Below are 144,179 nucleotides of genomic sequence, written 5' to 3'. Positions count from 1 at the left end.
AATTACCAATGAAAAATAACCAGAAGGGATATAACAAAATAGTACAGCATCATGAATAGAACATTTAATTTGAGAGAGAGAGAGATAAGGAGGGAGACAGAGACAGAGACAACAGTCCAGATGCTGACTACATTTCCTGTTTTATTTTAAAAGGTAGTAAGAAATGGGGGGGAAGGGGAGGAGAAGGAGGTATCATCAGGGATCTGGTAACTTTTTATTTTTAAGTTGTGCAAAACTATAATGTTATTCTTAAGGCAGCTAGATGATGCAGTGGATAGAGTGCCAGGGCTGGACTCAGGGAGAATCATCTTCCTGAGTTCAAATTTAGGCTCAGACATTTAGTAGCTGTGTTACCCTTAGCAAATTACTTAACCTTATTTGGCTCCTTTTCCTCATGCACAAAATAACCTGGAAAAGGAAATCGCAAACCATTCCAATATCTTTGCCAAGAAAGCCCCAAATGTGATGTCAAAGAGTCAGACACAACTAAGACTACTAACAACAGCAAAATTTTATTTCATCTTTAACCAAATCTAATTTGGTTTTAAACTGTAAGATTTTTGTTGCTAGAATTAAGATGTTTGAGACAATATTGGTTTGTAATTATGCATTACAATATTTTATATCACTTATTGCTCTAAAGAATAAATGGATAATAGCTAACGTAAAATGATGGATCTACTTATACCTACAAATTAGTTCCCAAGTATTAAGTCCCAAAATGCAACTGCATGGATTTTTAGTACCTTTTGAATCATATAAAAACCACAATTAGTTGGGAGCAATATTTAAAACAATGACTAACATATCTTCATCAAATATGTTATACATAGCTTTGAAACAAAAGCCTCAATTGGAATTTAATAATATTTAATAACGTATGTAGTATATACATTTAATCAGGATGTGGTAATGATGAAAATAAGAATATGTTCAGTGTTTTCAAAAGCAGGTTTGTTTATTTAACAGATAACAAAGCAAGATGTATATTGGAAAATATAAATAATAAAAACTCAAAATCCTTATTTGTTTTTCTTTACATATTGAAATGTTAATATTTTATAATGTTCATTAGGTCAATTAAATAAGAAATTGTAATTTTAAAAATCTTAAAGTGAAAAAAGCTGAGCTTTAGCTTCTCATCACTGTTTGTAGCACAAGGCAAAAAAAAAAATTTTCAATATTAATGTACCTTGTCAGAAAACCCTTATGGCATCTATTAAATCATCTTCTTTCTTGATTATTCTTTAGTTATAAATAGATTCATGATGAATTCTGAAATCTCTACATGTAAATCATGCCACATGCCATTATCTGATATCCTTGAATTAGGTATTCATTGCCTTAAGGCCTTAAAGGCTAGCTCGATCCATTCAGCTGTCGCCTCTAGTAATAACTGCTTTATTTTAAAGACTAAAAGCAGATAATAAATAAAATGTTCAAATCTGTACCTAGACTTTGAGCAGGACATAAAAGAATAATGATTTTCTTGCTGTTAGATTTGGTCTCTAACAAAAGGTCAAACCTTTCAGTAAAGAGAAAAAACTCTACTAGTACATCCCAGCTAATAACAGACCAAAGCAGAGAGGAAGGGAGTAGAAAAAGGAATAATTAACTAATGTACAGGCTTTTAACATATGTAGCACATGGTCTGGGGCTCCCTCTCCCAGCCCTTACTTGTATGTCCCCACTCATAGATTTATTAGCAAAGCCTGAGAGGATGGAGAATCTTTTTCCTCTTATATGCCGATTAATATACTTTACCTGCTGATTGCCAGTTGATACCAGTTAGAAAGTCAGACTTAATTAACTTTGAAAAGTGGGCATTTAATAATGTGGTACTTTTAATAAAGGTATCAGAACTAGAGTATTTTCTTACTCTTGGTGGGGCAAAGGGATCAGTTGACACCCTCACTACTACAATTCCACCAGCATACTATCTGCTGTACTCAACAGATTTGCAAGTGTGTTTGGTAAAGTAGATATTCCCAAATCCTGGATAGATCTCTAGTTCCTTCGAAAGCTTCTGCATTATACTTTTTGAATGTTTGCACAGTATCCCACAATAAAAATTTCATAAATAGTCTATTTGTTGCAGTTAATAATTAAATCAGCAAATTAACACTATTTCATGCTTCTAATTATTTGGTTATAACAACCAAACATCATCTTCATACTTCTAAATATATAATGATAATTATTTAATAATCAAATATCATTTTACACAGTTCTAATAGCTTCCTTCAACCCAAACACAATAAATTTTTGAAAAGAAAAGAAAATCAAACCTCCCTTCTTGGGAAAGAAATTCTAATCCTTTATAAGGGATTTTCTGTATGTAGGGAGCCCTACAGGGATTACGGACCTTGACTAGAAGTTACTCCCTCTCCCTTCAGGTAAGAAAGACAACCAAGTTGTCTTTGTATTTATACAGCAATAAACTAGTCCACTGGTTCCAAGAGTTCAAGGGGAGTAGGGGAGGAATGGCTCTGACCTTTGTCTTCTTTCTTTCTCTCTGATGGAGTCTTACTCTATGGGCTCAATTTGGTTCCACATGCTACAGCAAACTAATAGTCCAGATGGGAATGTGATTCTCATCATGCTTTACGAGCAAATTGTCCCCCTACAGTGGATGCACAGACTTGAGATTAGTCCCAGAGAAACTTAAAATGAAAAATCAAACTTTTGGATAATAAGGAAAGTTTAGTCCTACAAAAAACACCCCTGTGACTACAAGGGATCAGGTACCCTTCCTGGGTTAGGACCAGAGCACAGACCAGAAGAGCAATGACCATAGCCCTCCCCAAATCACATCGTCTTGAAAGAACTGAAAACTTCCAAACCCCTAGTTCTGAAAACAGCAGTACAAAAAAATCTAAAGCTTGGGATAGTGACCCAACCCCATCATCATCCTGGGACCAGTGCCCAACTTTAATATATAAAATTCAAAGTCAAGAAAAAGGCTGGAAAAATGAACAAACAACAAAAAGAAAAACTTCATCATAAAAATGGTGTTATGGTGACAAGGAGAATCAAGACACAAACTCAAAAGAAAATTATGTTAAAACAGCGATGAGGAAAGCCTTGAAGAAAAATGTCTAATGGATATCAGTCCAACAAGAATTCCTAGAAGGGTTAAAAAAATATTTAAAGAATCAAATAAGACAGGCAAAGGAAAAATGGGGGAAGGGAACTGAGGAACAATGAGAATGATGTAACTATGAAAAGACAATTAACAGCTTGATAAAAGAGGCATGAAAAGACACTGAAGAATATCAAGAAACAATAAATCAAAGTCAAAAGAATGAAAAAAATATGAAAAATGCAAAATATCTCATCAGAAAAACAATTAACTGGAGAATAGACTGAGAAGAAGTAATTTAAGAATTATTGGTCTACCTAAAAGCCATGATCAAAGAGCGAGCCTAGACATCATATTTCAAGAAATTATAAAGAAAAATGTCCTGATATTCTAGAAACAGAAGGTATAAGAGAAACTGAAAGAATCCACTGCTCACAAACCAGAAAGCAAGCCAGGAGAGTAGTGACCATCGTTCTCCTTACATTATACCACTTTGGAAGAATTGAAAACTTACAGGTCCCCAGAATTAGCTTAGAAAACCTGGAACTTGGGATAGTGCCCCCTCCACCCTAGGAGGAGAGTCCAACTTTAAAATACAGTTAAAAGTCGAGAAATAGATGGGGGGGGGGGGGGGGAGATAAGCAAGAAAGGAAAAAGAACCTGAATATAGAAAGTTACTATGGTGACAAGGAAGATCAAAGAACAAATTTTTAAAATGGCAACAATGTTAAAATGGCTATATGTGGGGGTGGAGCCAAGATGGTGGAGAAAAGTCAGGGACAAGCCTGAGTTCTCCCAAATTACCCTCTAAACAATTTTAAATAATACCTTAAAATAAATTCTGGAGCAACAGAACCCAAAGAAGAATGGAGTGAAACAATTTTCCAGCCCAAGACAACTTAAAAAGTCAGCAGAAAAAGTCTGTCACAGCAGAGTAGAAGTAGAGCACAGTCCAACTCAGACAGCTCCAGTACAAGCCATGCTGCAGGAAGCCAAAGACACATCTTGGGGGCAACTGAATCAGCAGCAGCAGTTGCTTCTTCCACAGATTTCAGCCCATAGATGATAAAGGGGCTGGACAACTGGTCAGAAGATTATGGTATCCTTTTGCTGGAACTGAGAGTAGGACTCTGTTGCATTATTCATTCTTGAATGTAAGTCACAGTCCTGAATCACAGTCTCAGGGTGAAGAGGAGCACTAGTACACCACAGCTTGCAGATGCAGGGGAGTAGGGAGTCTAGTCACAGTTCCAAGGTAGAAAAAACATGATTGTGGTTGCTCATAGCTAGAGTAAAGACCAAGAGAGTAGTAAACACTCTTCTTCTTAAATCATACTACCTTGGTAGAAGTGAAAGTTTATAAACCCCCAATGTAGCTCTTGAAAAACCTGAAAGCTTGGAACAGTGTGCCTTTCACACCAAAAGCAGAGCTCAAATTTAATATAAATCTAAAAGTCAAGAAATAGGCTAGAAAAATGAGCAAACAACAGGAAGAACAAAAAGATCCTGACCAAATAAATTTATTGTGATAACAGGGAAGATCAAAACACAAACTCAGAAGATAATAACAAAGTGAAAACTGCTATATTCAAAGCCTGAGAGAAGAATGCTAATTGGTCTCAGGCCCAAAAAGAATTCCTGGAAGAACTCAAAAAGTATTTTAAAAATCAAATAAAAGAAGTAGAAGAAAATTGGGAAAATAAGTGACAATGATTCAAGAAAACCACCGAAAAAGAGTCAACAGCTTAGTAAAGGAGGCACACACAAAAAAACTAAAGAAAATAACAACTTAAGAAACATCAAATGGTGAAAGAGGCACAAAAATCTAATGAACAGAAGAATGTCTTAAAAAGCAGAATTGACCAAATGGAAAAGGAGGTATAAAATCTCATTGAAAAAATGTTTTAAAAACTAGAATTGGATAAGTGGAAGCTAGTGACTTCATAACACAACAGGAAGCAATACAACAAAATCAAAAGATTGAAAAGATAGAAGAAAATATGAAATTTCTCTTTGGAAAAACAACTAACATGGAAAATAGATCCAGAAGGGATCATTTGAGAATTATTGGACTACCTGAAATCCATGATCAAAAAAAGATCCATATAACTATATAGACATATAGACATAATCTTTCAAGTAATTATCATGGAAAACTGCCCCGATATCCTAGAACCAGAGGGCAAAATAGAAATTGAATCAATCTTTCACCTCCTGAAAGAGATCCCAAAATAAATACTACCAGGAATGTTATAGCCAAATTCCATAGCTCCCAGGTCAAGGAAAAAATATTACAAGCAGTCAAAATGAAACCATTCAAATACTGAGGAGCAACAGTCACACAAGATGTAGCAGCTTATACCTTAAAGGATCACTGGAATACAATATTCCAGAGGGCAAAGGTGTTAGGATTACAATCAAGAATCAACTACCCAGAAAAACTGAATATAATTCTTCAGGGGGAAAATGGATATTCAGTGAAACAGAGAACTTTCAAGGGTTCCTGATGAAAAGAATCAGTGCTAAATAGAAAATTGAATTTCAAATACAAGACTAAAGAGAAGCATAAAAATATAAACAAAAAAGAGAAATCATAAAGAATTCAATAAGGTTAAGCTGTTTATATTTCTACATGGGAAGATGATACTTGCATCTGTTAAGGTATTTCTCATTATTAGGGCAGTTAGGAGGAATAAACATAGAGAGAGGGCATGGATGTGAATTGACTATTTGGGGATGATATCCAAGAAACAAATTAAGGGATGAGAAAGAGGAATGCACTGAGAGAAGGGGAAAGAAAAGGTGGAATAGAATAAATTATCTCATAAAAGAGATTTGAAAGAGTTTTTACAGTAAAAAGGAAGATAAGGAATGGGGGCACACTTGAACCTTACTCTCATTGGAATTCTCTCAAAGGCTGAATAACATACACACTCAGCTGAACATAGAAATCTATCTTACCCTGTAGAAAAGTAGGAGAGCAAGGTAGATTAGAAAATGTGGGGCCTGATAGAAGGAAGGGAGATTTGGTGGAGGTGGTAGTTAGAAGCAAAACACTTTTAATGATGGACAGGGTGAAAGCACAAAGAAAATAGGATAAACAGGGGGGTAACAGGATGAAAGAATACATAGCAATCATAACAGTGCATATTTATTTTATGGAAAATTTCTCTGATAAAGGCCTCCTTTCTCAAATATATAGAGAACTGAGTCAAATTTATAAGAAATTCCCCAATTGATAAATGGGCAAAGGCTATGAAGTGGAAAAGTTCAAATGAAGTAATCAAAATTATGTATAGTCATATAAAAATGTTCTATATCATTACTGATTAGGTAAATGTCAATTAAAACAACTCTGAGGTACTAACCCACACCTGTCAGATTAGATAATATGACAGAAGAGAAAAATTACATGTGTTGGAGGGAATGTGGGAAAATTGAGGCACTAATGCATTGTTAGTGGAATTGTGAACTGATTCAACCATTCTGGAGAGTAATTTGAAATTATGTCCAATGGGCTATAAAATTATTAATCTCTAATCTAGTAATACCACTACTATGTCTGTGTCTTAAAGATATAAAACAAAAAGAGAAAGGACTTGTATAAGGAAAAATATTTATAAAGGCTCTTTTAATGGTAGCAAAGAATTGGAAATTGAAGGGATGCCCATTAATTGGGGAACGACTGAACAAGTTGTGGTATATGACTGTGATGAAATAATATCATGCTATAAGAAATGACAAGCAGGCTCATTTCAGAAAACCTTGGAAAAGATTTACATGACCTGATGCAAAGGAAAATGAGCACTATACACAGTAAAAGAAATATTGTATGATGATCAACTGTGAATGGTTTAGCTATTCTTAGGAATACAAAGATCTAAAACAATTCTGAAGGACCTGTGATGAAAAATGCTATCCATCTTCAAAGAAAGAACTGATGGAGTCTGGGTACAAGGCAAAGAATAATTTTTTTTTTTACTTTATTTGGTGGATGGAGGAGTCCTGTGTTTTCTTTCACAACACAAGTAATATGGAAACTTTTTTCATAACTGTACATGTATAACATATCAAATCACTTGCCTTCTCAATGAAGAAGGAGGAGAGTAATAGTGGGGGAGAATTTGGAACTCAAAAATTTTAGAAAACATGTTAAAATTTATTTTTACATGTAACTGGAGGAAAATAAAATTAAATGTATTTTATTTTATTCTGAAGAAATAGAACAAGCATTTCCATAACATAATGGAATGGGGGATGATTGTACATAAAGTTGCACATGTACTATGTACAACTTACTATTCCTTTTAAATATACTATGAAACTATCATGTAAATTTCTTTTTTCTTCCCTTCCCCCACCCTTCAGATGGTTACCATTGGATGCAAATAGGTATATACGCTTGTGTGTATGTGAAAATTATTCTATACATGCTTCTATTTATCAGTTCTTTCTCTGAATGCAGATAGTATCTTTCCTCATGTCATTTATAGTAACTTAATATAGTTAATATAATATTATTAATTATAGTTAATAATAGTCAAAATAATTTATTTGCTGAAAGTAATTCTTAAAACAATATTGTTGTTACTTAATACAATATTCCCTTGATTCTGCTCATTTCACTTTTATTTCAAACAAGTCTATTCATGTTTTTATAAGATTATTGAGCTCATCATTTCTTATAGCAGAATAGTGTTCCATCATGATCATATACTACAACTTGTTTAGCCATTTTAAAAAAGAAAAAAAAATTAAGTGAGTCATACGTTCTGTCTTCAATTAGAAAAATAGAAAGGTGTGCCTATTTGGGGCAAAATATTCAACAACTAAAATTGAAGATATTTTATGAGAATTTTTCTAAGGTTACAAAATAAACCCACATAAATCATCTGCATTTCTATGTATTACTAACAAAGCCCAACAGCAAGATATAGACAGAGAAATCCCATTTTAAAGCTACAGTAGACACTATAAAATATCTGAAAGTCTACCTGGCAAAACAAACCCAGGGACTATATGAATATAATCACAAAACACTTTTTGCACAAATAGTCAGATCTAAGTAATTGGAAAAATATCAGTTGCTCGTAGGTAGGACAAGCTAATATAATAAAAATGACAATTCTACTTAAAGTAATCTACTTATTTAGTGCCATACCAATCAAACTACCAGAAAATTATTTTCTAGCACTAGAAAAAAATATCAAAATTCATCTGGAAGAACAACAGGTCCAGGATATCAAGGGAATTAATGAAAAGAAATGCTAGGGAAGGTGGCCTAGCCCTAACACATCTCAAATTGTATTATAAAGCAGCAAACATCAAAACCACTTGGTACTGGCTAAGAAATACAGGGGTAGCCCAGTGGAATAGATTAGATATTCAAAACACAGTAGTCAATGAATATAGCAGTCTACTGCTTGATAAACCCAAGAACCACAGCTTCTGGGATAAGAACTCACTGACAATTGCTGGAAAAACTGGATAACAGTGTAGTGGAAACTGGGCATGGACCAATGCCTGACACTGTACACAAGAATAAAGTCCAAATGGGTACATGATCTAGGTATAAAGAATGATACTATAAACAAATTAGTGGAGTAAGGAATAGTGTATTTGTCAAGTTTGTGGGGAATGGAGAAATTTATGATCAAAAAAACAGACAGAGAACATTTATGAAGTGCAAAATGGATAATTTTGATTACATTAAATTGAAAAGTTTTTGCACAAACAAATCCAATGCAATCAAGGTTAGGAGGGAAGCAGAAAACTGGGAAAGAATTTTTGCAACTAGTGTCTATGATAACGGGCTTTCTAAAATATGTAGAGAACTGAGTCAAATTGCAAGAATACAGATCATTTCTCAATTGATAAATGGTCAAAGGATATGAACAGGCAGTTTTCAGAGGAAGCAATTAAAGTTATATATAGTCATATGAAAAAATGCTCTAATTCACTATTGATTAGAGAAATGCAAATCAAAACAACTCTGAAGTATCACATCACACCTATCAGATTGGCTAACATGACAAAACAGGAAAATGATAAATGTTGGAGAAGATGTGGAAGAGTTGGAACACTAATTCATTGTTGGTGGAGCTGTGAGCTGATCCAACCATTCTGGAGAGCAATTTGGAACTATGTCCAAAGGGCTACAAAAATGTGCATACTTGGGGAGAAGAGGCCAACCGGCTTGGAAGGAGAAAAGTTACTGGCGAGAAAACCTGGGATCCAAATTGAAGGCACGTTAGTTTAAATGGAAAAAAAAAAGACTTCTTTTCCAGGTAATTCAAAATTATTCTAATAAATAAGTAAACAGAAGTGCAGAAACTAAATTATCAGGATCCTAGGCTCAGAGAATCGTGGAGCTGAAATGAATTCTATTGGAACCTGTCATTTTACAAATGAAGAAATTGATACTCAGAGAAGTACAATAACAAGCCTGGGGGTCAGGAATTCCTCTGAGGAAGAAGAAAAAGAGATTCTAGTCAATAATACAAAGGGCAGGATGATGCATGGGACCATGCTGGCAATAGATGTTCAGCAGAGAGAAAATGGGACAGCTGTGATGGCAGCATGGGCCAAACTGGTGGCAGATGCTCAGGCCAGAATGAAAACAGCAAGCCAAGATTTACCCTGCAACAATAAGGAAGCCTTGAGGAAGCTGTTGTACATTTTCCAAAAACAAAGTCCAATATAGTTGCCTCAACATCTCAGAAATCTTTTCAGAATGATGTTCCTCCTATGCCCACCTCTACCTCCTCTGCATACCTTACCCCGAAATAATCTGAAGGCATGGTGCCAGAGACTCAATATCAGCAAAAATGGCCGGAAGCACATTTTATACAAGAGACTTTGGGAACATGTGTCACCTTCTGAGCAAGATACTCCCAGAATAGAAGAAAAGGCAAATAAAAATCAAAACTGAAGCTTTCATTGAAGATTCTCCAGATGAAAGTCTGATGGCAACTCAAGCAGCAGAGACATGGACAAACAAGAAAAAGAAAAGAGAGGCAACAAAAACCTCTCTTGTCCTGACAGTCAGCATGGCAGCATGGAGCAGACTCATGACAACAGGGAAGTCCAAGGCAGTGTGGCCCATGGCCACATCTTCTGAGCCTCCTAGGTCCAAGCAATCAGATTCATCGCAACGGTGTGTAGTACATGGTGAAGCTTTTCCTAATGACGTCCCTGGTTCAGCTCCCTTGGAGTTTCATGCTAGACAGACCTGGGTGCCTGAAAATGATATATTGATTCCTCTCTTATAGCTTTCTACCTGCTCTTTCCCACCCCCAGAAGTAGAAGACAACTGGCTGTGCCCTAAATGTGTCTACTAGAACAAAGCCCTATTGGACAATATTCTGTAACCATAAAGGATCAAGGCTCCAAGACTGTTTTTGACTTCTTCAAGATAATGACTTATAAATGTAACTTTCTTTCCTTCAACTTAGATATTCTTTCCCAATTAGTCCTTGGTGCATTTCCATTGGGAAACAGTTTCCATCTGTCCAGGATTTTGGTAAGGATAGAAAAATCCTTAAAAGTCAACAAGGTAGGAGGGACCTGACATGGCAATCAAGTCTACATATTATATGGTTTTGTTCAGCTGCTGAGGACAAAGGTGAAAATCTTACAACCAAATAAAATTTAAGTCTATTCACCAAAAATATATATATATGCATACACTTCGACCCAGCAATATCACTACTAGGACTGTATCCCAAAGAGATCATAAAAATGGGAAAGGGTCCCATGTGTACAAAAAATATTTATAGCAGCTCTCTTTGGGGGAGCTAAGAAATGGAAATTGAGGGGGTGACCATCAATTGGGGAGTGGCTGAATAAATTGTGGTACATGAATGCAATGGAATACTATTGTACTGTAAGAAATGATGAACAGGAAGACTTCAGAGAGGCCTGGAAGGATTGATATCGACTGATGCTGAGTGAAAGGAGCAGAACCAGGAGTACATTATACACAGAAACAACCATAATGTGTGAGGACTGTTTCTGGTAGACTTAGCCCTTCACAGCAATGCAAGGACCTAAAACATTCCCAAAGGACTCTTGAAACAAAATGCCATTCACATCCAGAGAAAGAACTATGGAATTGGAACACAGAAGGAAGCAGAATATTTTCTCTTGTGTTATGTTTTGGTTTGGTTTGTTTTTTCTCACGATTTCCCCCATTCATTCTAATTCCTCTACACAGGATGACTAATGTGAAAATATGCTTAATAAGAAAGTATGTGTAGAAACCATAGAAAATTGCATGCCATCTCAGGGAGGAAAAGAGAAAGGAGGAAGAAAAAATCTATGACTTATGGAAGTGATTTTAGAAAACTGAAAACAAATAATTTTTTTTACAAAAAGAATAGTAAGATGTATTGATTTTCTTTTTGTAGTATGTGTTCTGGGTTGGGTTTGACGTGGGCCAGTCCCTGGGTAGTTTAGATTCAATGTTGAACAGAATGAGACACTCACAATTTATTCAGCAGTTAACAAAAAGAGATTTACTTAAGCATAGCAGAGAAGGATAGAAGCCAAAAAAAGAAAGGCATTCATTTGATTCAGTTGAGTGAAGCTCCCTTGCCAGAGTTACCCACAGTGATCCACCAACCAATGTTCCTCATAGTTGCTATGTACACAGGCTGAGCTTTTAGTCCCCTGAGCCAACCAAGTCTCAAGGAATGTCTCAATATCTTTTAAGGAAAAATTAAATTGCTTCTACCACAGTATCAAAAGAATCTTTGCAGTACTTTCAGTATAAGTGGTTCTATTGCCATCTTCTTGTATATATTTCTATATCCACTTCAAAATTCTCCTAAACCCCTTAAATTTCTCACACATCTGGGAATCTTCTGAATACATACATGTCCACAAGTTATTAAATATAGTTCCCACTTCCTTTTAGGTGAATATTCACTAAGTCTCATAGAATTAGGCTGAAATATAAATCAGTAGATAGTATTGTCTCACACTATCAGAAAAGTGCCTCTTCAGTTGGTAACAGTCTACAGTGACTCTATACTCTTCTACTTAAGTGAAGCCTAGAAGTAAAAATACTAAATAAGTAAATATCAAACAAATTAATCAAAACTAATCCTCACCAGGAGAAAGTGGCACTGCTCTAAAAAGCACTAGACATGTCTGATATAAGAAATGTTTAAAAATAGTGGTCTGCATTTTTTACTTTTAACATTCTCACAATCTGGATAATTTCCTAAATATTTTTTCTAATGTCATGTTAACAGCAAGGATGATAAGGATAATCAACCATTTTTAAAAATCAGATATTTGATTATTTTAATTTAAAATTCTGGCTGTTATGTTTTATTCATAATGTTCACTCTATGTTATATGGAAAAGGATTTTTTTTTTTGTAAATACAACTTAGAAATGGAAAGAACAGTGAAGCTATGTACTATTTTCAAAATGCCCAATTCCATTATGTTTTGGAAGACAGGATCATTGTGAATAAAAAGCTTAATCAGCTACTGTGAAATGAATTTCTAATTATTCTACTTCCCTGACTATATACAATAAGTCACCAGAGTGATGAGTGTGTTTTTATACTTGTTTCTGTCTAAATGTGTCAGATTTCTTGGAAGTATTGGTCATTTAAAAACAAGGTACTCACCTTTTCCATGAAAATTGTAATCAGATCTAATTTTTTACACTAACTTTTCATTAGTCTTTCACTAGAAATGGAGTGTCATTCATTTTTTCCTGTTGAAATGTATTATTTGTATAACAAGAATAATGACTTCTAAAGTAGATCTCTTACCTTTCTCCTACTTTAACATAGACCTCTACAGAACTTTGATACTTTATTAAAAGAAATCTTTTTAAATATTTGCTTTTAGGTCTTACAAATTCTCTACTAAAATTTGTAAGGACATGCTAAATAGCCTCACACCATTTTTAGAATGATTTCAATTAGAACTGGCAATTCTTATGCCAAGGGGACATTTCACAAAATGTACATAAGACACTCATTTGGGGGTGAAGGGAAATCAGTGGAACCTCAGACCTCAGGCCACAAGGCTATACAAGGAAAAAAAATGGGGGAAACAGATCTCAGGGCACCCTAAAATCACTGCTAGGGAAGTAATTGGGAGAGAACAATCTAGACCAGGAAGGAATTTACCTGGAGGTACAGTGTAGAGAATTATTCATGATATCTAGACATTGAATCAATTTGTTTTCACTTTGTATTTTATCAATATTAGAGCCCTCATACAAAATTCTGGTCACCCTGCCTTTATATTTCAACTAACCTTCCTCATTTTCCTACAGATGCTCAAATATAAGGTTAATAGAATCCAGAAGAGTTTCTTCAAAATCACTAGCACATAATAATTCAATTAAACAAATTTATTATTTCATCTTTTGCCATATGCAAAGCTTAGAATGCAAAGATTTATTTAAATGAAATGTATCCTTTTCTTGGAGATGCTTAAATTCAACTTGGAAGATACAACTTGTACACAAATAAGTGAATATATAATAATTTTAGGAGGAATAGATCACTAATAGTTTTTTTAATCTTAATTTATGAAATAAAGCAAACATTTCCATAACATAGTAAAAAAAATTTTGAAAGATAATTGCACATGAAACCACAAATCTACTATGCACAACTTGCAGTTTCTTTCAAATATATAACAAAATTGTCATGCAAATTTTTCCTCCACCCACTCTAAAGATGGTTACCAATAGACACAATTAGAGAGAGAGAGAGAGAGAGAGAGAGAGAGAGAGAGAGAGAGAGAGAGAGATGAAAAATGTTCTGTATATGTTTCTATTTATCAGTTCTTTCTCTGTATGCAGATAACACCTTTCTCTGGATGCAGATAGCATCTTTCTTCACATGTCCTTTATACTTAATTTGGGTATTAAAAGTAGTCAAAATAACATATTTGCTCATAGCTGTTCTTAAAACAATATTGCTGTATATCCAAATTTCAGAGAGACAGAGAGCACAGGGTGAATTGAATAGGATGGGATCATATTTTTTAAAAAATGAAATTAAGGGGTGAGAGAGAAATATATTGGGAGGAGAAAGGGAGAAATGGAATGGGGAAAATTATCTCTCATAAAAGAGGCAAGTAAATTACTTTTCAGTGGAGAGAAAAGTGGGGAGGTGAGAGAAAAAACATGAAGCTTACTCTCATCACATTCGGCTAAAGGAAGGAATAAAATATACACTCATTTTGGTATAAAAATCTATCTTACAATACAGGAGAGTGGGGGAGAAGGGGATAAGCAGGGGTGGGGGGAATGATGGAAAGAAGGGCAATGGGAGGAGGGAGCAATTAGAAGTCAACACTCTTGGGGAGGGACAGGGTCAAAAGAGAGAGCAGAAGAAATGGGGGGCAGGATAGGGTGGAGAGAAATTTAGTTAGTCTTACACAACACGACTACTATGGAAGTCATTTGCAAAACTACATAGATATGGCCTATATTGAATTGCTTGCCTTCCCAAAGGGAATGGGAGGGGAAGGAGGGATGAAGAGAAGTTGGAAGTCAAAGTTTTAGGAACAACTGTTTAGTATTGTTCTTGCAACTAGGAAATAAGAAATACAGGTAAAGGGGTATAGAAAGTTACCTTGCCCTACAGGACAAAAGAGAAGATGGGGATAAGAGAAAGGAGGGATGATAGAAGAGAGGGCATATTGGTGATAGGGGCAATTAGAATGCTTGGTGTTTTGGGGTGGGGGGAGGGGACAAATGGGGAGAAAATTTGGAACCCAAAATTTTGTGAAAATCAATGTTGAAAACTTAAATAAATAAATTTTTAAAAAAGAAATGCTTTTGAAGCAGAGAGACACACAGAAACTAAAGGTAAGGAGCTAGAGCAGAGTCTATTATGCTTCATCTGAAATCTAAAAAAAAGCAGGGGTAGCAATCCTAATCTTAGACAAAGTAAAAGTCAAAAAGAGATGTGAAAGGAAACTACATCTTGCTAAAAGATACCATAGACAATGAAGCAATATCAATTCTAAACATATAGGCACCAAGTGGCATAGCATCCAAATTCTTAAAAAAGAAGTTAACTGAGTTACAGAAAGAAATAGAGAGCAAAATGACACTAGTGGGGGACTTCAATTGTCTGCTCTCCAACCAATAAATTAAACAAGAAAGAAACTAAGGAATGCATTGAATATGTATTTTTGCTTATTATTAATGTAATTTTTCTTCTTAATAGGAAGATCTCTCCCCTCCATTAATAGGCTGATGTGACCTGCCTGGGCCACATGGAAACCTGAGTCACATAAATTTGAGTGACATGGGGCCTGTGGTGGGAAGAGTTTGCTGAATGGGTGGAACAGGAAAGGTGGAACAGGAAGAGACAGAACTAGAGCAGAGCTGAGAAAAAATCTGGAGAAAGTAATCAGAACTGAAGAATGCAGGCAACCCACAGCTGGCTGTGAGTGTGAAAAGGGCATTTTGTTTAACGGCAGCCTGCTTGTGATTTGTTTAAGGGACCTGCTTTGTGGGAAACCTAGTAGTGGTAGGGCTTGGGAATGGTGTCAGTCTCTCTATTGTAACTGGGTATAGATTTTTGTTGCTATGATGGATTTGGCTTTCTGGTGTTTTGATTTGGTCTTCCATGTGGAGAATCTGTTATATTTCATAATTCAGAATTGCACCAGGATAATCATGGCTGACATGGGTGCTGTGATTATTGTGTTAGCGCTACAAATGATGACAATGATCTCTATTTGGAGACAGAAAGACAGAGGAAGAAATGGATGTCTCAGGGTTGGAGGATTTGCCTTATTTCTCCCTGGCAAGAGAATGGGCTGAAGGCACAGGGCTCTATGAAAACTGGGAACCAAGGCTACAGAAGGAAGAAGTCAGAAACTTGGAAAGATGTTTGCAGGGAATACCAGTAGAACCAGGGAAAGGAATGGCAGGGGTGTGTAGGAGAGGCTGAGGCTTGCTAACAAGTTATTGAATTATATGTAAAAGCAGAGACAAGCTGCTGGAGGAGAAGACTCAGATGGAAAAGGAGTTGGCTGGTTTGCACGAGAGGCTTTTTGTGCTGCAGCATTCAGGTTCTCCTTTGGAGGAGCAAGCTGTAATGTCTCAATTGGTCAGAAAAGCTGTTGTTGGTCCAGCTCACAGGAAACAAAAAATTAACTATACAAAAGTGAATGCAGCCCTTGCAAAGCAGGGTTTGATTCTGGCCTAAACACAGACCAGAAGGATGTGTGGGAGAAGAATGAAATAAATGAGGGGACTGAGGTTCAGACTCTACTAAAAAGGAAGCAGAAGAATTTTTAGAGGGCCCCCACAGTGCTTGAGGGCATAATTGAGGATTTTACTCAGTAGGAGGTCACCCAAAGGATGGAAGAATTATTTGTGTCTTGGATGGTGAAAAAGATAAATTTCGTCAAGAGAGAAGAGTAAATAGCCAGTGGATTCAAAGTTAGAATAGACTGACAAGAAAAGAATTGTTTACTGTTCTCTTGAGGGCAGGGGGTAAATTTTGGAAGAATAGATGGCATTTTGTTTAATGAAATATATAAAATATATCAAGGAAAGAAGCTTGATTTTAGACTGAGCAGGGAAGTGGGAACTTCCCCTATGGATCTTTCTGAAACATTATATCCAGGTTCATCACACCTGCAGAGAGGATGGGAGGTTGGCCAGGCCCCAGCTCAGATTAAAGAAAGAATACCTCTATCCAGAATGATGACCGCCAAACTGCAAATTAAAAACAGTGAATGAGGCTATGATAGTGGGTCCATAGACTCCAGAAGTATGGCTGACCCTATCTCTACCCTGATTCTGGTTATTTTCTCCTTGTTTCTTTTTGGCTTTTTGTTTATTCACCTTATTTGTCAGATTTGTTTTCTTCAGGCTTACCCTCCATCTTCAGATGCCTGATCACTTAAGCTGGATGTCTCCCTGCTGTGCACAACTGTAATGTGTCATCCCTGGACCTGGTGTCGAATAAACTCTGGATGCCAACTGAGGAACTGACCCCTCGAATGGGACCTCTTGGGGCAGAGACACCTCTATATCCAATCTCAGCAGGTAGCAGCTTGCCCCAATATTTTGGGCACTATTTATTTGAAGAGGGAGAGATGGGGTACTTTGACTCAAGCCTACCCTGAGATATTATTTTATGTGCTTATTTTGTGTGATCCCTGTTATATTGTTATAAAGTTGCCTACAATATTGTTTTGTATGATTATTTTCTGTTATCCTTGTTAAAGTTCTGTTGATACCAGTTGCCCCATTGACCTACGTAATAGATAAGAAAGATCTTGGGACCGAGTGCATTGATAATGTATTTTTGCTCACTGTTAATGCAATTTTGCTTCTTAATGGGAAGATCTTTCCCATCCATTAGACCTGCCTAAGTCACATGGAAGCCTGAGTCATGTGAGTCTGAGTGACATGGAGCCTATGGTGGAAGGAATGAGTGGAACAGGAAGAGGTGGAGCTAGAGCAGAGCTGAAAGGTAATTTGGAGAGAGGAGTCAGAACTGAAGAACACAGGCAAGCCCACGGCTGGATGTGAATGTGAGAAGGGTGTTTTATTTAAGGGAAGCCTACTTGTGATTTAAGGGACCTGGTTTGTGGGAAGCCTAGCAGGGGAAAGGCTTGGGGGTGGTATTGTTCTCTGCATTGTTATTGTGTATAGATTTTTGTTGCATGATGGATTTGGCTTTGTGGTGTCTGAATAGATGTTTTGGTTCTGTCTTCCACATGGAGAGTCTGTTGTATTTCGTGATTCAGAATTGTGCTGGGATATTCATGGCTGCCATGGGTGCTGTGAGTATTGCATTGGCCCTACAAGGAAGTAAATAGAATAATAGAAAAGTTAGCTATGACATACCTACAGCATAATTTAAACAAAGAGTAATATCATAAGCAAATTAGAAGAGCAAAGAATAGACTACCTGTCAGATGTGTGGGGAAAGGATGAATTCATGACCAAACAAAGAATAGAGAGCATTACCAAATATAAAATAGATAATTTTTATATATTAAATTTAAAAACTTTTGTACAAACAAAACCAATGCAACCAAGATTAGAAGGAAAGCAGAAAGATGAGCAACAATCTGTATAGCAAGTGTCTCAGGTAAAGGCCTCATTTCTCAAATATATAGAGAACTGAGTCAAGTTTACAACAATGAAAGTCATTTTCCAACTGATAAATGATCAAAGGATATGAAGAGACAGTTTTCAGATGAAGAAATCAAATCTATCTATAGGAATATGAAGAAGTTTCTAAACACTTTTGATTAGACAAATACAAATTTAAAAAAAAAAACTCTGAGGTACCACCTCACACCTATCAGATTAGCTAATATGACAGAAAAGGACAATGATAATGTGAGAAGAATGTGGGAGAAAATGTGGGAAAATGGGACATTAATGTACTAATGCACAACTGGAGTTGAGAACTGACCCAACCATTCTGGAGAGCTATTTTGAAATATGCCCAAAGGGCAACCAAACTGTACACCCCCTTTGATCCAGCAATACCACTACTAGGTCTGTATCCCAAAGAGATCATAAAAAAGGTGGAAAGGACCTATATGTACAATTTATAGGAGTTCTTTTTGTGGTGGCAAAATATGAGAAATTGAAAGGATGTCTCTCAGATGGGGAATGACTGAGCAAGCTGTGGCATATAAATGGAATGGAATACTATTGTGCAATAACTAGTGATCAGAAAAAAGGAACAGGCAGATTTCAGAAAAACCTGGAAAGACCTGTATGAACTGATGCAAAGTGAAATGAGCAGAACTAGGAAAATATTGTACACAGTATCAGCAACATTATGTGATGATCCACTATGAATGACTCAGCTCTTTTCAGCAACACAGTGATCCAAAACAAGTACAAAAGACTCACAAAAGACAATGCTATCCATATTCAAATAAAGAACTGATGGACTCTGAATGCAGATCGAAGAATTTTTTTATTTATTTTATTCTTTCTCATGTTTTCCCCCTTTAATCTGTTTCTTCTTTCACAGCTGTGACTAAAATGGAAATATTTTTACATGACAGCACATGTATAAACTGTATCAAACTGACTACCATTTTCAGAAGAGGAGTGGGGAAGGAGGCAGGGAGAAAAATTGGACTCAAAATCTTGTAAAAATGAATGCTAAAAATTTTCTTGACTTATAACTGGGAAAAAATAAAATAGTATTTTTTAAAATGTTGCTATTGCATACAGTGGTCTCTTGATTCCGCTCATTTCATGCTTCATCATTTTATAGAGAAATTTCGTTGCTTTTCTAAAATCACTGAGTTCATCATTTCTTGTAGCACAGTAGTATCCCATCACAATCATATACCACAACTTGCTCGGTCATTTCCAAATTGATGGGCATCCCTGAAATTTCCAGTTCTCTGCTACCACAAAGAGAGCTGTTATAAACATTTTAGAACATGTAGATTCTTTGCCTTTTTCTCTAATTATCTTTGGAAATAGACTAAATAGTGGTATTACTGTTTTAATGGGTACAAGCAATTTAATAACTCTTTGGACATAATTCCAGATTGCTCTTAAAAATGATTGGATCAGTTCACAATTCCACCAACAATGAATTAGTGTCCCAATTTTTCCACATCACCCACAAGATTTGTTATTTTTCCTTTCTATCATTTTAGCTTATCTGGTAGGTATAAAATAATATCTCAAGATTGTTTTAATTTGCATTCTCTAATCATTAATGATTTAAATTCCATTACAAATTAAATTCCCTACAAATTAGCTGTACTACAGTTTTAGTGGTATTTTTGTCTGGACCATATGATTTCTCTGGTCACTTGTTACAAACTTCCTCTACCAACGCAGATCAGCACCTCCTCTGCAAATTATTTTATTATGGGGTTGCTTGGGGCACTGAGACATCAGTGACTTGCCATGTGTTACATGACTAATTGATGTCAGAGGCAGGATTCGAACCGAGGTCTTTCTAAATCTGAGGCCAGTTCCCAATCCATTACATTATGCTGCCTCTGCGCTATAGCTATAGAGCATTTTTTCAGAAGTATTTTATTCATACAACTGAAATTATAAATTTCTGTGCTTGCTTTTACAAATAGATCTAATGGTAGAAACAAAGGTTGTCATTGTTGCATTGACATTTTCATTAACAGCATTATTTTTTAAGTAACAAAAATCTTGGGCTCCTTTGAAGAGGTCAAATTAAATTTATAAATGTTTTACTTGCTAATGCTCCAATTTCCATCAGTAGCTATGCTTAGCTTGAATCCCTGGAACATGATGGAACATTATTCAGAATAAACTGATCACCTGAAATTTCATCATTATCCTAATTGGGTCAGGTTTGGATAATCAATGCCTTCTCAGCCCCTTCAGCCCTCCTGCTCTCTGATTGGAAGTCTGGAGGATGGATCAATAAACTCCTTCTAAATCTTTCCTTTATTGGGGACTGGGATCTGAACTCTCTACTTTCTATCCATAGATCTGCTTGTTCTCAACATGATGTTTTCACCATGCTGGTGGCCCCCTCCAGATTACTGTGTAATCTCCCATTAGATTATAACTTCCTTGAGGACAAGGACAGTCTTTGTTTTTCTTATTTGTATCCCCAACACTTAGCACTGTGCCTGGCACATAGTAGATGCCTACGAAGTGTTTATTGAATTGAATTGAAAGGAAAGTAGTTATTTTCCTTTGTCATCAAAATGCTGTAACAGGGATGTGCTTTGTACGAGATCTGATTACATTTAATCACTACTGGTTTATCTGAACTAAATGACTACCACTCAGTATTCAGTATTAGGAAGCATCTGAATTCTGCTAAAAAAAAAAAAAAACAGAGTATCCAACATCTCTCATCCCTACCAATTCCCCCCACCCCAAGCACACATACAGATCACTCATTCTTTTCAATCTAGTAGCTACCTGAATGGGGAGGTTAGCTGCAGTATCGACAATGTCCAGTCTAGATAGAATTTTGACCTATCATCTAGTATAATCTCCTCATTTTACAGAATCAAATAGTAATTCCAAGGGATCCTTACCCCACATACTTTACTTCTTGGAAATATAAAGGAAGCGGAAGGATCCTTATGTCATTTTGATTGGTAATTGATGTAAGGGCTAGTATATATAGAAAGTAGCATCTGGGAACTATATGCTCTAACCTTATTTGGACTTTACCAAAAGACAGGTCAAAGCTCCACTTTCAAAGCCATTCAAATATAGGAAATATTATTTAAGAGCATAAACAAAGCTTATTCCCTAGTGTAGATCATATTCAATGATATCTGAAATAGGAACATAAGCCTCTATTATATCGGTGTTGGAAGCAACCTGATACAACCTTTTCCAATTATGGTGAAATCCCCCAGAGCATTCAAGAACTTTTTTATGTTGTTAACAGCATGATCTTCTATGATCAGGAGACTATGAGAAAGCATCAAATTAGAGAGCCCAGAAAAACCAGGGCTGAGTCTTCCATATGACTGTTTCACACTTCCGAAATGCACTAGGTTCAGGGTCCATTTTTCCCACTCATTTCTCCTTCCCTTCCCTTTTCCAACTGGCTCCTTACATTAAGTAATGTAGGTGTTCCTGATTTACCATTATGTATATTAACTAATGCAACAGAAATGCTAAGTAGATTTCTCAGTTTTATATATTTTGTAAAGTAAATAAATGGTACGTATACAATTACTAAATAAGTATACATGCATTGATGGTGCTTGCTCAATTGTTTTTTAATTGATGGGGACCAAAATCAAAAAAGTTGGGAGATCAATGTTCAAGCAAAATAAATGTCTTAGGAGGAAGACAGTCATGAGCTATGTATTGAGCAAATTCAGACTTTGGACCTGCAGTAACCTTGTTTTAGGGACCACTGTGTGAACCGAAAGTGCCTACAGTTGCTCCTCAAAAACAAAAACATTCACTTTAATAGCGCCCTAAAAATCCAAAGGTAAAACAAACAAGGACTTTGGAAAGAAAATGAGGAAAATATCTTCTTTTCACTTGTATACTTCAGTGAGTCTGTGGCCCCACTGATATGGGCATTACCTCCATCAGTCCAGATCACAGCTCAGCCATGCCGGCATGATCCTTGTCCACAATTCCTGTGAATTCTCCAAAGGAAGCTTACCCAATATGTGGAGGACCTTGCCCTAGAGCTCTTAAAATTTCATAGCTGTATCGCTACATGATTGAAACACTTCTCTCTCATTTATCTGACAATTTTTCCCTATTCCACTTTTCAGGTCTAGTTCTTTGTTGAAAATGTGTTACAGTCTACTTATTATGCTCACCATTGACTTTTGGATAACCCACAAACTTGATCCTTAGAACACTGTAGGATTTCATGATGAATAGTAATATAGCATCATCAGAAAAATATAGATGTTAGTAAGATATTTATGTTTCCAAAGCAGTCTGGGAGTCACGAAAATCAGTGTGCAATTTTCCAAATGTATCCCAGCCTATTTTCTTCTTCTATCATTTCTGGACCCATCTGCAATATCTGTTGAAAATGTATGTCTTGATGAACCAATTCTATGTGCAGTCTGTATGACTGTATAACAGTAATCTGAATTAACAGACATTCTTCATCCTTATGTTTTCCCACTGTTTTTTAATTAGGCTGAGCCCTCTTGAGTAATTATATATTTTATTTAGAAGGCTTAGCAATGACCTTTCATTTTTATTAGTAAAATGTCGTTTTTTAATTTAAAAAAGGAGTATCTAGGGGAACTTCTTCAATCTGATTCTCTGGTGGACTTCCTCCATGATAGAGGTAAACACCTTTAGTGAGTCTGTGTCTTTCTTTTTAATGGCTTGTTTGATATTAATAATCAGCTGATTGTTAAAGTTATCTCTGTTGTTATGTATTTCAAGGAATCTTGAATAATGTTGTTATATACATAGGAGATAACTTACTGGAGAAGAGCCTTTAAGATGCATTTTAATCTACAAAAGTAATAATTTTTATAGTCAACAAATATTAGGAAAAGTGGTATATCATGATGTATTCAATATAACTGTCAATTATGTTACTGTAAAGATGTGGTCAACTATAAAATGTCGTTTGTAAAAGCCTATCTGTCCCCTCTTCAAACTTTAATCAAGGATGACTGACAAATTGCTGTAGACAAGGTCATTTCCAGATCCAGAAATAGAATGAAATGATATTCTCATAGAAAACCTAACAGTTAACAAAAAGAAATGGACATTGCCATAGCATGGAAGGGCCATTCAGCAAGAATACTGCCATAATTTATTTGGGAACAGGTTACCTGTCTCTGCATTGACTGTAATGCACACTGTCAAGCAGGTTCAAGGTTAAGGTTTTATTTGTACCTTTTTCCTCACTACTCTTTTTTTTTAACTAATTCTGACCTGATTAATCAAGGATCTGACTTTAAAAAGAAATTTATTTCAAAGTACTCCTGCATCAATAAAAAGTATTCCCAAGGAATAAAAAGTATATAACAAATTATGTTGGTATCTATAATAACAATTTCATTTAGAAGCTTAAATAATGTAAGTTAGTCACAAGGAGGCCAAAAAAGTTCATCAGGTCCTTTATAGTCAACAAATATCTGACTTACTTGCCAAATAAAGAGATAATTACTAAAGGCAAATCTAAAGAAGAATATAAACTCATTTGTAAAACCTTGCAAAGAAGTGTGATGGACTATTATAAATGGCATCATGTCATAAATAAGACGTCAAGAGTAAAAGTTTAAAGGCTTGACAAGATACCACGCTGAGCAAAATTATCCAACAGATATTTAAGGATTTAAAAAAATAGGGAGGACACCAAAACAGAAGGAAAAGGGAAAATATTTGTGAAAACTCATTATAACAAGTAGGTTTTCATAAGTGATTTTCAACAATTAAAATGTAATTACTATTTTATAATTAACTGAAATACATAGAGGAAAAAATGTGTTTCAAAAGAAAGCATTTGATTCAGCAAACATAATCACCATTTTGCACTACAGTGTCTGTCTTCAAGGACCTTATATTCTGAACGGTTCAACAATATGTACACAAATCATACATAGAAGATACATATGTATAAAATATATAAAAAGTGATCACAGAGAGAAAGAGACTGTAGCTAAGACCATGACATTTGGGCTGGACCATTTTTTCCTAAAAGTCCCTGAGGCTTGAGTGGTGCAAGAGACTGAGGCTCAATCCTTTGATGTATCTTTCCAATCTCTGGGTCCATAAAAAGGTCAACCTACAAAGGGACCTGCAGACTTGACAGATGTTCAATTGCCACTTGAGTCAACATACTCTTTCATATAGTAATGCATTGCCATATGGAAATTGGGGGGTTAGGGAGAGAGCTCTATCGACATGAAGAAATATTTTACTCTTTCAACATCATTTTTATTCTAAGGTTATATAAACCCCATTTCGTTACTGCTGAATTATTATCTACAAGTATTTCATTTAATTTAATCCTGAAGTAAATCACTTTACCACGTAATAGGCTTGGCTCACACAGTTGTACTCTGAAGATCCAGTTGGAATGAAAGCATGGTTCATGGTTCTCGTGGTCAAAGTCAAGAAGATCTTCCAGACTTTTTCACCTCTCCTCAAACACTGCCCCCCCAACTTTTCAGATGAGAACCTTGCTTCTTCTCCCATCTTCCTCATCTCACATTATCTAGATACCATTAGCTAGTACTTCCACTTTCACTTCTTCTCACATGAAAAGGTATTCCTTCTTGTGAAAGCATACCCCTCTACATGTACAGATTGTGTCTCCCACATCATCTCCACCCTCTAATTTATCTTTAATCTCTCCCTGTATAATGACTATGGACTATGTCTCCCCATCCTCAAAAAAATCTTCCCTCACTTGATCCATCGATCCCTGCTACCTATTTTGCATTAATTCTCTTCCTATTTATGACTTACTTCTTAAGAAGTCTATTTATAGGGCTGGAGCCAAGATGGCGGAGTAGAAACACACAAATACGCTAGCTCCAAACCCACAGCCCATAAAATATCTGTAAAAAAGAACTGCCAATAAATTCTGGAGCAGCAGAAGCCACAGAACAGCAGAGCAGATGAGATTTCTGTTCCAGAGAGCCTGAAAACCTCTCACAAAAGGTTCTTCACACTGTGGACGCGGAGCAGAGCCCAGTCCTGCGTTGGCCGCCCAGCGCCAAGAGGAGCGGATCTGAGCAGGCTTCAGGGACAGAATCTCCAGCAGCTGCGCGGGTCCCTCCACCCACAGGTGACAAGGGTCGGTGAGAGGGTCTCTTTGGCAGGTCGAGAGGGGAGTGGGGTGCCCCCATAACTCAGGCCCCCTCGGGAGGCAGCAGCAGAGGTGGGAGCAGACTGGGGCTCCCCAAGCAGGCAGGAGCACGGATCCATTGTTGAAGGTTTCTGCATACACCCCCTGAGGGAACTGAGCCCGTGAGGCGGCCCTGCCCCCACCTGAGCACCTGAACTTGATCTCACACTGAATAGCAGCCCTGCCCCCGCGGAAGCCCTGAGGCTGGGGAGCAGCATTTGAATCTCAGACCCCAAGTGCTGGCTGGGCAAATCTGAAGGCAAAGTGGGTGTGAAGAGGATATTCAGAAGTCAAGTCACTGGCTGGGAAAATGCCCAGAAAAGGGAAAAAAACCAAGACTATAGAAGGTTACTTTCCTGGTGAACAGGTTTCTCCTCCCTTCTTTTCTGATGAGGAAGAACAATGCTCACCATAAGGGAAAGACACAGAAGTCAAGGCTTCTGTATCCCAAACCACTCAATGGGCTCAGACCATGGAAGAGCTCAAAAAGAGCTCAAAAAATTTTGAAAATCATGTTAGAGAGGTGGAGGAAAAACTGGGAAGAGCAATGAAAGACATGCAAGCAAAGTATGAACAGCAGGTCAGCACCCTGCTAAAGGAGACCCAAAAAAATGCTGAAGAAAATAACACCTTGAAAAATAGGCTAACTCAATTGGCAAAAGAGGTTCAAAAAGCCAATGAGGAGAAGAATGCTTTCAAAAGCAGAATCAGCCAAATGGAAAAGGAGATTCAAAAGCTCACTGAAGAAAATAGTTCTTTCAAAATTAGAATGGAACAGATGGAGGCTAATGACTTTATGAGAAACCAAGAAATCACAAAACAAAACCAAAAGAATGAAAAAATGGAAGATAATGTGAAATATCTCATTGGAAAAACAACTGACCTGGAAAATAGATCCAGGAGAGACAATTTAAAAATTATGGGACTACCTGAAAGCCATGATCAAAAAAAGAGCCTAGACATCATCTTTCATGAAATTATCAAGGAAAACTGCCCTGAGATTCTAGAATCAGAGGGCAAAATCAATATTAAAAGAATCCACCGATCACCACCTGAAAAAGATCCAAAAAGAGAAACTCCTAGGAACATTGTGGCCAAATTCCAGAGTTCCCAGGTCAAGGAGAAAATATTGCAAGCAGCTAGAAAGAAACAATTCAAGTATTGTGGAAATACAATCAGGATAACACAAGATCAAGCAGCTTCTACATTAAGGGATCACAGGGTGTGGAATATGATATTCCAGAAGTCAAAGGAACTAGGACTAAAACCAAGAATCACCTACCCAGCAAAACTGAGTATAATACTTCAGGGGAAAAATTGGTCTTTCAATGAAATAGAGGACTTTCAAGCATTCTTGATGAAAAGACCAGAGCTGAAAACAAAATTTGACTTTCAAACACAAGAATGAAGAGAAGCATGAAAAGGTAAACAGCAAAGAGAAGTCATAAGGGACTTACAAAAGATGAACTGTTTACATTCCTACATGGAAAGACAATATTTGTAACTCTTGAAACTATTCAGTATCTGGGTAGTGGGTGGGATTACACACACACACACGTGCACACACATAGAGACAGAGTGCACAGAATGAATTGAAGAGGATGGAATCATATCTTTAAAAAAATGAAATCAAGCAGTGAGAGAGAAATATATGGGAGGAGAAAGGGAGAAACGGAATGGGGCAAATTATCTCTCATAAAAGAGGCAAGCAAAAGACTTTTTTAGTTTAGGGAAAAAGAGGGGAGGTGAGAGAAAAACATGAAGTTTACTCTCATCACATTCCACTAAAGGAAGGAGTAAAATGCACATTCATTTTAGTATGAAAACCTATCTTACAATACAGGAAAGTGGGGGATAAGGGGATAAACAGGGTTGGGGGGATGATGGAAGGCAGGGCATGGGGAGGAGGGTGCAATATGAGGTCGACACTCATGGGGAGGGACAGGATCAAAAGAGAGAATAGAAGTAATTGGAGGCAGGATAGGATGGAGGGAAATATAGTTAGTCTTATACAACACGACTATTATGGAAGTCATTTGCAAAACTACACAGATTTGGCCTATATTGAATTGCTTGCCTTCCAAAGGGAGGGGGTAGAGAAGGAGGGAGGAAAAGAAGTTGGAACTCAAAGTTTTAGGAACAACTGTCGAGTACTGTTCTTGCTGCTAGGAAATAAGAAATACAGGTAAAGGAGTATAGAAAGTTATTTGGCTCTACAGGACAGAGGAGAGGATGGAGACAAGGGCAGAGAGGAATGATAGAGGAAAGAGCAGATTGGTGATGGGGGCAATTGGAATGCTCGGTGTTTTGCGGTGGGGGGAGGGGATAAGAGGGGAGAAAATTTGGAACCCAAAATTCTGTGAAAATGAATGTTAAAAGTTAAATTAATTAATTAATTAATTTTTAAAAAGTCTGTTTATAATTGATGTCTCATTCCTCTCACTTTCTTTCTAACTCTGTATAGCCTAGCTACCAACCTGGCTATTCAACTGCAACTTCTTTCTCCATAGTTACCAGTTACTCTTAATTTCCAACTCCAATGACCTTTTCTCAGTTCTCATCCTTCCTTATCCCTGTGCAACATTGATGCTATCAATCAACTTTTTTCCATTGATATTCTCTTTTCTCAGGTTTTTGTGACACTACTTTATCTTGGTCTTCTTCCTCCCTGTCTTACCATTCCTTCTCAGTCTCCTTTACTGGATCTCTATCCAGGTTATACCCATTAAGAGCAGATACCTACACAAGACTCTCTTCTGGAATTTATGGGCTTTCCAGGGAGGACTAGCACTTCTGGTGTGAGGGCTTGTTAATCTTTTTTAAGGAGTACTCATTCACTTTTGGTTTCCACTTCTCACTCAACTCTCATCTGTGGCTTCAAGGAGCTGTAGCATGTGCAGAGGCTACATGCCGGTAAACCATTTTGATCAGTGGGCTAAACCAGGTTGAAGATAACTGATAACCTCAAATATGTCAGTGTATTAAGGGGTGTCTACCCCAAGCATGTGAAGACTTTTCCCAGCAGAACAGGTAGATGAGAACGATTTGTTCCAACAACCATGAAGGCAGCTGAAGCAGGTGCTGTAGGGTGCTTAAGAGCTTGGTCAGATGCCAAAAATACTCTGATCATTCATTGCATCCTGGGCCATCACCAGTCATCCTGATTATTTTTCTTTTTTTTGGACTTTGGTGACTTTGGAAGACAGAGTGAGGCTGAAGACTTTGTACAGTCACTTGAATCCAATTCATGCCCAAGTCAAGACATCATCAATGGTATCATTAGTCCTCTTAGAAAATAAAGAACAAACAACAAAGAACTATTTCACTTGGTGATCTCATCAGTCTCCATGGATTCAATTATGATCCTTATGCTGATTGATTCTAAGATCTAATTATCCAATCTTACAATCACTACTGATCTTCATGCATCTCATCTCCACTTGCCTATTGGACATTTCAATAAACAACACGTTCTAAACTCATTATCTTTCTTCCAAAATCTTCCTCCCTTCTTAACTTTCCTATTATTGTCAGGGGTAACATGACCATCTCACCCACCCAGCCTAGCAACCTAGGTATCATCCTATACCTTTGAAACATCTCACACATCATCCCTTCTCCCTTCTGACACTACCAGCAATCTAGTGGAAGACCTTATCACTTCATTTGTGGACTATGAAGGAACTTGCTGTTTGGTTTCCTTTCTACAAGTCTCTTCACATTCTAGTATATCCTTCACTTAACTATTAAGGAGATCTTCCTCAAGCACAGTTCTGAAATATCAATTCCCTACTCAGTAAACTCCAGTGGCTCCCTCCAGGAGCACAAAATGCTCTCTTTGCGATTCAAAGCCATAACCTGCCCCCTTCACTGCCTTTCCACTTACATTCTCTCTCGCTGTATTGCCAATGCAATATTCACAATGCCTACCATGGCCGTGAATATCCCAGCACAATTCTGAATTGCAAAATACTACAGACTCTCTGCATGGAAGACAGAACCAAAACATTTATTCAGGCCCAAATCCATCACAGCAACAAAACCTATACAAAATTACAGTGCATAGAACAATACCATCCTCAAGCCTTCCCCCTGATAGGCTTCCCACAAAATGGCTCCGTTAAATCACAAGCAGGCCTTCTTAAAGAAAATCACAAACAATCTCTCATTCCACTATATTTGACTGTTCTCAAGACTAACTTTCCTCAGCTCTGCTCTAGCTCCACTCTTCCTGTTCCACCCATTCAGCAAATTTGTTCCACCCCAGGCTCCACAGGACTCAAGCTTCCATGTGACCCAGGCAGGCCACATGAGCTCATTAATAAATATGGAAGATCTCTCCATTTAAATTACCATTACACACACACACACACACACACACACACACACACACACACACACACACACACACCCTTCAATCCAACTAGCCTCCTCATTGTTCTTTGCATAAGACACTCTATCTCTCATCTCTGGGCATTTTTTTTGCCCAAGGTCTGGCTGTCCCCTAAACCTGGGATTATATCCCTCCCCATCTCCACCTTCTAGCTTCTCTGACTTCCTCTAAGTCTCAGTTAAATTCTACCTTCTGAGAGAAACCTCTACCTGATGATGACCCCCCCTTAATTCTAGTTCCTTCCTTCTGTTGATTATTTCAAATTTATACTGTAAATATCTTGTTTTTACATAGTTATTAGTGTGTTGTCTCCTTCATCAGACTGTGAATTCCTTGCAAGCAGGCACTATTTTCTGCCTTCCTTTGTATCCACAACACTTAGCATGGTACCTGGCACATAATAAATATTTATTGACTAACTATAGTTTTCAGATTAGATTCTGTTTAAATAAAAATAATATTTGCTGTTCTTTATTCCTGTAGCATTTCTTCTGGGTTCCATAGTATTTCACGTATTGCTGGTCTACCAGTTCTTTCAGTACCTGAGAATGAGTTGTTTTGGCCAAGTGACCTAAATTCTGATTTCTTCATCACCTGGAGTTTTATCCTTTTCTAACCTCATCACATCTTATTTCTTTGCTCATACCCTACATCAAAAATTCTCAAACTTTTTGGTGTTAATAATTATTAAACACCTCCCTCCCAAAGACTTTTCACTTTTCTCAGGACAAAGAGGTGGCAGCAAAAAAAGTAGGAATGAATATTGGGGAAAGGGGAGCTATCATTCTAGACTGATGCACAAGTTACAACGAGGAAATTAATGTTACATAAATTTTAGATAATTATGTCTAGTATGTAATATAAATTATACAATTCATTATATAAATTTCATATAACTGCTAGTATATAGCTTGAGGGGCAGCTAGGTGGTGCAGTGGATAAAGCACCAGTGCAGGAGTCAGGAGGACCTGAGTTCAAATGTCACCTCAGACACTTGACACTCACTAGCTATGTGACCTTGGGCAAGTCCCTTAACTCCAATTGCCTCATCCTGGGTCATCTCCAGTCGTCCTGAGGAATATCTGGTCACTGGATTCGGATGGTTCTGGAGGCAAAGTGAGGCTGGTGACCTGCACAGCCCTGCTTCACTCAAAACAAAGTTAAATGCAAGTCATGTCATTATTTCTCTGAAGGCATGGTCTTTGGCAACAAAGGATGAACACACACAGTGTATAGCTTATATATAAATATCTAAATAATTGTTAGATAACTATTAGATAATAGCCATTTGTTTTGCTGAGAACAGAGCAGTGGGGTGGATGTATCAGTTTAAAAAGATAGCTGTTTGTTGTTGCTGTAGTTGACCTCCTTCCTTTCCCACCTGGCCTTCATCATGCTCCCTTACCGAGCACTTTTCCCTTTTCCCCTTCTGATCAGCCTCCCTTTGTGTGCTGTCTTCCCCCTTTAGATTATAAACTCCTTGAGGGTAGGGACAATCTTTCTTTTTTGTATTTGTATCCCCAGAACTTAGCACAGTGTCTGCAGTGTAGTAAGTGCTTAAAAGTTTCACTGTCATACTGATTCCTGTGAACTAAACTATCTTGCAGTCTAGGATGTACAATAAAGAGCCCCTGGGAAGTAGGGTCCAGCATCCTCACAGACCCAGGCAGAAATGATGGATATTCACACATGGCAGATACACTGGCCTGTGGGAGTCTCTTCTACTTCTTGTCCTTTTCCTCTGTAACCCCAGTCCCAAGGCCGATTGGTATGGCACTCTCTTCTCTTTGGTGGAGATGAATGCTCTGCCCTGCACAAGGGTTAGGACAGAGTTGGTAAAAGCAAGAGAATTTTAGTCTCTTCATATCTTCTTGAGATGGTCTTCAGTTTCTCCTTAAGTCTCAAGTCACTTCAGACCCTGCAGTCATTCCAGGTACTTCTGGCTTCTAGTTTTGAAAGGGAAGACGAATGAAGTCAAGTCAACTTCAGGATGCTGAAGGAAAAGACTCTGGGAAGACATGAGAGAAGTCAGCTGTCTCTATTGGGTCCCTATCCCCAGCTGGCTACACTAAAGACTACAGGGAACTTTCTCTTGGGTGAGTACTTACTCTCTTATTACCTTGCTTAGTTACCTTGCTCCCAATGGGAGAACTCCATGCTGTATTGTCTGGCATATATTCTCCTACATTAGAAACCTCTTCTGGTTTCCAGTTTTGATACCAATTTGGATAAATGGGTTTTCTTGGCTAAGTGCTATATGTGTTCATTGTGGAACTGGTATTTGGTGGGAAAGCAATCAAGACTTAAATATAAAGCTTGGGATCCTGCTTCCCTCCAGTAATGAAATAATGACGATAAGTTAGCATAACTTGATGACTTTCCTTAGACTAACAATATTTAGGTGAGCAAATAGACAAAATGCTAGCCCAGGACTCTCTGAGGATAGTGGAGTAGACTCTGGCTCCAACTTCCTGCTTCTCCTCCTGGCAGGAATTAAAGTCTTCCTTACAGGATGGGGGGAGAAGAGGCTAGAGATGTCTAGTCTCCTTCCTTTTGAGCTGCACAATGACACCACCTTGCTGCCTCAGCAGGACAGGCCCTCACAACACATGGGGCCTCATAACAATTCAACCACATATTTTGTGTTAATTGAAATCCTGAGTTAGACATTCCTACATTGGGCAGAGCCTTGTAAGCTCAAGGCATCATGAGTCCCTATATCCTTCAGTCAGGGATGATGGGAATAGGAAGAACTTTCTGCACTGAAGAGTGTGACCACTGGCAGAAAGACTTTAAGCCTTATTCTGCCTTGACAAAGACCCTTAGATTTTCCTCAGATGTCCTATGAGGAGAATCATTCCTATCTTATGAAAGTGAGGGCAGGGTGATGACTCCCTGGAGTGGAAGATTATTAGCAAATATTATAATTTTGAACCAGGCACAGAGAGGTAGCAGCAGTACCACAACAATATTTGTACCATGTCATGGGGAGGCCTCACTTGGCCTTGCAGAAGTGGGGATAAAAGCTTTGGTGTCAGTATACAAGCCCCAACACAGGGGAAAAGTGGCAACACTCCAGTCTTGGGTGTGGAACAGAGGGATTGGCCTAGTGAAGCACTCCAGCCTGGCACAGGTGGTAAATGATAGAATCCATATACCCATAGACAGTATCCCTTCCCCAGCAAAATCTCTAGTTAAAGAAACAGGAAGGCAACACCTGGGTCCTAGCACACCAGGGTATTGGTCCAGTGCAATGCTCAGGCTCCAGTAGCACAGGTCAGAACTTGACTATAACACAGTAGAAAGTATTGCATCAGTGGCAGAGTGAAGTGGCATGAACTCCAAAGATAGCAGTTTAGTCAGTGTCATGGATCCTTGTAGCAAAAGAGTAAGTAGTGATGTGGGCTCTATTGGAGTGGATCTTCCCAAGGGTGATAGCACTGTCCGAATTACGGTAACCTTTTGTTTAAGATAATCTGAAAGTCCTTCAACTTGTTGACAGTATGGCACCCAGTGGTCAATGGATAATTCTTTAGGAAAGGTTTAAAGGATCAAAGGCAGAGCTATTGGGAGGTGAAACTGTTTACCTTATACGAATAAGGCAATTCCCTCAGTAAAAGCCTTTAAAGGGGAAAAGACTTTATATTCTCTCACCATAGGATTCCCAGAGAGTGGCAGATACTGGTTATTGAACCAAGTAACAGTGGTTGAGGCACAGGACAATTCTGGTTATTGATCCTGACACCAAGACAAACTACAAGCGAGAGAGTAATGACCACCTAGTTGCCTTTCTACAGATCATTTCAATGCAGGATAATCAGTGGCTGTGTAGGAAATATCTTTATCTGCACTGTCATCCTGTTTTTTCTGGAGTTTCTCTTGTTGAATGTCCCTAATTTTACATTGGAAGAGCCTGTGTGAACTGCAAAAATTTGGTCTCACTCAATAAATGGACCTGGTTATTATGATTTGATATAACTTTCTAAGAAGTAAGGCATAGCCTAGAGCTTGAGAGTTTTGTTCTTAATATTCTGTCAGTTCTGGGGTCCACTATACTTTTCACTGTAGGGTGTGGGTTTCTTTGTTCATTTGTTTTGTTGTCTGTTCTAATTTTTCATTTTCTCCTCCAATGATGCCTGTGCTAAGTTTCTCATATTCCTGACAAGAGGGTTGTCCAGTAACAGTTTTAAGATCGTGAAGCTTCACTAGAACAGGACTTCTTAAACTTCTTCCACTGCCAACCAGTTCAGCACTTCTTAAACTGGGGGTTATAACCCCCAGTTTAAGAAATGCTGCTTTAGAAAGGCTTTAAGACCTTTCTACCAAAAGGAAGTATATTGTCAGGAATAATATTAGACTAAGCTGGTTTTTCACTAACACTTTAACTTTCTTAACATTTAATTGATCCATGAAACTAAGGTTTGAACCACTGAGGTAGTTTCTTAGTGGTCAAAAAGCAAAACTCCATCCCAGGAACACTCAGAAGGTCTTTCATCAGGTTTATTTCACACTTCTGGCAGAAATAAGACAGTGTTGTGCCGAACACAAAGGAAAGGGAGTTGCACACAACCAAGCCAATACTGCATCTTACTGAAATATATTTTCCATGCCATGGCTAAGGCTACTTCGTTCTGTTTACTGTTAGATGGTCTGCCAGTGTCTTTCATTTCAGTATTGCGCCTGAACTGCCAAACCAGCCTAACACTAATCTACAATCAGATAGAAAACATTACCCAACTAGTGGTTTCCATGAAAAATAGAATGAAATGAATAGGATGTAATGATTCTAAGAAACTATGGTCCATAATAAAGCATGAAACTTGGATGGCACATTTCAAGACATAATAAAGGGAAATTCCTCAGTTCTATTAGAAGCAGAATGCAAAGTGAAATCAGAAAGAACCTACCAATTACATCCTGAAAGAAACACCAATATGATAGCAGCCAGAAGTGTCATTGCCAAGATCCAGTGTCCAAATCATAGAAAAAAATACTATTGGACAAACACAAAGAGATCAAATACTAAGGAAACACAGTCAAAATAACACAACACTATGCTCTAACTACTGTAGAAGCAGGCTTATGAACTGGATCTTAGATTTCAGTGGTATAGGGTACTCCCCAGTGAGGAAACTCCTGCATTGGCAGGTCATCAACTCTCTGAAACTTAGAGAGCTGCGTTGAGCCCTGAAAATTTAAGGAACTTTCCCAGTGACATAAAGACAATATGAGTCAAAAGCAGAATTTCAACCCAGATCTTCCTAGTTTTGAGGCCAAAACTACAAAGGAGTAAATTTCAAAATGCATTATTCCAAATAACAATGAAAAATCTTACAACAAAGATTACTGTAAAAGATTGGTTAAACTACATGGAAATGATGCACTTTTGATGGAACAGAGCATTCAAACATTCCCAATGAAAACACAGAAACTGAGGAGGAACTTGGAAATACAAATACAGAAATCAAGAGAGACGAAAACTTTTGAGCAATTAGAAGTAGCTAAATGATGGTGAAGTGCTTACACGGGGAAAGAAAACATAAATGACTATAGAATTCTCATTATTTTCAAAATCTCAAGAGAAGTTAAGAAAGACAAATATGGGATCTTGGTGTAGCTTTATTCTCTTTAGTTTAAAGAAGAAAAGAAAATACACTGGGAAGAAAATTATAGATCAAGAGAGGAAGGACAGAGAAGTAGAAGCAGACCATTTCAATTATATATTATGAGTGTTGATAACATTAATTCTTTTTTACTGCATTCTTTGTGAAGAGAGATATGGGAGAGGGAGGAGTGAAAAGGATAATCAGATATGCCAGAAAGAAATATAGAGTTAACAGTCATAGCTGTGAGGACGGATGGGAGGGAAGATAGTAGACTGGATTAGAAAGCAAAACTCAACAATTTGTTATTTCTAAGAAACAAATTTGGAGCATAAAAATTCATGTAGAGGTGGACTGATTCATAGAGAAAAAATTATTAGGTTTCAGATGAACTAAAAAGAGCAGGAATTGCAATCATGACCTCAGGTGAGACAAAAGTAAAAATAGACAAGCCTTAAAGAAATAAACAGTAGAATTATATTACACTTGAAGACATTATATATTATGAAATAATATGAATACTAACTATGTACTGTCTAAACAGCATAACATTTAAATATTTAAATCTAATAAGAACTATAAGATGGCGAAACTGTAAGAAAATACAATATGCACCTTTTTAATTTGGACAAATCTAAGATGAACAACAATATGGACATGGGCCTGAATTGAAGAAAATTTAAATATGAGAGATCTTTGACCATTACTGAATTAGAATGTAAAGGAAGATATGTATTTCTCAGCTATTCATGACACTTTTACAAAAAATGACTGTGATACAGCATAAAAACCTCATGAAAAATACAGAATATCAGAAATATTAAATACACCTTAAACATGAAGAAATGATACAAAAAAGAGTAAATAATTTAATTTTCAATCATTTCTGGGTCAAAGAATAATTACATCAAAGAAAATGATAACACTAAGTCTCAATAGGGAAAAGGGTAACCCCTCTGGGGAATGCAACCAAAGCAGTCCTTAAAGGAAATTTCATATTTCTAAACATTTTCACCAACAAAAGAAAGAACGAAGAGATCAATGAATTAGGCATGTAATTAAAAGAAACTATAAAAGCAAAAACAGTTAACTAAACACAAAAACAAATTTAGAAAACTGAAGAAAAATTAATAAATTGAAACAAAACTGCTGAACTGATAAATAAAATTTGTCTCTGGAAGGTTTTTATTGGTAGGGTATTGTAAAAACACCCAAATCATTAGCTAATTTGATTTAGAGACAGGGACAGAGGGAAATTGTCAAGGAAATATATTACTGATATCAAGGAGAGATTAAACAGAACAATATATCTGATTAGTATTGATGCAAAAATATTGAGTAAATATTAGCACAGGCTACAGTAACATCTGAAAAGGTTATATATTATGGTTAGATTGTATTTTGTGCCGCCAATGCAGGGATATTTTGATACTGGGAAAACAACTGACATAATAAAACATACTCTAATCTATTCTAATATTCCATAGTATCCACTATTCCATTTATTTGGACACTTTCTAGCAGTTAGGTGTCATATGGAATCAGGAAGACCTGAGTTCAAATTTGACGTCAGATTCTTACTAGCCATTTGAACCCGGGCAAATTACTTAACCTCTGCCTGCCTTAATTTTGTCAATCTTAAAATATAAGTTATAATAGCACCTACCTCACAGGGTTGCTGTGAGGATCAAATGGGATATTTTCAAAGCTCTTGGCATAATTCCTGTCTACTAGTAGACATTTAATAAACGCTTGCTTCTTTCCCTTCCCCCACAGTGATGCAGCCTAGAACTCATCTGTGTTTTACCATCCTGTGTAATACTTCTCCATGTTTTCCCGTAAATTTGCCTCAGGGAGTTAATGCAATAGATTGAAATCTTTGTCCCTGTCTTCTAACATCACAAAGACAGCAACAGGGAGCTTCGGACTTTCATCTATTATGACTCATTCTTGCCAATTTACAAGTGCATCTTTTGTATGATATATATTCCTGATAATAATCTTTAAAGTTCATGATTTGTTACATGACGCAGTCTCCTCGTACTTATGATGTATGTATGACACCAGGACCCTCTGTGCGTTATTCAATTCTCCAGAGACTGTTGTGTTGACTATATTACAACCATAAAACAGTACTAGTAAAGTAGTGGTATTAAAAGGATGCTTTTGGAGAAGTTTGGGGTCATTACAGGAGCTCTGAAATTTGCTGAAGGTAATCCAACCCACTCTCCATCCATTTTTCATTTTTGCTATCATTTTCATATTGCTCAAATTATGACATGAACTTGTCCACTGACAGTGACGATATGTGTTTACTGACATACTGGTGGGCAAGTTCTATGGGCTGTCTTTGTACATATACACATGTGCACATGCATGTCCACGTATACATATGTATGCATACATGTATGGATGTTTAGAGAATCCACTAAAAAACTATTTGAAAGAGTTGACAACATCAGCAAAGTTGCAGGGTATAAAATAAACCCACATAAATCATTAGTATTTCTACATATTTCCAACAAAGTCCAGCAGCAAGAGATAGAGAAATTCCTTTTAAAATAACTGTAGACAATTATAACATACTTGGGAGTCTACCTGTCAAAGCAAACCCAGGAACTATATGAACACAATTACAAAACATTTTTCATACAAATAAAATTGGATCTAAACAACTGGAAAAATGTTAATTGCTCATGTGTGGGCCAGGCCAACATGATAAAGATGAAAGTTCTACATGAATTAATTTACTTATTCAATGCCATGTCAATCAAAGTATCAAAAAAAATTATAGATCTAGAAAAAAATCATAACAAAATTCATTTGGAAGGACAAAATGTCAAGAATATCAAGGGAATTAATGAAAACAAAGAAAAAATAAAGTAAAAATCATAAACCTCTCCCCCTTCCAAAACCAGGATTTTTTTAAAGCACATATTTCATGAAATCATGCTGAAAACTGCATGGATCTCTGTAAGGGGCCCAGAGGGGTGCAAGTCCTGTGACCAAGGCTATAGCAAAGGCAAAGCCTGTTCCCATGCGACTTGTGATTACTCAAACTCTGGCAGAAGTTCTGTATGACCCTGGAACCTGATGTTCCTGCAGATACTAATGTTCCTGCAGATACTGATGTTCCATACAGTAAAGTTACAAGTGGGCCTGGGAACCCAAGAACTAGCTTCAGGAACAGGATAAGCTTCTTTACTTACTGCGGGTGTAAGGATGTGGAATAGTCATGAGATGGTGAAGTAATGGGATGAGCTCAGCCTGTATGTGATTGGTGGTTACAGCCTTTATAAACCCTAACTTTCAGCTGAATAAAGAGAGTTGCTTGGAGTTGCTTATCATCTTGTCTCCAGTCTCCTTCCTTCAGAGCTCATAGATCGCTCAACCCAGACTGACAGGCATTCAGAGACCTCTTGGTCAGGCGGACCCCAGGGGGCTCGGGCCCTGACCCTGAGCAGATCTCCTAGCAGCAGAGAGTTGGGGAAATAACAAGAATACATCAGTAACCTCCAGGGGAGAAAAAGCTCCAAAATGAAAATAGAGAGGAAGGAAAATCTAGTAGAAGCATATTATTTTGATTATATATCACAAATGCTAATCTTAACTTTCTCTTACCTTCATACCTTCCTCACATGACAATTAAGAGTGAAGATGAATGGGGCAACCACACCCATAAAATTGAAGAGCTTAACAGAATAAATTATAAAGTAGAATTCAACAACATGTTATTTACAAGAATCACACAATCTCACATAGAGTTAAAATTAGGGACTTGAGCTGAATTTGTGCTTCAAGTGAAGTAAAAAAAAATCAGAGTAGTTCATGATCTCAGACAGTAAAAAATAGACATCTCTAAAAGAGTTAAAGATGTATAAAGGAGAGAGTCTCACAAATATGTTCTATATCTATAGGCTCTGAGATCATAGTACCTAAGAAATGCAAAATCTCACTTCATTCACATGGGAGTTGGGGTTCATGAAAAATGTCAATGAACTACCCTCAGTCAAGTAATCATATATCTGTCCACATCTGTCATGCATTTGTTTCAAGTCCCTACCCCTGCTCTCAAAGAACATTATATTAGGGGGCACACAACATGTTGACAAATATAAATACAGTAAGGAATTTCACATGGGTACAAAGTTCTGTCCCTAGCTCAAACCTTTCTAGTCTGCATCCTGAAGAGGACAGAAACAAAATAATTGACTTAGATGGGGACAAAAATCAAGAGGGCTGCTATGTTAACTCACTTTTATGGATGCTGCAGAGTGGTGGTTTTGGTTTCTTTTTCCAACAAGAGCCTGTCGTTCCATTGAGCCTCAGTCAACTAATAGTCTTAGTCTCTAAACCCATCAGTAAGTCATCTTGGATACCACAAAACAAAGGATCATACTCTATATGAGGGCAGCTAGATGACAAAGTGGATAGAGCACCATGCCTAGAGTCAGGAAGTCCTGAGTTCAAATCTGGTCTCAGACAACTTTGTGACCCTAGGCAAAGTACTTAACTCTGTTTGCCTCAGTTTGCTCATAATGGCAAATACTCCAGTATCTTTGCCAAGAAAACCCCTAATTCAGTCACAAAGAGTCAGACACAACTAAATGACTCAACAACAGTATTTTCTCAACAAGTTAATTGGGGAACTCACCAAATTAATAAGAGACTTTCCTGATCAACCTCCCTTAAATTGCCAAGCTTTAAAGTTTACATGAGAAAGATCTGACTCATCAAAAAGAAGTTGTGTGAGTACTAACTGTAAGCTAAGAATCTTTAACATTGTTTATCTGGGAATTGTCCCACATTTCCCTGTATTACTTATATATGTGGGAGAAGAATTAATAATTGTGTGATTAAAAAAAGGAATCAAATGAATAAAAAATGTTATGGGTTTAGGATTAGCAGTATTTGTTAACTAATTGGGCACAGGGGGAAAGGGGATAAAGGAGAGGGAAAATCTTTCTGGGACATAATGAGGAAGTCTAAAAGAGTGAAGTTTGGTGAGAAATTAAGAGCTGGATAGCTCTCCACCTTCCCATCAGAGCCCATCCGAATGAGCTTGAGTTTCAGGACTGAGGATATTTTCCAGGATGAAGAACTTCCTGGGGCATGATGGAAAAGTCCAGAGTAATGCAGTATGGTGAGAAATACAAAGAAGTTTGACCTAGTACATTTGTACCCCTGAGTGCCAACTCCAACCAATTGCACATTTCAAACAGCATATTCAAAATAGAATTGTTTCCCCACAAATCATACCCTCTCAAACTTTTCAATTCAAGACTTTCATTTTCCTGTGGAACTTTGATGACTGGAAGAGAGAGGGAAACTGATGACTTCTTGCAACTCTGCCTCATTTAATTTCTGTTCAATTCTGTTCAAAATTTCCACCATTCTCCCAACTTCGGCATTATATTAGACTTCTTAATCTCTTTGACTCCACATACTAATCAATTTCTAAATCTTGCCATTTCTATCTCCACATTTCTTACGTCTGACCTCTTCACTTTGTTCCCATTGCCATTACCTTAGTTTAGGCAATCATCACCAAGAGGTGATGATTGAACTGTTGCAATGGTTTTTTAATTTTACTATTCCAATATACCAATTCTACTCCAATTTCCAATCTACTCAGTTGCCAAAATTATTTTATTGAAGCACAGATCAAACCATGTCACAAATGTACTCAGCAAACTCCAGTTACTCTGTATTGTCTCCAGGGTAAAATATAATTTCCCCTATTTTTTAATATCCTTCACAACTAAGCCCACATTTATAATAATATATGGCTCTTTAGGATTTGAAAAGTGCTTTACAAATATTACCTCATTTGATCCTCACAACAACCCTGGTATGAAGTGCTATACATTTTACACATGAAGAAACTACATGACTTGCCCAGGGTAATACAGCTAGTTAGTATCTGACTCAATTTTTACTGTACCTCCTGACACCACAGCCAGTGATCTATGTACTTTTGCATCTAGCTACCTCATTAAAAACATTATTCCCCTTCCATCTAAACAGACCTTCTCTGTGTTCCTCATATTTAGTACTCCCACTTCCTATTTTGTACATGGACTGCTTTGCTGTTGTTGTATGACTCCATGGTAGGACTCCCTACTATGTCTGATAGTCTGTGTCTATGGCATTAAAGTCACCCAGAATTACAAGCTTGTCCTCTTTTGGCACACTGAGGATGATGAGTCTCCAGGTCCTCATAAAATTTTTCTTTCACCTCATCAGGTTAGTCATTGTGGGAGCATATGCACTGATGACAGTGGCATGGTGCTTTCCTTCAAGTACAATCACATTGTCACAAGCCTGTTTTTCACTCTTTTCGGGAGACATATAAGCTTGTTGACTAGATTGATTTTGATTGTGCTTCACAACACTCTCCATCACTGTGGCCACTCCAGAAAAATGTGTATCCAGCTCTGACTTCTAACAGCTGGCCTTCATTTTCCAGCCTTGTTTCATTCAGGGCTATTATTTGGATGAATACCTGCTGAGCGCTCTCCCAGTAAGAGTTGTTTGTCTTTCAGGTCTACTGGATTTAATGTTTCAGGTCTACTGGATTTCCTAAATGTTTGCACATTCCATATACTAATAGTGCGTGGAATTGTCTTTGCAAAAGTTTTTGCATGGTGTGTGTGTGTGTGTGTGTGTGTGTGTGTGTGTGTGTGTGTGTGTGTGTGTGTGTGTGTGTGTGTGTGTGTGTGTGTGTGTGTGTGTGTGTGTGTGTGTGAACTATAGGGTAGGCTCTTTGCCTGCCACAGTAAGCAGGCCAGAGTTAGATTAGATGAAGCACACAATTTTGGGGGCACTTTTATAACCCCTTCCTCACTTCAGGAGGTGAACATTGTGTACTTAATAAAAGTTACTCAGACACTCCCCAGGGGAGTCTCACTGCTGCTTTGGTTCTGTGAACCCTCTATGTGCACAGTTGTGACTTCAGCTCCCTGGATCCGCACTTGCTGCTTCATCACTTTTCCTTCACCACATGACTTTGAGGTAAGAGTAAAATAATGAAATAGCAAAATATTTAAATGTCAGAAGGTATGGCTAATATCTTTTGACTCATGCATAAATTGGATTTAAGTGAGGCAGAGTTGCAAGAAGCCATCAGTTTCACTCTCTCTTCCAAAGTCATCAAAGTTCAACAGGAACTCAAAAGTCAGGACTTGGAATGCAATGGATGATTTTTGACATCTTTAATATCAAATCAAGCTCTCAGCGCTCCACAGTACCTGCTTCAGCAGCCATTGGACCAAATTGTTCTTTGGGGGAAGTCTACATGCTTGTGGTAGATATTCGCACTGACCTGCCAATGTCAGACCTGTCAGTTACCCTTAACCCCACTTACTCCATCTGCAGAGATGGTTTTACTGGGATGGAGATGCTGGGCATGCTGCAGCTTCTTTGAAGTCACAGATAAAAGTTGCATGTGAGTTGGGTGGACACTAGAGTTAAATGATCAGCCCTGAAAAGGGCTCAGCAGCCGTCACACCAGAATTACTGGTCTTCCCTAAAGACCCCAAGCACTCCTCATGGATTGTTACTCTTAACTGGAATGCACTCCCTCTTCATCTCCTCTTTATAGAATCTCAATTTCCTTTATGAAATAGCATGAATGGCCTCCTACTTACTACAAAACACAGTTTCGATCCCTCTGCTTTCTATTAGTCTCCATAACTACCATGATTTGACTACCTAAATATTTATTTTAAATTCATTCTGCATACATTTAGTCTGTGCGTACATACATGCATATATAATATATTGCATATTATAAATTAATATGTATTATGTATATGTGTTTGTGTATGTGTGCATATGTATTCTCTCCCTGTAAAGTTTAAGTTCTTTGAGGGCAGAAAATATTTCTTTTTCTTGTTTATTTGTTTGGTCTTTGTATCCCCAATACCTAGTACTTAATAAATGTTAGTTGATCAGCTGATTGCTTGCCTAATTCATTGTAGACAGAGGAGGAACCAAGAATTTCAGGAAGTTTCAAGATTTCAACCTATAATGAAAGATAACAAAGATCCTGGTGAATGAGAGATGGAAACTGAGAAGAGGGCTCATGCAAGTTAGCCAGACATAAAATAAACTGCTTAAAATTTTGTTAGTCAAATAATAAGAAATCTTTTAATTCTAGGAGCTTAGATGAATTCTTTTTATGACACTTTGAGGCACCTGAAGTCCTGTAAACTTGTTTTGTTTGTTTTTTAAAGTATTTTGATAACTATATTTCAATTTCATTGCTTTTCCTTGTAATCTCATGTATTTTATTTTATATATGTTTTAAAATTCTAAGAAATAACTCATGAGATTCAACAGATTGACACAGGCATCCATGATACAAAAAAAGGTTAAGAACCTCTGTTTTAAGGTATCTCAAAATGTTTTAAGAAGTATCAATAAATTAATTTATTTTAATTTTTAAATTAAAAAATCAACATGTACTTTTTAAAGTGAGAAAAGAATTGAAGCAAAAATTGATCTCATGGTGTCAAATCACTGATTCATAGCTCAGTTAAAGTATTAAAAGTTAGTCTCAGTGTCCACTAGGTGGTGCCAGGATTCCATAAAAATAATTTCAACTTCCAGCTCCTTACTTTGGAAATCTAATCCCTGCTTATTTCTTCCTCATCTTCTCAGTGATCTGAACTTTAGAGCAGTTATCTCCAAAGGGGTGACTACACAACTCTAAGATGCAATGTAATGACCCATGGTGATGCAAGACCAACCAATCAGAGAATGGGAAAATGTCTCATTCTACCCTCTGTGGTAGCAAAAGCACAGGCTTGTCTCCAACATAACCTCACCGTTCTAGTCACCTTCAGTATAAACTCTGAACCTTTTGAGTGCTTATAAACAGACAGTGACCTATGCACCTACAGCTGATGAAGATGGAAAATCCCCTCCCTTCCCCAGCATTCTCCTGTCTTGACCTCCGGGGCACATCAGAGGACTTTGAGTCCCAGTTCAGGAGGAACTTTGACTTGCCCTTTCGTTTTCAATGAAAAATAGTGAGTCATACATGATGAGCAGGCACTCTGCATATCACACATCATTATATTTCCCACTTTTTCTGAACTTTCCTATTTCAGTCCAAGGCATCCTTCAGTCACAAAGATTCACAATCTTGCACTTATGCCCAGCTCCTCTGTCTTCAGCTCGTCACATATCAATCACTTGCCTTGTGTGTTCTTTGTACTTCCACCACACCTCTCCCATCCATCCCCTTCTCTCACTTCACACAGCTACTACATTAATTCCGGTTATCATTATTTCTCACCCAGATTATTATTATAATAGCCTCCTAGCAGGTCTCCCTACCTCACCTTTCCTCACAATAGTAAAGATGACTCCATCTTCAACCCAGCTGGCATTCAATGATAAACTTCAGTGGTTCTCAATACTTGTAGAAATAAATAAAAAACTCCTCTACTTTGGCATTTAAAGCCCTTTATAACATGGTCCTATAATGAGAACCTTTCCAGCCTCTGTGGCCTTTCTGTTATTCTTCACACTCAACACTCCATCTCCAGCACTGGCCATCTCCCAAGACTGGAATCTATTTCTTCCTCTCCTTAGCTTTTTATAATACGTTTGCCCTCAAAGCTTAGCTCACAGGTTACCTTACAAGTGAAACCTTCCCTTATCCTCCTGGCTGATGCTGTACTTTCTTCCCAGAATTCCTTTAGGTTTACTTTGCATGAGCCCTTTTTGGCTAACTACCTGTTCCATGTATATATTTTATTCCAGAACAGAATGTAAGTTTAAATAGTTCAGATAAATAAATTCAAATAATGTTTCACTTTGTCCTTGCATCCTCCATGCCTAACACAGTCCATGGTACTTGCTTGTTGATCAAATAATTTGTTTCTCTTTTACCCAGGAATTCTGAGGGTCTTCTCTGCCCTGTTTGATTTTTTTTCTTATTTTTTTTTATTTTTTTTTATTTTTATTATTTTATTTTATTTTATTATTTTTTATTTTATTAAAGGGGCCATCCCTTGAGCAACTACTTAAAGAAGCCTATTCATTGAATGAGTATATCTCACTCAAAGTGAGAATGCTATAGGACCTTAGCCGAAAAGGGTCAGGGTCTCCCATTGCATCCTGGGCTATCTCCAGCCACCCTGATGAATATCAGGCCACTGGACCCAGATGGCTCAGGAGGAGAAAGTGATGCTGGTGACCTTGCACAGCCCTTTCTCACTCAAATCAAAGCCAACTGCAAATCATGTCATCATCTCCCTGATGTCATGGTCCTCTTTGAAAACAAAGGACAAATACAATTCATATAATTACAGAAGGCCCAAGAAACTCTACTGAAATGATCAATCAAGTGTAAACTGGGTCCAAATCAATCTGAGAAGAATAAAGTGTTTGGATCATTAGATGAAGGCAGATGAGTGCCACATAGGAATTATATTGTAATTGACTTAAAGAATCAGAAGTACTTCTGGGACTTTGTGTAACAGCAAGCTGTTTCAGAATTGGAATTTCAACAGAAGGTCACTCTAGTGGTATAGCAAGTCCAGAGGGAAACATCCAGGAACCTGAGTGAGTTCAAGAGATCCATCAGAGATATCAGAGGTCCCTATAGCAACTGGGGATTGGTAACATGTTCATCAGAGTAGTAGCAGCTGAGAGGCATTCCAAGAAAAGACAGTGCACCAATTCTTAGATCCCAGCAGAGAGCTACACCTAAAGGGAATTCACAAAGGTAGAGGCAGAGTTCCAGTATCCAGGTGCTATGAGTTTATCCTTTGGTTTGGGGGAATGTTTCTATTAAAACTGTGGTTGCTATTCCTACTTAGTAAATTCCCTTTCTAGAAATGAATTAACTTTATAAATAACAGTACTTGAAATCCAAGCCCCTTAGGATTACCTGAGAAAGGATGTAAGTCTATGAACTTAGTACACCAAAGCAAGTGAGAATTAAGAGAAGTAGCCTTAAAAGGATATAACATCTATTACAAAAACAAATATCCCAAATTTATTGACCTTTCCTCTGTTGGAAAATTTTTCCTAGTGGACAATTTTTAACAGTGTACGCATTCTGTCTCTTCTAGGTAAAGGCAACATTTTAACAAAATGTTTACTCATACCTTTTATTCTTCAATCCCCTTAATTTCCCAGCATTCCACTGTCCGTTCCCCAACCTCAGACAAAAGAGAACCCAAAGAGAAGCTGGGGAAGGAGTAGCAAGTAAACTAATGAATACATTTATGAAGTCTAACAGTATGTGCAATGTTGCAGATCTATACTCACCTACTATTGCAAAGAAAGGAGGGAGATGTATTCTGATATCTCTTCTGGACACTTTCCTTTTGTCAGGGCCCTGATAACATTGATTTTATCACTTCTCATCTTCTCCAACAATAACCCAGTAATCATCATCTTCATCTCCATCATCATCATCATCCTCATCATCATCATCATATTTCTCTCTCTTTATTTCTCACTCTCTCTGATCTTCCAAACTCTCCCATCTCCTTATCTAGAAGATAGAAGACACCTGGCAGCTATAGAGAGTTGACCAAATTTATTATGCACCGCAATCATTTTTGACCTCATCAATATCAAACACATACACAGGATGAGTGGGATGAGACTATTGACCTTGAAAATGTCTTCTCATCACCAACTACAAAGATCCCTTGCTGTACACAATATACATTTTCTTTATAAATATTTGTCATAGACATATAAACAGAGATACAGAGATGTTTAGAGGTATCTGTCTACTAATTTTTCTATGTAAATCTATTGATTTACCATCTATATATGTGTACAGATAAATATACACATAGATATAGAGAGACAGATATTCATATACACACATACACATAGGTAGGTGCTGTGTGTGTGTATACACACATGCACACACACACACACACACACATATCAATGTATGTATATAAAACACTAGCAGCATGACCCTGGGCAAGTCACTTAACCTTGTTTGTCTCAGTTTCCTCATCTGTAAAATGAGCAGAGCTAGAGAAGGAAATAGTAAACCACTCTAGTATCTTTGCCAAGAAAACTCCAAAAAGGGGTCACAAAAAGTCAGAAACAACTGAAAACAAGTAAATAATGAGTATGTGTGCACATGCGCACACAACACGCACACACACACACATGTTCATGCACATATAGAGCATCCAGCCAATCAAGAGGCACATCTTGTATCGTGCTGGGCTTGGAGTCATATAAAGGCATTATATCAAATTCAGACACTTAGTAGTTGTACGATCCTGAGTAAGACATTGACCTTCTGTTTGCCTCAGTTTAACTGTAAAATGAGGATAAGAGCACTCGCATTTCAGGGTTGTTACAAAGATCAAATGAGATAATATCTATGAATGGTTTGGTACAGAGTCTGGCACACAGTCAGCACTTAATAAATTCTTGTTTCCTTCTCTCAAAAAAAAAAAAAGAAAAGAAAGAAAATGTCTTCTCTATTCCTAGGGTTGAGATTAATCAAAAGCACTTTTGTCTTTACTTGGGAAGAAGTCCAGTATGCCAATTTTCCTTCTTCAAGGCTATCATAGGGCCACAGTATGGAATGATTCTCCAGGGTTCCTGACCTGCTTCTTATTGGTAAATTAATTGTGTTAGTTTTCTTCCACTATTTCAGGGCAAGAAGTGTGCCCTTGCTGCACTCAATACCCACTCAGTCAAATTTTGCAGTGCCAGTCAAATCTGCCACAGCAACATCAACCACTAAAGCTCTCACAGAACACATTCTCCTTCCCCATGCACCACTGTAAACTGATCTCTCTTTACCTCAAAGGAGGTCCCAGATTTAGCCCAGCACCATAACATCCACTGGATTCTCCACCTCCCATACAATCCCTTAGTAGCTGACATTCTTGAGCACTGGAATGTTTTCTTGAACCAACAGCTTCATTTCTATGTACCTAACCGCCACAGATAAGTGCCCTGTCTCCCAAAAACTGTATCCTTAAAAATCAACTCTACACCAAGAAGCTGAATCCAGTCCAACAGTTTCTTGGTTCTGACCTCCAAAAAGACCTACATGCTTTTAGACATTTTTTCATGGTGATTTTTTAAAGACCTTGCTTTTTCCACTCCTATACACAATCACACAAGCTTCAAGGTCTCTCCTTCCTCAGGGGATTCAGTATACATTAGGGGCTCACGTTTTCTAAATTAGCAGGTCTCTTTTCCCTGAGATGGTTCAGACAATTTCTTCTTACAGAGGGTTTGAGAAACTATGGGGTGGAATTATTGGGAGCTTCCCTGCTTTCTTATGACACAGAGGAGGTAAAATTTTCTCTGCATAACTATGTTGTTGATGAATTTAGATGTGAATTTACATGAAAGAAAAGAAAAGTGATCCTAAGACACTGAATGAAAATGAGGACTAGTCATTACTTAACCCCTAGGGAAGAAAAGGAGAGAGCTTCAGCAGATGCATCTACAGTATTGATATCCTACAATCATCAAAAGATTGGTTTCATACTCCTAATGGAGCTTCCTGGAAGGAGGAGGTTTTGGTGGATGGGCCAGAGAATATTGAGTAGGTACAGGAAGAACCTCAGTATCAACTTAAGTCCCAGGACAAGTTGCATTTAAGAGACTTATGACTTCTTCGTCTCTTTACTACAGATGATCCTGATACATGATGAAGAATTATTGGCTGTGCCAGAAGTGTCCATGCTGCAACTCTAATGTTCCTAGAACCGTTCCAGCTCATATTCATCACCTCACATCAGGAGAAGAAACCTGCTCTTGCAATGGAAATACATGTACTATGACTGATGTTACTGGTCCTATCTGCTTCACCAACATTAGGAAACCCACAAGAACTGTATTACCCCTCACGTGGATCAGAATGCAAAGACTTGGTCCTTTTGAAAGGGAAAGAAAGCTCTAGGATTTATTGCTTCTCTTCTCCACACTTTTTTGTTTTATTTGGGTTTTTTTCTTCCTTTTTCCCCAGTCTCCCTTCTACCCTTAGTATTGTCCATGCCAAGAGGACTGTCCACTATAAGCTATGTAAGCATTTAAATGACAAAGTCCTCTAGAAGAACCTGAGGACATTTCCACCTAGGGGTGATATGTGACAGGACTAACATTTTTCTGACACAACTTCTTTCAGCCTTAGTTTCCATGATAAACTCCCTCCCCATACCCAAACTTCCAACATGAGATTAAACTCACAGCAAACTGCTCCTACTACCTAATTGGCCCCAATTTGTCTGGCACATCTTTCTGGTCCTCTAGGGGCATAAAAAGCCCAAGCATGAGGAGTCTGGGCTTCTCGGACTTGATGGGTGTTTAAGGCTATTTGAATCACTACATCATGTAGATCTGCTGCTCGCATGCAATTTTATGAGATAGTGAAAGAGGCTGAATCTACTGAAAATAAATGCCAATATAAAATTGATGTATATTCTTGCTGTGTTAGAGCAAAGTAAATCTCCTTTGTTAAATATTCAATGACTCACAAGTGCTTTATTTCATCCCAAATTTGGGCTTGAACTGAGTTTGCTGACATTAGTGCTACACCTTTAGTACCAAATTATGTTATCTTAATTGCCAGATCCAATGGTCTTTTCTGAGTCTTTATTCTCCTATTTATCTGTTACTTTTGACATTGTTTTTTACCCCTTTCATCTCTGGGATTTGGTGCCAATGTTCTCTCCTCATTCTTTTTCTACCTGCCTGACCACAGTGTTTTTTCACTCATGTCCTGTCCTCTAACTATAACTCAAGTCTCTGTCCTAGGCCCTCTTCTCCTCTTTCTATCTCATTTCTAAGAAACTTCTTCAGGCTCCACAGATTTACTTTTCTCCACAGTTCATCACCCCCAGTCTCTTCCTCAATCCTGTGTCACCAATTTTCTATTGGACATTTTAAGTTCGATATCCTGGAGACATATTTTTCCAACACAAAACTGAACTCATTATTTTTCCTAAAAATATTCAAGAGTCTTCCAAACTTCTGTATTTCTGTTCACTACTGTTCCAGTCTCCCAGTTTCATAATCCTTAAATACTACTCACCTCACGCATTCAATCAGTTGTCAAATCTGGACATTTCTATATCCACATCATTTTCCACAATTCTACCACTTGTCACTCATCACCTATTACTTAGATGATTTCAATGGCTTCTGATGGCTCTTTCTAACTCAGATCACTGTATTCCAGTCCATCCTAGATAATATTGCCAAAATGCTCTTCCTTTGGAGAAAATCTTAACATGCCTCTCCCATAACTCAGGTACCTCCAGTGACATCCTACTGCCTCTAGGATGAAATATAAATTTCTGTGATTAGCTTTTAAAGTCCTTCAGTCCACTTTCTTGTTTCTGTATGTTGGTCTCCTCCTGTATTTTGCAACATAGCCAAACTAACCTTCCCTTTATGTCTCACGTACATTCTCTCTCTTATTCTTTGGTAATCTTCCATGCCTAGAATCCTCTCCTCCACTCCACTTCTCTCCTCCACCTCAAAGAATCCCTCTCTAATCCAAGACATGATTCAAGCACCACCTTCTAAATAGAGCCTTTCTTCACCTCCCCCAACCACTAGAATTACTCTTCCTCTTAAACTGCCTCTTTAACTACTTTGAATTTATATTTATTATATGTATTTTTGTTCCATATGAACTCATATACATTGTTATCTCCCCCCATTAAAATATAAGTTCCTTCAGAATAGGAAGTACTTTATTCTTTGAATTGTTTCCCATGTCTAGCCCACTGTTTGAGATAAGTAGATGTTAAATATCTGTTAATTGATTGATTCTTTATAGTCAATTGCTGTCTTTCCATTTCTACAGTGTAGTCATTGGGTATGTTGCTTTCCTAGTTCTGCTTATTTTATTTTGTATAAGTTCATATACCTTCTTATGACCCCCTTTATTTTTCATATCTGTTCCCTAGCACATAGCAATATTCTATCATATCCATGCTTAGCCATCACCCAATTGAGGAATAAGTACTTTATTTCTAGATCTTTGTTATTATAAAAGTTCTAATATTAATATTTTGGTATTGGAATCCTTCCTTCTTTGACATTCTTACAGTATATGTATATCAGTGGGATTTCTAGATCAAAAGGTATAGACATTTTAGTCACTTTTTTAGTATAATCCATAACTATTTTTGCAAAATGGTTGGAGCAATTAATTTATAACTGCAATAATAATCTATTAGTGTGCTTATTTTTGCAAAAATCCCTCTAGCATTGACCATTCCATCTTTTGTCATTTCCACCAATTTGCAGGAGATAAGGTAACGCCTCAGAGATGTTTTGATTTTCATATCTTTTCTAGAAATCTTTCTTAAGCTTAGTTATTTTTATTTTAGTCAGCAAAATTCCACATTCTCTTTTTCCCCCAATGTGAATGAAAGAAAAAAAAACCTGTTACAGACATATATGGTTAATCAAAACAAAAATCCTCAGTAGTCATAACCAAAAAAAAAAAAATGTGTCACTGTGCACTTTGATTTCACTTATCTATCAGGAAGCGGTTGACATGTTTTTTTATGAGTCCTCTGGAATTGTGACTGGTAATTATGATGACCAGAGTACCTAATTCTTTCAAAGTTATTTGTCTTTACCACATGCCATCATATACATTGATGTCCCAGTTTTCTTCACTTCACTCTGTACCAGTTCATATAAACCATTCCCTTCAGCATCTTTTAGCACAATAGTAATTCACCCCATTTACATAAAATAATTCTTCAATTATTCCCTAATTGATGAGCACTTCTGATCCCCATTCCTTGTCACCTCAAAAAAAAAGGAATAAAATTTTGGTACATCTTTAGTTTATTTTGCTTAGGACTAGTCATTTTCTTAACCTACCTTTTCTCTAATTCAACCTTCTCTCTTCTCTCCTTTCCCTCTTATCTCTGTAAAGTGAAATATATTTCAGTATCCAATTCTGTGTGTATTCTTCCCTTTGAGATAAAACATTAGGAAGAAAACTACAAGCAGCCTATCATAAAGTTCATATAGTACAACCTGGCTGAATTTATATCAAGAATACAGGGCTGACTCAATATTAAGAAGCTATAAATGTAGTTTAATGTATTCATTTTTAAATCATGTTATTATTTCAATAGATGCAGAAAAAGCATTGACAAAATACAACACCCATTATTTTTAAAAATAATAGAAATAATTTTCTTAAAATAAGCAATATCTATCTAAAATCAAGAGCCAGCATTGTCTGTAATGAGGACAAACTAGAAGTCATACCAATAAGATCAGGGGTGAAGCAGGGATGCCTATTACTGCTCTTACTATGCAGTATTTGACTAGAAACATTAACTATAGCAATAAGACAAGAAAAGGAAAGTAAAGGAGTAAGCATAAGCAAAGAGAAAATAAAAATATCAGTTTTTACAGATGATATTATTGTTTAGTTAAGAATAAGAATCATATTCACATAAATCTATGAAATAATCCTTTAGTAGTTTGGTATGGTGCTGAATAAGTAAATTAATTTAGGTAGTATTGTCATTTTTAATATATTGGTTTGGCTTATCCATGAGCAATGAATATTTCTTCAATTATTTAGATCTGTCTTTATTTGTGTACTGTGTTTTAATTTTTCCAAATTTATTAATTTATTTGTTTTCACCTTTCAGCAATCACTTCCACAAATTCCAGTTTTTCTCCCCCTTTCTTCCTTTCCCTCTCCAAGATGGCATGCAATCTTATATAGGTTCTACACATACATTTCTATTAAACACATTTTCATGTTAGTCATGTTACATAGAAGAATTAAAATGAATGGGAGAAACCATGAGAAAAACAAACCAAGATAAAACATAACAAAGGAGAAAATAGTCACTTCACTGTGCATTCCAACTCCATAGTTCTTTCTCTGGATGTGGATGGCATTTTACATCATGAGTCCTTTGGGTGTACTGTCTTTTATAACTGTATTCATAAAGTTCTTCTGCCTGTTGGCAGGTAGACTCTCAAGTAATTTATATTATCTGTAGCTATTTTGAATAGAATTTCTCTATTTCTTCCTGCTGGGTTTTGCTGGCAATACACAGAAATGTGCATGATTTTTGTGGAATTATTTTGTGTCTTGCTACACTGTTGAATGTTTCAATTAGTTTTTAAGTTGACTCTTAAACCATGTTACCATTTTTAAATAACTTAAAACTCTATAACCCTCAGTTTCCTCTTCTATAAAGAGTGATCAATATCCTAAATGCTCTCCTCACTATAAGGGCACTATCTTGATGTAATGTAAGGGGAAAGGAACATTGAACATGTTTAAGTGGTAGAGCAAAGAAAACAAACCTTCCTTTCTTTAAAATTTTGTCTAGAACCAACCTTTTCTAATTGGCCAACAAAGAGTCTCTCTGAGCATGCTTCAGCTTTGGTGCTTAGAAAGTTTGGTTTGTCAGAGTACTCAACTTTTAATTTTTGTTTTGTTTTGTTTTGTTTTATAATCTCTATAATGTGTTATGTTATGAATTGTTCTCCTGGTTGTGCTAGTGATTTGTGGAATTTTTTTATGCTGTTGATAGTTTGAATTTCTTCCTTGAAAACTACTAATTCATATTCTGTGACCATTTATCTATTGGGAAATGGTTTTTCTTATAAATTTTAATCATATATATGTATATTCACATATATGTATATGTTCAATACCACAACCACATATTTACCCTAAAGAGTTCAAAGGAAGATGAAAAGAACCCATATGCACGAAAAATATTTATAACAGTTCTTTTTTATAGTGGCAAAAAACTGAAAACTAAAGACATGCCTGTCTATTGGAAAATGGACAAACTAATTATGGAATATGAATGTAATGGAATGTTTTTGCTGCATATGAAATGAAAGAACAGTTTCAGAGAAAATTGAGAAGATCTCTGAATGGATATATGGTTAAATAAGCAGAACAAGAGAAAATTACTGCAAAGATTTTTTTTCACAGTTATGTTTTCCATATAACTGTATAGATTTTGTTTGTGGAAAAGCTTTTTTAATCATTTTCCCAAAGGATCCTTTAAAAATAAGAAATAATAATAAAAAGGAAAAGGATATATGTGTACAAAAAAGTATTTATAGAAGCTCTTTTTGTGGTGGCAAAGAACTGGAAATTGAGGGGATGTCCATCAATTGGAGAACAGCTGAAAAACTTATATGAATATAATGGAATATTAGTGTGCTATAAGAAATGACAGATGGATTTCAGAAAAACACAGAAAGACTTATGTGAACTGATGCAAAGTGAAGTGACCAGAACCAAGAGAACATTGTGCACAGGAATAGTGACATTGTGAGATAATCAACTATGAATAACTTAGCTCTTCTCAGCAATACAATAATCCAAGAAAATTTCAAAGGATTCAGGATGGAAAACACTATCCACATCCAGAAAAAGAGCTGATATACTCTGAATGCAGATCAAAGCATGCTATTTTCACTTTATTTTTTTCCTTTTTGTCTGTTTCTTTTCTCACAACACAACTAATATGGAAATATGTTTTATATGATTGCATATATATAACATGTCAAATTTCTTGCCTTTTTAGGGAGATGGGAGGGTTAAGGACGGAAAGAGAAAATTGGGAACTCAAAAAAAATTAAATAAACATTAAAAATCATCTTTTCATGTAATTGGAAAAAGATAAAATACTATTAAAACATTTAAAATCTTTAAAAACCAGGACACACAAGTGGGTGATTTTAGTACTGTACACTGTCCTCCAATAAGGGACCCCTTTCAAGTATATATAAATTAGGTTCACTCCTGGGAGAGCCTGACCTCTAAAAAAGGGGGTCAGCCTATTTTGTCTCATTTTCTTGCTAGCCCTTCATATTCTTTACATTCCAGAGTCCCATGGCCAGATCTCTCCCCCTTACCTTCCCTCACCTTTGGGCAAAGGAGGACTTCTCAAACTTCAAAGGATCTAAAGGATATTGGACCTCCCGTTGACACTAGGAGCTAAGGGCAGGAAGAAATAGATTTAACATGCTATTGGAGTATCCCGCAAATGGAAGAAAAGGACGTGTAGCTATTAGACTTTGTTAGTTATCCTGTGTTTTCTCTAAGCCTGAATCTACTTCCTACTTGTCTCTGTAGACAATTGGGAAAGAGTTTGCCATAGATTGGGAGAGGAGGAGGGGATGTGTTTTGTATTAGCTCTTCTTATTGTACCACTTTTCTTTAGAAAAAATTTTTTTTAAGGATTTTAGGCTGACTGACTAAATGATTCTCAACTGATAATTTTGGGAGAAGTAAACCAGTGGGGCCTTGAGTCAATGGTATTAGAAAATCATCCCTAACCCTCTTAATCGCCAGATCTAATGCCCTATTCTCAATCTTCATCTTGATGAGATCGCCTATTGGATATCTCAGAATGAATGTTATGGGAATAAGATAACTTAGCTTCATCAACTAGGTTTTGTGTTAAGCCTCCATTTTGTGACCAAGTAATTATTATATGTTGTTTTTCTGTAATAAGTATTTGTGCAGAGTTTGGTAATGACATATGTCAGAATATACATCTCCCAAATCACTTCTTATGATGTTTGCATGTGTTCTTAACTTGTTAAACAACTGATAAACACTTACTATTGAAATTAGGAAACTGAAGTTTTGGTTGATAGTTTCCTTTCATCATAGGTACAGATACTCAATCACAAATCAGAACTATGTGTAACTTAGAAACACTCATAGACAAAAATATTTAAAACTACTAGAGGTCCCAGTCATCAGTCTGTTTCTAAGTCAAGACTAGGATAGACTCGTGTTCTTCACACACATAAGATTGAGCATCCTATGTACACTTGAAGGTAGTACCAATTGCAGAAACTTGTCAGAATGTTACCTTGTAGGGAGATATATTGCCTTTGGATGAGTAGGAAGGGAACTTTCTCATGAATAAGACATTTACTGGAACCTTTGTTTTTATAGTCAATAAAGTTTGATTGCATACTTGGATGAATATGAATCATTTCAGTATTCAATAAAGTTTGATTGCATTCTTAGATGACCATGAATCGTCCAAGTCCTATTTCACATGTCCAACGGCCTTTCAGATGGCTCAAATTGGATGTCCAGGAAGCATCTTAAACTCAGTATGTCCAAAAAGGAACTCATTATCTCTCGCCTTGAACCCTCTCCCCTTCCTACTTTTTCTATTACTATAGATGGCAGCACCATCCTCTTAGTCTCTCAGACTCACAACCAAAGACAACCCTGAGTTACACAAGGATACACAAAATGTGAATAAAATAAATATAAGGTATTTGGGCATAGAGAAGACACAAGGAACTGGGAGTGTCAGGAAAAGCTTCCCTTTCAAATTGGGGATTAAACTGAGTCTTGAAGGAAAAGGTTAGGAGAGAGTGCAGGTAGAGTGGAGGGGTCTGATAATGCAAAAGCCTGTTGATGAGGGATAGATTGTCACATGTGAAGAATGCAAGAAGGCAAGTTTGGCTGGACCATAGAGGGTGGGAGGAGGAGTAAAGTATAGTAATATGATACAAGTAGGCTGGCATCAGGTTATGAAAAGCTTTCATGTCAAATAAAGGTGCTGGTATTTGGTCATAGAAGCAAAAGAGCCATTAGTGTTTATCATCAACTGTAAGATTTATATTTCCATTGGGAAATGACTTTGGCAGTTTGTGGGGAGGATGGATTGGATAGTGGGGAAGACAAACAAGGAGATTGATTAGGAGACCATTGAAATGGCCCAGATGTTATTATAAAGGCATGAGCTGAAGTGAGCAGAGAGACAAACTTTAAGGTGAAGGAAAGAATGAAAGCTGCAAACCTGGGTAACTGGTAGATTTTAGGAGAAAGATGATTTCTATTTTGGATTTGTTGAGTCTGAAATACTTGCGTTATATTTCACTTGAAATATTCAATAGACTGTTGGAGATACACAACTCAAACTCAGGGGAAAAAAAGAGTAGGGCTGGATTTATACCTCTCTAAGTCTTCTACATAGACATCGCAATTAAACCCATGAGAACTGAGAAGCCCATCAAGTGATAAAGTAGAGAGAAAAGAGAAGACCAGTATCTTGGGGTATACCTACAGATAAAAACATGATATGAATGATAGATCAGCAAAGGAGGAGAAGGAATGGACAAATAAACTGAACAAGAATGAAGACAGAGCAGTATCACAAAAATGCAAAAAAGAAAAAAAATCCAAAAGAAGGGAATGGTCAACAGTGTCAAAGGATATAGAAGAGTAAGGCCAACAAACATTTTTTAAGCAGTCATCATGTGCCATGTGTTATGCTGCTTTAAGATTACAAAGGAAGGCAAAAACAATCCCTCAGTACCAGGTTATCTTGGAGCAGTGGGGGGAAACCTCCAAGAAGAAATCAGGATGTGCCTCAGTTTGATGCCTTAGAAACATCAAGGAATATCTCCTGGTGAAACTGATTGAGCATTTCTCTCTCTCCCTCTCTGTCTCTCTGTCTCTCTGTCTCTGTCTCTCTCTGTCTCTGTCTCTCTGTCTCTCTCTCTCTCTCTCTCTCTTTCTCTGTCTCTCTCTGTCTCTCTCTCTCTGTCTCTCTCTGTCTCTCTCCTCTGTCTCTCTCTCTGTCTCTCTGTCTCTCTGTCTCTCTCTCTCTCACACACACACACACACACACACACACACTCAGATCTTCCTCCTACAGGGAGAGATCAATTACTAAGTGAATTGCCTAATATGTTTATTTGTTATTCACCTTTGTAAAGGTCTTTCTGTAACTGGCAATTGATGGGAAAGGAGTTTATCCTTTGACAAAGTTTGGACATTCTTTCTCCCTTAAGGGACAGAAAAAAAGAAAAATAGGGTTAACACAAAAACTCACTTCCCCTGGACTAGCCATATTTAAGGAAGGGGGGCAGAAAGATATAATTCTAGACCAGCCCTTCCTGAGGATAGTTGAGTGGGCCAGCCTTTTGGCCCTAAACATTTTTTCCCTTTAGGCAGGAATCAAAGTTTCCCATGGAGAGGAGCAGATGAGACTCCAGGGATATCTTATTCATGCCTCCTTGGTATGTAAACATACATATAACTTACACAGGCAACACACAAACCCTACATTTATATAGGTACATGTTGTCTACCTCAATAAAATGTATGATCCTTGAGGGCATTTATTTTTTGAAATCTTGAGGGTTTCATTTTTGTATCCCCCGTGGGTAGCAAGTTCTTAATAATGCTTGTTGGTTGATTGAACAATGTAGACTATTACTGATCCTATTTAATGAGTAATAAATGATATTCATAGAGTGGCAAAGTTTTCAAAGGCCTTTAGATGTTTTTTCTCATTCTAGTTTCACAGCAGCGCTGTGAGGTAGACACTAATATTTTTATCCATTTTACATAGAGTGAAGTGACTTAGCCTAAGAGCCAGAAGCATGTCTTGAAGACAGGGCTTATTGACTAAGTACTCTCCCGGAAGCCACACTGCCTTCCAGGAAAGCAGACTCTGTAGAATAACATGCACTAAGTCACAGCTAATAAATGGCAGATGCCAAAGTCTTCTGAGTCCAAATTCTTGTGCTCTTTCCACCACATCATGCTGCCTCTATAAAAAGAGCTCAGCACTCAGAGCTGTTCAGAGTGAATCAGGGCCCTTTTTGTTTGTAGAAGAATTGCAGTATTGTTTCTGAACTATAGGATAGGGATTCTTATTCAGCTGAATTAAAGAGATTCTCTCATTCAGCTCAAACGCCTATGGATTCAGTGTTTAAAATGCTTACAAAGAAAAACATACAACTTACATATTGAATAAGTCCTAATTTTCTATGTAAAACCTCCACAAGAACTGACACAAAGGACCGCAGCTTCTTTTCTATGCATTTTTCCAAGTTACATTCTCTAGAAAGGCCAAGTGTAAAGGAAATTCAAGGATTTTTAGCCCATTACTACTCCTTTGGATAGTTATTTTAAAAGTCTTTTGATTTGCTTGTAGTGTTTTGGATATCTCTAGTTTCCTAATTAAATTCTGTTTCAAAGTTCAATGAACAGATTTTTCCCATTTATTTTCCATGGTTACAGATTTCCAAAAGTGCTAATATGGCTAATAATAGGCATCTGGGATCAGTTGATATTTTGCCTATGAAAAAATATGGGTAAAAGGAAACCACTCCAAGCTTACTGTTACTCATTAACTTTTTTAAGAGGCCTAATGTAGATTAGAGGTCACTCTAAGAGAACTCCTGAAGTGACAGAACACCGCTCATCTATGCTCATTTCAGAGTGTCCATGATTGTTTCAAGCTTCTTTCTTGACTTTTGCAACTCACACACACAATGGCGAAGAAAAGACAATTGTCTAGTGATACTGTTTTTCATTTTGAAAATCTAAGCAGTCAGAGGGGTCTGAGTGAGGAGCTTAGTACAGCAGACAGCCCTGGATCCGTGTTTCTGAGGTAAGTACCGACAATTGGACGTTCTTTTTTTTTTCTTATTTCATTTGTCTATTTTTGTTTTTTTATTTTGGTAAATAGTATTTTATTTTTCTAATTACATATAAAGATAGTTTTCAACATTCATTTTTAGTAAAATTTTGAGTTTCAAACTTTTTCTTTCTCCTTCCCTCCCATCCCCCCTCCCCAAGACAGCAAACAATCCAATATAGGTCATACATGTGCAATCGTATAAATATATTTCTACATTATTCATGCTGTAAAAGAAGAAACAGAACAAAAGGGGAAAGCCACAAAAAGAATAGTATGTTTCAATAAACATCCTGACCCCACAGTTCTTCCTCTGGATGTAGATAGCATTTTCCACTATAAGTCTTTTGGAATTTGGTATTCTTTACTCTTTCATGTGACTGTCTCATCCAGGCTATTCTCCTTATCCCACAGATCCAAAAGAAGTAGACTCAAACTTCACAACCTCCACACTATCATTAACACTATATTTTATCTTTCTTCTTGATATGAAATAAAATTTAAGCCAAAGAAGAAAGCAGACATGGGAAAGATGTGCCAAATTTTCAGAAGTACATAACCTAAAAATATGGTATTTTCAGAGAGAATATAATAAAAATTACTACTCAATGTTAAAGAACAGGAGTTGGAATGTGTTCACTAACATTGACAAAAAATTTGACCCTTTCCTCAGTTTCAGCTAGGTAGATAAAGCAGAAACAAATAGCTGGAATTACAGATACATTTAGAGATTCAGAAAAATAACCATTTTTTTCCTATACATATTCAATAGATATGGGAGGGGGATTGCTCTCTGGCTCAACTACTCATTAGGGATATAGTGATTTTAATTAGCTTTGGTTTTTCCTCTACATTTATCAATTAGGGAATGACTCATTCTTATAAATTTGACAAAGCTAACTAAAATATATTGATAATAGTAGCATTTCAAGTTTGCAATGTACTGTACATGTGTTATTTTATTTGATTTTCAAAATAGTTCTGTGAGCTAACTACCAAAAGTATGGTTATTTCCATTTTACCATTATTATTAGTTAGCAACAATTTTATAACTCAAATAGATGTGCTAATTGACAAAGTTCTTTATATATTTGAAAAACAAGACCTTTATCTAAGAAACTGTCCCCCAAATTTTTTTTCCCTGTTTTCTGCTTTCCTTCTGATATTGGCTACATTGTTTTTGTTTGTACAAGAACTTTCTTCATTTCATATAATTGATGTTGTCCACTTTACAATTCACAATAATCTCTATCTCAAATTGTTCTCCTGTTCATGAATCTTCTAGGCAATATGTTCCATGTTGACCTTATGACATGGGCTAAGATATTGATCTATGCCCAATTTCTGTGAAACTGCTTTCAGCTTTCCCACCAATTTTTACCAAATAATGACTTCTTATTGCAAAAGCTAAAATCTTTACATGGATCAGACAAAAGATTACTATAATCCTTTGTTACTGTGTATTGTATGTCTACTCTATTCCATTGATCTACCTTTCTGTCTCTTAGCCAGTACTAGGTAGGTTTGATATTTACTGCCTTATACTATAGTTTGGGGTCTGGTACAGCTGAACATTCCTTTATATTTTTTCATTAGTTTTTTTGAAATTTTTTAACCTTTTGTTCTTCCAAATGAGTTTTGTTATTTTTTTTTCTAGCTCAGTAAAGAATTTTTTAGCAATTTAATTGGGATGGAATTGAATAGATAGATTAGTTAGGTTAAATTGTCATTTTTATTATATTGACTTTGACTACCCTTGAGCAATTACTATTTCTCCAATCATTTAAGTCTGGCTTTATTTGTGTGAAGTGTTTTATAATTATGTTTATGCCATTCCTGGGTCTGTTTTGGCAGGTATACTCAGGTATTTAATAATGTCTAGAATTATTTTAAATGGGTTATCTCTTCTTGCAGAATTTTGTTGGTTGTATATAAAAATGCTGATGGTGTATGTAGGTTTATTTTATATCCTACTAGTTTGCTAAAATTATTACCTATTTCAACTAATTTTTTAGTTAAATCTTTAGGATTTTCCAAATATATCATCTTACAGTCTGTAAAAAGAGATACTTTATTACTTCATTTTCCATTCTGATTCCTTCAATTTCTTTTTCTTCTCTCATTTCTAAAACAATATTGAATAATATTGGTGACATAGTGTAGTTTCCCTGTTTATTGCTTTTAATTAAGTCTATATTAGCTTTAACCTTGTATGAAATCACGATTGCTATACCTACTTTTTTAATATCAGATGAAACAGTAAATTCTACTTCAGTGTTTTATTTTAACTCTGTCTCTCATTTTCAATTATGTTTCTTGTAAACAATGTATTGCCCGATTTTGATTTTAATCCGTTCTGCTATCCATTTCCATTTTATGGGTAAATTCATTGCATTCACATTCAAAGTTATAATTACTGCATGCATATTTCCCTCCATCCTATTTTTCCTCACTATTTATCCTATTACACAACCAATTTACTTCTAACCTCTACCTTGCCCTTCTGTTCCTTAATCTACTCACCCCCCCTTAGAGTCCCTATCTTATCATTTTCCATTACCCTCTTATTTCTTTATAAATTTATAGGACCTTTATATCCTCCTAGATGTATATGTTGTTCCCTTTATAACCTAGTTCTGATGAGAGTAACATTCCAGCACTACCAGTCCTCCACCCTGACTCACCTCTATCTTAGTTCTTTCTTTCACTCACTCCTCATTTGTATGAGATAATTGCTCTTTTTTACCTCTTCTTGCCCAGTCTTATTTTTTAAAATTAACCCATCTTACTCAACTGAGTCCAAACCTTTCTTTCAAGCTACCTAATGACAGTCTTAAGAGTATTCAAATATTTTCACATATAAGCAATTTGACCTTATTAAGTCCCTTATAATTGGTCTTTAATATTTACTTTATGAATCTTATATGTCAAATTTTCCATTGAGCTGCGGTCTTTTTGTCACAAATACCTGAAAGTCTTTCAGTTCATTGAATATTGTTCTTGTTATTATTGTTCAAGATTACATTCAGTTTTACTGAGAAAGTTATTTTTGCTCACACCCGCAACTCTTTTGCTCTTCAAATATTATGTTCCAAGACCCATAGTCTTTTAATGTAGAAGCTGCTAAATCTTGTGTGATCCTGATTGTAGCTCCATAGTAATTTAAATTGTTTTTCTTATTGCTTGTAGTATTTTCTCTTTAACCTCTCCTAATTTCGACTATGATATTCCTGTAAGTTTTCATCTTGGAATTTCCTTCAGATAGTGAACAGTGGATTCTTTCTATTTACTTAACCCTCCAGTTCTAAAACTTCAAAGCAATTTCTTGTAATACTGTATCAAGACTCTTTTTGTCATAACGTTCAGGTAATCCAACAATTCTTATGTTCTCTCTCCTTGATCTGTTCTCCAAATCACTTGTTTTCCTAATAAGATGTTGCATATTTTTTTATTCTCTTGATTTTGTTTTATTATTTCCTGCTGTCTTATAATGTCATTAGCTTCCCCTTGCCCAGTTCTAGTTTTCAAGTAGTTATTTTCTTCCTTGAGTTTTTGGACTTTTTTTTCCAATTGGTTGACTTTCTTCTCATTTTTTTTTTATTTCCTTGGATTGCTCTTAATTTTTTTCCTATTTTTTCTTTAATCTCTCTAATTTGATTTTTGAAGTCCTTTATAAGTTCTTCCCAGAACTTTTTTTTTTTTGAACTTGTGACTTGTGACTATTTGACGTTTCTCTTTCAGTTAAGATTGGCTTTTTTTAACTTTTCTATCTTCCTCTGAATATTCACCTAGACGTTCTCTATCCCCATAGCAGTTCTCTATGGTCAGATTCTTTCTCCTTTGCTTACTCATTTTTATTTTGTTTTAATTTTAGCAGCTTATTATTGTAATTGATTTTAGACCCTGGGTGTGAGGAGTGGTGCCCTAGGCCTCAGGTCCTTCTTATTGTAATTTTCTGAGCTCTGTACAGGGGCCCAACCTTGGGCATTCTTCTGCACCCCCATGTCATGACTGGGGACCCCCACCACACTGCTCCACAAATACTCTTGCTCCTTGCAATTCCTCCAGAAGCTACAACCTTCAGGTCTCCCTTCTGTCCTGAAACTGATTCCAGGGACTCTACTCTTCTGCAGTGTCCAGTAAGGTCAGTAGGGTCCCTGCCCTTCTATTACCAAGTGTGCACTCATTTCTTCTTGACCATAGTGACAGCCTGGAATCATGTCTGGTCAGCACTGCTGGGACTGGTTTCCTATAATTATGAAAGGTCCTTCAGTCTTCCCCTGCTCAGCTGTCCAATTCCCACACAGTCTGTGAGGTGAAAGTTTCTGAGGCCTGACACAAGTGCCCAAACACTTGTTTTTTGTTTCACTGATGTCTGCCTGGAGGTGTTTGCCCTTCACTTTTGCAGAACCTTCATCCCTGGGAGTAGGGTCTTCCCTGAGCTCTTCTCAAGTTGTCTTGGAGAACAACTGTTTTTCCTTGAATTTTATTTATTTCTGCCATTCTACGTTCACTCTGAGGCAATGTTCTATCTTTTTAGTGGGGAAAATTTAAAGAGCCTAGAATTTTTTGACCTAAACCACCATCTTCCCAAAATCTTCTCCCTCATTATATGCATGTGTGTGTGTAATATTTTTGCACTCTGAATCCAACACCTTTCTATCATGTTGGGCCTGTTGATTCACAAATTATATCATATTGATCATCATTCTAATTGCTTTCTAACTTGTGAATTTTTAAAATGTTATTATATAAATAGTTCTCATTCTGTTCATTTCATTCTTAGTTTCTGAAAGTTTTCAAAGTTATTTATTTTCATAATATTGATAATATAGTTTTTAAGTATATTTGTAAACTTTTCTTCTAGTTCTGCTTACACCCTGCATCCATTCATACGTCTTTTATCTTTTTGAAATTTTCTATTTCCTTATTTCTTATGTCCAATAATATTCCATCACATTCATATACCACAATTTATTCCTCGACTGACAGACATTCTCTTAATTTTGAGGGTTTTGCCACCACAAAAAGCTCTACTATAAATATTTTATACATATAAGATCTTTTCTTCTTTATTTACTTTTTTTGGAGTATAGGTCTACCAGTGGTATATGTGACTTAAAAGACATGTAAAGTGTAGTAACATTTTGTGTATAATTCCAAATTGCTTTCCAGAATGATTGTAACCTTTCACAGGTATATCTATAGTACATCAATATTCCTCTTTTCCCACAGTTTTTCTAATATTTTTCATTTTTCTTTAATGTCATCTTTACCCTTCTTATGGGTATAAAGTAGATTCTCAGAATTGTTTGAATTTGCATTTCTTGGATTAGTAGTGATTTCTTGATCAATAATAGTATTTTATATGTCCTATAATTCTCATCGATGATTTAAGAAAAAGGAATTATTTTCATATTCCCCAGCTCTTTCTCTTTCTTCACACCCTGACACTCCTTGACCCCATCTCACCTCTAGGATAACATAGTATTTAAGACAGGAGTTGGATTTAGGAAAATTGTCTTCTTTCATATCTCTAATTCTTTTTAATGATAAATCCCTAAAAATCTGGCTGATTTTTCCTTTTTGATAAGTTATAATGAACATTCATGGTCTTGGAGAACTGATAATATCTTCCACCTCTCAACAGAGTGTGCTTAGCATGTTACTTGGGATATAGTAGGCATTTAATAAGTGTTTGTTAATTGATAGGAGAGTATGGTTTTAGAAGATAACATAAGCTATCAGAAATAATACCTGTGTTTTTTGCCTTCATCATTTTTCCTTGTTGCTAGGAAAGAGTCATTATGTAATAGATTGAAAAGTAAATGAGAACTCTAAAATCAACGACAAAAGTCTGTGTGCTTCTTAAGAAAAAATTTGAAACAAAAAAAAAAAAACACCGTATTTTATTCCCCTTAAAAGTTTTTCACAAAATCAAATTGTAGCTGGTTGGGGGTGGGGGAGTTAAGAACCCCTGAACTTATTGTTTTAAAAAGTCCAAAATTAAACTTTGAAAATTAGTTTCAAAGATAGCTAACTTAGTTCTTTGGGAAGTAATTTATGACTCACTGAACTAGCAATAAATAAGGTCAGACATCTGTTGGACTATAAAAAAACTGAATAATATCCAAATTTTTGCTAAGTTTTAAATTGCTGTTGAACAACATTTTCTACTTCTTAAGTCTCTTGATAACACAGCATAAACATTCTTCTGGGGCCATAATTTTGGGGGTGTTCCTTTTTTGTAAGCTCAAAACCAAGAAAGGAAAGTCACATCCAAACAAAACCCAGCCTTATTTACCCATATGGTGACCAGACCTATTATGGATGCTTGTTCAAATGTATGATAACTTATGATAAAGTCCCAAGGAAGGGAAATTTCCCCTTTGGTGAGATCTGGGACTTTTTTTTTTGGTTGAGTAGAGTGACTTCACTCCAAAAAGAGAGCTCCTTCACTACGAGTATATATTCTTCTATGTATACTTCCTCTGATTTCTTGCTTTGGATTTGCCATTTCTTGCTACTTTCTCTGGATAAATGGCTTTACTTACTTTGAAAAAAAAAATAGGACCCAGCCTAAAAGAGTTTAAAGATTTTAGCATATCTTAATTTATATGGTCCAAACCTATTACTTTTCCCTATAGAACGTTATCGTCTCCCCCTCTAGAAAATGAGCTATTTAATGGCAGTAAATATTTCATTTATGCCTTTGTAACTCCAACATGTAGGCTACTACCTGGCAAACAGTATATTTTTGTTATTTTTCAGTCATTGTTGTGTCTAACTCTTCATGACCACATGGACCAAACCACTGTCCATGGGATTTTCTTGGCAAAGCTGTTTCCTTCTTCAAAGGTTAAGTGGCTTGACCAGGATTACACAGCTAATAAATATCTGAGAACATATTTGAATTCAGATCTTCCTGACTCCAAGTTCAGAGTTCTATCTACTATTTCCCCTATCTGGCTTATAACATATCATTTAATAAAAGCTTATTGCTTAAGTAATTGTTTTAAGTTCAAGTTATGCTTTGACCTCCATGCTTTGCCCATGGTCATGGGCAAGCCACTTAACCCTCAGTGCTCTAGGCAACTCTTAAGACTCTAAATCTTGGGAAATGGTACTTATCTGAATAGATAGAAGGAACTTCCCCAACCAGAAGCTCCCATTACCAATGAAATCACAGATGCAGATCTCATGCCTATCCCACATGACTAGTATGTATCAAATGCAGCACTTGAACTCAAGAGTTTCCTGACTTCCTAGTCACTCTATAAACTATGCCACACTCTCATTCTCTCAAATTACATACTGTATCCAAATGTAAAGTAGTAGAAAGCTAATTTGTAAAAAACTTCAAAAAAATCATTTTCAGAGTGGATAAAAGATGGAACCTTGGAATTCTGCGCCTTCCTACGTGAATATCAATTAGTCATTTGTTTTCAATACTGCTATTTTCCCATCTGTGAAATAGAAATAATAAACTTTACCATTAAATCAATATAAGTTTTGGGAAGTATATACAAAACATAACCCAAAATAAAAGTGAAGTAATTGAGGGAAGTGGAGATGTCTCTAAATTTGAGCATCTTGCTTTTCTTTTGAGCTACTGCAATTCAGTTTTGCTCATTGAGCACTGCTCCCAGCACATGCTGGGCAGTGCTGTGCCAGTATTTCCCAGGTCTCACAATTGTTTCCAAAGTTCATGAGAGAGACTATAAGAGTGTCCTTGTATTACGTCTTCTAACCTCTGTGTGAGCTCTTGTTTTGTGTGAGCTCTCTATAAAATAGTCTTTCAGACAAATGTACATTTGGCATTCAAACAATGTGACCAGCCCATCAGAGGTACACTTTCTGCATTCAAGTTTGAATTTTTGGCAGTTCAGCTCCAGAAAGGACCATGTTTTCCAGTACCTTATCTTTCCAGGTGATCTTCAGAATCGTCCTAAGACAATTCAAATAGAAGTAATTCAATTTCCTGGCATGGCACTGGTATACTGCCAGGTTTTATAGGCATACAACAATGAGGTCAGCATAATGGCTCTATAGAACTTCAGTCTTTTGACAGAACACTGAGATAACTCTGACAATGCAAGTATCAAATTATCATTTATATGTACATCCCTGGAAAGTATATTCCCATGATAAGTAAACTTATAGACAGTATTCAAAATGTCTCCATATGTTAGTATAACCTATGGTTTCACATTGAATGGTACAGTGGAGACCTCTGGCTCACTGGTGGAGAACCTCTGTCTTTTTGGTGTTGTCAGGCTAAAAATAGCACAAGCAGTAGAGAATCAGTCCATACTCTGTTGCATCTCAGCTTCAGAGGCTGCATTGAGTGCACAATCATCTACAAACAAAATCATCATGCACCAACTCTCCCTCCACTTCAGTCTTTGCTTGTAGACTTTTCAAGTTAAGTAATTTACTGTCAGTCTGCCAGTTGACCTTGATGCCATTTTCATCCTCATTGAAGCTGTTAGAAAATGTCACTGAAAACATCTTGCTATAAAGCATGGGAGCAACTACACAACCTTGCTTCATTCACTCCACTGGTGACTGAGAAAGTGCGAGAACATCCAGATCCCATGCAAGCATTCCATCATGAAACTAACCAAGAATACCAAAGAAATTCTCTGAGCAACCAGATTTTGCCATGACCTTCCACACAGTACCAAAGGCCTTGGTCAGATCAATGAATGTTGTATGAAGCCTTCTGTTCTGCTCCTGGAATTTCTCCCAGAGTTGTCAGGCAACAAACACCATACTGACTATTCTTTGGCCCTTTCTAAAGCCGCACTGGCTCTCAGATGGATGACTGTCTTCCAGGTGAAAGATCAGTCTATTCAGGACAATTCTGGCAAGAATATTGCCAGTGATGATATATGATACACACACACACACACAATTATCACAGGACAATCTATTTTCTTTTATGGAGCTGGACAATGGAGGCATCCTTGAACTCCCTGGGGGATAACCTCCTTTTACAATGTAATCCAGAAGATTTCAGTTAACTTTTGTATGGGCAATAGACCCCCTGCCTTGTAAATCTCCGCTAGAATGAAATTAACACCAGGACCTTTTCCACATAAGAGAAGCCTAATGGTATTCAAACCTCTTCTTCAGTTGAAAGAATGGTTAGAGGGTGATTGATTCCAGTCTGAGATAAATAGTAAATGGTAGCATTGTTTGGTGATGATCTGTTGAGAACACCATGAAAGAGTTCAGTCCATTTTTCTAAGGTCATATCCTTAGCACTAATGAATGTGGCTCCGTTAGTGCTGAGTAGTTGAGTTGTACCATAGGTCTTTGGCCCATAAATATCCTTCAGGGAATAATAAAAGCACTTTGAATTGTTACTGTCAGCATAAAACTGAATTTCATCTTCCTTCTTACTGAGCCAAGAATCCTGCATCTAAGTTCACTTGCACTTTACTTTTGATGGATTTAAATGCTGCCTTATTAGAGACTGAAGTACTATCCTGCTGGTAAACCCTGTGGAGTTCTCATTTATTGTTTAGTAGCTTCTGAATTTCTCCTTCACTTTTGTCAAACAAATTTTGATATTTATGAGTTTTCTGGTTTAAATGAGTAAATGTGATGCTATACACCAAATCTCTGAAAGTTGTTCACTCCTTTTCTCCTCCATTATTACCAGCTGTGTGTTGGCTCAGCTTGTCCTCCAAGTTAGCAACAAACTGTTCTAATAAGGAAAAGCACTCTAATCTGTTGAAATTCAGTCCTTTGATAGTCATATTGCCTTGGAGTCACTACTTTTGTTGAATGTGAATGCTTAATCTGGAGAGGAGAAGTCTATGATCAGTCATCTTCATCACTCTCCTGTCTTGTGTGTCTCTTCTCCTTGCAATGACATAGTCTTGACGTTACATGCCAACGTTTGCTGCAAGAGTGCATTCATGAAGTGTCATTGCCTTTAGGTAAAAGGAAGGCAGCGTTGGTTATGAGACACACTTGTGACTCTTGTTGCTGCTCTTTCTGACTCCATTACGTCTAAGGACTCCCTCCCATGCCTGATAATCTGTGCCTACTCTGGTGTTAAAGTCACCCAGAATTACAAGGTTGTCTTCCTTTGGCACATTGATGATGAGTGTTCCCAGGTCTTCAGAAAATTTTTCTTTAACTTCGCTAGAGTTCATCATGGTGTGAGCATGTACACTGATGATGGTGGTGTGATACTTTCCTGCAAGTGGCAATTATATCATCATGAGTCTGTTGTTCCCTCTTTTTGATGAGTCGTACAAGCTTGTTGTCTAGATTAATTTTGATTGTAAAACCTATGCTGTCTTCACAGAAATCCCCATTGCTGTGGCCACTCTAGAAAAATGTATATCCACCTTCAACTTCTATAAGTGGGCCTTCATTTACCAGCCTTGTTTCACTCATGGGGTTCTACTTGGATATAATACCTACTGAGTTCTCTTGCAACAAAAACTGTCCACCTTTCAGGTCTACTGGATTTCTTGTTGTCCATATGTGTGTGCACATTCCATGTACCAAAGGTGAATGAAATCATCTTCGTAAAAGTTTTTTGTGTTTTGACCACCTGCCATGATAAATAGGCCAAGATTAGGATAGGTGAAGCAGTTTTTAGGGCACCTTTGCTTGCCCCTTCTTCACACCAAGAGGTGAGTAGCATGGTCTTTAAAAAAGGCTGTTCAGACCCTCAGGGCCTGCTGAATTCCACTGCTGCTTCAGTTCAGTCAAAAAATAACCTTATGATCTGGGCTGCCTCTGTGTAGGATTTTGACTACAACTCCCAGTGTAAGTACACCTGCTACTTTGTCACCTGCCCTTTGCCATGGGACTTTGAGATAGGCAAAAGTAGTAGAATGGTATGGGTGAGTCTTTTGACTTGCACACAAACTGGATGTAAGAGTCACAGAGCTGTGAAAAGTTGTCAACCTCACTCTCTCATCCAGAGTCATCAAAGTCCAGTGGGAAGATAAAAATTAAGGTGACTGGCACACAGGACACTGTGAATGACCTTGGGACTTTGATGTCTAACCAAGCTCTAAGTGATTCACGACACCTACTTCAATCACCTTCATGGCCACTGGAACAAACTATTCTCATGTGACTATTCTACTAGGGGAAGTCTTCACATGGGTGGGGTAGATTCTTCCCTAACTCACCTATGGATCTAGGATTATTCTCAAGCTTGTTTAACCCTTCAGCTGAAATGATTTACTGGGGTGTGGCTGCTATGGGTACTACAACTTCTTGGAGACACAGGTGACAGCTGGGTGGCAGGTGGACACCAAAGGTAGAAAGCAGCCTGGAAAAGTCTCAGCAGCCCTCAAAACAGAGATACTAGTCTTCCCTGAACACCTGCACATCCCTGGACTGAAGTGCAGGTAGCAGATCAGCTAAAATTACCTGTGTATATTTGGTTGTATGTGCAATATCTACAACTATTAATGAAAGCTATTTACTATAATGGAGAAAAGCAATATTACTGCACATTGGCTCTATGGTTAATAAATGTGTACAACTTATTTGTCTGTGTTCATCTTCTGCATGTATCTGTCCATAGTACTACATTTTCATGAGTGTATTCGTTATAAATTTTTAATCAGCTTTTCTTATTAGGTTGCATAAGATGTTCATGTTTAACAAAACATCTGGCATCAATCTTGTAATTGTTGTGTGATCAGTAAGGTTCCTATAAGATATGTTCCTTTCTTAATTGAATACAGTATGCTTAGGAGGTGAATTATATCCCCCCCAAAAAAGGTTTCAAGTTTGCCTATCAAATGCAGATGAGTATTGGCTATCTCAGGATACTGAACCAGATTTAATTCATTAACTACTTACTCAGCATACTGAAGCAGAATTCCACAAGAATGAACTGTCAGTTATTTAAACGAATATCACCAATAATTATCTTTAATATCATTCTTTGGTTCACAACACAGTATTCCTAGCTATATTCACATATTTAGACCCTGATACAACAAGGAGAGAGAATATGGCATTTTATAATCATGTCCTTGATATTTCTTATTACTCTTAAGTAATAATATTAATCAAAGGCTAATTTTGCCCAAAAAGTAAAGAGATCCCCAAAAAGTAACATCAAATGCTCAGCTGCCCAAAAAGAATTAATAAAAGATCTTGAAAAAGACTTTGAAAATCAAATGACAGAGATGGAGGAAAAACTAAAAAAAATCCATCAATCACCACTTAAAAGAGATCTTATGAATAAAACTCATAGGAATATCATAGTCAAATTCCAAAACTCCCAGCTCAAGGATAAAATATTAAAAGCATCAAGATTAAAACAATTTAAATTATGGTGTCACAATTAGAATCACACAAGACCTAGCAGCAGAGACGTTCAAGGTCTTGGAACACAATATATCAAAGACAAAAAGAACTGGGGCTCCAGTTGAAAATATCATACTCTGCAAAGTATTATCCTGAGTGAAAAAAATGGACATTTGATAAACTCTCAGACTTTCAAGACTTTATTTTTTTAAAAATCCTGAAATAAATAGAAGATTTGGCATACAAGAACCAAGAAAAGTATAAGGCATATAGCAAAGACTGATTATAAGGGATTCATAAGGACAGACTGTTTACCTTTTATATATGTAAAATATAAAGTATATGTCTAAGATTCTTATTAATAATTGGGTAGCTCATAAGAAAGATGGCAGCAAACCTGATAATGACATGAATTTAAAAGGCAAAACCATTCAGGAACAGCCAAAAAGAGTAATTATTTTATACAAATGAGGTGCAAGAGAAAGAATGGGAACAATGTATTAGATGAGTAGTTCTGGTAACCTACTTTAATCAGGAATGGATTTAAGAGGGAACAATACATATATATTTAGAAGAGTATAAAAGTCTTTTGAAATAAAATTATAGAGGTATAGGGAGGAATGGAGAGGACAAGGGAAGGATCTTTAGAGGGAAGAAAGAGGGAATAGACAAAAGGCAGGTGTAGAAAGATGTTTAGATTTATGGAAATGAGAGGAAAAAGGAAAAATCCTTGGAGGGGGATAGGCAAGTAAGAGGAGAGCAAGTTGTGGGTAGAAGTAAAGTAGAGGAGGCAGGAGGGATAGGAAACAAGAGATATGCACAAACACAGAAACAAAGATCAGAAGTAGAATATGTTTGGGAAAGTATATGTCTATATATGTATATGTGTATGTATATAGCTATAGCTATAGAAAAATATAGCGAAACTTTATTGTAGCCTTCTGGGGAAGAGGGGAAAAAATGAAGAAAGTAAAAAAGTACACAGCAGAGAGCAAAAGAAAACTCACACGTAAGTAAAGATGGACAATTCTCTTTTTTTTTTTTTGTGATAGCAGTTTTGTTGTAATTCCATAGGTAACTTTTGTGCTTCTTATTCGAGATATTTTCACACCAAAAGAACAGTCAGTGAGATCAGTAGTGTATTCTCACATATGTATATGCATTTGTGTATAATTACATAGTTATATAATGCCACTTCAGTGGAAATGATGATTTTTATAGAGTGAAAGTAATGTAGTAACATCATATTTCTGATGACAAAAGGCTGCAAATAAATCTAATGTCCAACTGGATACTACATCTGGCAAGACCTGCAGAAAGTTCTGTCATTTAAAAAGTTATTTTAGGAGGCAAGTTTCCAAGATGGACAATTCTCAACACAACATGTATTATTTATCATACAGGCTTTCTTGAAATGAAAATTTATTGTCATATATTTTGAATCCTCTCATATTCTTCCATGCACATGAAATGCTTTCTCTTCTTTCTTACTTTATATTCAAGTATATATGTTTTTGTTTCTTTTCTCTGTTCTATATCTGTGCTCTGGCCCTTGAGTCTGAAATAATTATTTTTAAAAAATAAATAATGATTTAGAGCAATTTTCATTAGATTGATTAGACATAGTTTTGATTTCTTCTGAAAATTTCCTATTTATATTCTTTAAACATTTATCAATTGGGGAATGACTCAGTTTAATAAATTTCACTCAGTTTCCTACATATTTGATAAATGAGACCTCTAATAGAGGAACTTGCTATAAATTTTTATGTTGTTACTGCATTGTCTATGGTGCCTTTTACCAAAATGTAGTTTCCTTCACTATCTGTTAGAATTAGATCTATTTTTGCTTTTGTTTTGTCTGAGTTCAAGACTGCCACCCCTGACTACTTCCGCAGAAGCATAATAGACTCTGGTGGAGCTATTCATTTCAGTTCTGTGTATGTCTTTCTGTTCCAAGTGTGTCTCTTGCACACAACATATCGTTGTATTCTGGTTTCCAACCCATTCTGCCATTTGCTTCTGTCGTATGGGTTAGCTCATTCCATTCACATTCACAGTTATAGTTACTAATTATGCATTTCCCTCCATCCTATTTTCATTGTTTATCCTTTCCTCTCTCTTTTTATCCTGTCCTTCCTCAAAAGTCTGTCTTGCTTCTGACCATGGCCTCTCCCATTCCACCCTACCTCTTATTACCCCCCTTTATATTTTATATCCTATATTTTATATCATATTTCTTACCCCTCCCCTCCTATCTCCCTATTTGGATAAGGTAGATTTCTATACCCAATTGAATGTATGTGTGTGTATACATATATTTTTTATCTTCCATCTTTGAACCAATTCCAATGAGAGTAAGGTCCAAGCATTGCCCCACTTCCACCACCTCTATAAAAGCTCTTCCTTGTGTACCTTCTTTATGTGAGAACATTTGCCCTATTCTGGCTACTCCTTCTCCCAGTACATCTCTTTTTCTCACTCCTACATTCTTTTTTTACATCACCCCAACATAATCAACTTACATCTATGCCCTCTGTCTATGCAGATGCCTTCCAACTGCCTTAATAATGATACAGATCTTGGGAGCTACATGTCTCATCTTCCCATATAGTTTAAGTCCTTTGAGTCCCCTATGATTACTCTTTCATGTTTACCTTTTTCTGTTTCTCTTGAGTTTTGTCTTTTAATCTCAGATTTTTCTATTCAGCTCTGGTCTTTTCATCAAGAATGCTTGGAAGTCCTCTATTTTATTAAATATTCATTTTTCTGCTAAACGTTTATACTCAGTTTTGTTAAGTAGGTTAAGTAGTCCTACAGAGTCATATTCCAAACTTTTTTCTCCTTTAACATCAAAGCTGCTAAATCTTATGTAATCCTAACTATGGATCTATGATTTTTGAATTGTTTCTTTCTGGATGTTTGCAACATTTTCTCCTTGACCTGAGAACTCTAGGAACATTCCTGGAAGTTTTAATTTTGGGATCTCTTTTAGGAGGTGATTGCTAGATTCTCTCAATTTCTATTTTGTCTCTGAATCTAAGATATTAGGGAACTTTCCCTTAATAATTTCCTGAAAGATGATGTCTAGGCTCTTTTATTTTGACCTTAGCTTTCAAGAATTCCAATAATTCTTAAATTATCTCTCCTCTATTTTCCACGAGTTGTTTTTCCAATGAGATATTTCACACTTTCTTGTACTTTTTTCATTCTTTTAACTTTCATTGTTTCTTGAAGTATCATGGGCTCATTAGCTTCCACTTGCCCAATTCAGATTTTTAAAGAATTATTTACTTCAGTGAGCTTTTGTACCTCTTCTTCCATTTAGCTAATTCTGCTTTGTAAGGAGTTTACCACCCCCATCATTTTATGGCTGAAGAAGCTGAAAAATGTTTTAGCTGAGGTCACATGGGTGCTGATTGCAATACATAATTTTACTTATTCTTTTACTTATGGGTTCCTCTTGTTACAAAGTTTGAGATGAAAATAATGCATGTGAAATATTTTTCTGAGATAGCTTCAAATCATTAATAATGATAAAAAATGTACATCAAAATAATTCTGAGGTTTTGCCTCATACCTAATGAATCAGCAATGATGAGAAAGGATGGGAATGGTCAATGATGAAAAGGTGATTTAAAATATATACACTAATAGACCATTGGTCAAGCTGTGAACTAAGCTAACCATTTTAGAAAGAAGACTGGAATTATGCTGAGAAAATGACTTTTAAAAGTCCATATATTTTGACTCAGAGGCCTTGCTGTTAGGCACATTTACCAACATTTTACTTTAAAGAGAACCCCATCCCACAGAAACCAAAATATTTATATCAACACTTTTTTGTAGTAGCAAAAAATCTAGAAACAAAGTAAGTCCATCAACAGGGGCATGGCTAAACAAATTGAAGTATATCCATGTAATGAAAATATTTTGAATATGAATACAAAGACACATAGAAACTGATGCAGAGTGAAATAAGCAGAACCAGAAAAACAATATCAGTAACGACTACAACAATGTAAAAATTTTTAAATAATATCAAGAACAAAATTGAAATGAAATGCTATAAAATTATAGTAACCACACTTGGCCCCAAATAAGAAATATGAGAATGTACCTCCTCTCTTCCTCCTGGTAGGGGAATGTATGCATAGAAAATGGTTTAATATATTGGATTTGGTTGATGCATTAGCTCATTTTCCTGTGCTGTTTTTAGAAACCTTATTATTTTTGTAAGAGAAGGGAAGGCAATATATTTGAGAATGAAAGTTATGTCAAAATAAAGTGCAGTAAAAAAAATTTTAAGTTTTCTAGTGGAAAACCATAGTTACAAAAATGACAAATTTTACCATATTGCAGTTTACAAGTTATAAAAATATTCCAATATTATCATTATTATTATTCCCATTTAACATTTGAGGAAACTGAGACTCAGAGAGGTTATGTGACTTACCTGTGACTTAACTACCAAGTGGCAGAGCAATTGCAGGCATTTTGTTCTAAATGTGAATGTTTTAATGCATCTAATTCTATATCAGGAGGATAGCTCTAGGAAAACTGAAGCTAAGATAAAGAATCTTGATTTATGAAACTAAGTTAGGCATTGTTAAATCCCAGGAGCTACCAAGTCCCAAGCTATCAAGTCCCTGAAAGGCCAGTAGCACCACATTTTTTTGAACCTATGTTTCCAAGAATTCTGGATGATTTTGCATCAAAGAATAATTTCACCTTGTAAACTGCATGGGAAAGTAGAAATGAAAGATGAAAAGATTGAAAGAAAAAGGAAGGAGAAACTAAGGGAAGCAAATGTCAGAGGCATTAGGAGGTTTCTTCTATTTGTAGCTTTCCTAGACAGAGATTCATAAATATCAAGGCTTTCCCATTTCTTCTTAAAGATGCCAGAGATTGAACCATTAAAATATTTTCTACCAGACACTTGAGCCTTCACACCTTCCACACTGTGTGCCATAGCTTCAGAATCCTGAAGATTCATTTATTCTGTTTTTAGAGATAAAAGTAAGCCAGAAATAGAGATGCAGTACTTTTTCTTGGCCATTCAATGGGCAAATTCTTAGATTACTGCTTTCTAAATTGAGCAGTACACTATCAACTGTGACATGGGACTAGGGCCAGAATGAATTCTTAACCTTCCATTCCTGAGTGCTGAGAGATGGTTTAGTTTAGGAAATGAATGTTTAATATTGAATATAAATTCCTCCTATTTACCCTACATTTCTATTTTAAGTTAATTATTCTTTTTTTGTACTACTATGAAGTATGTTATGGGATCAGGGATTTAGAGGTGGAATGTCATGTAGTTAATAATGTCTGGACTTGGATGGGAAGGGTGTTCAGAAGGGTGGGGGGGAATCAGGATTTAGAAAAGTTGTTTGTTCAATTATGAACCTAAACTGGTAACAAAAGCCAAAAGTAAGATTAGAAGTATTACAACTGCAGCAGGATTTATCTATTCTCTATACATTTGGATAACTTAACTGTTTAGTTTATATAAATAAACTATTCAAGATGACAAGAAGCATCTCCATTACAAACAAACAAAAAATTTTTTATAAGTCAACTATTTGGCTTTCAGAATGCATTTTCCCACAATATTATAAGTCAATGGTGAATAGGTTTTCAATCTAGTTTACAGAAATATGTATATATATACATATATATATATATACATAAAATCTTTACTATTCCATCTCCTTCAATACCCTAGTATAATAGTGTCAAATAGAAATAGAAATTTGTTGTTGTTCAGTCATTAGTTGTGTCAGACTCTTTGTGACCCCATGGACAACAGCATGGGGTTGTCCACTGTCCATATCCAATACTGCCCATGTCCACTTTCTTGGCAACAATACTGGAGTGGTTTGCATTTCCTTCTCCAGTAGATTAAGGCAAACAGAGGTTAAGTGTCTTGTCCAGGATCACACAGCTAGTAAGTGTCTGAGGTCAGATTTAAACTCCATTCTTCCGGACTCTAGGCCCAGCACTCAATACAGTGACTCACCTAGTTTCTACCTCAAGTAGAAATAAGGGCTACTAAATCATACATAAGGATTTCAAGATATATATCATTCCATGATATGTCTAGTATCACTAGAAGACTGCCGGCATTAAAAAGATGGGCCTTTGTTTCAAGAAGAAGACTGAGGCCTTGTGTAATGTTTCCAAAGAAAATTCAGCTGGAATTCTCATGCTTTTCACTTCTAGGACTAGATCACTGTTTGTTTGCAGTATCTGCTCAAGACATATATACTACTGAACAAGAGTAATACGTGCTATCTATATAGAGCTTTAAGGTTTGCAAAGCACTTTCTTTATATCTCAGAGATGAACAGACTATTATTGTAGGCAGTTAAGCTAGACAATAAGTATTTTTCAAATATTTGTCTTTTCTTGTAGGATAATTAGTATAAGTTTTAAAGTGATTGTGAATCTCCATTAGGAGGCTCTGCAATATATTAAGGGTTGAAGCAAACAACTTGTTGAACTATCAGGATCTGTAGGTAATCCCTGTACAACTTGTGGTCTGCCCTAGATAATGATAGTTCTTAATACTTTTGTCAAGCTTACATATCCCTATTTTATATCTCAATTAATACCTAAGGGTTAGATTTCTGTTTTCACATCTTTCAGTGTATCTTATATTAATTTGACACATGAACAGAAAATAGTTTGTTAGATGATTCTTTTAAGGTTGTGTTTGTGATGATTTTACTTGGTAGGGCATCTCATCAAACTTTCTTTAAATGATTTTTCCCCTCTGCACCCCTCTCTGTCTGTCTGTCTGTCTGTCTGTCTGTCTGTCTGTCTGTCTCTCTCTCTCTCTCTCTTTCTCTCTCTCTCTCTCTCTCTCTTTCTCTCTCTCTCTTATATACACTTATAATCTTATACTATTCTTTTCCATACTTTTTAACCAATAACTTTATGTTCAAAACTTGTGCTTACCTTCCCTTGGAAGGTAAGGTCTCTGCCTTTAGAAAGGAAATAAGTGTTTATTGTCTGAGACAGTATTGTCTCTTCAGTATAGTAATTTATTTACATTAGTACAACAGCTGCATGAAATTACAGTAATCAGAATCAGTATCCTTTCCTTTGCTCATTTCCAGTTTTTTGACTGCTAATTTTTAAAAACAGGTAAGGTTGAAACTGTTTCAATTGTATATCATGTATTTCCTTTTTTATCCTTTTTCAAGTTTTGCATTAACTTTGATCAGTATATTTAATCTTTGCAAGTTCACAGTTTATGATTCAGGAATAAACTCCCATATCAGTAAAGAGTAGTTTTCATTCAGTTAAAATATAATTGCTGTAATATTATTTGGTGCACACCATGTTTAAACCCTCATGATTCCTTTCTCAAAGTAAATATTCATAATGTAGTAGCATAAGATTTCTATGTAGTCTACAAGCCTCTTGCCTTTCTCATGACTTACTCCTAAGTAAATGTTTACATCTTTCCCTTCCTTCACATTTACATTAAAGTCCCCATGTATCAAAGTGTGCATAAGGTTTCATTTGTATTATGTTTTGAAGTTCTTAGAATTTCTCTACCTCTGCATTCTGTGTAATTGTTGGTACATGAATTAGTATTATTTTTGAAGTGGTCTTGGTGCAAATATTTGGCATGAAGCACTTCAATATGAAATGATCACATCCCACAAAATAATGTTTCTTGTCTTCTTTAGAGAAACAATTAAACTAACCCTGTCAACTCCTTTATTTATGTCTCCAAGGATTCAGTCTGATGCATTTCTAGATCTGTTTGGAAAAAGGTTTTTGGTTTGCTGTTGTTTCTGGAGAGGGGATGTAGAGATCACTGCACTAGTTTCTTCTCCTCTACCATCTTGGTTCTGTCCTCCCATTGTGCATCATTTTCTACCAGCCAAAAATCATATAGAGCTCTGTAACAGCAACCACACCAGCCTATCCAGGATGGCCTGCTGTACAGGTTCTTAGATCTGTTTTTCTAAGGGGTCAATAATCTTCTTTAACATTTAAATTCTTCTTTAATTCAAAACAGAGAAAATATAAGCAAAGAAATAAAGACCAACAGACAGGGCTTCCAACTGTCTGACCATAAGTGATACATTCATCACAGATCAACAGACAGCTCTGTCTGACCATTATGTATATATACATATATATATGTATATATATATATATATATACACACATAGTTTGTGTTCATCCTCCATTGCCGAAGAAGACCATGCCATCAGAGAAATAATGACATGACTTGCACTTGACTTTGTTTTGAGTGAGGGAGGGCTGTGCAGGTCACCAGCCTCACTTCTCCTCCACAGTCGTATGGATCCAGTGACCAGATATTCCTCAGGATGACTGAAAATGACCCTGGGTACACTGGGAGACCTTGGGCCCTTTAGGCCAAGGTCTATGCAGCTATTCACTTAGGGTGAGGTAACACCCATTCATTGAATAGACCTGTTTAAGAAGTAGCCAAGGCATGGCCCCTTTAATGAGGCAAAGAAAAAGAAAGATGTCAGGCTGGGAAAACAGCAACAGTTACTACTGATAATCACTCTTAAGCCAGGAGGGTCCAGAAGAGAGCGCTTAGTGAGGAGCCCAGAGTTGTCCAAGCTTCAGAGTGCAGTAGGTTTAACGTTTTGGGAAAGGAAAAGGAATAGAAAGGAGAAAGGAAAGGAGGCAGTAAATCTAGCCAGTAAAATCCAAGTCAACTGGGCATCTTCTGGTCATCCAAATTTACCTTCCTTTGGAGAGGAGAAGGAGAGAGAGAAGCACCAACATATGGGTTTTCAAAGTGGGGGACCCAGGGTTGGGGCTCCTTAACGACTACCCAGAGTCTCATCTGGCACATGAACCTGCTTCCAAAGAGTGAGCCCCAAAGAAAAACCTCACTTCAGAGTATATATAACAAAGGCTCAGCTCCTGATAGGCTCACAGTCAGTAGGCATGAAACCTAAGTGACTCAGCACAGCTGTGAACTATCAGGGTTCAAAGGAGACTGAGCCTTCAGATGCTCACAATTTAGCCTGAGCCTGGGAAACTGAACTCCAAAAAGAAAATAACAAAAAATCCCACTTTGCCTGCTGTTACAAGCTTCTGGAACTTCTTGTGACTGTTTTGTGCTCAGGTAACAAGGAAAAAAATAGCGAAGTCAGAACCTTTAAAGTGTAAGCCTGAACCAATCAAGTCTCAAGGATAGTCTAGATGGAATACCTCATTTTTAAATGTTTTTATTGATGCAATTTTTTAATATCACCATATTTTTCCCAGCTATCTTTCCCACTACCCCACCCAGAAATCCATTCCATATAACAAATAATATTTTAATATTAAAAAAAGGAAAAGGAAAAAATTCATTAATAACATTGGTCTATATTTCTCCCTCTGAATTTCATCCTTATGTGATGGAGGAATTGGAAATATATTTCTCTCATTGAAGGATTATGACAAGATCCTTTCTTGCTCAATTTTTGAAAATAAATTGTGTGATACAGGTACTAATGTTCTTTAATTATCCTATGAATCCCTAAGAAACAGAAGTTGTTCTTTTTTCCCCTTTCGTAGTTAAACAAAGGTTAGTTCTATTTTCTTTTTTGAGATTAGGTTACTAAAGATTTCTATTTGGTCTTTTGCCTGTTTGAGTAGTTTTCATTTTTCAAGATATTCCACTATTGCTATAGTTAAAATTGCCTTACCTATAGCACAGCATTCTTATTTGGGAGAGATCTGAAAGGTTATAAGGATTGGAGAAAATATCTAGTCATCTTCTGATTGGTCATATGGCCTTCTAAATAGCTTTTAAGGAAAAAATAGCCCTACTTACGTGAGAGCTGCTGTTAGGATATTGCCCTTACAACATTCTACACTTTGGTGGTAAGGTCCTTAAGGCCTTCTAGAGGAACTTGCATCACTTTAAGGTTGTTACTGATATAGAAAGCCCTAAAGGAGGAAGAGAAACACTGAAAGAGAAATAGAGAAAAAATATCCACCTTACGAAGTGACAGAATTTGGGAGAGTCTCAGAAAGGACTGAGCCTTGGTCTGTGGGTACTGCTACTACTAGAGCCTTAACAAAAAATCATACCACGGTTTGGGTCTCCCTTTATATCAGTAGCCATCCTATCCAAAGCAGGAAATTTCCCTTGCCAGTCAAACACGCTGAAAAACCCAGAATCTTCTGATATCTTAAACTCAAAAAGCTCCCACAATCACTTGGAATGTACATCCCAAGATTGTCAATCCACACTCAGGCCAAAGTAGAAAGCAAAATGAAAAGTAACAATGCCAGAAACCCTTCTAGGCCAGTATATGAGCTCTATTTGCCATATACAAACAACAATTGTTTCTGTGGGGTTTGGGGAAATCCTCTTGGGGTTTGAACCCTCACTAGAAGCTCCACTGATTGAAAGAAACAGTTCTGCAGTTAGGGGGTGAAAATTGAAACTTTTCAAACTGATGACCATCCATAGTTAATTAAGCTCATTAATTCATACTCCCCATTTCCAAAAATGTCTCTGGGCTTTTGGGGGTGAATTAAGCATTATCTATTCAAGTGCCTACCCAATGATGTAAATCAACATATCACAACAAAGTCCTTGTGCCAAAATTCTAGCTGGCCTTTCAAATGCCATGTTCAAAAATAAACAAAACTCAAATAGTTACTTCAGTAGAGTTAAAAGACAATCCATATACTTTGGTCTGCATACTTTCATTGTTGGGGTCCTTCATGGTAGGGGATCCCATTCCTCAATGACTGGTTTTGTCCAAATGCAATTATAGGACTAAAGGATCCTTATTTAACTGCATTGCCATTTCCCAAAAGCTGTTTTAAAACTCAACAATTCTTTTCCTATCCTCACACAAATATTATTCATTTATATATGAGGAATCTTCTTTCAGTAGATCTCCCTTGAGACAATTATGATAACCACTAGTAGAACAAAGGCATCCAGTTCCTGAAAAGGCAGATCATAACAAGTTCTGAATTTGTTATTTTCTGATGATGGAAAATCTCATAGGAAGGACCACATGGCAAACAATCATCATCTCTAGCAACATCACCAAAAATCCACCCAAAACATAAAGCTCAGCTTCCTCTGAACTACCCATCCCTCTTTTCATGGAGCTCATTATTCTCTAATCCTACAAGATTACGCCAATTGTTCTGGTCCATGTTTGACTCAGGTTCTTGGTAGGTTAGTTTCCACATTGGAATAATATGAGACACTATATGAGTCACTATATGAGATCATTCAAGAGTTAACAAAAGAAGATTTACTTAACCATATCAAGAAAAGGATATTTACTTGAGCACACCACAAGTTGATTGAACCGAGAAAAGTTCTGTTATCTAAATTAATCAACACTTTTTACCAGACAACTATCAGAAATAGTGCCTGGACCTACTTGTGACTATTTAATTACATTTTGTACGATTTTGTACACAAGTGAAAAAGAAATTATGTCAACAGCCTGAGCCTTCAGTTCACTGAGCCAACCAAGTCTCAAGACTGTTTTAAATATCTTTTAAGAAACAACAACCATATCTTACATGTGGGCAGGTATCAGACTATTCCTCCTCATATAACTATCAAACAGCTCTGGAGGTCTGAAGTTGAGAATTATCCAGTTTTTCAACTCAAGATGTCAAAATTCTTCCATTCTCTCCCCTAGAAAAGTAGATGAACTAATGATACCAAGTTCAGCCCAATGAGTAATTCCATTGCTTCTTCTATCTACCCAGTCATATTCTTGCATTTTATATTCTACCAATAAAGCCTAAAAAAATCTTTAATCTCACCCTAATATTAACAAGGCATTTAATCTCTGCATTTTATTTTACTTAGTGAAAAAAGAAATACTGGTATTTATATTTACAATAGCAAGATTTGGGTAAAGTTTTAAACTTCAAAATGCTATATAAATGCATTATTATTATTATACATTATTAGAGTATGATGCAGCAGGAATAGCTTCTTAATATACTAAGCAGGTGGTATAAATCAACAAAGAATTTATGAAGCATCAACTATGTAATAGGCACTGTGATATAAAATTAGGATACAAGTACAAAGAACAAAGCAATCCCTAGAGTCAGACTTCAGGAGTAATTAAAGTCAAAATGACTAGGAAGATTAAAGAAGAAGAAGAAGAAAACTCTTTGTTAAAACACATGCCAAAATTTCTTGGAAGCAATTTTTCCAGTAGATATTCAACAACTATCCAGAAAATGTAGCAAAACTGACATTTTCTTATTCATTATAGCTATTTTGAGTACATGAAAAGTCCTTAGCCTAAAAGGCCAAGGTCTCCCACTGCATCCTGGGCTGTCTCTAGTCATCCTGATGAATATATCTGGTCACTGGACCCAGATGGCTCAGGAGAAGAAAGTGAGGCTGGTGACCTGCACAGCCCTCCCTCACTCAAAACAAAGTCAAGTGCAAGTCATGTCATTTCTCTGATGTCATGAACCTCTTTGAAAACAAAGGATGAACAACAAGCTATTCATCACTGATGTCATTGTTTTTTTCCTGTAAATATTAAGACTACACTTAGCAACCAGCATAATTCTAAGCTGGTAACAGAAGAACAAGAAAAATAGGAAGGATATCACTTTAAACAAATTATTCTATGAAGACGTTGTAAGCTACATCATATGAAGTTGGGCTAGAAGGATAATTAAAACTAAATTAATGGAATTTTCCCAAAGTATTTCTTTCAAATGTATTAAGACCCCCTCTTTTCCCAGTCAGAGATCGACAGAATCTATTTGGATACACTGTATTATTATACTTAAAGAAGCATAACTGAACCATGTGTGAAAGTTATTTATGGATATAACCAGCAAAACAGAGGACTAGACACTATCTCCAATCTTTTGGGTCACTCAAACATCACTAAAATAAGAATTAAAATAAAATAAGAAATAAAACAATTTCAGCTGTCATCATAATCTAAAACACCAAGAAACCTAACAAGGTAACAACACAATGAACTAGCAGCAGAGAAGGCTAATCCCTAAACCCAAAAACACTGCTTTGCATCAGGATTAAACAATCTGGCTCCTTCCCAGAGCCCTCCCCCTCCACAGAAAACCAAAAGACAGTTTTACTCTGGATGAGACTGAAACTTGGCAGGAATCTGTGCTACAAGAGGACTCTACCAGAGAACTAAGGAAAAGAAGAAACTGAGATAGAGAGTAAAAAGAACTAGAATTCAGTTGGATCCAGTTCTGATAGCCTAGAAGTCATTTGGGGCTGACACTGAGTTCAGTAAAATGTGAATTGCCCAGTATGGGAGGAGGCTGAGAAAGCTTTGAGACCCAACCTTCAAGGAAACTGCCAACAAAAGAAGAGGAATCAGAAAGTAAACCATAGGAGAATAGAAGCTAAAACAACTGAAAACTAACAAAGATCTCAGGAAGGGAAAAGCTCAGTTAAAGCACAAGAGCTTCTTGAGACCAAGATAAGCCAAAAGGGAGCAAGCTAACAGAAGGGAAGATGGACTTCATATCATTTAAACAAATCCAAATTGGGATGGAATATTGCCAAGATGCTAATTTAGGCTTAAGAACAAGAATATTACATATGTATAAATACTACAAGACGGGGGAAATGATAAAGAGAAACTTCATGAAAAGAAACCATGATTCTCTTGAATCATGAAACTCTTAAAAACATGAAACTCTTGATTTTCAAGAGACCATGGATGTTTCCAAATGGTTTATGAAAGAGAAAAAATGTGGAAGCATAATGTATGGCCTGCACTGGAAAAATAAATGACAGAATAGAAAAATGTGAATCCACTGTGGCAAACCTCATGAAAAATTTTGAAAGAACAATCTCTTGGGAATGCAAGTAGACAGAAAAGGAACAATGTCTAACATTTCTGTAGCACTTTCAGATTTACAAGGTACTTTACAAATATGAGCTCATTTGATCCTCACAGCAACCCTGTGAAGTAAATGCTATCATTATTTCCAATTTACAGAGGGAAGAAACTGAAGTAGACAGGAGTCATATGACTTGCCCAGGGTCACAAAGCAAGGAAGTTCCTGGGGTAGGATTTGAACTATCATCTTGATGACCTTAAATCCAATGATCTATATGATCCATTTACTACCTAGCTGCCAGAAATGAAGAACAATCTGGAAGAAGATTTACATGATGATTGCTTTCAGTTTTATATACCAAAATGAAGAAGTTTACTCTGGATGGGACTGAAGTACCAAAGCAATCTGTACTAGAAGAGGATTCAGCCAGAGAACTGAGGAAAAGAAAGAATTGGTATAGAATGCAAGTATGTGTGTGAATCCACCAGGACTGAAGTAAAGGGGACTGGAATCCAGCTAGATCCAGTTCTATCACTCTAGAAGTCATTTGGGGCAGAAACTGAGGCTAGTAAAATGTGAATTATCCAATATGTGAGAAAGATGAGAAAGCTTTGAGGTCCAGCCATCAGGGAAATTGCCATTAAAGGTGAATTACTCAGAAAGTAAGCAATATTGGGAAAAAAAGGAAAATGACTGAAATTATCAAGGATTCAAAAGAAAACTCAAACATCCTGAACACAAAAAACAAGGAAGATATTTACAGGAAGGAAAATGCCCTCCAGATCATATAAATGAGCCCAGATAGCTATGGGTAAATATTGCAAGACAAAGGAAAATGAATTTAACACCTGGTGAAGAAGAAAAATCCACAGATTCTCAAGAGATTATGATTATTTTAAGAAAGAAATAACAATTATTTAAATAGAACTCATGAATTCAGCAGCAGAAATAATTGGCAAAACAAAAAACCTTGAATCCATAGTAGAAAAACTCACTGAAGAAATTAAAGATAACGATGGATTGGGAATGCAAATGAACATGTTAGGGATGATCTGGAACAGAGAAGCAAAAAGCAGTCATTTTTTTAAAACGCATTATCTTTATAAAAGCAAAATATATTGAACTCACAGGCAGAATGTATAGAGACAACTTTAAGATCATAAGTCTCCCAGAAGAATATGACAAATCAAAGCTATGAAAACCATAATCCAAAAAAAAAAAACCCACAAGAAAACTTCCCCAAATTTCTGAATATAGAAAACAAGTGCCAATCTAAAAATTCCACAGAGTACCACCAGAAGAAAAAAATCTTATGATTCAAACTCCAAGGCACATAGTGATTAAATTTAATAATTCCAATGATAAAATCTACAAGCAATTAGGAGAAAGACCTTCACAAATTAAAGAAAGGAAAGTTGAATTAATATAGGACTATTCTGCCTACCCCAGAAATCACATGTTGTATGTATGTAATAACATGTTTGTAAGAACAAAGGAACTCTGAATATACCCAGGTGACATAAAAATGCAAAACTGAGCCTTAACTACCAATGAAAATGATGGACGTATTTGAAGCACGTCTACAAAGAAAACAAGAAGTGAGCAAATTCTGGCTTTATAAACATCCCAACAATAGAGACATAAGCAAAGTATGGAAAAAGAGGATCCAAGGAAGGAACAGGAAATAAAATAAATTACCTCAGGAACAAAAGAGAGCAAATTTAAAACAGGAAGACACTTATGGTGTTAACCACAGAATATCAAAAAAAAAAACAATAGAAACAGAGATTTCATTCTAAAAGTATAAAATGAAATGAGTGAAGGCAGAAAAAAAATCAACCAAAAGAAATACTGATAGAAGAACAAGCCTGAAAATATATTACCGACTCAATCTTAGAATATCCCATCTACACGGGAATAGTAATCCTGTTGCCTTAAAGTAGATTAAGTTAAAATAACTGGAAACAATTTATTGTCTTTAGGAGGAAAAAGAAAGACAAATTCTAATTTGGGGGGAAACAATATTAAAGCTAAATGGAGAAAAATATAAACTTTATTTTTATAATTTTAAATGTGAATACAAAGAATGATAAACTAGATAAAAAAACAAAACCTCACAATCCTTTGCTTACAAAAACCATACCTTTAAAAAAAAAAGACAAAGGATAAAAATGAGACTGAAACAAAATTTCCTATGCATCAGGCAAAATCTGAAAAACTAGGGATTGCAAACACACTATTAGTCAAAACAAAAATAAACATTCACAGCATAAAAAGAAATAAACAAGAAAATGATATTATGTTAAAAGGAAGTAGGGACAACAAACCATATTAAACTTTATACTCCTAGTGCCATAGCATATAAATTCATAAAGGAAAAAATTAAGTGAATTACAAGGAGACTTAGGCACTAACTCAATAGTGGCAGGAGATTTTAAAGTCCCTCTCTTAGTTTTGGACAAATTTTACAAAAAGAGAAACAAAAAGGAACACATAGAAATAAACAAATTGCTATAGAAACTAGACCTAAGAAACCTATTGCATCTTTTAAATGGGATTAATAAAAAATTATATTAATTTTCCAGCACTAGAGAGCCATAACAAAATTGACCATATATTAAAACACAGAGATATGACAGGCAAATATAAAAAAGTAGAAATAGCAAACACATCCTTTATTGACCATAATGCAATAAAAATAGTAATCTATTTAGAGATCACAAGCAAAAGATATAGACTCCAAAGCAAATTTAATAATGAATTCCTTAAAAATGAGTTGATCAAAAAAAATCACAGAAGAAATGTTTATGTGAAAGAGAATAATAACGATGAAACAACAAGCTAAATTTTTTGGGATAAGCTTAAAGCAGTCATCAAGGGAAAAAAATCATATCCTTAAAAACATACATTAACAAAATAACAAAGGAAAGGATTAATGAACTAAATATGCTTTTTTAAAAATTAGAAAGTTGAATAAATAATATTAAAATAAGCACAAGATAATTAAAAAGTAGTGAGGAAATAAACTGTGCACAAAAAAATTGAAATGACATATAAAACTAAAAGCTGGATCTTTGAGAAAATTAATAAAATTGGTAAATTCCCAGTCAACATGATTAAAAGGAGGAAAGAAAATTGAATCAGCAAGAGAGCAAAGAAACAGGATAAAATCACATCAAAACCAAGATGAATAAAAATAATTATTAGAATCTACTAAGAATACTTATATGCTAATAAAATTGAGAACACAAAAGAAATAAAACAATATATTCAAAAATACAAAATACCTGAACAGAGGACTGATAGAAAAATTACGTAAACTAACCACAGAAAAGGAAGTAGAGCTACAATTAGTGAAACTCCCCAAGGAAAAAATTCTTACTCCTTATGGATACACAGGAGCATTCTATTAAACCTTTAAAAATAATTAGTACTCATACTATGCATGTTATTCTTAAAAATTGAAAAAGAAACCACTTTGCTTGGATCCTTTTATGAGATAAATATAGTCCAAATACAAAAACCATGGAAGAATGAAATGCAGGAGAATTGTAGAGCAATATCAGTAATGTAAATCAATATTTTTTAAAATCCTGTCAAATGGACTACAGTGAATAATGTGAGCCATCATTCATTGTAACCAAGATGAATTTACAACAGGAATGCAAGGATGGTTCAGTATCAAGAAAGGAAAACAATCAACATAATTAATCCTGTTAAAAAGAAAAACATCCAAACCACATGATTAACTCAATAGATACAGAAAGAGTCTTCAACAAAATACAACATCCTTTTAGGAAAAAATAAAACGTTTAAAAAACAGGCATGGAAGAACTTTTAAAATATCATTAAAAGTATCTCTCTAAAACCAAAACAAGAGTTATATTCAATAGATACATTAGAAGCTTTTCCAGTGAACATGGGAATGTGTGTGTTCGTCCTTCATTGCCGAAGACCATGCCATCAGAGAAATAATGACATGACTTGCACTTGACTTTGTTTTGAGTGAGGGAGGGCTGTGCAGGTCACCAGCCTCACTTCTCCTCCAGAGCCACCTGAATCCAGTGACCAGATATTCATCAGGATGACTGGAGATGACCCAGGATGAAGCAATTGGGATTAAATGACTTGTCCAAGGTCACGCAGCTAGTGAGTGTCAAGTGTCTGAGGTGAGATTTGAACTCAGGTCCTCCTGACCCTCCCCCTGGTGTTTTATCCACTGCACCACCTAGCTACAAACATGGGAGCAAAGGAAGTAAGGATGCCTACTCTCTCCACTATTATTTATTATTGTTTTAGAAATGCTAGAAAAAAAATGATAAGAGAAAGAAATTTAAAATGTAAAGGTCAGGAAAGATAAATAAGTAGATAGTATAGATAGTTAGATCCCTATTTGCTAATGACATGATGGTTTACTCATAAAACCCTAGCAAATCAGCAAAGATATTAATTGATACAAATAATAGCTTTAGTAAAATCACAGGCTACAAAGTAAACCCTAAAAAAATCAATGGCATTTCCATATAATAATTACAAAATGCAAGAGACAATAATAGAAAGGGAAATCCCATTCAAGTAACTATAAAATATATGAAATATCTGAAGATCAATTTCCAAAGCACACACATTATACATATATGTATATACATACATACACACAATTAAATATGATACAAAGTTGTCATAGGAGAAACATCTGCCTCAGGCTCAGATAGCTTTACTTCTCAAAAAGTAATCAAACTATCTAAGACTTAACTGATGGAGTAACTAAGGCTGAAGTTATTAATATTGCTTCCTGGTCTTCCTAAGTACAAAAGTTAACAAACAGATAGTAAAGTATTCCTAATATTTGATACACACTTTTGAAAGGTACAGTACCACGGCAAATGTTTGGTCAGGGAAGATGCACCCAACTAAACCAACGCTATATTCCTACTAACTATCCTTTCCATCACACAGCTAAGGGCTTTTGCTAACCACTAAATGGTTTTAAATCATGTCATTTCATTCAATTCCTGAACCTGAACTCACGAACTGATCTGAGGCAGACCTAGACTAGAATGTTTAGTGTTAATCAAAAGGCTGGGAATAAAATGACCTCATGGCTGGCATCACCTTTGAAGTAGGAGAAAGACAATGAAGAAGAAAGGAAGACCAAGGAGATTGCATGCTCTGATTTGGGAACTTAACCCAGCATGTCCACAGGGCTTCTGGAGGTGCTCTTCTGAACAAATACCTCACATTCTGTCAACAGGACAGGGAGAGTGGGTGGAGATTGTCTTAATAGAATTAAGAAATAAACTGCCCATGAACATTTAGCAACTAAAGACATATCTGACTATGCTCTAGGTCTCTCAGAACTATGCCTAGAAGATTATACATGTCACAAAGTGTCACTTGTGGAAGTTACATAACTTTGTGTTGGGGATGATTTTGATTTCCAAACCAATTTGGAAATTAACTACCTAGTCCTGGGTTCTTCTTCTAGCCTATTAATTTGGAGATTTTTTAAGTATTATGCTGAATAGATTGCTTGGGACATTTTAAATGACATGCAGAAGGTGCTTAAGAATGATACTATTTGGACTTTGTTGAGGTTCTTCAGTGCAAGAAGAGGGTACTTAAAAAACATTTCATGCATCTTCCCACAATTCGAGAAAACTTTCCAAAATAAGGAATATGGACAATATGCCAAACGCACCAAGTTGATTTGTAGAGGATGTGGGAAAAGGCTGCGTCAATTTAAAAACAGAGACAGCTTCTGTTCTTGCTCTAGAATTATTAATTGCAACTCACTTCCCTGACGACAGGCCTAAAACACCCTCTCCTACCCCAACTGCAGAGATGACCACTCACACATGGCAACTAAAACCCATGTACTGGATAAGTATTTAGCCACCTTTTCTATTAATGATGTTAATTTCCTAAGATTTGTAATATAAGTATCAAAGGATCTACAATGATACAAAAAGAAAATTTTAGCAACATCAGTGGTGAACTGAGGGAGAAAAAGAAATCCATTTGATCCTACCAGATAGAAAATTAGGTTATGGCAAAGTAAAAGATAAAGTTGGTTCTGCTATACCACAATATATGTGTTCACCAAAAAGCAACAAAAAGTCATGCAATAAAAACCATAGAACTTATGGGGAAACAGGAGTTAGAGGCACAATGCTCCAAAACGTCACTAGTAACACACAGAAAAAAAGATAACAACTTCATAAAAATACCACAGTTTTATACATGTTAAATGATTAAGAAAAAGACAAATAATGCAATAAATAAAATATCCCAATAAATCAATCATGTTGGAACAAAGTCTTATTTTTGAAACACAAATAAAAGTTTATTTTAAAAAAGTTTAGCTTCAATACCACTTCACATTTGTCAGATTGGCTAACATAACAGAGCAGAAAAACTATAAATGCTGAAGAAAATATAAGAAAATTGGAACACTAATGCATCATTGGTGAAGTTGTGAACTGATCCAATCATTTTGGAGAGCAATTTGGAACTATGCCCAAAGAGCTATAACAATGTGCATACATACCTTATGACCCGGCAATAACACTTCTAGGGCTGTATCCCAAAGAGCTCATACAAATGAGGAAAGGACCCACATGTACAAAAATATTTATAGGAGCTCTATTTGTGGTGGCAAAGAATTGAAAATTGAGGGAATGTCCATCACTTGGGGAATGGCTGAACAAATTGTGGTATATGAATGTAATGGAATACTATTGTGCTATAAGAAATGATGAACAGGAGGACTTCAGAGAAACCTAGAAAGACTTATATGAACTTATGCTGAGTGAGGGAAACAGAATTAGGAGAACATTGTACACAGTTACAGCCATAGTATATGACTAACTTTGAGAGACCTGGCTCTTCTTAGCAAGGCAAGGTTCTAGGACAACTCCAAGGAGCTCATGATAGAAAGAGCTATCCACATCCAAAGAATTACAGAATCTGAATACAGATGGAAGCATACTATTTGCTCTCTTTTGTTTTGTTTCTTCTTTCTTGTGATTCATTCCTTTGGTTATAATTCTTCTATGCAACATGACTAATGTGAAAATATTTTTAATTCAAATTTATACATAGAGCCTATATTAGACTGCATGCCATCTTGGGGATGAAGTAAGGGAGGGAGGGTGTAGTGCCAATGCTATATTCACAGCTATGAATATGCAAGCACAATTCTGAACCACAAAATGTAACAGACTCTCCACAGGGAAGAAAAAACCAAAACATTGATTCAAACACCAGAAAGCCAAATCCCAACACCAGAAAACCAAATCCATCATAGCAACAAAGAAATCTATACACAATAACAATGCAGGGGGTACTACCATCCCCAAGTCTTCCCTCTGTTAGGCTTCCCACAAACCAGCTCCCTTAAGCAAATCACAAACAGGATCCCTTAAACAAAATCACAAACAAATTCTCCCACTCAGTTAGTTGTTGCCTGCTGTCTCTTTCCCAGCTCTTACTGCTCTGATTCACTTCTTGCTCCACCCCTTTCTGCTCCATCTGTTCAGCAAACTCCTCCCACCACAGACTCCATATGACTCAGACTTCCATGTAACCCAGGCATATAACATGCGCCTATTAATGGATGGGTAAGATCTTCCCATTTAAATTACCATTACAGAGGGGGAGAAAATTTTAAACTTAAGAGCTTATGGAACTGAATGTTGTAAACTAAAAATAAATAAGTTTTTAAAATAAGTAAGTTTGGCTTCACTCTTTCAGTTTCCTTCCCAGACAATGTACTTCTTAGTGAAAGGATTTGGATTCACATTCTTCCATTGTTGCTTTTTACCTGCATGACCTTGGACAAGTCATTTGACTACCCAATGTTCCAGTTCTCTGCATCTATAAAAATGAGGAAGCTAGATTAAATTACTTCTAAGATTTCTTCCAGCTCGCAAATCTTAGATACTATAAACTAAAATTTGTTCCAGTCAATTCAAGTGTTCTCATTTCCACTCCCTAAATCTTCCCCTGGGACTATTCTATTGTAAACATTGTTTGCTCCCTCAATCACCCACTGCATTTAGCCTTGACTCAAGCCAGACTTTACTCTCCAGTTATCTTTTCTCCAAGTTCCATGATACCCTATGGATATCTACTTACCCTCCTACCTCCATCTTATCCAGTTCTGGAACTATAATCATAGGATCATATACTTAGAGTTGGAAGAGACTTATAAACAATCTAGTTCAACCCCCTCATGGAGATAAGGAACTGAAGTCCAGAGAGATCAAGTGACAGAAGTAGCAACTGAACCCTTGACTTCTACCTCCCTATCACTCTACTCAACATCCCCGGAATTTTCCAGTTCACAGTACAGCTGTCTGGCCACTACTTCCCTAGAAGTGTTACAGTGCTTGGTACATAATAAGTTATTAATAATTTTTTAAAAATCTTTCATTCATGCAGGCATACTATTCAGACTTTGTCCTTGTCAGACATTGAATGACCATCCTGTGACCTATTAGATTGTAAAGAGTGTGCTCCTTGAGAAGATTCTAAGTAGGGCCTTGTACATTGGATGAAGATAACTGGAATCACAGAGAACATATCTCATGATTGGCTAAGAGGATGTCTTACCCCTTAAATATATATGTGTGTGTATGTGTATATGTATATGTGTATACATATACACACACATGCATACATACATATGTTTATGTATACATACACACATATATTTACATATACATACATATGCATACATACATATATTTAAAGCAGGCTTATCAGTTCTGAAATAAGCTAAGAAAGGAACCTTGGCAATTAAGAGATCTGAGGGATGGTCTCAGCTTTTATATTATCACTCTTTACCTTTTTCTTTGCCCCTCTTGCAGAGCACAGCTTGGGAGATGGCTATAAACTTAAAATCCAAACTAAAAATGCCTTAAGTGTTTGCTGCATCAATTTGACTGTGAAAAAGAATTTTGCCATGTTGAAAAGTTTTTGAAAAGTTTATGAAAAGTTTTTAAAGCAACAGTTACTGCTAATTACAAATTCTCACTTATAACCCCATAGAAAATTAGAATACGTTCTCCAGTAAGATGGTTTATTTGGTATAATAACAAATGGATATGTTTCCAATTCCAGTTAGTTATTGCTGAATACAGTTCAAAATGCTTTCTTACATGAGATAGAAACATCAAATATTTCTGGAAAAAAGCAAGGAGAAGGTAGATTCATTAATTTTCCTTTCCAGATCTCATTCAAATACCCACCTCTACCCAGTTCTGAAGTGTTAAACAGGCAGCGGCACATGTCTGCGATTTCTTTTTACCTATGTCATTCCCACATGAAAAACTGAGCAGATCTGTTGTTTAAGCAATGAGGAGGCAGTACTCAGTGAGGCAACATCCTGTTTGAATAATTTAAACTGTAGAATAAGAGCCACACAGTGAATTTGGCAAACTGTCTTGTGGCTTTAACCTCACCCAGCCTTATGCATTTCCTGTAGCCACGCTCCAGGGCTGAAGTTGGAATTCCCCATTTTATAGCCATGGTAGAGAGAAATCACCACTTTTTAAAAGAGCTAAACATATGATGACTAGTTGATCGACTTTTTTAAACGCCCTGGCCAATGTTTCCTGTTCCAGAAAGACTTGTTGAACAGGTTTTCTTTTTTTTTTTCATCTTCTCTTGGGTTGGGGAAAGAAACTGTCACTTCTGGTGTGCCCTCCCCTTTGCTCTCTAGCTTCAGCACTCATTTCAACCAATAGCACCAATGAAAACTTGGCCCAGTTAAACCGAAACAAAGACTGGCCCTCAGTTGGATGCACATAATTCTAAGGAAGAGTTTGTGACAGTGAGGAATGCGCAGTGCTGGAAAGTTGGAGCTCATTCCAGTAGAGTTATAGTGTAGGGTTGGGGGAAAAGGAAAGAAAAGGAAGAAGAAAGAGGTGGAGCCAGGGCAGTGGGAGCACACGCAGAGCTTCTCCGAGAAGGGCCTAATGACTGAGCTACAGCACGATTTGGAAGATCTAAGACCAGCAAAAGTTCTCAGCAAGAAGGAGAGCAAGGCTGCTTTGTTCCAGTGAGTATTTTCTTCTGCCTTCTATGAAGTACTAAAGGAAAAAAAAACCTTTTCTCAGTGTAATTTCTCACCTTGGTCAGAGTAACATTTCAAATAGAATTTGACTTCTGAAAAGTTATGACACACATAACTTTTTTTCTATTTATTAACCTGTGGCTTTAGCTCTCTTGCTTACTTCTGGGTTTGTGCTGAAAACCTACGTCTAAATAAATGTCATATTTAGTTTAGTTAAGCATATGTTCTTTCCAAATTAAATGCTTCTATCATCCATTCTGCTTTTGATTTCTCTGTCAGATTTTCCATAATTGTAGCACTAGTTTTCATGTACACTTGCAGGGTTTTTGCCGATCGTTACCCAGAAATTGACAGTAATGATGTCATTACCCACTTCTTTTTTAGAGCTGAAAAAACTGATAGGTAGTGACCTGTACCCTTTTCTGACTAAGTATATACATCTTAACCAAAATATCTATTCTTGAGTATTCTAACTTCCCCATTTTCAACTCCCCCCCCACCGCAATGCTTTGATCCCTTTTCTATAGATCATCCAAATACCGTTTCTCTCATTTTCTCTTCTGTCCTGAGTCTGTTTCTCTTTCTGACATCATTTTTTTGTTTCAACGACACTACTAGTTTGAAACCTTGGAGGGATCTTTAACTCTCTCTCCTTCCTCACTTCTCACATTCAATCAGTTATCAAGACTTGTAGATTTTATCTCCACTCTCTCCCCAGTCCTCCCCTTCTCTCTGTTCCCACCATTTCCACTTTAATCAGTCCCTCATTTCCACCTACAATTGCTTAGTCAATTGCTCCTGCCCTCCTTTTTTCAGACTATCCTTCACACCTTTACTGTACTTATTTTCTTTATTCATAAATTTCATCATGTCTTTCCTCTGCTCAGAACTCTTCACCTGACTTACAATAAAGTTCAGCCTGTTTTGCTTGACTTTTAAGTCTTCCCACAATCTCCTATCACTCTTTTCAGAATTATCTCACCTTACTCTTTTCCCCAATAATTGCCATCTCCCAAAATCATCCCACACTTTCCCACACCTGTGCTTTCCTCATACTATTTTGTATGACTAGAATGACATTTTTCTGCCTCCTACCTTCTTAATACACACACACACACACACACACACACACACACACACACACACACACACACATTGGACCATTAATTTCATCTAATTCAAGTTCTGCCTCCTCTGGAAAGCCTTTCATGATCCCAATTTGCAATGTTCTTCTCCTACACTTAATAAACATTTATTAAGCATCTACTATGTGCCAGGCACTGTGCTAAGCACTGAGGATACAAAAAAAAAAAAAAAAGCAAGATAGTTCCTACCCTCAGGGAGCTTACAATCTAATGGGGGAAATGATGTATAAACAAATATTCATGTAAGCCAGCTGCATATTAGGATTAAATAGGAAGTAATTAGAAGAAGGAAGGTGATGTAATAAAAAGGTGCTGGGAAAGGTTTCCTGTTAAAAAAAAAAATCTAGGAAATTACATATCCCCAATGGTTAACACAGTGTCTTACTAAACTAAACCCTGTGTGAGAGCTTAATGTGTGTGAAACAGTGTTCTCTAGATGGCTTGAACTGAGAATAGTCATGTTATCTGACAATATTCTCTATTGAAATATAGGAAGGTGACACAACAGGAATGTATTTCATTAGTTTTTCTAAGTTGACTTTGGAAGTTTGTTTCTATATTCCTTATCCAGTTAGAAAAGCAAGTTGTTTTCCTTCTTTCTTAAGCATCAATATTTTCCCTTTCAAGAGGATTCTTAAGTTATACATTTGGCTTGAGTTACTAATTATTCTAATGACAACTGAATTATTACTTTGAGGAAAAGACTTCTGTCTGAAAATTGGAATCATGGAAATGTTTGCTTGCTAAATGAATTTCCCAATGGCATGGACAATACCCAAAGCAGAATCAAAGTGAAAGAGGGATCTCCTATAGATGAAGAAATCCCCAGATAACTTGTGTGCGTCCAAAACACTGCGCTAATTGGATTAAGCCTTGGAATACTGTAAAGCCTCCTAAATGAAATCTATAGTCATTCGAAAAGTTTAGATTAATTCTCACAATTAGAATGACCAAGTCAATAAAGAATAACTCTTATTACCCAAAGAATTGATTTATCAGCTCATTTATATATGCTAGATAAATTCTGCACATGCATGATAAACTGGATCTAAAATTTAATAGGAGGGAGGAAAAACAGAATAAGAGTGTGTTTGTGAAATTGTACAGTACTTTTAACGAACCCAAATATCTCCCAGAAACAAAAATTCATCTTTTCAGCACTCAGCATTCAGATGAATAGCTATGAATCACAAAATGTCACATCCTTTGAAAATTCGAAATGAAAGGACAATGTAAGGTACATAGTGGATACAAATAAGTTACAGCATATTACCCATAAAGAATTATGCACATGAAGTGGCATAAAAGATAATGTAAAAAGATATATAACCAGAAAAAGAAGTAGGTCAATCTGTTTTAAGGGCAAGGAATAAGAGATAGATAGACCAGTTGTTCCACTGGCATCTAGATAATGTTAAGAGACATTATTTGCCCTAGGCACTTGTATGAGACTCCTCTACTGAGTCTTGGACTATTTGTCCCTAACAGTTGGAAAACATAGCCCCCTGGTGTTTTTTAGTAATATCATCATTTTATAACCATACTGATTCCTCTGGAGGTGAGGGGAATGGTTTTGAAAAATAGGGAAAAAATGAATTTTCTGACCTCAACTACTTTAATGTAAGCAAGATATGTATATGAATAATATGTTTCTACTAATAGAAAAACATATTTAGCCCTTCCTGGATATTATAAGATGGTAATATTTCTTCTTTAACAAAATATACTTTCTTTTAAATAGAGAAATAAAGCTGAAATACATTGGCGGTCATTAAAGACAGGTCATCTGAACTGTATTTTATTTGTAGAAGGAATGTGATGAAGGGAGTAAACATGTAGAGAAAAGACTGCTTATAAACTGGGTTGGTGGAGGTGACAAGCAGAAATTGTTACTATATATATAGCCAGGTTCCTTATATCTTGTGAGAACTCCTACTGAGCATGAGTCAAACAAAAATATCGTTATGATCTCCAAATGGTAATTTGTTTATATTTCAAATTCAAAGGAGCTCATCTCACCATCATCCACAATCTTATTTAAATAGAATTCATCAGGTTTTGTCTGATACTTGGATACGATACTTGGAATCATTCGACCCACAAACACTGATTAAATACCTATCTACCAGGGAAAACAAGTTTTACCACTTAATTTTTTACCTCTTCAAACTACAAGATGTTTTTAAATCGCTCAAGAACTGTGCTTTAACTAACCTTCCTTTAGTCCTAAAGTACTTTAAATGGTTTAATATGTATATGTCTGTATATTTCTATTTACCTCTCTGAATTCCTCCCAACCCCTTTGGGTATAAACAGAAACAGCTAAAACTATGTTTCTATTTCTTGTCTAATGACTCATAAATAAGAATTACTTCATTTCAGTAATGTGAGATGATGTTTGTATAATTATTATTAAACAGAAAGTGTTTTTAGATCTGATAGAACACAATGTAACATTAGATGATATAATTAGGTAGTAGGAAACCTGAAGTATATTAACTTCATTAGAGAAGGAAGGCAGTGTGGTTCAGAGGAAAGTCACCAGCTGTGAACTTTAATCCCAGTTTTGCCACTCAGTATCTCTCTAACTTAAATTCTCTGGGACTTTCTTTCCTCAACCCTCAAATGTGAGGGTTGGACTAAGTGACTTCTAATGTTATTTATACATCTATGACATTCTAAGTATACTGTAGCATCTCATGTACCAAGGACAACTCATCTCAAGTAGATGGAAATTATTTTATTAGCTTAATTTTTAATTCAATTCAATTGTTTCATTTTAAATTACATTTATTCAACCAAAAAGTCATAAAATATTAGAACTAGAGGTTCCCATTCTGCTATTTCCTGGGTGACAAATAAATAAATTACTTTATCTCTATTTCTTCATTTGCAAATAAAGATAGAGAGCCCAAAGATTACCAATACAACTTCTGTGCTACATATAATCTTACAGCATTAGAACACTAAGAAGTTAAGGGATTTGTCCAGCATCTGTATCAGAAAAAAAAGGATTTAAACCTGGGTCTTCCTGGAAACATGCTACAAAAGATTGTCATAATAAAGTATATTATAAACGATAGAGCATATCTAAAATCTCTAGCTTTCTTAACAGTTTATCTCCAGCACGACTTCTTACTTGAGCCAATCAGGGTGATTCAGCTGCTGGAAGGGTGCTGACTGGGACCCCAGTGAGAATATTGACTATGGACACCGTTTAGATAAGATGAGAGCAATTAGTTCTAATCTTTCTGGTAAGACAGATTGCCTCCAGGTCCTGCTATCTGCCTGCCACAGATCCCTAAGGTCTTTGGAGCCTTATCTGCCCTGCTTCTATGCCTTTTAGGGCATAGACCCAGGGCAGTCATAGTAACAGGCTAATACTGCATAAGGAATCTGGGCCACCCTGTTGCTGGACCCTTAAACTTTCCATCCAACCTGAAGCTGATTTTTTTTTTAATATGTTGTCTCCCTCAATGAGCATTTGAGTTTCTTCAGAGCAGGAACTGTCTTACTTTTATTATCTGTATCCTCAGTGTGTGACATAGTGAGTGCATAATAAATGCTTTTCCATTCCTATATTTATTCAGTCAATCATGAGGTCTTTCTTCACCCATCTATCCAAAATCCTCTCCTCCTCCTCATCTCATATCACTCAGACACCTGCTTCTACTATGTCCTCCTTCACCTACCTTACATAAAGAGGTGCCAAAGCTAAAGCCCTCTACCTGCACAAGCAGTCCAACTCCATCCTGTCTCCAACAAATTGTCCCTTCTGTCATCTCCACTTTCTCACAAATCTTCGATCTTTGTCTACCGTTATTTCCCTATGGCTTACAAACATGCCCATGTCACCTCCATCCTCAAAAAGCTGTCACTTGCTCCTTCTATAACTGGCAACTATCATCCTGTAGTTCTTCTCCCTTTTTTGGCCACATTTCTTGAGAAAGTAGTTTATACCAGGTTCTTCCCTTACTTCTCTTTCTCCTCTTAACTTCCTACAACGCAACTTGCAACATCATCATTTATCCAAAACTGATCTCTCCAAAGTTACCAGTAATCTCCTAATTGCCAAATTCTTTTTCTTTTCTCAGTCTTCCTTCTTGATCTCTTTTCAGCCTTTGATATGGTTAATTACCTTCTTTTCCTTGTTATTCTCCTCTCTTTAAGTTTTTGGAGCACAATTCTTTCCTGGTTCTCTACCTACCAATCTGACAACTCCTTCTCAGTCTCCTTCGAAGGATCTTCATCCAAATCATGTTCTATAGCCATGGATGTCCCCCAGGGCTCCGTCCTGGGTCCTCTTCTCTTCTTTCTCTATACTGCTTCACTTGATCATCTCATTAGCTCCCACGGATTTAATTATGATCCCTGTGTTGACCATTCTTAAGTCTACTTATGCAGCCCTAACCTATCTGCTAATTTTTAATCTTACATCTTCAGCTGGCTTTCAGATTTCTCAAACTGGATGTCTAGTAGACATTTTAAACTTAAAATGCTCAAAACTGAACACATGATCCTCCCTTAGAAACTCTCCTCCCTTCCGAACTTCCCTATTACTTTCAAGGGCTCCATCATCATCATCCCAATGCCCCAAGTTTGCAAATTAGATGTCATCCTCAACTTTTCCCTTTATCTCACCATCCTCCATCCAATGTGTTGTCAAAACTGTCCATATTTGCAACATCTCTTGAATATTGCCCCTTCTCTTCTCTGATAGTACCACCACTCTCATATAGACCCTCATCTCCTCACAAGTGAACTATTCTAATGGCTTGCTGGTCTACGTGTCACAAATCTCTCCCCACTTTAATCAGTCCTTCAATATACTCTAGTGGCTCCCTATTACTTCCAGAATCATATGCCAAACACTCTAATTGGCATTCAGAGCCTGTCATAATCTAGCCCCTCACCTTTCCAATCTTTGTACACCCTACATCCCTCCACATACTCTTTGATCCAGTGACACTGGTCTCCATGGTATTTCACAAATAAGACATTCCATCTCTCAACTCTGGGAATTTTCTCTGACTGTTCCTTCTGCCTGGAATATTCCCCTCTTTTCTACCTCCAGGCTACCCTGGCTTCCTTCAAGCCCCAGGTAATATTTCACTTTGTGCAGGAAACCTTTCATAATTTCTCATAATTCTAATGCCTTCCCTCCATTGATTGCTTCCTTCTTTGTACATATTTATTTACTTATCGTCTCCTCCTTTAGATTATGAGCTTCTTAAGGGTAGAGACTGTCTTTTGCCTCTTTTTGAATACCCAGTGTTTAATACAGTGCCTGGCACATAGTAAGCACTTCATAAATGCTTATTGATTGACCTACTACATTTCCTCCCATGACTCTCCATCTCTCTCCATGCCCTTTTACTTACTACTGCTGGTGCCAAAAATGCTTTACCTTTCCACTTCCACCTCTTGGAATCTATGACTTCATTTAAGACTCAGATCAAACGCCACCTCTTTTAGGAAGCTTTTCTTGGTCCTTACCATACCAGGTATAAATTAGGCACCTGCTACCATTATCGGCCCAAAAGTTACATTCTCACTACACTAAATATTTATCTTGTAATTCCCTTGAAAATATAATTTTCCTTTTTCATTGTATCCCCAGCACTTAGTACAGCATCTGACACATAGTAGATGCTTAATAAATGCTTGTTAATTAATAGAGTAAGAGCAGAGAAATATAATGAATCAGAGTTTGGGGATGCTTATGATGACATAAGCATCAATAGGACAAAAGAGTAAATGATTTGAGATTAGTTGTGGTTGTTTGGTTGTTTCAGTCATGTCCAACCCTTTGTGACCCCATCTGGGGATTTCTTGGCAAAGATACTTGAGTGGTTTGCTGTTTCCTTCTCCTTACAGAAGAGGAAACTAAGGCAAACTGGGTTAAGTGACTTGCTCAGAATCATACAGTTAGTAAGTGTCTGAGGCCAAGTTTGAACTCAGGTCTTTATGACTCCAGGTCCAGTGCTCCATCCACTCACTATGCCATCTAGCTGTCCTGATTTGAGTCTAGTGGACAATGTAAAGTTGAACTAGTTAACTAGGGACAAGATTGGGAAGGAAAGAAATTCAAGCTAGGGCCGAAATGATGACCTAGAAGATGGCTGATAAATCGAGGGGCTAGAATCCAAACAAGAGCAAAGGACAAGTTTAGGAAGATTGAGGCAAAGTGAGAGAAGGAAGGATAAGTTACCAGTTGATAGAGGAATTTCAGAATTCTTGATTATGGAAGTGGAACATCTACCTGTAGGAGCATGCTCCTCTTTTCCTTTCTGCTCTCTTACTTTTCCTTACCTTCTTCATCCTTGCCCTTGTTCTAGACTCCAGTGCCCTCAGGTTGGGGCTCTGACCTCATAACTTCAGAGTATATGTTCTGTGTCTACTTTTCCTTTTGATTGCAGGTAGTTTGGGGGTGATAAAGTAATTCACTCTAAGACATTTATGACTGGGAACCCCTTCCAGTTTCACCAGGGCCCAATTAATGCCTTAAGCAAAAGGAATTAGTTGAAAACAATGAAATTTTGTGCATTAGTAGCCTACTAGAGATGCTTGGTTTCTGTGTATTTTGTTCAATTGTATTCTGGAATAGGAAAGACTTCCAAGTGGTAGTCATGACACTATATAGACAGCTGTCTAATGTGCCATTATGAAAGGCTAATCCTGAAGGGAGACTATTTTTATCTTCCTTCAGAGGTACAAATTTCTTAATATGTTTTGGTGCTTTAAATTATTTATGTGGGAGAACAAGATTGTTTCTAATTGGGAAATAGTTTTTACATATACATAGCCAATTCTAATAAGTGGTTGTTCTAGCATTGCTAAGATAATTATAAGAGACTGGCAAGATGAAAGGGACTTTTAGCTTCTGTGGCATTACTCAAAACTGGCAAATTCTGAGATCTAAGAATAGTGATCTTTGTGCTAGAACTTTGTACTTCTTGTGCCAAGATCCACCTGTTTTTTTAAATTATAAAATTTACACTTTGGGGTTTTTTTTATGAATTCATTCCCTGTGTCCCCCTCCCAGATAATCATTCCTCATACAAAAGAAAAAACAATAAGTAAAAAAATAATAATAATAACTGTCTAGCAGCAAATTTAATATTCTATATCTATTTCTACTGTCTTTCTGCAAAGAGGAGGAAAGCATGTTTCATCATGAGTCCCTCAGTCTAAGGTGGAACATCATATTGTTCAAATATTTGATGTTTCACTGTTGGTTTCATTTATATTTTTGTAGTCATGTGTATTGTTTTCTATATTCTATCAGTCCACAAAAGTCTTCCTACATTTCTTTGAATTCCTCATATTCATAATTTCTTGTAACAATAATAATATATTACACCCGTTGCTGGTGACATACTACTACGGTAAGAATATTGAATTCAGAATCAAGGGATCTGAAATCAAATCCTAGTTGTGCTAACTTTCTACCTGCATGACTTTGCACAAATTCCTTGGCCCCTTTGGCCTCCCAATCAGCAAAATGAAGGTGTTGTTGTAGTTGACTTCTAAGGTCCTTTCTATCTCTAAACCTCTGATATGTAATTTATTCAGTCATTATCTGAAAAATGAAGGTGTTTCCAGTTTTTTGTTAGTATAAAAAGTAACATTATGAATTTTTTTGGTGTATATTTTTGTCGATTGCTTCCTTCAGGCCAATAGTAGGCTCACTGCTTGAAAGGGTACAATCTAACAATTTTTCTCACCCAATTCTAAACTGCTCACTAGACCAAGTGTTCTTTTCAATAATAAAAACATATTGGAATAAATATAACTGATAAGGTTCAGAATTAAATAGTATCATACTGAGTGAGCACAGTCTTTCTCCTTTAGATAGCTCTAAGCAAGATTATACTGTATGGCATTTTAGCATTCTGACATAAGTATTAGCCACATATTTATGTTGGTCATACATAGGAAGGGAAAGTGTGCAAGCCAGGTGTCAGTCAGCAATTACTCAATATTTTCTCATGCATATGCTCTTTTGACCTGGACTAAAGGAATGGGGAAGAACAACTTGGGGCAGAACCATACCTACGTCATAGACAAACCTGGTATAAAGGTGAGATAGCATGCATACTGAAAATGAATTCATGCAGCTCCTCTATATTCAGAGCTTTAATTATGTGGCATGGCCCTATACACCCACACATGAAACTCAGGCCTCGTCAATTATTCAGTCAGTCAATATTCAGGAATCCATCTCTAATCCCAACTGCATTCTTGAGATATCAGAATTCATCAGAAATTTAAGAATGGGGGGTTTCTCTTCTGATCTCTTCCCTAATGGTGCCTCCCAAAGCAGAATCGCTAAATAATTCTCCCTTTCTGCTACTTGACAGTCATGAAAATGGGTAGCTACCCTATCAAAGTGATGAGAACAATGAGAAATCACAGCACAGGAAGTTTCCCCAGTATACAATTGTATGCCTATTGCGAATACTCAAATATAAAATGACACGCTCTGTTTTTACCTTCATCCTGAAATTAATTTATATCCTTTCCCTAAAACACAGCTGATAAAGTTCACTTAATTTTTGACAGGAAATAGATACCAAATCATCTATGGTATTAGTCCAATTGTCAATCAATAAATTTAGAGCCAGAAAGAACCTTAGAAATTATCTAAATATCTCAACTATCTTTACAGATGCCCCAAAGATAAAACGTGAGTAAGGGACTTGGATTTGAAACTTTGGTCCTCTAATTCCGAACAGAACCTCACACCTTTCCAATTGACAGTTGCAAAAGGTAGAACAATCTAGTTTGTCATAACAAGCCAGAGTTATAACCATTATTGCTTCTTAAATATCCCTTATCTAATTTATGCATGTCACAAAAATACTAGCATCCCTGACTTTTAAAAAGTATATATACATTTTGTGTACTCATCTCTCCTCCTTCCCATTCCTTCCATCAAAAAAATAAATAAACCCCTTTCAAATTGAAAAGTGGTCCAGCAATTTCAATACTTCATCTATGTATGACTAAGGGTATAACTCACCATATATTTATGTCATTATTGTTTTACTTATGAGAACTAATACCTCTGCCAAGAAAGATAGTAATCTGTGGGAAGTACTTTTATTGGTAGTAGAGCCAATTTTCTTATTAAGATGTCAAATGCGAGAAATACCTCTTTTGAAATTGGCACTCCCAGAAGCGAAGGGCTATGGGGTAGAGGTACATTTTCAGTAAACCTTCTTTTTCTGGAGGAGAACAAGACATATCAATGAAGTATAGGAGGGAGTTAGCTAAGCTTCTTTTTTATTTATTTTTGGAATTTCTGATAACTAAAAGTTCCCTCTGTCCTACACTGTGTAATTTAAGAACATAAATCCAAACCAAAGAAAAAATTCTGACCACTTTCAAAAGAAATGATAGAACCATTTGGTTTTAACCAAGAACTCATTTCCACAATCTTCCATCCAGTTGCCTGGGGACCCAAAATAGACTAATATTCCATGTTTCCTTTATCCATCTTTATGAAGAGATCACTTCATCTGAATTTCAGTTGATAGATCCAGAAAGGTAGACTACCATATAACCAGAGATAACATTCTCACTCTCAGACAACTGGAACACCTGGTTGGTCTCCCTACATTTACTCTTGTTGTATTTTAATCTAATCTTGCCAAAAATACTAAAATAGTATTTTTAAATTAAAAAATCAGTTTTATTAATATCTTTTGTGTTTGTATCAGTCACTTTTGGATATGATACCCTATAGACTCCCTGAATGTGGACCATACTTTGAAAAAGAAAAACAGAAAGGCAAAAACAATAAACATGATGACTTTATCTATATATGTAATATATATGTATATATGTAATATATGTATATATGTAATATTCTGCCAGAATAGCTCCCTGCCTCTCCACTGGAAGGAGTGATCTGTTCTCTGAAACTAACATTATTAGCATTTCATTTATTCATAGTTTAACTTCATTTTAGTAACCTATTCACTTACATCATTTTAGTCTTTGTTCAAATAATCTTTCTAGGGCATATGTGTGGACTAGATTCAAATTGAAGATGAGCTTAGAAACCTTCATCCCCACCCCTAAAATTTGTTCTGGTTTTTTCCATGCTGCTTTTCTTATACCCAGTCCTCTTAGTTCTTCTTCTTACATTTTCAAAGACTTCAAATTTAAAAACAAGTGTTCATATAAACACATATTAGGGGGGAAAAAGGCTGTACAAAGAAAGGAAAGCCAACAAGATACCTTTCCAAAGCATTTCTGTACAGCTGGAGGTGGAAAAGTTGAGTTTGAAAAGAAACAAGGAAAGGGAAAAAGCAAAGAACCTAGGGAACCAAAAGAAGAGGAGAAAGTATTTAAATCACTGAACAACTGTGGCATAGTGGATAGAGTGTTGTACTGGGGGTCACAAAGCCTGTCTCAGGTACTTACTAACTCGGTAACCTTAGACAAGTCATTTACCTAACCTGAGTTTTAGTTTCCTCATTATAAAATGAGGATACTAAATTTAATAGGCTCTAAAGTTCCTCCTGGTTCTAAATCTAGGATCCAATAACCCTATTTGGGCCTACTGGTTATTGTCTTTGAGAACCTGGAGTGTTATTAATTTTAGTCGGTCTCAAGGTAGATTTAGGTCTTAAGCTACATTAATACAATGTTTTTCATTGATATATCATGTGATTCTGAATAAGTACTTTTTTTTATTTATGAAGTTGGACTTTAAAAATCCCTCTCTCAGGAAAATAGGAGTAATTAATACATTAACATGCATAAGAAGGATATATTAGCACTTTTCAGTAATCACATATAGTTTTGGCACAACTAGTGTAACAACCATTTTTTTGTGCTGCAAAACAGATTAACTTGCTATTTCACAAAACAAATATGTGTAGTTCCTGGATTAATAAAAACATTTAAGTAGGTACACATGCTGCTTTAAAAGAAGTTAGACAATGGCCCTCTGTCCTTGAAATTGAGAGGTTTGGGTTTGGGGGGTTTGTTGGGTTTTTTTTAGAAAAAGAAAATCAAGTATTAATAGTAGGTGACATTTAAGCAAAGATAATTTATAATTTGCTAAGAATCATATCACAGTGTCACAGTGTCACCTCATCTGTGTCACAGTGACTCTCCTTACAATGCAGGTACGTCATTACTTCTGAAAATCAGGCCTGAAAATTCCTGTGTCATACTTTTTTGTTGTTGAGTGATTTTAGTCATGACCAATTCTTCATAACTCCATTTGGTGTTTTCTTGGCAAAGTTACTGGAGAGTTTTATCATTTCCTTCTTCAGCTCATTTTACGGATGAGAGAACTGAAGCAAACAAGATTACGTGATCTGCCGAGGATCACACAGTTAGTCAGTGCCTGAGGTCAGATTTGAACTCAGAAAGATGAGTCTTCCTGATTCCAGGCCTAGCACTCAATCCACTGTGCCACTTAGCTGCCCCATTTAATACTTTACATGGGTCAGAATGTTGGGGGGTGGGGGGGAATACTGTGAACACTTCATCTTTTTTTTGTAATCTTTAGGAATTTTAATGAGATTAAATTCTGTGTAATTACTCTAAATATTTTAAACTTTCTTTATACATGCGTAGTTTTTAAACCCCTGAGACTAAAATGCAGAAATCTACATAAGTGATAAATCTACATGAACTTGAGTAGCACTCCCTACTATCTTACCCAGTTTAGATGATAGAGTAACAGATGAAGTTTTAATGTGTTTACAATTTGCTAACGCTCTATCATCCTCTTCATGAAGTATAGACATCTTTCTCTCTCTCTCAAACACACACACACACATACACACACATACACACACACACACACACACACACACACAGACACGACTGCTGTGAAAATTACTGGTTGACCTAAAAACTGAACACATTCCTGGGGGCAATGAGACAGTTAGCAATTAAAGACAGTTCTGACAAATGTCAGCAGTCAAGAAAGAATCCAGCTCTTTGCCTCTTAAGAATAATTTTCCCCTCCCTTCCTTCCACCTCCCTCTCCCCATCTTCCCCCTGCCCATTGTCAGTAAAGGTATTTGCTTGGAAGAAGACATCCCATTCAGCAATTGGAAAGTCGGTCAGAAAGAATTTAATAAACAGAGGGGAGGATAAAGACACTGTATTCCAGATAGACATGGTTACTGAGAAGCATTCATTCAAAGCCAAATTCAACTTTAAGGAGCGTGATCTCTGGCAGGAAGAGAGCTACCAACTCAAAGGACAGCTCTGTACATTGAGAATTCCCTTTGCAAACAGTAGCAGACAGTGGGAGTCCAAGCTGAGCAGCCTGCCTATGAGAGACCTTGAGGGGCAGGGGAGGAAGGATTGTGAGAACCCTATAGAAGAGAAAGAACCCAGCAGTGATGAAGGCTTGAGTATCTTTGGCCATATCTATTTCCTATACATATGGCTCACAACCATTGTACTTAAGTTTTTGTCCCATGGATTCTGTATATATTTGTGGTATCATGCGGTCCAAGTTTATGGAGAAATGTTTTGTAGCTATTATTTTTACTATGCCATCTATCTCTTTTTGTCAGATATTTTTTATTAAAGAATAGCGATGCTCAGTTAGGGGGAGGAATTAAAGTTACTTGGAATTATCGACCATGTTTAATTCTTAGTTGTCCATGACTCACTTGACTGAGTTGGTGATGCCATTAGCCATAATCATTTAGGAGGAACTAAGAAGGACTGAGTAGATAATAGCTGAAACTAAATCAGATGACATAACCACTGGACGTGTGCAAAGCATTTTGTTTTTGGTTGAGCCAATTCACAGCTTTCACAATTCCTCCAACACTAATTACAGTATACTCCCATCTTTTGTAGTCTTTCACAATTTACTGGGTGTGAGGTAAAACATCAGAGTTGTATGGATTGTTTGGATTAGCATTTTTCTTATTGTTAGTCATTTGAAGCTATGTTCTACAGGGGTCTTAATAGGTTGTAATTCTTTTGAAAAATGAATTTGATCTTTTGGGGAATGACTTTTCATCTTACATATTTCTACTAGCTGCCTATCTGTATCTAATTCTAGATAGATCTGTACGCATATTTAGTTTTATCTATAGATGTAGATATAGAGATCTTGGCTATCAGACCTTCATCAGAGATACCTGAGACAAAGATTTTTCCCAGGCTTATCCTAGTTGCAAAAAAACTTTTTAATTTCATTCAACAAAAATACCTATTTCATCTTCGTGATATCGCTTGTTTACTTAAGCTTATTTACCTTCGAGTTACAGTTGTGAAGGTACAAGATCTGATTCTCTTCCAACGTTTTTAGTTAAGACTTTTAACATTTGGATCACATATCCATGTTGAATTTATTATGGTATCTGCTTTCCAGGTTTCCTAGCAATTATTATTTTCCACAAGGAATTTATGTTTTCAAATTTATCAAACATTGACTTATTGAGTTCATTTGGTTCAGGTACTTGTTTATTATTTAATATGTTCTCATACTTCCCGTCATCATTTTCAATGTTTTTGTTCCTCCCAATGAATTTTTTGTTTGCCTAGCTTGAAAGTTTTATTAGTATTGTACCAGATATATAAATTTACATTGTATCATCATTTTTATTATATTGGTATAGTCCAATCATAACCACTGAATGTCATTCCATTAGTTAAACCATTTTTTTCTGTAAGAAGTGTTTTGTAATTGTATCTGTACAATTCTTAAGAATATTTCAATAGATTAATTCATATATTTTATTCATTATGTAGTTTTGAATGGAACTTCCCTTGTTTATTGGATTTTGTTATTGCAAAAGAGTAATCCCGCTATTTTTGTGATTTTATTTTGCATTCTGCTACATTATTGAAGTTATTGTGCCAATTAGTTTCTTTGATGATTCTCTAGATTTTCTAAGTAAATCACGTCACCAGCAAATAATAGTTTCATCTCTTCCCTGTCTCCATGCCCTTTTTCCTCTTCTTGTATTTCTATTGCTAGCATGTCTAGAAATATGTCAAATAATAATGAAGAAAGGAGGCATCTTATTTTATTACTAGAAAAATTTCAAGGATTGATCCTTTGTTAGGATATTTATGTATGTTTTTCAGTCATATTAAAGAAAAGTCCTTCTAGGTCTGTGTTTTTTGATTTGTTTTGTTTTTTTCAAAAGAATACCATAATTTCTCAGAGACCTTTTCTACATCTTTTGCTAAAGTCTTGCAGTTTCAGAAGTTATTATTCACAATGATGATGTTCATTATTATCCTGACATTGAACCATTTTTGTATTTCTGGCATAACTAGAATAGTTTTCTGGGTTGTTCTGGAAAAATCCCTGTAGTAGCAATATGCCAAGATGGTTCTCTGCACAAGCCATTGAGTTTATCGTGTGTTCTTTACATTGGCAACAGAGGCTGGGGAATAAGAAAAATGATGAAACATTTCAAGTATTCAAGTTCTCCAGTATTAAGTCATTAGAATTTTACCTTGTTAGAGTTCTTTCTTTTTTTACTTCATGTATTTAGCTGTAATTACTTTGCATACAGTACATAATCCCTGTTGGGAAAGGGAAGAATCAGACTGGGAAAAGTGGTTAATCCGAAATCTGCAGCCTAATGCAGCCTAATGCCATATTTTCTTTATTGTCTGTTAGGTCATGTTGTTGATTCATTGACTAAAAGTACTACTTCTTTTTTAATAGATAGAATACTTTTGTCAACATTATGTGGGAGACAGGAGAAAAAGAAGGACAAAATATAACATCACCATTTGTAAGATCAGAAATTGTATGCCAATGACAAAAAGTGAAGTCAACAGGAATATTCATTTTTCTGGGCATATGTTATAAATGCAGGGGTTTTTTATATATTACATTTGAGGTGTTGGAAGTACATCCAAGTGTAGCTATACTGTAGACAATGCTAGATATGATTTTATATCATGAAAAAGAGATCGTCTCAAAATTTAGATTTAGAATGAATGACAAGTGTTATCTTTGAAGTTGTTGGAGTAAATGTGTTTGACAAGATACAATATATAGAATGAAAAGAAAAGCAAGAGTAAAAAACATTAGATAAGGAAACAGTGAAGATGACAGAAAAAATGGAAGTTAAAGACCTAGGACAAGAGGAAGACTGTGGGGTGTCACGTAAGCCAAAAATGGAAAGAATGTCTAAAGGGATAGAATATTCAAGGAAGATGAGAGCTGGAGAAAATGCCTTTGATTTTGGCAAAATAATGTCATCAGTGACTTTTGAAAAAAGGAATTTTCAGTGAAAATACGTACAATCAAATATTATTATATTTTATATGTGCATTATATTGTATTTATATTATTATATTTTATATATAACATACCATGCACTATTTGATTCACCTATCTAAAAAAAGAAATAAGGTAAATTTGGCATAACTTTTTATTTTTAGTGAACTGTTTCCATTGTGCATCACTTGTATTTCTACAGAATATTTCATTGTGCTCACAGACTATTTACTAATCAATTTTAGGATTTTTCTGGACATCAGTGGCTATGGTTCATGTACAGTTCATTTGATACAGCTAGGTGGCATAGCAGATAGAACTCTGGGCCTGAAGTTGGGAATAGTTGAGTTCATATCAGGCCTCAGACCCTCCCTGAGCAAATCACTTATCTGATGTCATGGTCCTCTTCAAAAACGAAAGACAAACACAACCTGTGAGTAGTCCGAGCTGCCTAAATGGGGAACCAGCCAGTTGGGTAACTCAACTCGACCTCTTCCTCTCCCTCTCCTTCTCCTCTCCAAAGGAAGGTAAATTTTGATGGCAGGAAGCTGCCCAGTTAACTTGGAGTTTACTGATTAGATTCCTTCCTTTTTTCCTTTCTTTCTTTTTTTCTTTTGTTTTGTTTTGTTTTTATTTTATTTTATTATTATTATTTTTTAATGTTTTACAATCACTGCCATAAAATTAAGATTTTATCCCCCCACACCTACTCCCCACTACTCCCCTCCCTCCCCACGACAGCATACGATTCTGTATAGGTTCTACATATACTTTCCTACTGATTTCCTTTCTTTCATACAGTCTCTTCCTTTCTCTGTTTCTCTTTTCTCAAAGAGCAGACCTTAAACCCATTTCACTCTGGATCTCATAGATTGCACCACAATAGATCCCTACCCAAGCTCTACTTAATGGCTATGTTTTGGTCCCGCCTGAATAAATGTCAATACTAACTGTTTCTCTTTAGGCCAGCAACCCTGAGGGTCAAATGAGACATTTATAAAACACTTAGCGCAGTGCTTGACATCTTTCTTATATTTCAGTAGAATGTAAGCTCCTTAAGAGCAAGGGCTATTTTGTTTTTTCTTTGTATCTTTGGTGCCTGGCACATGCTAATCACTTAATATATGCTTACTGATTAAATTAATATGAGGTCCAAGGAAATAAAATAGCTTTGTGATTACTAGTCTATTAAGAACTTTCATTTGATGTGGATTTCTCATATGCTTTAATGTTATGGAAATTCAGTTCATGGTATTCCAAGCAAGAGAAAAACATTTTCTAAAATGGAAATTTATAGAGCTTGAGGGTCCTACACATCCTTGTTTCCGTCTTTCCCCACTCCCCTTATCTTCCCTTTTCTTCCTCTTATCATCACTAGTTTCCTTTCCTATCCTAGTTCTCTTTTAGTCACAATTTCACATCTTCTTCCTGTCAATGCTACCTTTCTAGAAAATCTGGGATAGATACATGTAGTTTTTCTATGATGTACTGGATATGTGCAGTAACAGTGCACCAGGTATAGGGCACACAAGATATATGAGTATCTAGGCACTCAAATGTCCAGGAGCAGCTTTAAATTTCTCTTTTTTAAGATCAATTCCTCCAACGTCTTTTCTAACTCCAAATCACAAGATTATAAAATCCTTTTAAATACATGGAACTGAAGGAAAATTTTCCTTTATTTATGAATTACAAGTAGATTTGTCATTGGGCTAGGGGTTCATTGACTATGATGGTTTAAAAAGACTTAGTAGATACGTAATGAACATCTGACTGGTAAATCACTGTACACTTCAGTAGCAAGTTTATAGCTAAAGCAATGAGCAGCATACAAATTTTTTCTAAATAAATGGTATATATTAAAACTAGGTAGCATTTTTGTTTGGTTTTTCCTTTACTAGCATAAAGAAATTAAGTGCTAGATTTTATGTACTATGAAGACTAATTTGACTTGAAGAAAAGACTTGATCAAAAAGAGATTCACTATAATTAGGCAATAATATTTTCTGAGCTGAATCACATATGATACATTTGCTGTTAAACAACAAGGATACAGTTTAATAATAGCTTGTGCCAATGTGGTTGCTTATATGCTCTTACTTTAGAATGACTAACCACTGCATAGAAAAAAAAGTAAGGTGGACATGTGAGCCAAATGTTTCATGGGTTGAATTAAAGTTGTTTGCCTCCATTTTGTCATGAAGGACAGAAGGGAGGATGGGATTATCCCTCCAAACCCGGCACAATATGTAGAATAATTGAATTGTGATGGTAGATGTTAGAAGCTATAGCAAAGAAATCTGAGTGTTGTAAGTGTGGCTCTAAAACCAGAACCCTCTTAGCTCTGATTTGATGCCAGAATGAAATGAGACACTTGAGAATCATTGAACAAAAGTGGTTTACTTTTGTACAAACACAACAAGAACATGCAGCAAGGATTCAGTGGCATATAGGTTCCCTGTATACAGCATGCATTGTCTCCATCCAACCTCATCAGGTCAGTATGTCATTAAGGTATAACAACTCTCATGGTCTCAGGCACCCACCAAGTCTGAGAGGCTCCAGCTATACAGGTTGGGACCTTTTATGCCCACAGCCATAAAACTGCCTCAGGGAAACTGGTACCAATCAAGTTGTAAGGAAACTGCCTCAAGGAAGCTATGCCAATCAGGTTACTTGGAGGAGGAAGTCAGGTAAGCTATGTCACGAAAATGTTTTCCTATCATATACCACTCCTTGGTGACAAAGTTCTGATGAACTCCTAAAGAACCTTTCACCATTTAAATTATTGGACAGTCTTCCTGGCAAGGAAATAGGAGAAAGGGCAAAAAACAAACAGAACAAGATAAAAATAAAACAAAACTATAAAGGAGGATAGAAGTCAGAAATCCTAAGCCTTTTCTTCCCCATTTAGATAGACTAAATCTCAAAGTCTCACAATCTGACCAATGCGATGAGTAATGTCACATTTTTTCAGTTCACAGTGTAGAATGTACTATGATATAGAATGATGATGATGAACCAGAGATGCACCAAGAATATCAGAGCTACAGCACAGTGATAATACCTTTAGTATAGCCACAGATTTCTCCTCTTGATGTGAAATGGTGGTAAGCAGGAACAGATCCAGGAATATCAGGGCCTTTGCATGGATGCTTCTAGCACAATAAACAATTCTTCTTATATCAGGGTTACCTGTAGCAAATTTCAGTTATGTATGCCTCTCTTGTAGCAGATGGAACCATTGGTTAACCAGGCAAATTAGCATTCTTCAGAAGCCAGGTCGTTATAGCTGAGAGCCCACTGAGCTAGTGAAGAAAACAACATTCCCAGGTCTACAGCAACTTCTTGGCATAGTCTGTGAAAAGTTTAAGGGACCCAGGCAAGCATGAGTTTAAATGTACCATTTCCATTTAGCAATAGAAGTCTCCTGTGCTCTACCCATCTTGCTAGTGGGACCATCTCAAATCAGTCAACCCATAAGAGGCAACTCTGGACAATGGGTGATTGTATGACCCTGTGTCATCTGCTAAGTAGCAACTAGTACTCAGTAAGAGACAAGGCACTACTTTTCTTTATTTTTTTTAATATGCACATGAAACTGCAAATCTATTATGTACAACTTGCTATTCCTTTTAAATATACAATAGAGTTATCATGCACATTTTTTCCCTTCTGCCCCCCACCCTAGAGATGGTTACCAATAGACAAAGAACAAATCATAGAAACATCAATAATTTCATTAAACAGAATGACAATAATGAGACAACATATTGAAACTTATAGGATGCAGCAAAAACAGTGATCAGAGAAAAAAGCATATCTCTGAATGCTTGCATCAATAAAATAGAAAAAGAGCAGACTAATGAATTGGATGTATATTTAAAGAATTTGAAAAGGAACAAACTAAAAATTCCTAATTAAAAACTAAATTGGAAATCCTAAAAATTAAATGTGAAGTGAATAAAATTGAGTATAAAAAAGATTGAATTAATAAATAAAGCTCAAAGTTGGTTTTATGGAAAAAAACAAAAATAGATAAACTATTGATTAATTTGATTTAAAACAGAGAGAGAAGAAAACCAAATCACTAGCATTAAAAATAAAAAAGGGTGACTTTACTACTGACAAAAATGAAATCAAAGTAATTACAAGGAGTCATTTTGCCCAATTATATGCCAGTAAATTTAACAATTTAAGTGAAGTGGAAGACTATTTGTAAAAATGTAAGTTGCCTAGATTAGCAGAAGAGGAAATAGAATATCTCAATAGAGATATTTTTAAAAAAAGAAATTGAACAGACCATAAATGAACTTCAAAGTACCAGGACCAGGTGGATTTACAAGTAAATTCTATCAAACATTTAAATACCAACTAATTCTGATATTAAATAAATTGTTTGGAATAATGGGCAAAGAAGGGATTCTACCAAACCCCTTTTATGAAACAAATATGATACTATGACCAAGTGAGATTTATACCAGAAATGCAGGGATGGTTTACTGTAAGGAAAACTATTAACATAATTGATTATATCAATAATAAAAGTTTTAAAAAAATATATAATATCAATAGATGCAGAAAAAGCTTTTGATAAAGTATATTTCTATTCATTTCTATTTTTAAAAAAACACTAGAAAATATAGGCACAAGTGGATTTTTCCTTAAATTGATAAAAATCCATTTATCCAAAACCATAATCAAACATTATGGGGATAAGCTCAAAGCCTTCCTAGTAAGATCAGGTATGAAACAAGGATGCACACTGTCACCAGCATTATTCAGTATTATCTTGGAAATCATATACTTGAAATATCCCAAACACTCAACTAAAAAGTTAATTGAAACAATAATTTTAACAAAGTAGCATGATATAAAGTAAATTCACATAAATCATCAGCATTCCCATATATCACAAACAAAACACTGCAAGAAGAGATAGTGAGAGATATGTAATTTAAAATAATTATGGACAGTATAAAATACCTAGAAGTATACGCCTGCCAAAACAAACCCAGGAACTATATGAACAAAATTATTTTTTAAAAAACTCTTTATACAAATAAAATCAAATTTAAATAATTAGAGAAATGTTAATTGCTCATGGATAGGGAAGGCCAATATAATCAATTTTTTTTAATTTTTTTAATTTAATAATTAATTTTACCTGAATTAATTTATATATTCAATGCCATCCCAATTAAATTACCAAAAATATTATGTTACTGAAGTAGAAAAAAGAATAACAAAATTCATTTGGAAGAACAAAAAGTCAAGAATATTGAAGGAACTAATGATAAAAATGTAAAGGAAGGAGGTTTAGCAATACATAAGCTACAAGGCAGTAATTATCAAAACTGTCTGGTACTGGCTAAGAAATAGGTAGATCAAATGGAACAGAGTAGAAGTACAATTTATTGCTGCAAATAAATATATAACCTTGTATTTACGACTTAAGATTTGGGGATAAGAATTCATTATTTGGAAAAAAAATTATTGGGAAAACTGGAAAGCAGAATGGCAGAAATTGGGCATAGAGCAATTATCTTTTACCATCTTTACCAAATACCATTTACCAAGATAAGGTCAAAATGATGCAAGACTTAGATATAAAAAGATACTACAAGAAAATCTGAACATGGAATGTATTACTTATTGGACTTATGGATAAGCAAACAATTTATGAATAAACAAGAGATAGAAGAATAGTGAGATGTAAAATGGATAATTTTTATTACATTAACATAAAAAATTTGTACAAATAAAGCAAATGTAGCCAAGATCAGAAGGAAAGCAAAAAATAGTTGAGGGGGGGGCGATTTTAGAGACAGTTTCTCAGATAAAGTTCTCATATCTCAAATATATAAAGAACTTTTCCAAAATCTACAAGAATTTGAGTCTTCCCAATTAGTAAATGGTCAAAGGATGGTCCCTCACAGGCAACCTCACTGACTCAACTTCTCTGAGGTGGCTTCCTCGAACTGATTGTCTCTAGCTTCCCTGAGACAGCTTTCTGGGGTGGGCATGGAAAGGTCCTAGTCAAGTGGATTTGGGGCTTCTCAGACTCGTTGGGTGCCTGGGACCAGGACAGACACATGGACCAGATACGTTTCCAGATGGAGATAAGGGGCTCTACATCCAGAGAAACTAAGTGTCACTGTATGTATGTTGGATAGTTTTATTGTGTTTGTACAAAGTAAACCTCAGTTCAGTGACACAAGTGTCTCATATTTCATCTCAATATCAAATCTGAATTAACAGAGCACTAGAGTTAGAGATGCACCTTACAACACTGACTTACTTTACTACTTTTTATTACAATGCACTGTACATGTCTAAGGTGAAATATTTTTCTCTCCTCTGCAGTTCAGAGGCTGAAAATGGCGTGGAAGAGAAAAAGAAGGCTGGCAAGTCACCAGCACCACATATGTCAACATCTCCTGACACAGAATCATTGGACCAGAGGAAAATCGCTTTCTTAAGGTAAAATCCTAAATCCAAACAGAAAAGAATTACTTTTTTTAAAAAGTTTTCAACACTATTCCAGGAAACTGATTTTTTAGAAGATTCATAACATTTTTATTACAAAATAATGCAATTTGGGTTTATTTCTTTAATTCGTGGCATATTTTTCATCTTCTTTCAGTTGTATTTTCCCATGTATGCATAGTAACTGGGAAGGAGGGAGGAGAATGATTTACTAATTCTTGAATGATCATCTGAAATAATATTTAAATCTCCCAACTGGGAAATTACAACAGGAGGAGAGGGGAAGGAAAAGAGAATTTACTGATTCAAACAACTGACTGTTGGCCTTGTGGGGATGTATATCAGGTTATTTCTTCTTCCTGTAAGCAATGGAATGAATGGAATGGATCCAAGAATTGCAATGTTAGAATGTTAGGCACTATAGTTATGCAGTCTGTTGTACATATCAATTCTACCCCTCTCATTCCTATTAACTTAAGGTGAGCATTAGCCTATGGGGGTAGCGAAAAGTGGGTAAAAAAGTAGGAGATATGGCTGTCAAGGAGAAGGATTCTGTTAAGAGCTGAGGCAAGGATGAAGTGAAACATGACTGAGATCCTTCCTAAAATGGTTGCCCTAGGAAGTAGTGGGAGGTGGAAGGGATGAGAGGAGATAGGTCATAGAGCCAGAATCTGTCAGAGGCAGGACTTGAATCCAGGTCTTCCTCATTCATGGCTAGTTCTCTATCCCCTACATGTCAGGTTGCCTCTTAAAATTATGAGAGATACCAAGAAACACCACTCGCCCTCCAAAAAAAAAAAAAAAAAAAAAAAAAAGAACTTGACTGGTTTCTAATATGTTAGTCATTTATTAAGGGAACCAAAGAAGAAAAAAATCTTGTCAAAATCCATAGAGACAAATACTACTAGCCAAATAAGTTCCTCTTATACGAAAGGGCTCAACTCTGCCTTTTGAATGAGGGCAAGTCATTTTAATTTATTGAGCCCTTATTTCTTCTTTGGTAAAATAAGGCAGGTGGACACAATAACCTCTAATGTCCTTTATAAAACTATGAACCTTTGAGGAAGGAGCTTCTTTCTAATAGGAATATGTTTATTTTCAAGAATAAAGAATTAAAGCTTTCTTTGCTGATTCTTTTACTTTTGAGATCCATAAATCACTGGAAGATCACTTCCACCCATGGAAGTACCCTCACTCCCCTCTTTCTGAAAGGACACCCAGCCTAGCCATCTCTCAATTTCTCAGCAGCCTGCCATCTGTACTCCTTAATCATGCCCAATAACTAGAACCTTCCTCACCCCTTCTCTTTAGCTTTTTTTTTTGAGGGGGGGGGGCTTCCCCGATTAAAATGTAAGCTCCTTTAGGTGAGAAATTTTCCTTCTTTTCCATTGTATTCCCAGAATTTAGCACAGTGCTTGGCATATAAGAAATTGACTCGAATATCATTCTCTGTCTCTTACTTTCAATCTCTTCCTATGTACAGGTTGTTTCCCTGCCACCTACAATTGCATTTCCCCATCCTTCAAAAAACCTTTGACTTGATCTTATCATCCTCACTAGGGACCTTCTATATGTCTTCTCAAACTCTTTGAGAAAGCCATTGAAACTAGGTGTTTTTACTTCCTCTCTTTTCACTCTCGTTTCTTTACCTTCTACAACATAGCTTCCAACTTCAAGTTTCTCACCAAAGTTACCAATGTTCTTCTAATATTTGAATCAAATCTTCTAATCTTCAAATCTAATGACTTTTTCTCAATCCTTGTCCTTGACCTCTCTGCAGCATTCAACACTTGATCACTTTCTCCTCCTGGCTATTCTGTTCGTTCTAGGTTATGATGTTGCTCTGTCCTGGTTTACCTCCTACCTATCTGCCTGCTCCTTCTTTAATCTTTGACCAGTCTTCATCCAGGTCATGCCCAGCAACCATGGGTGTCCCCAAAAGCCCCATCTCCTGGACTCTCTTATCTTTTGCCTCTGTACATCTCAGTTGATGATTTCATTAGCTCCTATGGATTCAATTATCATCTATGGAATTATTCCCAGACCTATATAACCAGCCTTAACCTCTTTACATCTGGCATCATCACTTGTCTTTTGGACATCTAAAATCAGATGTTCTATAGCCAACCCTATAGCTATCTCAAACTCAACATGTTGCTTATGCAGAACAAGATGTGATTCCTAATTGGTTGAGAAAATGTTGAGCATGACACTGACTACCTTCTGTAAGGGACTTAATTCCATGGTTGCAGATACACATGGAGAGCGAACGATCTCACACAGAAGTTCTATGAGTAGTCTCTAGAACTGCAAGCCCTGGAGGTCACAGAATATGATGGCACTCACTGTCATACATGTCTGCAGTGCCAAGGTTGTTAGTGTGACATTTTAAAATCTCTCTCCAAAAGAGGTCCCTGGAGATCCTCTCTCTGTATACATCTCCAAAGTTTCTCTCTGAAATCTCTGACACAAAATGAAGGTCTTCATGCAGGTATTAGCATTATACTCAGCATTCTTTTTTGACTGTGTTAAATATATTCAATTTTTTAATTGAGAGAGACTGTGTTTTCTCTTTCCAGGTCTAAGACCAGTAGTGACGGCCTCTCCTTAGCAAGTGACAGTAGGAGTGATTCTAAAACTGACAACAAAAATGACTGTAAGACTGAAAGGAAAAAGTCACACTCTACAAGTCAGGTAATTCTACAAGTTCTTGTCCTTCTTCCTCCACTTTCTCCTTTCTATTCTTATTCTTCTATCTCCATTTAACAAACAGTAAGAGGGCTCAAATTCAGGCTACAAGAAGTAGAATAAAGAAGATTTAAATAATCAGCTAGCTTGCAGACTCAGATTCTAGCTATCTTTTAAAGTTTTATGTATTGTGATTTTTTTAGATGAATCAAAATAGAAAATGTCCAAGAAATCAATAAAATAGTTTGTAAGCAGCATAAATGCAAGAAGTATATGCCATTTACCTTTCATTTTCCCTTTAGTGCCTAGTGCTAGTCCCTGAACATAGTTTTATGAGAGTTAATTGCATTAGCATTTATGGAACTGTTTCGATTTGAGAGGTTTGAGATGTGTGTAGATAGACAGATGAAGAGACAGACAGACAGACAGACAGACAAACAGACAGACAGACAGACAGACAGACAGACAGACAGACAGACAGACAGACAGACAGATAGATAGATAGATAGATAGATAGATAGATAGATAGATAGATAGATAGATAGATAGATAGATAAATTTTGCTATCTCTTGGAAGAATCTTATGAAGTAAATGTTTATTTATTTTAACAGATATAGAAACTGAAGCTTAGAAAATTAAATCTAGTGCATTATTCCCTTTTTGATACTTCCAAAATTTCATCTCATTTCCTGTTAAAAATTTTCCAGTATAGACCTGGGAGGAAAGCAAGGTTTGTATAACCACCAATATGATCAGAAAGGATGTTCCATAATTCAATTTCTGTCTTACTTGCAATTCACTAATCTTGTTGATTTCACTGTTTCTTCATGTAGCTGGGAGGAAAAGTCACAAGCAATTTAAAAATTCACTTCTTTTTCTGAAGAACTATATCAAATATTCTTTCAAGATGTGCATAGTTGTGAGGAAAGAGAAGAGGTTTTGGGGGGGGTGTAAATCATGGAAATCAAAGAAGGAAAAACACTCAATGATTGATGGGGATCATCCATATGTTTTGTTTCCATTGCAGTATAAAGCAAATGTGCACTTTCACAAGTTATTTCTGGAAGTCCCAAGTGAGGAACCACTGAGACAAAGTAAGTATTATTCTGTTTTATTTTTAACACTAGTGTTTAACACATTGCTTTCTTGGAAAATTAATTGGAGGGAAATCACCAGATTCAATAGACCTCCAAAACCAGTGATGACAATTTGACTGTTGCTGAAACTGATCCATAAAAGACAATAAAGTAGTAAAAGTTGATGCTACAAAGGCAGAAATAGTCAAATATCACATTTACCTTGAATTGAAATTCCTGAAATTAGGTTGTCCGAGGACCAAGAATAATAATCAATGATGATACACATTAACCAGAAGGGAACAAGTGTATTGAAATGGATAAATTTGAGACACCATAGTGTGATTATTATAATCACTATCAACCCTAAGCAGGTTATTTAACTTTCTTCAAGTCTTGTTTTCTTCTGTCTACAATAAGGATAATAATGCTTTCACTACCTACTTCATATAGTATCATCTCCATTTGAGAAACTAGCACACCAAGGCAATGGATTGTTGTAAAGAAGGCATTTTATGGACAGTGTGCACTTTAGAAATGTGAATGGTTCTTATTGTGATGGCACTGGGTGGTATTATTGTAGAGTTTCGAACATTCCATTCTTACCTTTTTCAGTAAAAACATGCTAAAGCTCATCAAGATGATTCCAGAGCTGCAACTAGGGCAGGATTATTGGGCTTTTATTCAGAGGACCAAAATCTAGAGAGTACTGATAGTTCTTCAACAGCATAGAGGGGAGAACTGCTTAACAAATTCTATTTGTTAAAAAGGGAAACTATAAAATGACTTACTTCTTCTCCTTATAGGCTATAAATAAGGCAAGCTGTTTCCTGGCATATTTCTACTATTCTCCAGGAGCTATATCCTCCCTAGTGGTCAAATGAACTAAAAATCAATTTAATATCATTTATCTGAGGCACAAAAATTCTAGCTATATTTCTAGATATTTCCTACAGTCTCTAAAAGAAAGATGTGTATCATGAAAAGCTGTCACTTCGGCAAGAAGTATATTAGAAAAACTTAGTTCTCTCTGGAACCTCCCAAAGGAAAAAATATGCTAAGTCAGGAGGAAGAGAGGTTGCTGGTTATGTGTTATGTCAATATGTCATCACGTGGAGAATTATATATACATTGGGAAATTCTAGGAAACCAATCTTTAAATCAGAGTATTACCCTTCAATTTTTATTTTTTAGTTTGGTTTGGAAGTTATTGAGATTTATGAAACAAAACTTTAGTTCTAGGATCAGCAATTTTATTTCACCAAAGAATCACAATTTTAGCAAGTATTATATGAAGTCAGATAATAGACTATATATATATATACATATATATATCTTCCCTTTGCTTCTCCCTCACAAAAATATTTTCCCTTGACTGAATAAAATTGTGCATAATGTCATATTTTTATATATTGTTTCAGGTTTTACTTGTGCTCTGCAGAAGGAAATACTGTACCAAGGAAAACTGTTTATATCAGAAAACTGGATTTGTTTTTATTCCAAAGTCTTTGGCAAAGACACCAAGGTTAGTAAGTAATTAGAGGAGAAATAACAAATCTCTTACAATCAAAAAATTAATATATTTAGAGGTTATCACTGATATACTGAACATCTGAAAGACTTACAAAGAGCTCTTTTTGTATCCTTACTTTTTTATACCTAGTTTCCATGGGTTCTTTACACCAATAGCAAATTCCTGTTGCCATATAGCTCATGATTTTGTCCCTCTTTCCCCTGACATTATGAACTTGGAAAGGTGAGTTTGGGCTTCGTGGATAAACATCTTCTCCTGGATACTCTCTCCTCTCGAGGTTTCTGTGACAATGCTGTCTCTTACTGATTGATCCTTCTCTGTCTTCAATGATTTTTATCCAGATCACTCTCACTAACTAGGGGTGTCATCCAAGGCTCTATCCTATACTTCCTTCTCTTTTCTGTGTTCCTTCACTTGGTGATCTCATCAACTCTTGTTGATTTTATTATAATCTACACACAAATGATTCCCAGATCTATAAATTCAGTTCTAATCTTTCTCCAGAATGTCATGTAACCAACTGCTTTTAGGACTATTTAAACTGGATACCCTACAGCCATCTCAGACTCAACTTGTCCAAAATAGAAATTATCTTTCTCCCTGATCCTTCAGTCTCCTCAACTTTCCAATTATTGTCTAGGGCACCCCCATCCTCCCAACCATCCAAGTTCACAATATCAGTGCCATCCTCAGCTCCTCACTGGCACTCACCCCATATTTTAAATCTGTTGCCAAGTCTTATCATTTCTACCTTCACAATATCTCTCACATATGTCCCCTCCTCTCTATTTACTCAGTCTTGTATAGGCTCTCATGCCTGGATTATCACAATAGCCTTCTGATTGGTCTGCCTTTCTCAAGCCTCTTCCCATTCCAATCCATCCTCCTTGAATACTACAATGATTTTCCTAAAGCTCAGATCTGACTGTTTCATTTACCCTGTTAATTCCAAAAGCAAGTATAAAGTCTCCTGACTGGCATTTAAATGTCATCCACAACCTGACCTTTTTCTACCTTTCTAATTTTTTTATACTTTACTTACCAATGTGCATTATACAATCCAGCTACACTGGCCTATTTCTTGTTCCTCACCCATGACTTTTCATCTCTTGATTCCACACCTTTGCAATGCCTATCTCCCATGTTTAGAATGCCTGCTCTCCTTTCTATGACCTGTTGGCTTTTCTGGCTTCCTTCAAGATTCAGCTCAAATCCACTTTTAACAAGAAGTTTATTCTAGTAAATTCCCTTTGAGATTAAATTTCATCTACCCTGTATGTACTCTGTATGAGCATAGTTGTTTATACATTATCTCCCCCATTAGAATGTGAGCTCATTAAGGACAGGTCCTGTGTTTTTGTCTTTGGTTGTACACTCAGGATTTGGCACAGTGACTGGTACATAGTACGCACTTAATAAATATTCGTTGACTATCAAACTAGGGCACTGAAATTTAGTAGATAGTGGCAGAGCCTGTACTCCTTAAGTATAGAAACAACTGATATAAGGACCAAGTAACAAGAATAATTATTTAAAATAAAAAGCTACCAAAGAGCCTTATTTTTCTCTGTGATAACACCGTAGGTGAGCTCTTGCAGCAAAAAAACAATTTAAAGTCTATTTCAATAGTCAAGCCAAGAAGTGACAATGGCCTAAAATAGCATGTAAGTGATGAGAATGGTACGTATACAAGAGAAGAAATAAAGGTACAAGCCATCAGATATGATAACAGATTGAATATATGGAGTGAGAGTGCATAGTTGAGGGTGGCACCTAGGGTTGTGAGCCTTAATGACTAAGAGGATGGTGACTGCCAAAGGAATACATAATCCAAAAAAGTTTAACAATCCCTGATACAGAGGGAAAAGAGAAGAGGTCCCAGGACAGACCCTTGGTGGACACCCCTAGTGGATGTAACACAGATGAAGATCCAACAAAAGACTTGAGAACTAGTGCTCAGACAGGTGGGAGAACTAAGAAAAAGCACCATCATGAAAACTTAGAGAATGCCCAGGAGAAGCCAGTCAATTATGTCAAAAAATGCAGAGTCTAAAACAATGACTGATAACAACCCATTGGATTTAGCAATTTAAAGATCATTGGTAATTTTGGAAAGAGTAGATTCAGTTGAATGATGAAGTCAGAAGCTAGATTTTAGAAGGTTTGGAAGAGAATGAGAAAAGAGAAAGGGGAGGTAACAGTTATAGGTGGGATTTGTTTATTTTTTAAGAAGTTTAGCTACCAAGGGGAGGAGAGATATAGGATAGTAGCTAGTGGGGATAGTGAGATCAAATGACTTGATCAATATCAAGGGATCAAGATCTAGATTTTTTAGCATTCATTTTTTTAAATTTTGAATTCCAAATTTCATCCCTCCCTCCTGTACCTCTCCCACACATTGAGAAGGCAGTAATATGCCATTCATGATACATGTGAAGTCATGCAAAACATATTTCCATATTAGCCATGTTACCAAAGACAAAGCAAGAAAAGTAAAGTGAAAAAATATGCTTTAATCTGCACTTGGAGCTCATCCATTCTCTTTGAATGTGAGGAGCATTTTTTATCATGAGTCTTTTGGCATTGTCTTGGATCATTGTACTGATCAGAGTAGTTAAGTCTTCACAGTTGATTACCATTATCCATGTTGCTGTTACTGTGTATATTGTTCTGGTTTTTCCCCCTTCAGTTTGTATCAATTCATATGTCTTCCTAGGTTTTTCTGAAACCATACATTCCATCATGTCTTAGAGCACAATAGTACTTCATCACAGTTATGTACTATCATTTGTTCAATAATGTCCAATTGATTGGAATTTCCAATTCTTTGCTACTACAAAAAAGAATTGCATATGTATGTATGCACACATACACACACACACACACACACACACACATACACACACACATGCACAGACATTCTTTCCCTCTGAGCTTTAGACCTAGTAGTGGCATTGCTGGGTCAAGGGGTATATACACTTTGGCCAGTTACAAATGGTTCTTCAGAATGGTTAGACCAATTTACAACTATCCCAAAAGTACATAAATGTCCCTATTTTTCCACATTCTCTCTACCATTTGTTATTTTCCTTTTCTGTCCTATTAGCCAATTTTATAGGTGTGAGGTCATACCTTGGAGTTGTTTTGATCTACATTTTGTAATTCATAGTGATTTGGAGAATTTTTTCATGTGACTATTGACACTTGTTCCTAAGCTTTATCAATTGGGGAATGGCTCCAATTTTTATAAATTTGGATTCTCTATATATCTGAGAAATGAGACCTTTATTAGAGAAACTCCCTGTAAACAACTTTTCCCCAATTTCCTGCTTTTCTTTTAAATTTGGCATGTTTTTGTACAAGAGCTTTTAATTTCATGTAATCAAAATTATCCACCTTACCTCCTGTGATCCACATTATCTTTTGTTTGATCATATTCTCTTATCCATAGATCATGCTCCCTTAATTTGCATATGTTTATGCAAATTTTATGTTTAAATCATGTACTCATTTTGAGTTTATCTTGGACCTTGCTGTACTGAGAAGAGCTAAGTCCATCAAAGTCAATTTCCTGGGTCTGCTCACTTCACTCATCATCAGTTCATACAAGTCTTTCCAGGTTTTTTATACAGAAGTTATTCTTGGCAAAAAGGACCACCTCTTCAACTGAAATGGAAGTGTGAAAAAAAAAAGGGGGAAGATGTCTATGTTATGTCAGATAAAGAGATGATAAAAGCTCACAGCAAATGACCTCAGTTTTTCAGGGAAGTATAAAGTGAGGTCCTCAGCTGAGCAGATTGTGGGAAAGAATGCTGTAGGATGCTAATGAAGAACCCAGGAGGTTTAGAACAGTCCCTGGAAAGTACAATAGCAAATTAGTTAAGCAGAAATAGGATGATTGCCTTGTTACAGCTGAGATTAGATAGTACAAATTTGTAACGGACCCAGTCAGCATGGCTTTATTTTCTTATCCAGTTCCATTTATCAACACATGAAATAATTGATCTAAAATTCTTTTTCTTCTAGGGTACCTATACTGTTTAGTTCAGAAATTAAAATGTATTGTATAGCAAGTTGTGACAATGTTTTTTGTCATTTAAAAAAAAGAGTAGTTTTCTTGTGTTATTACTCACCTTGGGATCTGCTCTTTATTTTTATTTTCTCTCTTTCTCTTCCAGAATTTATCACAATTGATCACTTCTAGGTATTGAGTTCACTCCCTTGTGATTAGCTATGCTTTAGATTCCTTTTGTGAAATAGCTAAATACGTTCACATTTGATTACATACTGCTCTTAATATTTGGTCTTTCCAGTTTTTCCTGTTTTTTATATATGCTGGAAATTTTCTTTCATAGCAAATCATTGGTGAATATGGAATATCACCTAAAATAAATTAGATATTAGAATCAGAGCTGGAAGGGACCTTAAATACCATCTAGCCCAGCACCTTCATTTTACAGATGGGTTTTCACAAGAAGCAGAAAGACTCAGGGTTTTGATAAAGGTCACACATTTAGTGTACCTTAACTAATACAAAATGTTTCCGTTTCTACTGTAATGGCCTCTTGACCTGCATATGAATTAATTCCTTAGGAAAAAATACTGAAATACTGAAAAATATTGAAAATCTTTTTCATCTACCATGTAAGTTAACTCTTCTAAAATATAAAGATTTAATCATTCCCTAATGTAACCTACAACAGAAAGTGACTATTGGGGGAAGAAATGTCTACTAGAGGTAATATTGGGCATATTGGCTTTTTATTGAGGCAGCTAGATGGTCCAGTGAATAGTGCACTAGATCTGGAATCGGGAAGACTTAAGTTCAAATCCCATCTCAGATACCTACTAGCTGGGTGACCCTGGGCAAGTCACTTGCCTCAGTTTCCTCAACTATAAAATGGCAATATTAATAGCACCTATCTCACAGGGTTGGTGTGACAACCAAGTGAAATAATAGCTGTAAAGTACTTCACACTGAGCTAGCAGAAACATGATAAATGCTTGTTCCCTTCTCTTAGTGATAAAAAAAAAAATTGATGTAATCATTCCTTTCAAATTCTGTTGGAAGGATACAGTATGGAAAGGGTGGGAGGTTCCTAAATGGAGCATGCTTGCATCTACCTAGTAACTCCAACTGCATATTATACATTTTTGAACCAGAAAATCATAAAATATTAGAATTACAAGGGAACTCAGAGTTCATCTAGTATAGGGTTGAATATGAGCCATAAAGATTTTGTAAATGATCTCTGAATCCATATGTAACTCTATAAGTAAAACGGCATAGACTGACTCAAAAAAGCAAACTGGTCTGAATAATATCTCACACACATGTATGACTATTTTTAAATGCATATAGCTATTGTGATTAGTAGCAATAATAATAACTAACATTTATTGAGAGCTTTAAAGTTTGCAAAGCACTTTACACAAAAAGCACAAATTCATTTAAAGGTATCACTGAATCTGAAGTATATTTTTAATCATAATTTTTTCCATCAATAGATCATAATAAATAATGTAACATCTCATTAGAGGGGTATTGTTGGTAAAAAAAAAAAAAAAAAAAAAGTTAAAGAGTCCTCATAATTGAAAACGTTGGCAACCACCATTCTAGCACAACCTAGTACTTTTACGAAAAAGGAGAATGTCTAAACAAGGTCAGAATAGAATAATCCTCTGCTAAAAGAAATGATGACCATGGAAAGACTTGTACAAAATCATGAGCAGAACCAGGAGAACATAGTATACAGTAGCAGAAATATTGTTTGAAGAACCATTTTGAACAACCAAGTCATTCTGACTATTATAAATACCCAACTTAACTACATGGTGCCATGAAGGAAGATGCTATCTGCATCCAAAGAAAGAACTGACATATATATGTGTGTGTATGTGTGTGTGTATATATATGTATACACACATATACATATATAAACACATACATACATATTTGTGTCTAATGGTAACCATCTTGGGGGAAGGATTAAAAGAAAGGTTACATGATGATTTTATTGCATGTTTAAAAGGAATATCAAGTTGTACATAATAGATGTGCAGTTTCAGGAGCAATTTTCTTTTTTTTATTCCACTTTGTTATGGAAATGTTTGTGTTATTTCCTAAGTTCAGAATTTTTGAAAATGAGGCTCAGGGAGGTGAGGTTCCTGGCTCACAGACCAATGGAAGAGAGGTCAGGATTAGTCATGATGTGTCATGACTCCCACCTGTCCTCCATCTGCTACACCCTGTTTGCCATCCTTTAGAGTTCATTTTTCTCCATCAAAGCTATAGAACTTATTACTGTGCTTAGCCTGGCTTAGATTTATTATTACTTTTTATAATTATTATTATATTACTATTAATTTTCTTTATGAACTTGCAATTATAACACGAAATCTTGAATCCATTTTTGTGGAACTGCTAAATTACTATTAACTTGATGATTCCATTACAGATCTGTATTCCAGCCATCTCAGTGACTCTAATAAAAAAAACCAAAACTGCTCTATTGGTGCCAAATGCTCTGATTATTTCAACAGTCACAGAAAGGGTATGTATGAGACATATGTAAGTCATTATTTACTCGTCTACCTCTTCCTTCTCTTCTGACTTAATGGAGATCACCTAATTCCAGTATTCTAAACTATGGTAGATTTCCATCTTTAGTATCATCATCTAAAACTGTGAAAACTTCACATGCTGATAACATTATAAGAGACCCTGAAGCGCTAAAGTCAAAATTTCCACATGTTAACATAGTGTTGCAACCTTGTTACTTAAAAGTCTGGGAAGGGAGGGGAAAAACTAAATATAGTTGTTGCTTGTTTGCATCTGCTAAATTTTAGCATTTTTTATATCATCCATTTACATGTCTATTGTTTTAAAATGTCTGAAATCTCTCTTTTCTCCTTTAAAAACTGTATTTCATAGCCCTTGGTTATTCCTATGAAATACTAGGTTCAATCACTCATCACTTTTCTCAAAAACCTATAATTTGAGGAAGGAGACAGAGAGTCAAAATATATCCTAATAAGTTCAGAGTATATGAATGCCACTGCATAATTTGTTTGCCACTCCTTGACATTTCCAGTATAGAGATCTGTCCTCTCTCTCCCTGTATTGTCTATGGATAAAAAGTCTTAATCATAAACCAGTGATGAAAGGATTCTCCTGAATTGAAAGGGGACAGAATGATTTATTGAATTTTTTTGTTTATGTAGTTTTTCCTAAAATTGAGTCCATCATTCCTAGTAATCCTTTTCTCCTAAAGTCAAATGTTTCAAAAATGCCTTTGTGGTTCTTCTGATTATATTTACTTTACATATCGTACTTACAAGCAATCTTTCCCTTAAAAGTTCCTTACACATGAAGCAGAAAATCCATGAGTAATTTAGGAAGGAAACAGCTTATTATAACTCCTGGAAATATTTCAATGTAGAATGCTGGTTTGGGGAAAAACAAGTAGTCTCATTTGACTGGAATATAGACTACCAAAAGGCAAGTCTAGATTTTAGTGTAATCCTAAAAATTGTTCAATGTCTCTGAAAGAAAACTTTTAAGGGTATCTAACAGATCTCTTCTCAAGGTGTATAACCTTTTCATCTATGGTTCAGAATATTATTTCTTTTTGTCTTGAGAATTATATAGAAGAGCTAGGTGCTGGGACCAATCGATAAAGGTTCTTCATTATTTAGGACTTTTGTTGTTGGGTAGTAGGAGAGAGAAAAATGAGATGGGTGCAGGAAGAATGAAAAGGAAGAACAAAAATAATTGAGTAAAAGAGAATGTCAATGTGCACATAACTTAAATAGAGAGAAAACATGAGCCTTTCTGAACTATGGACTTTTACCACTTTTCAGCGTTTATGACAGTTTCGGTTGGTTTGTTTCACAGTATATATTCGTTTCCTTGCTGTCCAGAGACACAACCTACAAGTTAATAAAATCAGTATGCAAACACCTAGACGTAAGTATTGACTTCTGTTATTATAAAATGTCCCCACCCCCTCTTTTCTCCTCTAAAAAAAGTATTTTCATGTCCCTTGGTTATTCCTATGAAATCCTGTGTTCAATCACTTTTTTCCAAAACTAACAATTTGAGCAGGGAAGAAGGTAAACATAAAGAAAAACCACATCTTGATAAGTTAGGAGAGATACCATTGTTGCCTTTTTTTGTATGCTGTTTCTAAGTTAGGACTGTAGGTTTAGAAATGGAAGGGACTTAAACTGGAAGGGTCATCTACTTCAACATCTTCATTTTACAAATGACAAAACTGATGATTGTAAGAGGTAGCTACCTCAAGATTATATAGGTTGTAATTAGCAGAGCTGGAATTCTGACTTCAATGTGAAAGCTTTTTCCAATGCACAATGGCACAAATGCCTCCTTGTAACCTTATGGTATTTTATTTTTATATCAATGATTTTTAGAATACAAGTGTGGGCAACAGCCCCAACCCTTCATCTCCTGAAAACAGTTTCCGGGCTGATCGTCCTTCATCTTTGCCTCTGGTAAGATTATATACATCATTGTCTGGAAAATAACTAAAAAATGTCCAACAGATATGACTTTCAAGGCATAGGGAATAAATTAAATAATCAATGACTTAAGTGTGAAAAGCTAGCAGTAGTATAAATTTTAAAATTCTATGCTCCAATAAAAAATTTCAGAAACCACTCCCTTTCTCTTTACAAAATAAATGACTCATCTGTAGATAGGACTTTCTACAGCAATAAAGGGGCTACATGGACAGTATTTGTACTGACAAAGGGCCCTTTCCGGCAATTCTTAAGTTGGTGAGTTTCTCCTAGAGCCTCCACTTTGAGTAAGGGCCCAGTTGAACCACGCTTCAACTCTGGATTTTGCCACCTTGCTTCAGCTGCCTTCTCCTTTTACCTCTGCAGGCCCCTTCTCTCACTGATGAATTTCTCCCCAAAATCTCCATTTTAAGTCTTCTTCCTATTCCTAAGGATTATAAGAGGAAGTGATAAGGAGGGAGTATATTCTAACCATGGAGGACAGTCTATGAAAAGACTGGGGTGGAAGAGGGTGTAGACTGCTGGTTTGGGGGAAAGCAAAGAGTCGCATTTGACTAGAATATAGACTACCAAAAGGCAAATTAAATGAAATAATTTTGGCAAGGTAAGTGGGAGCTAAATTTTGCATGGCCTTAAATGTCAAGCTAGGAAATGTATATTTTTCTCCTAAAGGCAACTGAGAGCCAGATTTTTTTCTTAGGAAAGGATTGTCATGGTCAGACCTGTGCTTTAAGTTTATTTTTAAAGTTATGTGGAGAAAAAAACTGAAAACAAGAAAACCAACTAGGATGCTATTATAATAATACAGTGAAGATGTCATACGGACCTGAATTAGAATTCTAGCTTTCTAATTAGGGAGAAAGGGAAAGATGTAAAAGATATTATAAAGCTATAATGAAGACATAAACTTATTGAATATGAAATGGGAAGTGTCAGGAGTGACTCTGAGGTTGCAAAAGTGGTTTTATAGAAAGATGGTGGTATCCTCAACAGACATGGGGAAATTTGGAGAAGAGGTATTTTAGAGAGGAAGATACATAGAATATGAGATGCCAATAGAACATCCAGTTGGCAAAAAAGGCATGAAGCTCAAGAGAGATTTTAGGACTAAACAATAGATCTGGGAATTTTCTGCATAGAGAAGATAACCATGGGTTCCTATACTTACTTATGAGCTGATGAGATTACCAAGAGAGGGTATAGAAAGACACCAGAGCCCATGATAGACCTTAAGAGAACACCCATGGTTAGAGATGGGTGATGGAACTCGAGAAGATAAGGTCAGATAGGTAGTAAACAAACTCATTGTTCAGTCATGTCTGACTGTTTGTGACCTCATTTGGGGTTTTCCTGGCACAGAGTGGTTTGCCATTTCTTTTCCAGCTCATTTTTTAAAGAGGAGGAAACTGAGGCAAACAGGGTTAAGTGACTTGTCTAGGGTCTCACAGCTAGTGATGCTTGAGGCGGGATTTGAACTTCAGGTCCAGGGCTCTATCCACTGAACCATCTAGCTGCCTTAGTAAAGGCACTAGGAGAGATCAATACTATGGAAGCCAAAAATGAAGACAGATATAGGGTGGAGGTGTGTTCAAGTGTCAAAAGCCACAGAAAGGATACAGCAATAAAGAATTCATAGCTATTTTTGGAGATCACAGTTTTAGCTGAATATTGAGGTTAAAAGCCAAACTGCAAGTGGTTGAAAAGTGAGTGGAAAGTAAACTGGAAGCAGCAAGTCAACATGATTCTCCCTGGGGGCTTGGCTATAAAAGAGAAAAAGAAATAGAAGATGGTCCCTTGCAGAAGTATCATGTAAAGGTTTTTTAAAGATGGGGAGCCAAAAGAGAAAAAAAGATTACAACAGAGAATATGATCAAAGGAAAGAGGAGATGGTCTTGAATTCCTTGAGAAAAGGAGGAAGCATGATCCAGATAAGCGGACAGGATCTGGATAGGGTGATTGATGTACAAATAGAAGGGAGGGAAAGTAGAATGAGAACTTGAGGGCAGGGTAGATATAAGGGGAAGAGAAAGAGAGACAGTGGCAAAGAATAAAAAGCCCCTTTTAAATATAAAAAAATGTACAAAATCCCACACAACTATGACAATAACTATATTGCATGTTTTGGTTAAAATAAAAAAGACAAAATTACAATTCTTGTTGAACATGTAGACTCTTTGCCCTGCAGGAGTTCTTGGATTACAGGGTAGGAAGCACAGACCTGGACAATAGATATTCTTTGAGTTTATTATATTCCCCAAATTTGAGCAAATAAATAAATCAGAAGGGGAACTCTCAGGGATCTTTCAAATGCCACTGCTTCCCCTAAATTACATGAATACTGAAAAAGGCCAGAGTTATCTTTGTCTTGGTACAATAACACAGGAACAGTTTCCACATAATTTGAGGGAACCAGTAACATATGAAAACCCCTGAAATTTCCCCTTTTGACTTTTAGCAATTCCATTAACAAAATTAATTTAAAATGCCAGGAATCAATGACACTACTTTATTCTCTCTTGTTTAGACCTTCCTTGGAGAAAGTTTAAGTCTTAGGTCATTTTTTTTTCCTTCTGACTGACTTTACCTGAAAAGGACACAGTAAAATAATATGTTGCTTTTAAGAGGCTAGCTAATCCCCATTTTTTCCCTCTTCTACTTCTCTTTATGGTAAAATTTCACTGCTCACTTTTCCGTTTAGATAGTCTAGCTTGCCTTTGGTAACACCACGTCTTTCTAATAATTGTTTCAAATGGTAGAATTCCTTACTATAAAGTGTTCATTAGACCTTTATTAAATTGTTATTGAATATGGGAAAACTTAAATTTTAGCTTGCAAATTTCTTCTTAGGCATCTATAGCTTTGAAAACACTACATGCTGTTTGTCTACAGACATAAAGCTAGGGGCCCACAGGAATTCAGATGCAGCAATTCTATACTAAATGATAAGTTAGAGAAATCTCCATCAGTGTAGAATAGATCTATTTTATCCATTACATGGGTCATCTGTAAATATGGAAAGCAAAGATATACAAAAATCAGGCTATTTAATAAAGTAAAATTAGTCCCTTAACTTATTCTTTCCCTTCAGGATTTCAATGAGTTCTCAGATTTAGATGGAATGGTTCGGCAAAGAAGGCAAGCAATGAATGAATACAGCAGTTCTGGATCTCAGACTCCTGAATCAGAAAATTCTCAAGGTCTGGAGAACATTGTTGTGATGGACAAAAATTCAGGTTCTCTGCATAAGGTCCAAAAATAAAAGAAAAAAAAAGATTTACATTCCTAATTAAGGGTGGATATAGAGTTGGTGGGGAGAATTGATGAGTAATATTTTCAACTTCACATATTTTTTCTTTTAAAATGTCATAGAGATGCTGTTTTTTCTTAGCTTTCCCAGTATTTTTCAAGTCACCATCAAAATATTTCTAAGTCATTGGAAGCCAGACCAATAGAGGATTTTCTCCCTGATAGGATGACTAATTTAAATGCACACCTGAGGCAAATGTGCACCTAGCCTGATTTTGTTTTGACAGATTTTCATGTGATGGAGTCCCAGACAGTTCTGAAAGTTATTAAGGGGGAAACAAAATCAGTTCGTTCAGAATCTCTTGTGAATTGTGTGCCTAAAGGAAAAGCCAAGAGTCTTCCAGGATACAGTAAGAATAACAGGTGTTTTCTGGCCATCCATTTGTAACTGCTGAGGTCTCAATTGTCCAATGTGGAACTATTCTTTGCCTTTCCTTCTCTCCTTCTCCTTTTGTGAGCTTTTAGGCTACTTGTTTTGATTCCTTGAAAAGGTGAGAAGTCATTGGATTTGTTTTTGCATGGGAAAAAAATTTCAACTAACAGCTAAAATGACATTGGGGGAACTGTTTTTTCTGCCTTCTATGGCAAGCAGAAAAAGAAATGCATTTCTAAAGTACTAATTAGGCATGTGTGTGCATGTATCTATTAGGAGACTGACTATAAAGTATTGTGTTGGGCTGAGTTTTAAAGCCAGTTGTTTTCAACAGGTCAGTCAGGAGCCTTTGGATTCTTCCATAAATTAAGGTCCCAGAAATGTCTGACACTCCGCCACATTCTCATACTCTATGCAGTTGTGTAAGTACATGAATTGACTATGAGTGACAAGGAAAAGATCTAAGATACTTCCATATCTTGTCAACATTAATCTTTACCCTCAGTTGTTTATACCACCCTCTTGACTCTTTAAACCTTATTTCCCATCCCATTCCTTTTAGTTAGTTTAGCAGAAGTTAATTTCTTTATAAACATACTCTTTTTAAGGAAATAGGGGGAAAGGAAGGAAAATTAAAATGCAAGTATGGTATAGTAGAAAAAGCACAATCCTGAGAATCAGAAGACTTGGAGTCATGCTGTGACACTAATTAGTTATGTGCTTATTAAGTGATTCCTTAAGGAAAAGAAACTACACAATTCAAATCGTTAGACTTCTCGCTTATCGCTCTGGTAAAAGAAGAAATTGCAGCAAATAGCTAAAATGACATCTAAAGGGACTTTAATCTATGTTTTCTATGTCCCCCCCAACTGCCAGGAAGGTTGAAATGTATTTCTAAATACTGTAGATGTATATGCAGATAAACCAGAGGGCAGATTGAGGACCTGACAAGTGAACTCTGTTCTCCCTCTTAATTTGGAAGCCAGTGAAATTTAATTAAATGAATATTGGACCAGAAATCCCAAGACCTGAGTCTGATTCGTGTAGCTCTTTCTTTAACAAACTTTCATTAATGAATGCATTAATGGCCCAAGACAAATCTCTTGACCTGTTTAATATCCCAACTAAAACACTAATTATATGACTGCAGGAAAGTCACTTTAGCGATCTAAGTCTCAGTTTGCTCATTTGTAAAATGGGGATAGTAATACTTGTGCTGCCAACTTTATGAAGTTATTGAAGGAGAACTTGGTAAAAATTTAAAAATCTATGTATGCTCTTATGGGTTTTAAGTTGAGCTTTTTTACATTTTAAATCAACTTTTCAAACTGATTTCCAGATAGATTTACATTATGGACACTGTACTCTGGTCGATAACTTCAAGCAGTGTTTTTCTTTTCTTTTGCAGTGTTTGTGCACTTATCTTTTCTACCTTCTACATGAGACACAGAATCAATGCTCTGGAGGAACGGCTTAGATCAATAGCCTCTATGGTTGATTCTCATGAGTAAGAAAATATCTCAGTACTGTGATTGTCTCCCATTTGTGGTTGGACGGTGCTTGACTAGGACTGTTTAATAAATATTTGTTAAACTCATGCTTTACATGAGGACCATTGCTAGATCCTGAGAGCTGGGAGGTGAAAAAGGGGATATAAAAATAAAGTTGTGGTCCCTCTCCTGTTGTGTTGCTGGGGTACGCCAAAGAGCAAATCCAGCTATATGATTACATCTTTTTCCAGAGTGGAAACTCCCTAAAAAACTATTAACATACCCTAATACCCAGAGGTGACCTGAGCATTTCATACACAACCTGAAGTACATGAGTTGATCGTGGTCTCGTTTGTTAACAAATGTAGTGCTCACGGTTGCTATATCAGCTGTCTCTTACTTGGCACAAATAAATACCAGTGTTTTTGCTCTCTTTTCTTCCTTGAATGCCTCACTTTTTTTTGTTCTTGCAGAAAAAAACCACCACATTCCTTGGGATCACAATTAGAAATCAACACTGAGACCCTCTGTTCGGAGTTAACAGACAACATAATAAAACTAGAAAAGGTAGCTTTTCACTCCTATATGCATGGGCCCTAAGGTTAAATGCCAGGTGTTGAACATTGTCAAGCCTATAGTAATAACTCTAGGCTTTTCCCTGGAACTTGTTCCATTTCCAGAGTGTGCTTTTCTTACTCATCCTATGTTCAAGAAAGCTGGCAGCATGATGATGACGGTATAGCGGCATCACTGCTGCCAAATGAAGTACACGAGTGTCCTCTTAGAGACAGTCTTGTCCAGGATTTGTACAGATGTCATGCCTGATATACCTTATGGCTTTCTTCCTAAATAGATATCATACCTGCTACATCATATGCTTTTTCTCCTTCCTAGGCTGTTGATATTTTATTTCCATTTTAAAGATTAAAAATACTAAGATTCAAGAGAAGATTAAATGACTTTCCCTAGAGTGACATTTAAGTGTCAAAGGTAGAATTCAAACGTGATATCCTGACTCCAGGTCCAGTTTTCACTATAATCTTAGGCCTCTATAAAAAAATATATATATATACCTGTTTCTTTCGAAATTACTTTTTTGAATGACTACAGAAGGCTTAAGGGGGAAAAAAAAAACACTCCCCAAGGAAGATGAAAAAGAAATAAGATGGTATTGGTGAAATAAAGATTTTAGTCATATCCTTAGCACACTTCAAACTACTGCTCCATTTAAAGCTAGATTTTACCATATCCTGAGGCTATATTAGCAAGATATGGTTGTTATTCAGTCATAGCTGACTCTTCATGACTCCATTTGGGATTTTCTTGGCAAAGATATGGGAGTGGTTTGCTATTTCCTTCTCAAGCTCATTTTACAGATAAGGCAACTGAGGGAAAAAGGGTTAAATGACTTGCCCAGGGTCACATAGTTAGTAAGCATATGAGCCTGAATTTGAACTCAGGTCTTCCTGACTCCAGGCCCAGGCTTCTATCTACTTTGCCACCTAGCTGCCCTATATTAAGATCATGTTACAAAATTCTATAATCTTTCCCTTTATCCCCAGGCAAATCCTTTTTTTTTCCCATTTCTACTCAGACCCTTTCCCAGGACACAAAACTTCTTTTAGATCTTAAAAATTTTAGAGGATAAAAAGAAACTTAAAGCCAGGTGGTCTTGCTGAAACACAAAAACAAAAGGGAAAGTTAATTGAACCCTGATGAGAACCTACAACACATCTTGTCCACTTTGGTATTGGTGACATGGAAGAGACCACTACTCAAGGAATCACAATTCTGTTGCTTGCTAGTTTTTCCATATCAGGCAAATCTTTAGCCTTGACAATCTCAGTTTCTTCATTTATACAATACGAGTGATATAATCTATCCAAAGATAGAATGCACTGCCTCAGAAGCCTTCTCAGGGGAGGCCTCTAGTTGGGTATGTTATAATGGGGATTCCTTTTCAGGTATGGGTTGAACTAAGTAACCCCTGAGTTCCTTTCCATCTTCAAAACTAATTGAGTCTGTAACTCACACCTGAGGTCTTGAGAATCAAATGAGAAAATGTGTGCAAAATGCTTTACAAGTTTCAAATATAAAGTAGCAATCGTTATGAAGTTGTTATTGTCATAAAGTAGAAGTAGTTGTTATTGTTATAAAAAGCTTGTCCTTAAGCCTTTATTTCATAGAGTATTTGAGAGGCAGGTCTTTGAGATCAATCTACCTTGCCAAGCATTTATTAAGCACCCACTATGTGCTGGGAATACGAAAAGGAAGAAATGACATGGTTCCTAATGTCAAGATGAAAACCAGATTGGAGACATGTACACAATTAAGCATAACTCAAGGTAGAATGTGATATGGACAGAGAGAACCATGGCATACTGGAAGAGTAGGGAACACGGAGTAGAAGACCTACATTCAAGCCCCACCTCTGCTAGTTACAATCTGTGGAATCACTTAAGATTTCTGGGTCTCAGTTTATTCCTGTAAGAGCATTGCCTAGATGACCTCTAAAGTCCCTGCTAGCTTTAAATATATGCATGCTTGTGAAAATTTGAGGCAGGAGAGATGGTTTTCTTTTTATTATTATTTTTCAGCTAACAAAAATCTTTCTTCTCATCCTTCTACCTCCCCACCTCCCAAAGAGAAAGAAAAAAAAAAAACCTTTTTAACAAATAGGCAAAGTAAAGCAAAACAAATCCCCACCCACACTGTCAAAAAAAAATGCATGTCTTAATCTGCATGCTGAATTTTCAACTGAGGAAATCAGAGAAGTCGTCAGATCAAGTACAAACTGGGATTTCAGTTGAGGTGAAGAAGGCAGAGCATCAAATTAGGACATAATCTGAAACAATTGTGCTTGGTGCTTGGAAAATGAGGGTGCATGATGTCAAAAGTTGTTGTAATGGAGCTATTCAGAAAAACTGCTTGTCTTCGCTGACTTTTTTTTCAATCTCAAAACAAGCTGTAGGGGTGTTCACCTTTGTGTTGCATAAAAAAAAATGGAGTTAACTTTTTCTCTTTCCATTTATTCTCTATGCCTCTTTCTCCTAGCAGTGCATTCTTCCTCCCTAGGAGATCACAGAGTTCAGGTAAACTAAATGGCAATGAACATTGCTTTATGCAGTTCATGTATTTCTGCAAAATAAATAAAAGGTTTTGTTTTTCTATTTTTTTTGTAGTGGTGAGATGAAGTGGGAAAGAGAAAAAATTTCAGTTAATTTAAAAAAGAAAATTTAATTTAAAAAAATCATCTATGATTCAGGTGTGGGCTTTCAAAGATCAATTTCTTCATATGAATATGTAATATGTAATGTTATTATAATATATGATGTCATAAGTAATACTTAGTAATATCAAGACCTTATTTAATTCATTCTCATGCCTATATAGGTCTTTACAACTATTTATTCCTGTCTATTGTCTTTATTTTCAGTTCTTATTTCATATGTTTATATTCATGTCTGCTTTGATCCTCCTTTCTAATTGAGAAAGATCTAATGATTTCACCTAAATAGTTGTTGAAAAACAATAATTTGCTTAAGGCATAAAAAAAAATCTTGCTTTGAGGAAACTATTTGGCCTTAATAGTTCTACACTGGATGCTTTTGTCTAGAGTCTATCTCCCATGTCTGGAAAGTTCTCCTTCCTCACCTTCCTGTTTTTGAGTATCTGGTTTCATTCAAGATTCACCTTGGACACTACCTCCCGTTCTTGATTCCCCTCAGTTGTTAGCACCTTCACACTTCCATGAAATGATTTTATACTTATTTATGGGTATAATGCTGTTTCTCCATATTGGAGTGTAAGTTCATTGAGAGCAAGACCGGTTTGATTTTTCTGAATTTCCAGCATCTTGCACAGTGTTCAGTGTATAGTAGGCATTTAATAAATGGTTGTCAAATTGAATAGAATGGACAACAGTATGAAAGAAGAGCAAAAGTGCAAATCTTAGAGTCAGATGACCCTAGTCATGGCTATATCAATTACTATGTCCATGGGCAAGTCAATTAACCACACTGATCCTCAGATATATTTAGTGGGAATAACGGTATTTGCATGACCTATAATACATGAATTTATGGTAAAGAAAGCTCTTTGTGTGATTATTATTATGTTTAATAATAGAAGTCTCTTTTCTATCATTTTTAGATACAAAACAACTTACAAAGGCTGCTGGATAATGGTGACTGACTTACCTGGTTGCTTGGGGCCAACTTAACGCTACACTTCTAGGAAGCAACTCCACTACTCATGGAGGGCACTCTGCTGGACAGAGACACTGATTAATTGGAATCCAAAGCCACTTTTGCACTTTACAGTTGCTGTCTAAGGAAAGTGGGAAGTGATTTGGTTATTGTGCAATAAATGTTAACGTTGACTCTGAGGGTCTTCACTGCTGCATCATGGAGAGAATGGACCTCATTTCCTTGGAAATATCAAAAGAGGCTGTTGGACACAAGAATGCCTTTGGGTTTGGATGACTGAGGTTCAACAGTGACTGTACCATCAGCAAACATGCTCCACTCTGATTTATTTCTTCCTTTCCACACTTTCTTTATTTCTTAAAACTCCTCGCCTTCAACCTTAAAATTAGGCAATAAGTTTAGAGCTGTCCACAAATAAAAGGAGCTGCTTCATAAAAAAAATAATAATTCCCCCTAGCTGGAGGTGTTCAAATACAAATTGGATCTGTGATTTGGATAGGGATTGGAATAGGTTACCTCTCAAGTTCCTTCCATGGCTACTGTCCTGCGATTCTTTTTAAAGTGCCTAATAGGTGCTGCAATGAATTAACTAAGGTACATTTTTTTTAAAAAGCCCTAACCATAAATGATGCTAAATACACAAAACAAGCTTGAAACAGATAGTTAAATTTTTTCTCCTCTTTCTCTATCCTGTTTTGAAAAAGCTATGCATTTCAGTTTCTCAATAGGTGTCAATAATAACTATAGACAAAGTGGATTTACATACTCAGCTGGCTTTTTCCTTTTCTTGTACTAACACCTGTTTCTAAGTGATTTTTTTCCCTAAGCAGGATGTGGTACTGGAGCCCTAAATTAAAATTTGCCGTTAGAACCTAACTAATTTAAAAAAAAAAAACATGACAATGATTTTTGCACAGAAGATAAAACATTGAAGGTAATTTTTGGATTTAATACAGAAATCCAGTTGACCAGATAATAATGGACTTTTCTTCTTTGTTATGTAAAATTAAGAAATTGCTGGTGGTTTAATATCTTCTATTTACTAAGTTTTCATTATGTACCATAAGATCTGTAAGTATAAAATATTCTATTTGTAAAACACACTTTAATAATCATTTCTATGAAATGTATTTTATTGTTAAATCAAATAAGCTAATAAATAAAATGAGTTGGTTGCCTCATTTATATTTGATAGCCCACTGGCAAAAATTGTGTACTAGCAGCTCTTAATGTGTGTTGATATGTAAGGATGGAGGTTGATTGAGTAAATTAATTGAACCAACCCATTCCACCTAAAATAATTACTAAGTATTCTTATATGATATACTTATCTGTAAGAATGCATCTTTATTGTTCACTAGATGTCAACAAGGCCTGCAATTCTCCCTAGGTATGACAGAAAGTCTGGATTGGCTGAGTGATTAAGATCCTATATAAAACCAGGAGCTAGTTCAGAACCTGAAGGATTTGAGTATTTCCCAGACTCCTGGCATTGTTAAGGAAAGAGTGTTCTAGTTAAACCCCTACAAGGAAATTCCTTGGGGGATGAGCATCTTGGCTTCTTCACCACTCACTACCAACAGCTCATGGTTCAGGAGAATCTTGTGAACTTAAAGGGTCCAAGAGGACTTTGTACTTCTCATCTCCTATCAGCATCTTAGCAATATTCCCAGGATAGCAGTAGATGACAAGTAGTGTGTGTATCAGGAGCCAAGGACTGACTAAACATAGATTCAGGGTTCTACAAAGAACCCAGCAGAAAAACTACACCATACCTAAGAGTAGTATCTTGAAGATTCCAGTAAAATGTCTTTCAGGTTCTAAGTTCTACATTTTGTTACGTGTTCTCTCTAAGCTTTAGCCTATTTCCCCCATACACTATATGTGCTCATAGGAGTTTCAGAGTTCCCTAGTGCACTGAGCGACTACAGGCTGTCCCCTCAGTCATCCAAATAAACTGTATGAAAAAGCACTAAATTCAAATCTTTCTATCTCTTGGGCCTGCCCACTTTCTTCTACCATGGCATCTCTCATGTACATGGA

The 144,179-nt window shown here is 36.1% G+C and overlaps 1 protein-coding gene and 1 pseudogene across 5 annotated transcripts; both read left to right on the top strand.

Annotated features, from left to right (window-relative positions):
- The first annotated feature begins 9,489 nt into the window (after nucleotides 1-9,489).
- LOC140531634 (developmental pluripotency-associated protein 4-like) lies at nucleotides 9,490-10,452 on the top strand (annotated as a pseudogene).
- A 49,139-nt stretch (nucleotides 10,453-59,591) lies between these two features.
- Nucleotides 59,592-142,315, top strand: GRAMD2B (GRAM domain containing 2B). Of its 5 annotated transcripts, none has more exons than XM_072597222.1 (14): nucleotides 59,592-59,803; nucleotides 118,797-118,913; nucleotides 121,499-121,613; nucleotides 122,636-122,702; nucleotides 124,106-124,209; nucleotides 130,677-130,772; nucleotides 132,116-132,187; nucleotides 132,652-132,732; nucleotides 135,848-135,956; nucleotides 136,293-136,415; nucleotides 136,773-136,860; nucleotides 137,847-137,945; nucleotides 138,402-138,495; nucleotides 142,081-142,315. In XM_072597222.1, the coding sequence occupies exons 1-14, from the start codon at nucleotides 59,685-59,687 to the stop codon at nucleotides 142,120-142,122; spliced, it is 1,326 nt and encodes a 441-aa protein (XP_072453323.1). In that variant the 5' UTR covers nucleotides 59,592-59,684; the 3' UTR covers nucleotides 142,123-142,315. The 5 variants fall into 5 exon arrangements, 4 of the variants coding, with proteins under 4 accessions (XP_072453323.1, XP_072453322.1, XP_072453325.1 ...); XM_072597221.1 differs by having other exon boundaries at nucleotides 135,848-135,992; XM_072597224.1 differs by lacking the exon at nucleotides 59,592-59,803 and adding an exon at nucleotides 95,439-96,029.
- Nucleotides 142,316-144,179: the final 1,864 nt, after the last annotated feature.

This window comes from Notamacropus eugenii, chromosome 3 (genome assembly GCF_028372415.1).
Source record: "Notamacropus eugenii isolate mMacEug1 chromosome 3, mMacEug1.pri_v2, whole genome shotgun sequence".
NCBI lineage: Eukaryota > Metazoa > Chordata > Mammalia > Diprotodontia > Macropodidae > Notamacropus > Notamacropus eugenii.
This window is presented reverse-complemented; position numbering and strand designations above follow the sequence as displayed.

Excerpts from the sequence above, each read along its gene's own strand:
- GRAMD2B (XM_072597221.1), top strand. The coding sequence starts at position 59,685 with ATGGCGAAGAAAAGACAATTGTCTAGTGATACTGTTTTTCATTTTGAA. Across the intron at positions 135,993-136,292 it reads TGTGATGGACAAAAATTCAG|ATTTTCATGTGATGGAGTCC; the intron begins GTTCTCTGCATA and ends TTGTTTTGACAG. Across the intron at positions 136,861-137,846 it reads CTCATACTCTATGCAGTTGT|TGTTTGTGCACTTATCTTTT; the intron begins GTAAGTACATGA and ends TTTCTTTTGCAG.